We start from the raw sequence: 144179 nt of genomic DNA on the forward strand, positions 1-144179 counted from the left end.
AGCTTATTGAGTTGTACAACAATACTGGCATCACCATGATGGGTTTTTTGGTCACACATTATTTAAAAGAACTGGACACTATTAAGGATAACATCAAAGAATTAGATGTCAAAATTAAAAGTTTTAGATGCTTTAAAGATTATATTTTGTTATACAATGGTGTAGAAGCGAAGGCTGATAGGCACTGAGCATCAATTGTGACCAGAAAACAAAACAAGTTAAAAAGAGATATTTTGGCCTACAGAGCTAAACAGGCCTACACAGTACAGGAAAGGGTGGAGGAAGTTTTTGTCACAACTCAACACAAAAATGACAGTGTAAGTTTGTTTCCAGATGGTGGGGCAAAAGATGTCATCAATTTGAAAGTTGTTTCAGCAGAGACTGACGGATCTATTCAAGAATCTAGTGGTGATGTTGTTGTCACTTCTGAATGTACGAACCAAAATTCTAGTACTTCATCTAAAGTAAATTATGCCCAGGTTTTGGTGAATGGGAAGCAGGGACAGAATCAAGGCCCTTTTCCTTTGGGCATGACAACAAACAAACAGACTCAGAAGTGGAACAACACATCTCACCACAAATGGAAGGGGAAAGGCAGAGGGAGATATCCCAATCAAAAGAAATACAAATGAACTTAAACAGACAGGCTGATGATTTCAGTATTAATGTGGTGAATTTGTCTAGTGTTGTTTTATCTATTGACACAATGTATTAAAGAAGGGTTTTCATTTATACCCAACAATAGAGTCAACATTGGCAAGTTGTTGATAGATTTTAGATTATATCTTAGAAAATTGAATTTACAGTATATTATGCATGATGTGGTTTGTTTATCTGACACTTCTTCCACTATTGCCCTAAAAAAACCCAGTACTTTTAATCCACCTTTGCACATTACCCTTCAAGTGTTTCAAAATTTGTGTGAAAATGAATTTCGATTAATGAAGAGTCAGTTAGGTGATGACAACCTCAGTTCTTCTGAGAAACAAGCTTTGTATGAGCTATGTAGGAATTCTGACATCAGGACAATGAGGGCGGACAAAGGGGGTAAAATTGTGGTGATGGACACCACCCAATACAATGTTTCTATGATGGATTTATTGGGTGACTGTGACACTTATAAAATGGTTAATGTGACAGATGTCAAGAAAAGTTTTTCTAGAATTGATACACTGTTGTTTGACATGTTTAGTCAAGGTGACTTAGACCATCAGAGTTATGAATATTTGTTGGTTGAACATCCAAAATTGGCCACTTTATTTGGTATTCCCAAACTTCATATCAATCAGGATAATCCACCTTTTAGGCCAATTATTTCAGCGAAACATTCTAAGACAGAGAATATATCCATTTGGATGGATCACATATTGAATCCTATAGTGCAGAAATCTAGGTTTTATATTAGGGATTCATGGCATTTATTGGAAGAATTACGGCAACTTAATATGTCTTCCAGTCCTGTGGTTTTTGCTAGCCTTGACGTAAAGGCCTTATACACTTCTATAAAACAAACAGAAGGGTTGGAATATCTCAGGGAGTATCTTACTTTATTTTCTGATGTTGACAATACAATGGTCAACACCATTTGTAGTCTAATGGAAGTAGTTTCAGATAACAATTTCTTTAGATTTGGTAAATACATCTATAAACAGACCTCAGGAGTGGCAATGGGTGCCAGGGTGGCACCTTCTTTTGCCAATTTGGTCATGGCAAATCAGGAATTTAAGTTTTTGGTTAAACACCCAGGTTTCAACAAAGTGTCAGCATATTTTAGATTTATAGATGATTTGCTATTTTTGTGGACTGGCAGTCTACAAGAATTTTCTGATTTTGTGATAGATTTGAATAACACCACAGATTTTTTGGTTTTCAAGACGAGTGGTTTTGGGACTACCATTCCCTTTCTTGATGTTCTTTTGAATGTAGACAAGGTTAACAATATATTCAACAGTCAAATATATAGGAAATAAGTTTTTGCTAACCAGTATTTACACAAGGACAGTTTACACCCTGCACACATGAAAAAATGTGTGGTTAAGGGACAGATCATTCGTCTAAGTAGGTTGACCACTGATGATAACATCTTTTTAAGTGAAGCTGGTTTCTTACGATCATTGTTTTTGCACAGAGGTCATGCGGCAGAGATGATTCACAAATCAGAACAAGAAGTTATGTTGCTGAGGAAGGGTGTAGCTAAACCTATTCTCTTGTCTGATCAAATAGGCATAAGCTCTGGAAAAAACTGTTGTAGACATCCACAGCACTTACAACATTGCGTTTCCCTTGCCAATTGTTGATGAAATGTGGTTTATTAGAGACATTATCATAAACAACTGGAAAGTGTTATTAGGGAATAAAGATTTGGTTGGTGCTTTGGGTGTCAAACCTATTTTTACCTATAAGAGGGTGACCAACATTAAATCTATGCTGGAGACAGATCACGACAGATCTCTGGAGTTGACAAGAGCAGTTAGCACAAAGAGGGGTACATATGCTTGTAATAACTGTAGACAGTGTAGATTTATTAGTAATACTACCAGTATATTTTTGAAATCTCTAAACTACACCATTTGGGCCAAAGGGTATTACAACTGTAATTCTGAATATGTTGTATACATTGCCAATTGTGTGTCATGTGAACATTTCTATATAGGAAAAACAAAAAGGGTTTTGAAAAGGAGAATTTACGAACATAATTTGGCCATTAAGAACAAAGACAAGTTTAATTCTTTGGCCAAACATTCATTAATTTGCAAGGACTTCAAGAAATTTCAATTTTCAGTATTGGAGAAAGTTAACACCACTGAGATAGGGGGAGATTTTAACAATGTGTTGGAATGTAAGGAGACTTTGTGGCAACTTGTATTAGGGGTGGATAGGCCGCCCGGTCTTAATGAATCTATTAATTTAAAGTGTTTTTTAATGTATAGGTAAATATGTATAAGTACATATTCAACATACACATATATATGTGTATGTTTGTGTATAACTTACATATTTGTACTGATATATATATATATATATATATATATATATATATATATGTGTGTGTGTGTATATTTACATTCATTTTATACATATTTTTATTACAACAATATTTTTTATATAAAATTTCTTTGGTTAATTATTTAATCATCTGTAATTATCTGTTGTTGTGTGATGTCATTTCCTGTATTGTGTTGTATTTAAGGAACTGGTAAACTTTATGTACTGTTCTGAAGAAGTTCAGGTATTAAATTGTGGATGAAAGCACTAAAAACACGTTTGGTTTTTCTTGGTTTCTGGCTGTTTCATTAGTGCATTTTTTTTTTTTTTTTTTGTGATTTGTTCATGGAAAATCTCTCACATCCTTTCACCATCTAGCAGAGAAGCCATTGAGAAAGGAATACCCAAGGCACAGCTGTAATATGGCCTTCCAATCATTGTAGTCACTTCTAAAAAGAATCTGGCCTCATTTCAATTAACTGCTACTTCTCTGTTCTTAAAAAAGACCAACTGGCCATCAGTCCAACAAAGAGATAAACTAGTCCTTGGATCTTTCATTTTTAAACTCTTCAAACAATACACATTCCCAGCCCTTGTTACCAGATTTTTTTTAAGGGAAAAGATCTGCATATAATCTTAAAATATAGCTCCAAATTCCTCCTGTCCTCTACAACACCTTAGTAATAAATAAATAGAATGACCACGCCTTCTGAGTTTTTGGTCATAAAATCTGGGGTGCCATACCCAGTCTCATAAGGGACACAACTAAATTACCCAAATTCCATAAAAGGTTTAAAAAGCATCTGATTAACACATCCAAATGTCAGTGCCTCTAAAACAAGGGTGTAATCACCCCCTCCTAACCTGCCAGTCTCCTTATCCTCAATCTGCATCTGCTTGTTATTCTGTGACAACAACTATAGCAATGTCCTCTTAAGGTATCTGCCCACCACATGGGGGCATACCTAACTTTAGATCAATGTATATGGGCATCTGTTACTGATAGCATATACACTGGAAGCATTTCTTATGTATCTGCTACTTACTGTATACGTACAACAAAACCATGTTTTGTTATATTCTCCACTGTATGTCAGTATTTGTACACCTGATGCCAATATCTGTATGACCACGGTAATCTTCCTTAACTGCCATTATAATTTGAATTGGTATATCATTTTGTTTTGTATTAACTGGTCCTCTTGGATTAGTATTCTACTCTGGTTAACTGACTCAGTAACTAACTAACTGACTAACTTGGTTAACTAACTGACTGACTTAACTAATTAACTAACTAAGGTGCATTGTACAATGGTAACTTCCCAAGTTTGGTTACAAATAGTTTTGAGTGCATATGAATTGCTATGTAAGATTTTTTGACAATATCGGCCATGCCTTGTTCATCCACTAATGTCCAGTAAAGTAATCCGTTTCAGAGGATCTCCCTCTGGTTTGCAATTAGATTCACATTCATTTCTCCTGTATTTGATTGTTTAAGCAAATATCGGTTACTGTTGTTCAAGTTTTAGAATCAGAGACTGTGGAAGTGCACTGCTGCATGTGCTTAACTGACTCTTTTGGGTGTCTTTTACTGTATTTTTACTATTCCTAGTAAGCGCGGGTGGTGTGACACCTTTGCTGACCTCTCCTGGATGTAACTGAATATCATTTTTGCACCTAAGGGAATGGCTATGAATGTTGTTTCATTTACTTTATACAATATAACTTGTATGATCTCACTAGAGCTGGTTATATTTAGTACTCATTGCTGCATGCAGCAATGTGAGGCTGGACACAAGAAATTTTTTTCCTTTTTATAAAGTGTAGTTTCAGAACTAGTGCACTTGGTCCATATTTCTGACTTGTATAACCTAAAACCAATTTCCATTATCACAATTCTTTAAGGTTATCAAACTTATTAGCTTTATTTTTATTTATATAGTTAGCTCATGATTTCTTTGATAATTAGCCTTACTGTCCTATCTCATATTTGGAATCTGATCATATTTTATTTGCTTATTTATGTTTTGTTGACCAGGTTAGTCTCACCAAGCCTGTGAACTATTTTCAAGATAGACTCAAAGTGATATTCATAACGACTATGGCAAATTTGGCGAGGGCACTGGAGAACTTCCCCCACTGTTTATCTGGATTCCAATGAGCTCTGTGAAAAGACAGAGAGAGCTACAGGCAGACAGACAGACAGACAGACAGAGAAAGATGAAGAGAGAATTAAGATGGAGGCAAACCAGTCTGAGTGTGATGGAGACATTATGGACACTGCAAATGATTCACTATAAAATGAGTAAATGCTGATGACCCTGGACAAAATAGAATACTGATTACAACCTTGTGATAGGAAAGCCTCAGTGATGAAACTTTGTCTGCAGTCCAGCATGGTGGAGAATTGCCTGCTATTAGAACAAAGAAACTTCCATACAAAGATGTTGATAGCAAAGCTATGTGTTTGATGTCTGAAAGGGCTGTAGAGGACAATTACTTTCTTGTTAAATCCTCAAGGAAAGAGAAAGCAGTGCAAGAAGATGCCATAAAAACAGAAGTTCTGTACTTACCAGAACGTTCCATGTGAGTTGTTTATCTCGCCTTTATTCTCACTGATGGGTTCGGAGCCGATCCTCGGCTCTAACACGGCTGATAGCAAAGCTCAAGGTTTAGCAATAGCTCGAGACCAAGCCCCCTATCCCATGATGCACTGCTGGAATTAACTTAGATCTTGTTTGCTGCGAATAACAGTATATACATATACATATATATATATATATATATATATATATATATATATATATATATACATATATGCAACATATACATATCCTTATATATATATATATATATATATATATATATATATATATATATATATATATATATATATCCAAGAAGAACACTTCCCAAAGGGGAAGAAGAAATATTGAATAACCTGGATGGTACTAGCCTCTAAGTCAACAGTCAGCCAGGAGGGGGAAGGAGGGAGGGACATGAGAAGAAAGGCGAGATAAACAACTCACATGGAACGTTATGGTAAGTACATAACTTCTATATGTGAAGTTGTTAAATCTCGACATTTATTCTCACTGATGGGTAGCATCCCTAGCACCCTCAACCTTGGGTGGCTCATGGAAGTATGTTCTTCAGTACCGTAGAACCAAAGGAAGACCTGTCCCTTGAAGTCCTATCTACTTTGTAATGTGTGATAAAGGTATGAGGCTTAGACCAAGTGGCTGCAGTGCAAATATTGTCAAGGGGCAATTTAGCTTGAAAAGCAGAAGAGGTAGAGACAGCTCTGGTAGAATGAGCTTTCGGTTTGTGCGTTAAAAGCATGCTGGCATTCTTATAAACAAAGGATATACAATTGGATAACCATTTAGATAAAGTTGTTTTAGCCACTGGATTGCCTTTTCTTGCTTCTGAGAAGGATACAAAAAGATGGTCTGATTTCTTAATATCTTTAGTTCTGTCAAGATAAAATCTGAGCTGTCTGTGAACATCAAGTTTGTGCAGCATATATTCCAATTTGGTAGAGTGGTCGGGGAAAAAGACTGGCAGTTCAATTACCTGATTGATATTTGATTCAGAACAGACTTTAGGTAAAAATGAGGGGGTTTGTTCTGAGAGATGCTCTATCAGCATGGAAGATCATATACGGTGGTCTGATAGATAATGCTTGAAGTTCTGACACTCTGCAGGCAGACGTAATGGCCACAAGAAAAATTGTTTTCCAAAATAAACATTTTAAATCACAAGAAGATGCTGGTTCAAAAGGGGAAAGAATCATTTGAGACAGCATAAAGTTTAAATTCCAGGGAGAAAAGGGAATTTTGATCGGAGGTCTCATATGAAAAACGCCTTTAAGGAAGGTTTTAGATAATTTATGACTCATAATATTTGAGCCACCAAGACCAAAGTGAAAATTTGAGATAGCAGCTAACTGAACTCAAACTGTAGCAGCTGCTGCCCCTTCCTTAAAAAATTTTGTTAGGAATTCTAAAATTGAAAATAGCAGAACTCGGAAAGGGTCAATGTTCTGTGTGTTGGCCCAAATTAAGAAAATTTCCATTTACTGCCATATAATTTCCTGGTAGATGGCTTGTAAGAAGATAAGAGAATCTGTCTTGTATCTTCTGAAATTGAATGAAGTCTGGGAATTAGGGGAAGTGGATTAGCCAAGCAGTCAGTTTCAGAGACCGTAAAGAAGGAAGAAGATCCCCTGATGGGTGAGTCAGAAGGTCTGGAACTGGGTCCAGGATCCATGGATCTTCCAACAGATGATGGTGGAGAAACAGAAACCAAATCTGTTGAGGCCAGTAGGGGGCTATGAGTATAACAGTCCTTCCCAGTGATTTTGCTTTCTGCAAAAATCTGGGTATTAATGGGAAGGGTGGAAATGCATAGAGGAGATCCGGGGGCCAATCGTGTAAAAGTGCGTCTCTCGGGGGGTGACCGTGAGTTGTATTAGGGCAAAGTAGCTTCTGCATTTTGAATTGATTTGGCTGGCAAAAAGGTCGCAGCAAGGCTGGCCCCATTTGCAGAAAATCAACTCCACAACCTGTTGTTTGAGAGACCACTCAAGAGGGAGTAATATTGCCCTGCTTAGCTTGTCCGGTATCACGTTGGATTTCCCCAGGATGTGCGTTGCTAACAGAAAACGCTGGGACGACACAGCCCATTGCCAGACCCTGAGGGCTTCTCGACAAAGGGGGTAAGACTTGGGTCCACCCTGCTTGTTCAAGTACCAGACTACTGACATGTTGTCGGTCTGAATTGCAATCGTCCCTAGAGGAAGAGAGTCCTGAAAGTACTGCAACGCCAGAAGCACCGCTCTCAACTCTAGAACATTGATGAGCAGATGTGATTCTTGATCTGTCCATGTGCCTTGGGCAGTCTTTTCCTGAAAATGCCCCCCCCCACCCTATCAGGGAAGCGTCCGTGGTCACAGTGGCTACTGGGGGGCGGGAGGACAAAGGGTCTTCCAGTTGTGACATGAAGAGACGTCAACCACCACTGAAGGTCTCTCCTGCAAGAATCCGTGATAAGAATCCTGTGGTGCATCGGTAGTTTCTGGTAAGACCACTGAGCGAAGCGAAGCCATTGAAGAATTTGCATATGCATCCTTGCAAGTGGTATAGCCAGAATTGCTGCCGCCATCAAACCTAGTACTTTCAATACCTCCCCTACTGTAGGTTTGTTCTTTGACACCAGTGAGCTGATGTTTTGGCGGAGAAGGGAGACTCTTTCGATAGGGAGACAGAGTGGTAATTGAGGTATCTAACTCTGCTCCTATAAAAATGGTATGCTCCGATGGTGATAAGGCAGACTTTTTGAAGTTGATTGTAATGCCTAATTGATGGTAGAGTGTCAGAGTGTATTGTGTTGCCTGAGTCAGTTGATGCCTGGTGGTAGCAGTGAGGAGCCAATTGTCTATGTATGGAAACACCTGGAATCCTAGACGTCTCAGGTGAGCCGTGACCTCTGCCATGCATTTGGTGAACACTCTGGGGGCTGTAGTGAGACCAAAGGGCAGGGCTCAAAACTGGTAATGACAGTCTCCCAGCCGGAAGCACAGATGATCTCTGGAGCATCTGTTCATCTTTATGTGATAGTACGCGTCCTTCAGATCTATACAGCACATCCAATCACCTTTCCCTAGGAAGGGAAGAATGGACTGAAGCGTGACCATTCGAAGCTTCTCTTTCTTTACGAACTGGTTGAGTCTGTTTAGGTCCAATAAAGGTCTTCAGTCCCCTGTTTTCTTTGATACCAAAAAGAATCTTGAGTAAGTTCTGAATCCGATTTGGTCTGCTGGGACTGGTTGGATGACTCTTTTTTCTAGCAATCTGCAGACCTCTACGATTGTTTGTTCCCTGAGATTGGATAGAACATTTGGGATTTTCTTTATAGGAATAGGAGGGCTAAAGAACGGAATGAAATATCCTCTGGAAATTATGTTTTATACCCAAGTATCCGATGTTATGTTTAGCCGGGCTTCTGGGTACAAAGACAAGCGACCCCCGACTGCCTCCAGAGCTGAACAGTTGGGCCCCCTTTCAGGGGTGCTGGTAGGAATGACCGGAGAACTGACTCCTGTTACCCTGTTGCTGCAGACCCCCTCTGCCATGGTGGTGGCATCTTCCGTTATAACCCCCTCCTCTGCCTCTAGAGGGGGTTTCTCCACGTGTGTCCTGAAAGGCTGCGTAGGTTTTTTGGAACTGCATTTTTCCTCCCCTATGGCCCTTGGGGTAGGGCCGAGCAGGGGTCAAAAAATGGACCCTAACGGCAGATAAGGTCTTGCCTTCCTGCTCACACCTAGTTAAAGTTTCCTTTACCTTGGGCCCAAACAGTGATGAGCCGTAGAATGGGGTATTAATAAAGGAAGACTTAAAGGGTTCCACAAAGGAACAGAGACGCATCCAGGCTTGCCTTCAAAGAGCAATGCCTGAACTAGCGGCTCTACTTGAACCATCAGCTGCATAGGATATGAGATGCATGGACGAGTTCACTACTGAGTTTGGGGTAGAGAGCTGGGCGTTGACTTTGTCGGCCACTCCTGCAGCTACATTACCCTGGAGAGTATCTCCTAGCTCTTTCAGGAGGTCTCTCTGTAGTCTTGTAAAATGGGTTAAGTAGTTCAGTGAACACAGAAAAAAAGTCGCTGAACTAAACATGTGCTTCCCATATCTATCCATAACCCTAGAATCTCTGTTAGGGGGATGGATAGAAGAGGATGTCTCAGATACTTCCTTTTTGGTGGCTGCAGCTACCACCATGGCATCAACAGGCACTCCTTTTGTCAAAAATGGCTTGTCTACTAGGGCAGATATGAATTTATTGGGTCTGCGAGGGACAGGTTCCATGACCTCCGGTGACTTCCACGCCTTACAAGAGATCAGTTCCATGAGCTCATCATAAGGCGGAGACACCCAAGAAGTGGAAGGTTGAGACCCAAAAGCCTTCAAGAGTATGGACTCATCCTCAGTAGGGGTCTTGGACTGCCAACCACCCCTCTGACTAAGGATCTCTAGTATATCTGCAAAGGAGATATCCTCAGAGGGGGATCGAGGGGACCCTTCTGACTCATCTAAGTCTGTGTCAGATGTCAAAGACTCCTGTGGGGATTCTAAGTGCCTCCTCTTGCATAGTCTCTTCCTGGGCACCTCCTCAGTGGGGGGATCTGGGGAGGTCTCAGAAGAGCAGGGGACACCCTGTGGGGGAACTTGAGGCTCAGGGTCTCTATGCTTAGAGGGATCGGTAGATGAAGAAGCAGATGCAGGAGCTTTTGGGGAGAGGAAAATCTGAACAGATGCTGATGTTGTCTTTGGAGACAAAACTCTCCTCATAGCATTGAAGGCACCATGGCTCCGACGAGAAGGAGTGGACGGACCCGATAGTACCGTCCGATCCTCCCACACCAAAATCCTGGGCTCCGAGCCTGAGGTAGGAGCCGAGCTCATCCGAGCCGAAGCCCCGCGAGGAAGAGTCGGCACCGACAAGTCAGTGCGACTATACTCCCGGACCTGACGGGAGAGCATCGGCTCCTAGAGCCCTAGGTCGGCACCGAGGACATCCGAGTAGATGGAGCCGATAACACCGGTGTGGGTATCGGCTCCAAGGGTTCAACCACCATCGGTTCAATTTCCTTCAGCTCTGAGAGTCTAGTATGGCTTGGAGGAGTAGACAAATCCGGTTCCATGGTCTTCGGTACCGATGTGCTAGTCGGGGCTGACAACAATTTACAAGTCCTGGTGCCTGTAAAAGCTTCTGTACTAGCCGATCAATGTCCAAATCGGAAAGGCTGACTGAAGATTTAGCTGAATGCACTGAAGGTGCTGACTGGAGCAGAGGTGAAGAAGAAACTTCAGAGACTGGCTCCAATACTGGGAGGTGGCTCGGAATCAAAGGTACACTCAGTTCCGATGACTGTGGAACCAATGACCCTCCTTCTGAAATCTTAGCCTTTTTTGAGACCTTATCTGAAGACTTAGATTTTGAGGATTTACAGGACATACTAGCACCCTCATGGCTACTCAAAACTTCCAAAAAAGATTGCTGTAGCAATCCCCTGTCTATAAGTTTTCTCCTTCTCTCCAAGAGGACTCTTGAAGATAAGGAGTGGCAAATACTACAAGTGTCTTGGAGGTGTTTAGCCCCCAAACAGTAGACACATTGAATGTGTCCGTCAGTGACAGACATTTTCTGCCCACAATCTGGGCATTTTTTGAATCCCAATTTGGGATGGGATTTCTCCTTATCATCTGACATTTTAAAGGAAACACAGTAAATTAGATCCACAACAACTAAGCCCAATCCGGGCACTATCTGCAACAGTATTATATATACACAATAAAGATACAATATAGGGCTAAGAGGCCCACAGAAAAAAGCCTGACTATTATAAGGATTAAGTAGAGAAAAAAGGGCTAAAGGCCCACACAACTAAGAAGCCAACAAGGCCCTAACATTTAAACTATTTAACTAGAGAGTAAATATAATCGAACTAACACACACTATATTATTTTGAACAAAAAAGAAAACTTTTTATAGACTTGCTGTTAATTTATTCTCTAAAATGGTCCGAGCTAGCTGGATCACCGAGATCTCTCTTGCCACGGCAAACTAGATCTGAGGTAATTCCAGCAGTGTATTGTGGGATAAGAGGCTTGGTCTCGAGCTACTGGCAAACCTTGAGCTTGCTATCAGCCATGTCAGAGCAGAGGATCAGCTCTGAACCCATCAGTGAGAATAAACGGCGAGATTTAACAACTTCATATGCACTGTTTCTTTGCTGTCAGAGAATATTTTGTGAAGAAACACCTTTGCACCTATAGCAGTAGAAGTCAAAAAAATGTAAGGCATCAAACCCATGTTGTACCTCATCTTGTCTCTGTGACACAAGATGTGCACCTTTCCCTTCTGCATCACTGCTTCTAGATCCCTCTGTCTTTATACAGAGATTCCTCACACTGCAAGATACAATTACATCAGCTCTGTAGGAGTGTAGGGGCACTATGAGTGAAACACCTCAACCTGTAAACCTCTCAACCTGCAGACATTGAAAACAGAAACAAGGGCCATTGAAAAAGTAGGCAAATACAGTTAAAAATCTAAATATCTAATTATCATAACATCTGAATAGCAATTAGGCTTCAACAGGAATGTGGGATACGACTCAGAAACATGTTTAAAAAAGAAAAATAGAAAAAATATAAGCACATTAGCAAAGAGACACTGTAAAATCTGTAGACTTTAATGAATTACATTGCAAAATTCTACAACACAAGGTCATTTATTTTTGCCTCAGAAAACAGGAGTTGTAAGATATGTGTCCTATTTCTTTAAAGTATTGCCGGTCCTTGTGTGTTGGTCATGTAGTGTGGTTTTCTGTGTACTATACATCTTCGGAAATTACATGCGATAAATCTTTTCATTGCGTTTTAAATTCACATAAAGAAAGAAAGGGGTTAAAATACGAACATACCTCCACAAATAAGAATGTTCCTTCAAAATGGAGGCAGCTGAGATGTCTGGTCACCTGGGTAATAGTCTTAGCTTCTTCTATTCCAATGGAGCCAGCAGAGATAATTAAGAAATATAGGGGGAGGTATGATCATCCCCAATACTGGTGTCTCCCAGGCTCATTGTGATGACCTATACCAGTCAGTTGCATTTTCCATTGTTGGGTGAAATAGTCTACAAACATGCCTTGTGCATTGCACCCATTCACCTCTCAGTTACCCTGGGGCAGATAGGTGGATGCTGCCTTATGCAGTACTGGTGCAAGTGCTGTATTGCAGTGTCAAGTCCATTTGCAACATGAGTGGTACTTTACCGATCCTGTTGTGCACTACTGATCTGGTATTTACTATGCAGACACATTTAGATAAAGCTTAAGATTCCATCTTTGGCATTTCCCTTACAGTCCTGTTACCGCCTGCTTTTTCTGGGATTCAGCACCCGAGGCCTAATCATACTGAGAGCAGACTGTGGTTATTGATCACTCAGATGTTGAACTGAAGAATATCAGTGTTGGGGGTCTCCATCCCCTTTAAATCTGCAGTGGGTACAGGGCCAGACTATGGGCTCCTCATCTACTGAGCACCATGCAGTAAATGAAGACATTCCTTGAAGTGTTTACTGACTTTCTACTCCACTCTGCACTGGTGATCCTTACGTGATGACTTATTCTAGGGAACTTCAAAAACAGGGTTGTTGAGAAATCATTATATTTTGTAAAACAATTATTTTGTATTATGAAGGGACTTGGGTTTGTTTAGGCAGGTAGCTCTGCCACCCATATATTCATACATTTATTTGTTTTATTTATTTATTTATTTGTTTATCAGGTAATTGCATTGGTCTGAGGGCCCTTTTTAGGCACAACCTGGGCCTGAGAGAGATTCACAAATTAAAAAAAAAGTTGTATAAATCAAGTTAACAGAATAAGCATTAAGAAGTATAGAATTACATGCAACAGTGAATCAAAGAATTAATAAGTCAATGTTGTATCAATTTACTTTTCTAATAATCAAATGAAATGTACACAAATCGAGTAATTAATGTACAAAATGTGCTTGAGATTTGTGAGACAAAATTTTCTGACTGAGGAGGATACAGACTGCAGGCAGATTGGATAAAAGATGCAGATATATAGGCGGGAGATGAAGGAATAAGGGAATAAGGGAAAAAGGCCTTTCTGGAGACACTGGAAAACATGAAGGTCCTACCAAACACCCTGCTATTGGGCGATTTCAATTACCCTACCGTTAACTGGGAAAACTACTCAAGTACAAACTCCCAGGACCAGCGCTTCCTGGAATTTATCAACTCAAATGCCCTGGATCAGCTGGTAAAATCCCCTACCAGAGGTGAAAACATATTGGACCTGGTCATCACCAACATGGGCGACAGGTGTTCCACACCAGAGGTCAACCCGTCACTGGTTAGATCAGACCATAAACTAATCACTCTGGATGTCCACACCACTACCTCCAACCAAGGAAACCACAGTGAAAAACATTTCTATAGCAAACTTCACCTTACTTAAGACAGAGGTGGTAACTTTTACAGCCCCCACACTAAAAGATAACAGTGTTCTAGATGCAGGAACCTTTAGAAATGCACTCTATGAGCACCTACAAGGATGCATGGATCATGCCATCCCTAGCAAAACCAAGACTCACTCCCCTAAGAGAAGGAAACCAGTCTGCCATAAACAAGCTATACAACAGAAGGAGAAAACTAGTTCAGAAAAAAAGCAAATCCCAAGAAGGAAAGACATCCCTGATCAGTATCAGTAAGAAACTAAGGTCCCTCATAAAATCCTCCAAGGCTAACTTTGAAAGAAAAATAGCCAAGGATTTGAAATATAACCACAAAGCCTTCTTTAGCTATGTCAAGAATCTATGTGGCAACTCACAGATATGCTCTGAGCTAGTGCAAAATAGTACAAAATATACGGAACCCACTGATATTGCCAACATCCTGGCAGACAGATTCAGTGCAAACTTCACCCGCCCCTCTCACCCCCAAAAGGGCCCACAACAATACCAGAAAAGTGTAGTGTCCCAGAAATCACAGATGCACAGGAGAAAAAAGCCCTTTCAAAAGCCAAAAGCACAGCGTCAGTGGGGCCAGATGGTGTCCCAGGCTGCGTCTTGCACAAACTACAGAATGAACTAACCCCCCACCTAAACACACTGTTCAACCTCGTCCTCTCCACAGGCTATGTGCCCATAGAATGGTGCACAGCAATGGTTATTCTGCTCCACAAAAGATGGGCTACAACTGACCCTGGTAACTATCGCCACATAAGCCTGACTAGCCTGGTCTGCAGGGCTATGAAGCTCATAATCATGGAACTCATTAACAAAGACAGTGGGAACCTCCAAACACTTGACCCAACCCAGTTCGGCTTTGTTAAGGGCAGATCATGCCTACTAAACCTGGTTGACTTCTTGAAGACAGTCACCAAGGCCATTGATGAGGGGAAGGTAGTTCACACAGTCTACATTGACATCGCCAAGGCTTTTGACACCATTCCCTACTCGGGAATTATAGAAAAACTCATCAGCCTGAACATAAACCCCTACATTATGAGATGGGTTGCCAACTGGCTTACAGACAGTACTCACACAGTAAGAATAGCGGGCTCCAGGTGCGAATCTAAAACAGTCACAAGTGGTGTCCCACAAGGCTCAGTCCTGGGACCCCTACTGTTCGGCATATACTTCTTAGAAGTACAGGCAAACACAGGAGGACTATGGCTAACCAAGTTCGTCGATGACTGCAAACTGGGAGCCATAATCGACTCTCTGGCTGACATGGACATTCTCCAAAAGGGCCATACTGAGATGGACACCTGGTGTCAAAGTCATGGTCTCAAGCTAAATGCCAAAAAATGCATAGTCATCCCATTTGGGAAAAACAAAACACCCATGAATTACCACATAGGTGGCAGCCCCCTTAATACAGAAGAGGTAATAAGAGATTTTTACTGGGATAACACTGGGATAGCCCCAACACCCTAGCCCAAAGGTTCCTGGAGTTCATAAACTCAAATGCTATGGAACAACTAGTCACCATTCCCACAAGAGGAGAAAATATACTAGACCTGATCATCACAAACATGGGGACAAAATGCTCCACACCGGAGGTATATCTCTCATTGGTGAGATCAGACTATAAATTAATCTCACTGGAGATACACATCCCGCCCCCAACCCCAGCAAAAAAGACCACAGTGAAGAACTTCTCAAAAGCAAACTTCACACTTCTTAAGACTGGAGTGGTATCCTTCAAGGCCCCCGAGCCAGTGGAAATCACAACCCACGCTGCTGAAGCCCTTACAAATGCCTTTTACGAGCACCTCCAGGAATGTATGGATCAAGCAATCCCTAATAAAATCAAGACCCTTTCCACCAAAGGCAGGCGCCCAGTCTGGTGGACCCCAGCCATAAACAAACTCTACAACAAGAGGAGAAAGCTACTACATGACAGAACAAAATCCTTAAAAGGGAAGGCATCTCTGATCAATACTAGCAAAAAACTACGATCACTCATAAAATCATCCAAGGCCAACTTTGAGAGGAAAAATCGCTAAAGACACAAAAAGACAATCATAAGGCCTTCTTTAGCTATGTTAGAAACCTGGGTGTAAACTCCCAGATATGCTCAGAATTAGTCCAAAATGATACAAAAATCACTGAACCCACAGACATTGCCAACATACTGGCAGACAGGTTCAGTGCAAATTTCTCCCCTCCCTTCCCCCAAAAGGAGAAATATCTATCCCACCAGAGTCTAGCCTCCCAAACATCTCAGATGCCCAGGTGAGAGCTGCTCTCTCTAAAGCAAAAAACACAGCATCAATGGGACCGGACGGTGTCCCTGGCTGTGTGCTACATGAACTCAATGAGGAACTAAACCCACACATAAGGCTGCTGTTTAATCTTAGCCTTACTACAGAATACATACCCAAAGAATGGCGTACGGCAACTGTGGTCCCACTCCACAAAGGTGGTGCTTCTCGACCCTGAAATTACTGCCCCATAAGCTTGACGAGCCTTGTCTGCAAAGCTATGGAGAGGATCATAATGGAACTCATAAATAAAGACATTGGGGACCTACAGACACTGGATCCTACCCAATTTGGCTTTGTCAAGGGCAGATCCTGCCTCTTGAACTTGGTCAACTTTTTTGAAACAGTCACTAAGGCCATTGATGAGGGTAAGGCAGTTCACACAGCCTGCCTTGACCTAGCAAAAGCGTTCGACACAATACCCCACTCGGGCATCATAGAAAAGCTCACCAGCTTAGATGTAAACCCATATGTCACAAGATGGATTGCAAACTGGCTCAAGGACAGAACCCACAGGGTTAGAGTTGCTGGTGCCATGTCAGACTCTAAGCTGGTCACAAGCGGTGTCCCACAGGGCTCATGTCCTGGGCCCCCTCTTGTTCGGCATTTATTTTTCTGAAGTGCAGGCAAACATAGGGGGATTGTGGCTGACAAAATTTGCAGATGACTGCAAACTGGGCACCATAATTGACACTCCATCAGACACAGACATCCTCCAGAGAGGTCTCATAGAAATGGATAACTGGTGCCAGAGCCATGGCCTTAAGCTAAATGCCAAAAAAGTATAGACATACCCTTTGGGAAAAACAAGGTAACCCCTAATTACCACATAGGTGGTAATCCATTAAACACAGAAGAAGTTATCAGGGACCTGGGGACCCAAGTTGACAGTAACCTCTCTTTGACACTCACATTGCCAAAATGGTTAGGAAAACCTTCTACATTGCCCACCTGATCATGAAGGGATTCACATCCAGATCAGGAGAGGTCATTGTACCCCTGTACTCTTCACTTATCAGACCAATGATTGAGTACAACGCCCATTCGAATGTACCTTACCCGACACCTGCAGCAGTTGGAAAGACCCCAAAAGTTCCTCACCAAAAGGATAAAGGCTCAAACATATGTCATACGCTGCCCGCCTGAAGAAACTCCAGCTCTATTCAGTCCCATACCGTCTGCTCAGAGGTGATCTGTGCCTGACATACAAGGCCATGGCCAACCCGAATTAATGGACATGCTCCACCTCAAAAAATCCAAATCCACCAGAGCCACGAGAGCAAGAGACTTAAACCTCAACACGGATATAAATAGGATGTGCTGGAGGGACAGATTCATCACCCAGAGACTCCCTACACTATGGAACAGAATCCCAGTCCATGTGAGGCAGAGCCCCTCACTGACTCTGTTCAAGAGAAATCTTGACGAGTGGATGGGAGATCGTAGGTTTGCCCCGGGAATCATCTCTGTGTCACTGCTGGACAGAGGCACAGCAAACTACTGGGTATAGTATTCGCATCCTAAGGGGTGGTGAAAGCCACACACACTCTGGCTAGGCTTATAAATGCCCTAAGGCAGGTAGCCTAGTATGAACCTATGAACATATGAACCTATAAGTCCACTGGGCCTAAAAGAGCCCATTTTTAGTGGAGGCCCGGGGAGAAAAGCTCCAACGAGATACAGAAAAAATATAAACATTAATTAGTACAGAAGCAGAAACAGTGTTACAGATAGTAAATATAGTAACATATACAGAATATATACATAAAAGCAGGAATCTAGTTTGATTACAACAGTATATACAGAAAATATACATTAAAGCAGAATTCAATTAATTCAATCAGATTGGTATAAACAGAGATGAGTATTATTGTACCAGAATCAGCAAGTGAAGATAAAAATAAATATGGAGAAAATATCATCAGTCACTAGTAGCAAAAAACATAGGAGTTTAGTAATCATATAAGGAGAGTGAAGAGGTTAGGTTATAGAGCAGGAACATAGCCGAGAAGAGTTGAGATGATTTTTCAGCATTTGTTTGAAGGTGGTGGTGCTGCCTGTGTTTCTTATAGAAGGCGGAAATGAGTTCCATAGTTTGGCGATGGTGAAGGCATACAGGAGTTGACCAGCAGGTAAGGTGGGCTTATCTACATTTAGAAGTTCATGATTTTCAGATCTTAGATGCCTGCTGGAATGGTATTTGGCAAGTAGAGTTGAGAGAGCAGGACAGTCTGTGGGTTTGTAGATTATTTTGTGCACAGTAGTTAGTTGGGTGAATGAGAGATGGTGGGGGAGTTCCAGCCACCTTAATTGTTTCAGTGACTTACAATGGTGGGATGAGAATGTGGCCTTGGTGGCAAATTTTGCTATTCTGTTGCAACACATAGCAAGTTTGGATTTTGTAGAATTTTGGATATTAGTGAGGAGAGGGGCACCATAAAGGAGAGAGGGTAATAAAAAGATAGTTGCAAGGGTTTGTCTAGTAGAGAGGCTAAGAAAGTGTTGGTGCCTGTAGAGCATACCAAGCTTTTGGTGTTTTTTTGATGTTATTGTTTATGTGTAGGTCAAAGTTAAGGTTTTCATCTATAATTATGCCTAGTAATTTAGTGTGTGGGACAACTTCTATAGTGGTATTGTTTTGGGCTTGTATAGTGAAGAGTTTTTTATCAAATGGAGTGGTTTTCCTAGGAGTAAAAATTACTAGTTTAGTTTTGTTTGGATTTAGGGCAAGATGATTGCTAAGCATCCAAGATGCAGTAGATGTGAGGGCATTCTGGGTAATTTGCTGGAGTTCAGAGCTGGAATTTGCAGTGCATATTATTGTAGTCATCAGCATACTGGATTACTGAGCATTGTGGGAGAGTGGTGTGAAAGTTGTTAATAAAGATGCTAAATAAGAGAGGACCAAGTATGGAGCCTTAGGGAACCCCTGTGGAGGAAGGGAGGGTAAGACTGTTGCCATTTGGTGGATTGCTGCCTATTGGAGAGATAACTGTTGTACCATTGTAGGGTAGGGGGAGAAATATGGAGGGTGGATAGTTTAGAGAGTAGGATAGTGTGGGAAATGGTAGCAAAAGATTTGGAGAGGTCAGGGAAAAATGAAGCAATTATTTTACCAGAATCCCGTGCCCGGTTAACTGTATCAAGGAAGGATAGGAGGGTGGTATTGGTGCTGTGTCCTTGTCTGAAACCATGCTGAGTGGGTGATAAAATATGATTTTCATGCAGGTGGTTGAGGAGTTGGGCATGGATGCATTTTTCCAGTATTTTAGAGAGGGGTGAGAGAATTGCTATGGGTCGTAAGTTTGTGGTGTCTGTGTTGGTGCTACCTTTGTGTAAGGGAAGAATGAATGCTTTTTTCCAGATGTCTGGCACAAGGGATTCTTTAATTGATCTGTTAAGGAGTATGTTGATGGGATAAGCTATAGAGTTTGCTGCTAGCTGCAGGAAGTGTGGGTAGATTGTCAGGGGCCCGAGTACAGGGTTTTAGCTTAAGTAAAAGTTTTTTATTGTGCTGGTGGGTATGGGGGAGAATTTTAGGTTAGGATTAAGGGTAGACTTGTTTTCTGGGATGATTTGGTCATCAGCTGTCTTGGTGGTGGTGCTGTTAACTGTAGGAAATGTGGTGGTTAGGTAAGCTATGGTGTCAATGAAGTAGGAATTGAAGAGGGTAGCAAGTTCAGTGGGAGTTTTTGTGGGTCAGGGGATGGATTGCTTTGAGAGCCTGGGTGTAATAGTTGGCTGATGGAAGACCAGAATTTTTGGGGATTATTTTTTATGTTGGCTTTGTAGGTGGAAGTAGTGGTCTTTTTTATCAGTGGTTATTAGACGTTTTGCCTGGTTACAGAGTTGCTTGTAATGTAGTAGAGTTGAGGGGTCTTTGTTTTCCTACCATGATTTCCAGATTTTATCCCTTGTGGACATTACTTGTTTGGTGGATTTTGAGAGCCAGCATGCATGGTTATGTTTTATTTGTTTTTGGCGGGTGGGTGCTTGCCTATTTAGGATGTCTAGAAATGTTGAGTTAAAGAATTCAACAGCCTCATTAAGTGGTAGGGATTTGAGAGGTTTCCAGTTTACTTTAGCTAAAGTTTCATTAAATATGAATGATTGGAACTTAGTAAAATTTCTGGTAGATTTGTATTGATGTTGGCCTGTGGTTGGAGTAGTTTTGCATATGATATATGCTGGGTGGTGGTCACTAATGGTATTAGGTAGTATGCCTGCACTGATGACATTGAAAGGGTGGGATACTAATATCCAGTCTATTGTGGAGCCCCAGTTGTAATTTTTGTGAGGTCTAGTGATGTCTTCAATTAGTTGGGAGAAGTTGTAAAGATTTATATTTTTTGAGGGGTTGTTGTGGCCTATATCTAGCCAGTCGATACTTACATCACCTAGAATGATGGTTTCATTATCTATATTTTGGGAAGTCCAGGCAAGTATGTTTTCTAATATTGGTATGTTGTTTCCTGGGGGAATATAAAGAGCAATTATGCAAATGTTTTTATGGTTGTTAAGTTTTAATATAGAGATTAGTACTTCGGCTGGGGAGAAGTTGGGTGTTGGTTTTGAGTAGGGGATTAATGTGTAATTGCTGGGGAAAAGTATTGCTACTCCTCCTCCTCTCTTGTTGGGTCGATTGACTCTCAGGCATGAGTAGCTTGGGGGGAGAAATTCAGTGTCTTTTATATATGATTTCAACCAGGTTTCAGTAGCTGCTATAATATCTGGGTTGTACTTAGAAATCCAGGCATGGAATTCAGGTATCTTGCTCCTAAGGCTTTGGAGATTTATGGTTGATAGCATAAGAGATTTTCTAGGTTTGCTGGAGTTGAGGGGGGGCTGGTCCTCGGTTGGGTTGTACATCACCACACTGGGAAATAGTGCTTTGGCAAATTGTGTGGGTTATACTTCTCATTTTTTTTCCTAAAAATGGTGTAGTTGCTGCTGGTGGTATGATAAGGGGAGTGCCTTTGGAGAGGTAGAATTTTCACTTTGCATAGTACAGAGGTATTAGCTGTGAATAAGCTAGGGTGGATGTCTGAGTAACTTGATAAATGTGGATTGAGGGTGCTGGTTGTACAGGTATGTGCAGGAGGTATGTTGGGTGCCTGAAAAGTTGTGATTTTTGTTAGGAGAGAGAGTGTAAGTGAGAGAAGCAAGATCAAAGTAATAGCTGTGATGGACATGATGGTGGTTGAGTGCGGTGTGATAAAGAATATGAGCAGGACAGAAGTAGTTTAGAGGATGGTGTACTATATGGGCTTATTTAGAAATGGGTGGGGAGGTAGAGTACAAAAATGAGGAAGTTTAACAGGGGAATAATTAGGGGGGTTATGGGATAGGTGGAAAAGAAGAATGGGAGGGGTCAGGCTAGGTATAAGGTCGATGTTATGGGGGGAGGGTGGGGATGGGGGCAGGGAGGGGATCAGAGTGAGCGTAGCAGGTTCAGCCCCACAGGGAGAAGACCTGAAAAAATTATCGGTTTAAAGGTGAGTACTGAGCTTAAAATATCAGCATCTAACAAAAGCTTAATTGAAGTAGCTCTGGAATACTTTAAAACTGCCAAACAGCCCTGTTTATGTGCCTGTAGTGTAAATTAGAGAGAGTTGTGATTAGTCTAGAGACTATGCTGAAAGTAAAAGCAAAATTTACTAATGTAAACAGTAAAGGCTTGGGACTGTGTGTGTGTGGACTGTGTGTGTGTGTGTGTGTGTGTGTGTGTGTTTTCACTTTGCATAGTACAGAGGTATTAGTGTGTGTGTGTGTGTGTGTGTGTGTGTGTGTGTGTGTGTGTGTGTGTGTGTGTGTGTGTGTCTGTGTGTGTGTGTGTGTAAGGCTGATTCAAGGTATTGGCCCAATCTAGTGTCAGTTGGCTGGAACCCTTCACTGATGTTGAGCATAAACCTTTTAAGCCTTAAAACCTAAGAAAAACTAAGTTGCAATTCACCGATTACAACAGAAAAGCTATAGGGTGTCATATTCTTGCTTCCTGGAGTTTTATTTAGTTATGATAGTCAGCTTCAGTGGATGAAGTGGAAAATGTGTATTGTAGTTAATCCCAAGTGGGGGTCACAAATGAAAGAAACCTATGCAACTATTACAACAGAAAAGCTGTAGGGTGTCAGGTTCTTGCTTCCTGGAGTTTTATTTAGTTACGATAGTCAGCTTCAGTGGATGAAGTGAAAATGTGTATTGTAGTTAATCCCAAGTGGGGGTGGGGGTCACGCATGAAAGAAACCCATGCAACTATTACAACAGAAAAGCTGTAGGGTGTCAGGTTCTTGCTTCCTGGAGTTTTATTTAGTTACGATAGTCAGCTTCAGTGGATGAAGTGGAAAATGTGTATTGTAGTTAATCCCAAGGGGGTGGGGGTCACGATGAAAGAAACCCATGCAACTATTACAACAGAAAAGCTGTAGGGTGTCAGGTTCTTGCTTCCTGGAGTTTTATTTAGTTACGATAGTCAGCTTCAGTGGATGAAGTGGAAAATGTGTATTGTAGTTAATCCCAAGTGGGGGTGGGGGTCACGCATGAAAGAAACCCATGCAACTATTACAACAGAAAAGCTGTAGGGTGTCAGGTTCTTGCTTCCTGGAGTTTTATTTAGAGTTAATCCCAAGTGGGGGTGGGGGTCACAAATGAAAGAAACCCATGCAATAGCTGTGCATGCACAATGAACAGAGGAGCAGTGAACCTAAAGCAGTAATCTGGGGACCCAGGTAGATAGTAATCTCTCCTTTGACAATCATATTGCCAAAGTAGTTAGGAAATCCTTCTATGTAGCCCATCTAATTACTAAAGGGTTTGCATCTAGAAATAAAGAGGTTATAGTGCCCCTCTACTCGTCACTCATCAGACCCATCATAGAGTTCAATGCCCCATTTGGGATGTACCTCACAAGACACTTCCAACAGCTGGAAAGACCACAAAAGTACCTCACCAAGAGGATTACTGGCCTCAAACATATGTCCTATGCAGCCCGACTGGAAAAACTACAGCTGTACTCAGTAGCATATCGCTTACTCATAGGTGATCTCTGCCTGACTTACAAAGCCATGTCCAGCTCAGAATTGATGGACATGTTCCACCTAAAGAAATCCAAGTCACTGTGAACCACTCGCTCTAGTGAGCTAAACCTCGCCACAACAATAAATAGAACATACTGGAGGGATACATTCCTGTCACAGAGACTCCCCATGCTTTGGAACAAAATTCCTAACTACATTAGGCAGAGCCCCTCACTAACACTCTTCAAGAGAAACCTTGACAAGTGGATGAGTAACAGAAAATACACCCCTGGGATCACTTCATTGGCTCTTCTTGACAGAGGCTCAGTTAATTAATCAATGGGGTGGCAAAAGCTGACACACTCTGGCTGGCCGATAGCCTAGTACCAACCTATGAACCTATGAATAATTAGTTAGCAAAGTAGAGGGCAGGAGCAGTGTGTGCAAGGGGGGTAGTAGAACAGACTTTTTCTTCTATCCTGCTGTTATAATTAGTGACAAAGCAGTGAAAACAGTCATCTGTCTGATCACTCCATCATTCATGATCATCCATCCAACCCAAGTTAGAACCCCACACTTGTTTATTATGCAGTCCAGGTGATGCGATCCAGTCATACTGAACATTCTTATTAATGTATTGCTTTGCAAGCTACAAGACTGTACTGACATTATTCCAGATGAATGGGCTGAGATATATAACCATGATCTAACTTCCCTGTTGGATGCTGATACCCCAGATGACATATGACCAGTGCCCCAGGTTCTTTTTGAGCTATTGTTTGATTTTGAGCTCTGTGGACTTAGTCAAATTAGCTATAGGTCTGAGTACAAGTGGCATCTCCAGACTGTTTGAAAATAAGATTGATCTGGATAATCAGTTCTCAGTTTACCAGGCTGAGATCTTCCAAAAGAAATCAGACTACTTGCCTCAAGGGATTTATGCAGTAGCAAATCAGCTGACTGCATGTTTCCATAAAGTGCAAAGTTTGTGCAGTCTAAAGTGTCTTGTCCCATCAAGGGCTTTATTTTCAGAATAATGTGACCTAACTGATGAATATATTTTTATGTACATTTCCCTTGTCCACTATGCAGTCTGCAGCTGTTTATCCCAATTCTGCACCCATTCAACTGCAGAATCGCTCCCAGTAGCTCCTTTCTTGGCATGCCTAGCTATGACATTTTTCTGGACGGGTCTCTTTGTGTCTAAGGAAGTTGACCTCATCAGTAATTCATTTGATGCTATAGGATTGAGGGATCTAACAATGAAGCTGCAGGCATATATACTGAAGAGCCATTATTCTTGTAATGAGTAGTTAAGAAACTGGGATGTGAGAGTGGCTAGTGTAAGGACAACAACATATTGTCACTGCCCCGTGTAATCTGAAAAGATGATCTGTGAAGCTGATGGCTTCCACTAGAGGTAGTACAGGCACTAGGCTGATCTAAACTCTCCCCCATGGTAGAAGAGCTGGCCGTTAACTGCATCATCCCATTCCCCCAGGCAACCCTATCAGCAACCTGTTCATTGTATGAAGCAGGGGCAGCTCATGCTATCAGACTGCAGGACTGCAGCCCCCCAAGCTGTAAAAAGAAAGAAAAAATATTTTACAAAATACCACAGCTGTGAGTCTGACTCGCTGTTAAAGTCCTGGAACTGCACATACGTGCTCGGCAACTAGTTTCTGTAAATCTGGAGTCCAGATTAAGAAGAGAAGGCATCAGTGTACAGATGCCCAGAGGTCTATGTGGTTTGTAACCACAGAAAGTGGAAGGGGCTCAGACTGCCACATCTGCAACATGGATGGCTACTGATTGGTTCTCTCTCGGCAAGGTTCATTATTTTGTGCATGATTTGGAATGAACAAAGCTGCTGCAAGGGAATATTCATCTCCACCAGGGACAAAGGTGTGTGTGTGTGTGTGTGTGTGTGTGTGTGTGTGTGTGTGTGTGTGTGTGTGTGTGTGTGTGTGTGTGTGTCTGTGTGTGTGTGTGTGTGTGTGTGTGTGTGTGTGTGTGTGTGTGTGTGTGTGTGTGTGTGTGTGCCTGTGTGTGTTGCCCCAGTTAAATATACCTGGTGGCTAGAGTTACTCAGGCTCAAACCCTGTACTTCGAGTACCAGTAGCAAGAGCCTGAATTCCCTACCCACCACCACTTGTGAAAACTGTCCAGATTTTTGCCTATTATTTTTGTTCTGTTCCTCATAATATCTGTGGTTTTCCAGATTTTTGCAATCTGCAAAGGATTGAATTCAGTACATAATGACAAGCATTTGAATTTCAGGGTGTGACGAGGGTGGACAGGATTAGGAATAAGTATATTAGAGGGTCAGCCCAGGTTGGAAGGTTTGGAGACAAAGCCAGAGAGGCAATATTACATTGGTTTGGACATGTGCTGAGAAGGGATGCTGAGTATATTTGGAAAAAGATCTTAAGGATGAAGCTACCAGGTAGCAGAAAAAGAGGAAGGCCTAAGATAAGGTTTATGGATGTGGTGAGAGAGGATATGCAGGTGGTTGGTGTGACAGAGCAAGATGCAGAGGACAGGAAGAAATGGAAATAGGTGATCCACTGTGGTGACCCTAACAGGAACAGCCGAAAGAAGATGATGATGATTTGAATTTCAGATTTCATATTCTTCAGAAAATACATGGTAACACAAAACCTTTTACTCTAACAATTTTCTACATTTATAAGATCAATATTTGAAATTTGTCCCTACTTCTGGGGCTGTATTCCACCATTATTGGCTTTGTCCAGTTTTTTTTGTAATATGAGATTGAGAGCTATGGTGAGAAGTGAATTCACTGAATATGTTTGGGGGCTGTATTCCCCCATTATTGGCTTTGTCCAGGTGTTTTATGCTAAGAGGTTGAGAGCTATGGTAAGAACTGAATTCACTAAATGACAGCCATTTAAGTTTCAGACTTCCTGTTTTTCAAGAAACAGCTGATTTGGCATAGTGGTATGTTGCTCTGACTGTAATGCACAGGGTCCTGGGTTCAAGACTTGGCAGTCAAATGCATGGGTCTATATTATTTCTTCGGCAGCTTAAGTTGTTGAATGCTTAATGATCGACACCTAAGCATCGACGTGTCAAAATCGCGAACGGCCTTATATGTGAATTCTTTCCTCAAGAAGGAATTTGCTAGGCTGTCTGGAAATAAAATTAACTTTTCAACCTAAATATAGTTGGGGGCTTCAGCCCCCACCCCCCAACTAAATATACCAACTCCAAGATTGCTCTACATTGGGGAAAGGGCAAATCCCCAATAACAGCCAAGTGAATTCTTTCCTGAGGAAAGAATTTGCTTATATGGCCGATCATTGAGCATTCGACAACCTAAGCTGTTGAAGAAATAATATAGACCCGAATGCATGGTGGTAACATAACATTTTATTCTAGCAACTTTCTAAAATTAAACAAGCAATGATTAAAATGTGCCCCTGGTTTTGGGGCTTTTGTCCCCCCCCCAATAAATTTTGGCTTTTTTCCAGATTTCTTGTGCTGCAAAGTTGAGAGATACAGTTGAGTGTTGAATGGATTTTACAAGGAACTGAGAGCTTCAGGGGAAGAGAAGTTTAGTACTGCTTATGCTGAGCCAGCTTGCATTGTTACTAGCATAACAGGATGAATACTTGCTTTTGATACAGAAGGCTGTGGGTTCTACTCCCACAGTATGTAGATGTATTGCTGATACTGCACTGTGTTGTACCTTTAAAGGGGGTGGATGCTGCAGTCCTGAGAATGTCCTCTTTGGTGGAGATATCTAGTAACTATGAACCTGTTATCAGTTTGCCATCCATTCCCTATTGCAATATTACTAGCTTATAATTTTTTAATGTAACATAGGCAATTTATTCCTCAAGGGCAACTGGCACTTTATTTGTAGATGAAATAATGACATATAAAGTTGTTTGCTAGCAGCAACTTCTTCATTAGTTACAGATCTCTTTAATGTGGAATTATTTAGATGACTTTTACTTCTGCATATTTACTGATACTGGTGGATTGTAGAAGTTTGAGTAGTCTTTTTTTGATGGAAATGTTCTGAACTGACCAGTTTTGTCATTACTGGTGCATGTATTTTGTTTCATTGTTTACTGGAAAAATGTTCAAAACAATACATATAAAACACCCTCTAACAACTGTACTGTATTATACAAGGAATATAATTTAATACAGTCAGGAAGGTGTATCTTGGAATACATGTATGTTTTGTGTGCAAGAGGCTTATGATTTGAAAACAGCCCAAAGTTAATCTTTATCTGCCACTGGCCAGATGTATTTTCTTTGAAAGTGGGTTTCAATGCTGTTTCAATGAATGTGAGTTTCAAATGCAGAGAAGTTTTAATGCTAAGTCTATTTTCATTGTGAGACTGCATTGCTTTGTTTAGCAGATGTCTATTAGTGTTTGTGATGTAAAATGTAAAATAAAAAATATAAATGAAATCCAAATCATTGTAGAAGTAAAGCAGTATGCAGATTGCAGTGTGTATGGTAATGGGGTGAAATAGCCAAGTAATGGGACATTGGAATGGCTACAGAGAGGAGGCCCCATTCCACCATGATTTTGTGAGATGAAGGGCAGCAAACTCAAAGACTGCCCTGGCTGAACTATACATCTCAACTGTCCAGATTTTCACAGAATGAATAGATTTTTGCTTCTTATTTTTGGTCTCTTCCTCATAAAATTTGTGGTTTTCTGGCAAATCATTTAAAAATGAAGTCACTAATGGCAGACATTGAGTGTCAGACTTCATACCTTTCAGAAAAATGCATGCTAAAGCAAGATCTGTTATTCTATCAACTGTCTAAGTTTATACAAGAGCAATTTATAGTACTGTTTGTTTGTTCCCCCACTATATTTGGCCTTGTCCAGATTTCCTGCATTAAGAGGTTGAGAGGTAAGTGCAAATAAATCACTTTATACAATTAGGTATAGCCAAACCTCTCAACTGTCCCTGATTTTGGCTCACAATCCCTCCACAAAATGGCAATTTTGGAAGAAAATGTGGAGGGTTTACAATTAATAAATAATTGTAATGATCAGAGTTATAGATTACTTTTATTTCAGAAATGCTGCTCAACTTAAGAGTACTAATATTAAAAAGTATCCCTTCTTTGACAGGTTCCCAGCTGTATTGTGTGGCTATTTTATGCTTTTGTATCACATTTTTGGTCAGTTTTTCATAAAATTGTGATTTTCTGGCAAATTAGTAGAAAATCATTAAAGATTGAAGTTAGAAAATAATGACAGGCATTTGAGTTTCAGATTTCATACCCTTCAGAAAATTCATACTAATGCATTACCTACTATTCTAATATCTTTCTAAGTTTATAAGAGCAATATTTAAAAATTGTTCTTATTTCTGGGCCATTGTCCCACTTCTATTTATGGCTTTGTCCAGATTTCTCACTCTGAGGGTTGAGAGACATGACAAATGTGTCAGGGCTATCACCGTCAGCCAGAGACATTTCAAATTGTGACATACTTGTTGTACCCCACTCCCCCATGTAGTGACTCTGGATCTGTCCAAGCAAGGCAAGGAGCAGTTATGCAGTGTAAGTGTGCAGTGTATCCCCCCTATCCAAGGTTGACACAAGTACTACAATGGCTTTTCATCTGTCCTTGACTTTGTAGAATGTTCTGGTTTTCTGTCATATTTTTATACTGTTGATTTATGCTTATTATTATTCAGAAAATACATGTTGTTGCAGTGCCTGTTGCTATGTGTTTAAGTAGCAATGCTTTAATGACCATCAGGTAAGCTTGTCTGAGATTGTAAGATGCAAGTAAGCTTTAATAATCATATTGTTAAAGAATTATCAACATTGAAAGCCTTTTTGTTGTTGCCATGCAGAGAATATTTACATAACTAGATAACGTATAAGCCTTAGGTATTGAAATGCATGACAGTATTTGTAATAAAGGACATGATTACAGTATTTTCAGAACCTCATTACATTTGTTGGAGACTTGCAGTCATCTTTGCAGGCTTTACTGATAAGCTAAACCGAATACCAATCTATCATGTGTGGTCCATAACTTGTGCAGTAATCCTTTAAGCAATTTATCTTGAGCTTATTTCTTGTTTGCTGTTCATTTTTTACTTTGATCATGTCTTCCCCATGAAACAAGTAGATAGTTGTCAGGCAGCAGGATTGTTTGGATAAGAAACATTTTTACAAGTGGGAGTATCACAGAGATTTCTACTTTCAGCATGTTACTTGGTACATTAATAAAGCTGAATATAAATTATAATTAGAACTGCAGTGCAAGGAGAAGTGGTTTGAGTTGAGTGCTGCTTGTTTTTTATACTTGATTTTGACTGGCATTCCAGTAATGTATTTAAAAAGTAATTTATTTTTTCATGTATCACAACCTTTTTGCTTCCATCTAGATATTAAGTAAGCTACCAAATGTAAAAAAACAACTAAAAACAAAAAACAGGCAAGGGTCTTCTCCAAACACAGTTTATAGATGTTAAAATAAAATCACAATCCAAATAAAAGTTAGTGCTTTTGTACACATAAATGTCTGAAGAAGTTCACACACTGATGTGTACGAAAGCACTAACTTTTATTTGGATTGTGATTTTATTTGAACATCTATAAACTGTGTTTGGAGAAGACCCTTGCCTGTTTTTTGTTATATTACGTAAGCTGTCATGTAGCCAATGCATTGAAATATTTTGTTTTCTTCTCCACTTCATTTTGTCTTGATTGGAATCTCATAATGATGGTTTGGCACCCAGGGCAGCATATTTAATTAAAGTCCCAGTTTTTGTGGTTTTGAGCATAGCCCCGGCCCTTTCTAGTTGGCCATACCCCTTCCCATTGGCCTCACCCATTCAGCTGTCTCCTGTAGCCCCCCTGTGATTTGAAGTCACCAGCCACACTGGTGTGAAGGTGTGAAGGGGTAATGTGTAATTGCCCAAAAGCTTGCTGCCAGGCTTGCCCTGATCACATCCGTTGCCCACAAAGTCCTTGCTTGGGTTGTGTCAACAGTCCCTGGACATTTGGCCTACATTTTTTATTTCTAATTATGATTATTTTTACCTCTTGAGTAACTTCTTCTGCAGGGAAAGATAATTTAAGTGAACTATAAGCCACACAGTTCTTTCTTAATAAATTCCACAGTTGTTGAAAATGACTGAAAAGTGGAATTTTAATAAAAATAAAAAAAACACTGAGTAGTACAACAGTGTTAACTGAATAATGAGTTAAGTACTTTCATCCTTTGTTCTGTGTAGGACTTCATCAGGACCTCGTAAAAACAATTAATCCAGTTTATATAATTAATTAATAAGGTTATATGCCCCACTAGGTCCAATTATACCACAAGTTCAACAATTAATTACTTCAATAGAGTCAAATCAACATAATCAGTTAAACATTAAAAAATCACATGAAAAGGTATCAATGTCTGACCATAAAAGTACAAATTTTAGGTTTTAAAGCAAGTAAAATTGAAATCTGTTAATTAAGCTGAGGTAAATAAGACACATTCATCTTTAATTGCCATATTAGTTATTTGTATTTAAGTACTGTTTCCCATTGACCTCCCCATTCATTCTCTGGTGCAATTTCCAAAATACCAAACCTAAACTTGTTGAAATTTGTGCAGTTTAATGTGTGTTTTTAAAGAGAACTATTCATATTCTTGCTTATTATGTCATAGTCATGTTCATAAACTCTTCTACAGAAATGTCTCTCTGTTTTGCCTACATAAAAACTTCCACAGCCAGAGCAAACTGCTATATATACTACCCCTTTGGTAGCACAGTTTCTCTTAGCTAGGGCAACTCTATGGTTCTTTAAATAATTTTAAAAAATGTTATATATTCTAAAATAGAAGAACATTGACTACATGCTCCCAAGTTCTGCATACCTAATACTGACTTGTTCTTATATAGGCAGTCTTGTTTTTCAGCAAGCAATTTAACATTTTTTCCTGTCTTGTGAATAAATTTGGATGTCTCTTCTACCAATTTAAACAAGTCATAAGTAATTTTGAAAATATTCAAATTGGCCTTCGCTATAGTTTTAATGTCTTGGACATTATTACTAAATTTAATCAGTAGGGAGTTGGAAAACTCATTGTAACATTTTTTTCTTTTCACTACCCATGCCTTATAGTCTACTCTGAACTCTGATCTTAAATGTGGGTAGTATCTACTACCCCATCCATTTATTACAACAGTAACAATCTTCTGAAGTAAACCCTTTGGGTACCCTTGTTCTAAGAACATTTTTATAAATTTACCAAGCAACTTTAAAAACGTCAAAATCTGAACACATTCTAGCTTTAAGTGCATTTCTTTTACAATGGTAGGGGTAGCAGCTCTTAAAATGCAGGTATGTATTGGAAAAGGTTGCTTTCTTGTAAAAAGTTGATTTAAAACACTTCAAATTTGTGTTCTTAAGGATAGTTGCATCCACATAATTAACATAGTTGGAATTATGTTGAAAAGTGAACTTCAAGAAATCTGTTGTGCTATTAATATAATCCGCAAATTCACTTATTTTTTTTCTTTAGGGGCAACCCAAAAGATAAATAAATCATGTAAATATCTTAAGTACATTTTGCAACAATCTGTATAAATCGAGTTCAAAATAAACTTCCTCTCCCAAGTACAGATAACCAAATTAGCATATACAGAGGCACATGCTGCTCTCATTGCCACCCCTTGTACCTGCCTAAAATACTCTCCTTCAAAAAAATAAAATTGTTAAATAGAATGAAAATCCAAAAGAAATTTAATTAGACTGTTGTCAAAATCAGTGAATTCAAGCAACGAGTAGAAAATAAATCCAACCTTATTTTATGTGGTATGCTCAAAAATAAGCCAATTATATCTACTGTGAGGAAACTGTATTCTTCAGTGCAAAAACTCTTGTTTGATTTTATTTAAAAATTTGCAAGATTCTTGGAAATATGGGGGGGGGGGTGTAAGTACATTTTTAAGAGTCCACGCCACAAACACAGCTAAAGTGTAGGTTTTTGACCCCACGTGTTATCACTATTAATCTATATTTGTGGTCAAATTGGTCTTTATGAACTAGCAATTCCAAAGTGAGCTGGTATTAGTGGATATAACTTTCAGAAGAGATTACTGCCTGCATTAAGCCATCTTCTAAAAATAAATCTGTCTTTCTATATGCTATATAAATGTAATTCTTGGAGACTGTTGCATATTTGTTCATGTCTTTTAACAAACTTAAACTTTTACTCGCATTGTCAATCTTATCAACAAGTACAATTCCCCCACCCTTACCAGGTTTTATTACCCTAACTGAGTGATTGATCTTTAGTGACTTTAGAATTTTCTCTTCATCTCTTTTCAGATTTTAATAGGATCATAGGATCACAGGAGGTTATTAAGCTAAGGCCCCAGGGCTCTTACAAGCCTAGGCAAGTTCAACCCATGTTCTCAAGGGTGTCTGGTTCAAGCAGACACTAAAATTAGCACCTATTGCTCCTGTTCAAGAGGAACACAGGTGGAACTCCCAGGGCGAATTTCCAGAATGCCAGCCAATTGTCCAAATTATGCTTAAGTTGGGCCAATGACGAGCTTTGTTTAACATGAATAGGAAGCTTGTTTCAAAGGTGGGGCAACCTCTGTGAGACATGTCTGTCTTTCCAGCAAGTGCTGTTGATGTCACATACCAGGTTAAGGTAATTTGAGCAAGTGACCCATGTGCCATTTGACTTGCAAATGTGCAGCATTTCCATTAAAGCAGGGTCAGAGATTGCTCTAAATGCAAGGCATGGGTCACATCTGAGCAGTCTGTATGACACATAGTAAAGTGACAATGATTTCAGTCTGTCCACATAAGACAGATCTTGAAGATCCTGAATTTTCTTTGTAAGGAACCTTTGTGGTCTCTCCAGTGTCTACAGGTGTTTGAAAATGAACATACCAAAGGGAGCATTGTACTCTATTATTGGCCTGATGAGGGAACAGTACAACAGGGTTATAGCCTCTTTTTTTCCAGAGGCAATGCCCTTGCTTATGAGATGAGCAATATAAAATGCCCTTCTTATCATTGTGGAGACATGGTGATCAAAGTTAAGGTTGATGTCAACCTGTGTGCCCATATCTCTCACCACTGACTGTCTGCTTAGAGTATTGCTATTGATGTGGTAGCTTGCAGGAATATCACCCTTGCCAAAGGGGATAATAATGCATTTTTTTCATTAAGTTTAAGACCATGACTTTGGCACCAGTCATTAGTCTGCATAAGACCTTCTTGCAGGATGTTGACATTGTTAGGGGTTTCAATGATCACTCCCAGTTTGCAGTCATCAGCAAACTTTGTTAGCCACAGCCCTTTAGCTTTAGCCTGTACTTCGGAAAAGTAGATTCCAAACAGTAGACGTCCCAGAACCGATCAATGTGGAACACCAGTGGTTACAAGTCTGTTGGAGGAGATGGAGACCTCTGTTTTGACCATATGAGTTCCATCACTGAGCCAGTTTGCAAACCATTTGACAATATATGGGTTTATACCCAGCTGTGTGAGTTTCTCAATGGTGCCTGAGTGGGGGATTGTGCCAAGGGCCTTGGCTAAGTCTAGGTAGGCTAGTTTGCCCTCATCTAGGCCTTTAATGACTGTCTCAAAGAAGTACACCAAGTTTAATGGGCATGATCTCCCCTTGACAAAGCCAAACTGGATGTGGTGAATGTTTGGAGATTTCCTATATCTTTGTTAATCAGGTCCTTGATGATTTGTTCCATGGCCTTGCAGATCAGGCTTGTCAGGCTAATGAGTCTATAGTTCATTAGGTCCGGGGACTCACCCCCTTTGTGCAAAGGGATGATGATAGCTGTTTTACATTCTGCTGGGATGAAGCCAGTGCTTAGACTGTGATTGAGAAGTGTGCCCAGTGGTGATGCTAATTCCTGTTTTAAACCATGTAAAACACAGCCCGGGATGTTGTTTGGTCCAAAAGAGGCTGTGTTTTGGCCTTGGAGAGGGTGTTTAAGACCTGCTCCTGCTTCTCAGAGATACTAGGTGGGGGACAGGTGTTAGGGATATTTTGGGGTATATGTGGTAGAGACAGGGGAGTGAAGTTTTCACTGAATCTGTCAGTCAGCAGGTTTGCTATATCCACAGGTTTTGTATATGTAGTACCATTAACTACGAGTTCAGCACAAATATGGGCCTTACCTTTGAGGTTACTGATGTAACTAAAGAATGTCTTGTGGTTATCCTTAATTAGGGAAACTAATTTGGATTTGTAGTTAACTTTGGAGGACTTCTCTAGGAGTCAAATTTGCTTGTTTAATTTGAGGATGGAGTGTTTCCCGTTTTGAGACTGTTCCTTCTTACTCTTAGACAGCTGTTTCTTTCTCCTATTGTATAGCCTATTGATTGCAGTTGTCCACCCCTCAGATTTGTTTTTCCTTGGAGATTTTGCTTTGGTTCTATCAAGTATGGCAGAGTCAATACAATTGTACAGGTGCTCATATAAAGGTATTGGTCTATAACTCAGCATAAATTTCTGTTTCATCAATGGGGCTATGAAGCTCTTTATGCTGTCACATAAGAGGTTGCAATTGGCCTTGGAGAAGATTGCTAGTCTAGTTGTTGCTAAGCGGGGGGGGGGTCTTGTGTTATAGTTACTTCTAGCGAGACTCATTTGTGGTCAGATCTCACCAGAGATGGCCACACACTAAGGGTGGTGCAGCGGTCCCCCATGTTGGTGAGTACCAGATCAAGGATGTTTGAGCCCATTGTGGGTGTGTCAACTTGCTGGTCCAGGGCATTGGCATTAATGAAGTCCAGGAACCTTTGGGCAAGTGAGTTAGAACCTGTATAATTTACCCAGTCAATGGATGGGTAATTAAAGACACCCAAAACCATGGTGTTTGGTTGTATCTTGATTGATTCAAGTAAATCCAAGTAGGCTGAGTGGATGTCCTCATTCATGGAGGGGTCCTATACCTGGCAATGACCTGAAGAGGGGTCTTGCCTACAGTCAATTGCACCTGAAGTAATTCAAGGCAATCATGCTGTTAACCAATCTACATGTGTATTTATCTTTAATGAATATTGATAACATCACCTCCTTTAGTTCTCACATCTTCATTTTGTGTTCTGAACATGTAGAAGGAAATGTAAGCTTGTATAGCTGAGGTGCTCTCCGCAGCCTTAAACCAGGTCTCAGTGACTGCACACATCAGCATCTTCCAAGATGAGAACTCTTAGATTTATTCAGTTCATAAAAGTCCCTTTCACAACATTTTTCAAAAGTAGACATAGTTATGTTAAGAAGGGAGTTAAATGTACTTTTCTTTCTACATAAAATGTCTATAGAATGTGTAGCTATATTCTCTTCACAAAACTGTCTGGAAAGATTAATTTTATGAGTAAATAATTTTAGTTCTAATGCAAGATCTAAAATATCCAGAGGAGCAAACACAATTCTTTAGTACTTTCCTTCAAATGTATTCTTCATGAACTTCTTCAGAAAAAATTTAACCGCTCAAAACACACCTCTTATAAGTTGCATCACACATCACATTACTTTTATGATACTAAAATTAAAGGTATAAAATCATACCAAAAAAAAAATAAAAAAACTGTCATTTTCCAAACAGCTTTGAATGTCAAAACATCATAAAAATGTCTTATTATAAAAACATCATCATATTATTATGATTTGAATGTTATTTTAGTGCTAAAAACACTTAATATTAATGCCTTTGTTCAGACCAGGGGCTTTGTCTGCTACCAAACTGATCTGCCGCAATGACTCCTTGCATTCTAAAATCAAATTGGTGTTCCCTATATAATCCACCTGTTGAACATAATCTATAACTGAAAAGGTTAACTTTTTAAAGTTCACACAGTAAATAGCATGCCTAGCTAAAGCATCGGTAAAGTCGTTTTTCTTAATAGCAAGTGTGTGCTCATATATTCTATGCTTTAAACATCTGATGTTTTTTTTCTATGTAGTAACTAGGACAAAAGTCACATATTGCCACATAAACTATGTTTGTACTCTCACAGGTAAAGCGTCTGTGGACCCAAATAGTCCTTTTGAGATGTATAATAAATGTACTAGATGTATTACTTATATAACTACATTGTTTACACTTCCTATAGGAGAAAGTACCTCAAACAATAATTACATCAGTCAATGCTAAAGTGCCCCCCCCCACCAGTTTCCAAAATGTTTTTGATGTTCTTAATTTTCTTGTAGGTGAACTTGGGTTCTACACCGACTACCTGCATGATTTCCCTAGTCCCCATCAAAACCTTCCAATTGTCCTTAATTATATGTTTAATGACACCCATCTTGTTAACAATGGGGATGGGGAAAGAAATAGTAAACACTGCGTTGTCCTTCTTTTTCCTGTTGTTACTTACATCACCAACCCCCCCCCCCTCGCCAATGATGGGTTTGGCAGCATTTTGTCTCAGAGTGAACACTTCCTTGTGTATATTGGTTAACCAAGCCTGGTCATACCCTCTTTGTTCAAAAATATGTGTCAACATGATGACCTCTTGAAAAAAAGTGTCATCATCAGATGTAAGTCTACTGAGGTGAATAAATTGCCCCTTAATCATCCCTTTCTTCATATGCCTAGGGTGTAAGCTATCTCTGTGTAAATATTGGTTGACAAAAACATCTTTCCTATAAATCCTACTTACAAACGTGTTACTGAAGGTATCAAAAGCCAAATGTATATCCAAAAAATTGATGGTCCTACCAAAACTTCCCACAGAAAATTCAAAAAGTCTGTGGTGTGATTTAAGTCCCTAACAAAGGACTCAAATGCACTCTCATCACAGAAATATCCACAGAAATATCAAATCATCAATAAATCTTTGATATAAAATAATGTGGGACCTTTGTGGATGTACATACAAATATCTCTCTTCCCACATGGCCATTACAAGGTTGGCAAAAGATGGGGCCACCCTTGTCCTCCATAGCCACCCCTGAGCTCTGCTTGTAATATCTTTGGTTGAACTCAAAACAATTATTATCAAGAACTATACCCATAAGCCTGCAAACCATCTCTATTTTACTGTGTGTAAAGTCAGTGTACCCACTGAGGTAATCTCTCAGATATTCTATACCAGCATCTTGGTTGATACATGTATACAGTGATTAAACGTCTAAAGACGCAAAATAAAAATCACCATTGGTGAGGTTGATGTCCCTCAAAATTTCCAAAAGGTGCCAGGAGTCCCTAAGGTACGACTTCACTTTTCGCACTATAGGATTACGTATGTAATCCAGCCATAAAGAAATATGTTCTGTCTTGGTTCTCTTGGCTGAAATAATGGGCCTAAAGGGCGGATTTGTTTCTGATTTGTGTACTTTGGGTATCCCAAAGAAACGTCCCATACTGGGATGTTCCACTAACAAATATTCATATGTGTCATGATCTAAACTACCCTGGCAAAACATGTCAAAAAGATCAGTGTTTATTCTCAAAAAACTGCTGTTAATTACATTCTTATCTACAACAGAATAAGCTGTGTCATTTACCAACATGTCTTCAATGTTTTTAACGTAATCTTCAGTACACATGATCATCATCATACCACCCTTATCAGTTCTCATGACTCTAATTTCTTTATTTTTACTTAAAATACAGAGTGCCTGGTGTTCTTCCACAGTGAGGTTATGCATGTGGGTGTCCTTTACAATGTTCCTCATGTCCAATTCACACACGTCACCAAACACTTACAAGGTGCTGTTCTTTTTATATTTGTTACAAACATCTTGTTTGTCTACATTTAAATCATGCAGTGGGTAACAAAGGTTCAATTTTCTCAAAAAAAGTTTGAAATCAACTGACAGTCTGGTGATATTAACAGAGCTACTTGGTATGTAGGAAAAACCTTTTTTTCAAGACTGAAATCACATCATTAGATAAAACACTGTTTGACAAATTCAAAATGCGAATTTCAAAGAATGAAACATTTAGTTTTTCTTTCTGTTGTTTCTTCCCCTCATTTTTGTCTTGATCTGAACCTGGTTTGACCACGTGGGAGTCTGTTTGTTGCCCCCTTGGTCCACCAAAAAAGGACCTGATCCACGGGGGTTGTTGTTTGTAGATGAAACCACTTTAGCAAATGTTGGATTATTATTGTCAGACCCTGTTGAACCTTGCTGAAGTGTGTTACTTTTGTTATTATTATTATTATTGGAGACATTGTTGTTATTATTATTGGAGACATTGTTATTATTAGTGGTTGTACTATTGTTGTTCCACTTCCATTGTCATTCACCACACACTGTGTGACGATGTTGTCATTAGTTGCATTGGTATTAATGGTGTTCTCCTGAAAAGCCTGTCAATGTTGCAAAGGGTAGGCCTCTTTTTGGCATAGGCCAAAAGATCCCTTCATAGTTTGGACTGCTTCCTTGTGACTATGGAGGCTCTATGCCTATCAGCATTGGCCCCAGTGCTACTGTATAAGTCAGAAACTACATTAAAACAGCAATGTCCCTTAAATTTATTGTCCAGATTTGCCATATTTTCTTTGACTGTGTCAGTCTCTTTTAAATAATACGTTACAAGGATACACATCATGTTGACCCCTGTTTCATTGAATAAGTTGACTAACTCAGTGTAAAATGGGTCACAAAAGTTCACACAGTTTGAAAATTTTGATAGTCTTAGTCCCTGTGGAACACATTTACTCTTAATACATTCATTGAGATATAAAACTCCAGTTCCATAGATATAAAGTGAACTGTGAGCTTCTCAAGCTCAAAAATGTCTTTCCTGCAACTGCCAACAACTTCATAATGACTTGTAACATTATTATTAACAGCAGTACTTATATTTTCACCATTCGGTTCGAAAATGATGTCCAAAAAAGGATTGTTGACTTCCTTAAACACATAATCCAAAATGCTGCCATCTAAGTGTACAATTCTGTTCCCACTCAGACCGCTGCTGCTGTTAGCAGGTGTTTTAATGGCGTCATTACCTTCATGCCTTTGCTCATTGTTGTTTGTAATTCCCAATGGCAGTCAAGACTGTAAAAATGAACCCAAACCAACTGGATACTGCTGCTGGGACCCACACAATCTCGAAAAAACATTTTCAATGGCTCCAGTAACTGTCCTGGCAAGTTGTTTGGTGAATGCTGTAAACTGTTCAGGCAATGAATGTACCGAGAGATTTAACAAAGTCTCCTGTGTACTCTCTTCTAAGGCCATCCCACTCTGGTAAAAGTCAAAGCACAAAAACGTATAAGCACACAACAAACTGGAAAGTGAAACTCAAACCAAAAGCTATAGATAGAATGAAGGAGCGAACACAATTCTTTAGTACTTTCATTCAATTTATTCTTCATGAACTTCTTCATTTTCTTTGTTGTGTGCTTATACGTAAATATCCAGAGGTCTGTTAGGCACAAATTTAAATCCTGTATGTTGGCCACTCTTGTATGTGTTCCTGTGACTCTCTTTCCAAATCATGTGTTTGCTACTATCAAGCCGTCTACCAATCAGAAGTCTAGACTGGCCTTCCCCTCTTTATTCTTGTTGCCCCATCCATTGCCCCACCCACATGGACCCAGTCCTCATGCCCTGTTCTGTCTGTCTGTCTCAATATGTACATTCATACCACCCATTATCAACACCAGTTCATGCTGTTGTCCTGATTGCTGTATGAATGCTTCACAACCCTGCTGTGGAGCATAGGCTGAGATTATGAATACTGCTCCCCTGCATGAGTCTGTCTGTCACTAATTCTGATGACATCCCTCACATACTGCTCACCTGCATGAGTCTGCCTGTCACTAATTCTGATGACATCCTCACATACTGCTCACCTGCATGAGTCTGTCTGTCACTAATTCTGATGACATCCCTCACATACTGCTCACCTGCATGAGTCTGCCTGTCACTAATTCTGATGACATCCCTCACATACTGCTCACCTGCATGAGTCTGCCTGTCACTAATTCTGATGACATCCCTCACATACTGCTCACCTGCATGAGTCTGCCTGTCACTAATTCTGATGACATCCCTCACATACTGCTCACCTGCATGAGTCTGCCTGTCACTAATTCTGATGACATCCCTCACATACTGCTCACCTGCATGAGTCTGCCTGTCACTAATTCTGATGACATCCCTCACATACTGCTCACCTGCATGAGTCTGCCTGTCACTAATTCTGACGACATCCTCACATACTGCTCCCTGCATGAGTCTGCCTGTCACTAATTCTGATGACATCCCTCACATACTGCTCACCTGCATGAGTCTGCCTGTCACTAATTCTGATGACATCCCTCACATACTGCTCACCTGCATGAGTCTGCCTGTCACTAATTCTGATGACATCCCTCACATACTGCTCACCTGCATGAGTCTGCCTGTCACTAATTCTGACGACATCCCTCACATACTGCTCCCTGCATGAGTCTGCCTGTCACTAATTCTGATGACATCCCTCACATACTGCTCACCTGCATGAGTCTGCCTGTCACTAATTCTGATGACATCCCTCACATACTGCTCCCCTGCATGAGTCTGCCTGTCACTAATTCTGATGACATCCCTCACATACTGCTCCTGCATGAGTCTGCCTGTCACTAATTCTGATGACATCCCTCACATACTGCTCCCCTGCATGAGTCTGCCTGTCACTAATTCTGATGACATCCCTCACATACTGCTCACCTGCATGAGTCTGCCTGTCACTAATTCTGATGACATCCCTCACATACTGCTCCCCTGCATGAGTCTGCCTGTCACTAATTCTGATGACATCCCTCACATACTGCTCACCTGCATGAGTCTGCCTGTCACTAATTCTGATGACATCCCTCACATACTGCTCCCCTGCATGAGTCTGCCTGTCACTAATTCTGATGACATCCCTCACATACTGCTCACCTGCATGAGTCTGCCTGTCACTAATTCTGATGACATCCCTCACATACTGCTCCCCTGCATGAGTCTGCCTGTCACTAATTCTGATGACATCCTCACATACTGCTCACCTGCATGAGTCTGCCTGTCACTAATTCTGATGACATCCCTCACATACTGCTCCCCTGCATGAGTCTGCCTGTCACTAATTCTGATGACATCCCTCACATACTGCTCACCTGCATGAGTTTGCCTGTCACTAATTCTGATGACATTCCTCACATACTGCTCCCCTGCATGAGTCTGCCTGTCACTAATTCTGATGACATCCCTCACATACTGCTCCCCTGCATGAGTCTGCCTGTCACTAATTCTGATGACATCCCTCACATACTGCTCACCTGCATGAGTCTGCCTGTCACTAATTCTGATGACATCCCTCACATACTGCTCCCCTGCATGAGTCTGCCTGTCACTAATTCTGATGACATCCCTCACATACTGCTCACCTGCATGAGTCTGCCTGTCACTAATTCTGATGACATCCCTCACATACTGCTCCCCTGCATGAGTCTGCCTGTCACTAATTCTGATGACATCCCTCACATACTGCTCCCCTGCATGAGTCTGCCTGTCACTAATTCTGATGACATCCCTCACATACTGCTCACCTGCATGAGTCTGCCTGTCACTAATTCTGATGACATGCCTCACATACTGCTCACCTGCATGAGTCTGTCTGTCACTAATTCTGATGACATCCTCACATACTGCTCACCTGCATGAGTCTGCCTGTCACTAATTCTGATGACATCCCTCACATACTGCTCCCCTGCATGAGTCTGCCTGTCACTAATTCTGATGACATCCCTCACATACTGCTCCCCTGCATGAGTCTGCCTGTCACTAATTCTGATGACATCCTCACATACTGCTCACCTGCATGAGTCTGCCTGTCACTAATTCTGACGACATCCCTCACATACTGCTCCCTGCATGAGTCTGCCTGTCACTAATTCTGATGACATCCCTCACATACTGCTCCCCTGCATGAGTCTGCCTGTCACTAATTCTGATGACATCCCTCACATACTGCTCACCTGCATGAGTCTGCCTGTCACTAATTCTGATGACATCCCTCACATACTGCTCCCCTGCATGAGTCTGCCTGTCACTAATTCTGATGACATCCCTCACATACTGCTCACCTGCATGAGTCTGCCTGTCACTAATTCTGATGACATCCCTCACATACTGCTCACCTGCATGAGTCTGCCTGTCACTAATTCTGATGACATCCCTCACATACTGCTCACCTGCATGAGTCTGCCTGTCACTAATTCTGATGACATCCCTCACATACTGCTCACCTGCATGAGTCTGCCTGTCACTAATTCTGATGACATCCCTCACATACTGCTCCCCTGCATGAGTCTGCCTGTCACTAATTCTGATGACATCCCTCACTGCCCCTCTCTTTCTCACCACTTGGCTGATTGTTCTACTCAAATATGTTAGTTGCTACTGTTGACCAAGGTAGTTCAGGAATATGGCTTAGCTGAAGTGGTTGTTTTTTCAAATGTGGCTTAGTGCTGTCACACAGTGAACAAGAAGAAAGCACATTATGACAGTCTTTCAATAGAGAAGGATAAAATACTAGTCATCTCACCCTTGTTTTGGTAGAATCGGAACCTGGGTGGCCACAATGTGAAATCTGAATATATTCACACTGTAAGGAAGTAGGAACAATAACTTTTGGACCTTTAAAAATGATACCATCATCCATCAGCATCTCATCTCTGTATGGAAAGTAAGGTTGTACTTCTGGCAGTACACAGGATTGCTTTGATTGCCATCCTATATTGATGAAATGGTTGAGCTTTTGCAAAATTGGATCAGTCTTTGTATGATCTCTCAGCTCATCAAGTCTCGTGCTAGAAAAATTACACACTTCCTTGTGATCAAAGTAAAAATTCTCTGCGTCAAGCTGTTCTGTGATATTTCTGGGTGATCTGGATAAGGTATCAGCCAGATAAAAAAGTTTACCTTTTGTACAGACCATTTTGAAATTGTACTTTTGCAATCTGAGCACCATTCTTTGTAGTCTTGCTGGAGTGAAGTGCATAGGCTTCATTAAAATAGTTACTAGAGATTGATGGTCAATTTCTATCTGAATAGCTCAGCCATAAATATAATCATGGAACTTCAAACATGTGAACACAGTTGCCAAACGTTCCTTCTCAATTTGAGCATACTGCATCTCAGTTTGTGTAAGAGTTCTAGATGCATAGGCAACAGGTTTGTCATCTTGAAGAATAACTGCACCAAGACCGAACTTTGAAGCATGACAGGAAAGAACTACTGGTTTGTGGACATCATAGTATTTTTAATGTAGAAGGGTTAGCAAATTGCTGTTTGAGGTTATCAAATGCTCTCTGGTGTTGTTCTCATCATGACCATGCACCATTTTGTGTGTCAGCTCTCTTAAAGACGCTGATAACTCACTAAAGTCAGGGATAAATTTGCCCAAATAATTAACTGTACCAAGAAAACGCTGTAAAGCTTGGACATTGTCTGGAGATGGCATTTCAAGAATGGCTGATGGCTTGGAAGGATCAGGCCATAAGCCTGTGTTGGTGAATAAATGACCTACATAAGTAACTTCTGGTAATCTGAATTTACACTTCAGACGATTGAGCTTTAGGTTCACTTCTTGCGCACTGTCCAGAACTTTCCTCAGATTTTTGTCATGTTCAGCTTCACCATTTCCTTCAACCAGTTAATCATCAACTATTATTGCACATGGCTATCCAGAAAATGTGTTCCATTGCACGCAGAAAGACATCACTGGCAGAATTTATTCCAAAAGGCATCCTGAGGAATCTGTATTTACCAAATGGGGTACTGAATATAGTCAGTAATGAAGATTTGTGATCAAGCAATACTTGCCAAAATGAGCTCTTTGCATCAAAGACAGAAAAAACAGTGGCATGTGGCATGAGGGTTGCAATTTCCTTGACTGTACACATAGGATGATGAGGTCTTTTTAATGCCTTGTTCAAGTCTCTTGGGTCAATGCATATTCTGATTTCATCTGAATTTTTCTTATGAGCTACTACCATGGGTGACACCCACTCAGTTGGTTCTGTGACTGGACAAATCACACTTTGTTGAACCATTTTGTCTAACTGGATCTTGACTTTGTCCTGCATAGCTATTGGAATTCTCCTTGCTGGTCTGACCATTGGACTGACCTCTGGGTCGATATTCATTGAGTGCACAGCTAGAAGATTATCTAGCTTGCGTCAAAAACATCAGCATATTTTGAGAAGATAGTATTAGTAAAGCTGGAACTGGAACATGTGCTTACATGATGGACATTCTTTGGTTAAAGAAAGCAGTTTCATTCTTAAACTATCTCTGAGACGTAATAATGACTGCAAAGGCCTTTGGACCACATAAAATTGCAAGCTGTAACTTCTCCCAGCCGAATAACATGACAGCACTAATGAGTCTCCTGTTGAATCTCTTCACCTCCATAAGTAACAAGCTTCGCACAACTGACCAAATTAAGTTGTTCACCAGCTCTCACTTTAACAAATGTTTCTGCTGACATAACAGTACACTTTGAACTCATGTCTCCTTTGAGCTCTGTGGGTTTACCATTGATCAGGACAGTACAAAATACTTCATTCTTTGCCAGTAAATTTACTGCACTAATCTGATTACTGACCACTGATAGGGTTGCAACTCTCTATATGATCAACTTGCTTTTTTGAGTGACCCTATAACTGACTTAGGCTTATTTGATTTACAAAACTTTTGAAAATGGTTCCATTTTTTACACTTGTGGCATTGCTGACCAAATTCTAAGCACTTCTTTCTATTAAACTCATGGTTGGTACCACAATTACGACAGTTAACAATAAGACTTGACTTGGGCTTTGCTGACTCAGTCTTATACTGTACTGAGCATGCACTCGTCTTGGAACTTGCTAGAAGGCTCTGGGTTCTCCTTGCCACCCTGCACCCCACATGGGTTACTGCTGCCATGTGCTTAGGCCTGTTTCTGCTTACCATGCATTGGATACTGTCTATGTTTGCTCTAGAGGCTGCTGAAATCATGCTCTTATAACTTGCAAGCATTCTTGTGTGACTTTCTGTGAGCTCATGGATTTGACAAATCTCTATGGTTTTGCTTAACATTAAATCACTGTCATGAAGCAAAATCTTTCTTACTGGAGCAGTATTAACGCAACACACAAGCCTGTCTTTGATTAACTCATCTTTCAAGTCACCACATCTGTACATTTTAGCTTTGTTTCTCAAGTCAATTTGATATAAGCTGCAAAAGTTTCACCTGACTTTTGCGTTTCTTGTATAAAATAAGTGCTTCTCTAATGTAACATTTGTCTGGGGGTTTCACATTTCTATAAATTTGCATTTTAAGTACTTGGGGTCTTCCCTTGATTCAGCCAGTACCACAATATGATGGTTTGTTCCCTCTCCTGCATATACTTATGGTGCATACACAAATGAACGCTCATTTCAATAGCTTCAGCCCCAGCTAAGTTAAGCAAAATGAATGCCCCTGTATGTGCATCTTTGTCAGAAAAAGCTGCTTGCATGAAAATATTGAATTTCTGCTTGAATGCTCTCCAGTTGTCTGCTATATTAGGATCAAACACAAGTGGACTTGGTCTGTGAAATGCCTCTGCCATATGAACACACAGTAGAGAAGGTGCTTGAAATCATGTATGAACATACACACATAAATATATATGCCAGAACTTTATGCCAGTGCTTCTAATTATGCCCAGTAGCACAACAAACTCTTTGAAACAACTGCACTTTGCCAAATAAGTCTTCATAGCACAAGAACACTCTGAAATCACTATACTTTATGAAACCACTGCTTATCGGTGTAAGAAATACTTCAAAATGACTGCATTTTGCAAATAAACTGTACACAATGGAAAAATCTCAGAGTAAGAAACACTTCAATATGAATGCAGTTTGCAAATCAACTGAAAACAGCACAAGAAAAGTACAGTTTTGTACCTACCATAAATGTAGATGTTCGAAGATCCACATTGCTGCAGTCCTTACACTTGGGGGTAGTCCGCTGTCCTCGGTCGGCCCGAATACCAAAGTATAAGGCTGACGTCGGTCAAGGCGCATTAGTCTGACGTCAGGACGTCAGGGTACAAATGCGCATGACCGACGTCATATTCTCAGTCTTTTCTTGCCCCAGATGTCAGAAGACCCTAAAAAGGTAAGGCCAAAACCAAAAAACAACAACACACCAAACAGGCGCCAAATAAATGTACAATATATACAAAATTACAAAAGTACAACCCAACCCACACAACCACCCCTAAACACAGAGGGGAAGGAGGGAGGGTAAATTGGACTGCAGCAATGTGGATCTTCGAACATCTACATTTATGGTAGGTACAAAACTGTACTATGTTCTTCATCTCACATTGCTGCAGTCCTTACACTTGAGTAGAATCCCAAAGCAGAGGTAAGGGAGGATGGCAAATCATAACGAAGCAGGAGCTGCCAAAATGCCCTGTAAAATAGCAGTGGCAAACCCAGCCCTAGATTTAGAGTAGAGAGGAAGGTGGTAATGCTTAGAGAAAGTATGCACTGAACTCCAAGTAGCTGCCTCCAAAATATCCTTAGTAGCTACCCCCCTTAGAAATGCTGTTGAAGTGGCAGTAGCCCTAGTGGAATGAGGCCTAATCCCAGCTGGAATCTCCTTGCCATGATGGGAATAACAGAAAGCAATGCAAAACCCAATCCACTTAGAAATAGTTTGTTTTGACACAGGCTTGCCCTGAGAACTCAAAGCAAAAGAAACAAACAACTGCTGAGACTGCCTGAAAACCTTAGTCCTGCTTAAATAATAACGCAACTGCCTGTGTACATCTAAAGTGTGCAAAATCTTTTCCCCCTTATTTTGGGGACTTGCATAAAAAGTAGGCAAATGAATAGTTTGGTTTAAAGCCACACTAGAAACCACTTTAGGCATAAAGGAAGGATTAGTACGTAAAGATACCCTGTCCTTATGGAAAATCAAGAAAGGCTCAACCGCCATAAGGGCCTGCAATTCAGAAACCCTTCTTGCAGAGGTAATGGCCAACAAAAAAGCAGTCTTCCATGACAAATATTTCAATTCAGCAGTAGCTGCAGGCTCAAAAGGTTGTAGAGTGAGTTTCTCCAACACAAAATTGAGGTCCCAAGCAGGAGTAGGAGCTCTACGTGGGGGTCTTATATTCTTTGCCCCTCTAAGAAATTGCTTGAACAAAGGATGAGAAAACAATGGTGGGTCACAGTCATAGTGAGCTGAAATTGCTGCAGCATGAATCTTAATGGAAGAGAAAGACAAACCTTTGTCCAATAACTCAGTAAGATATTGAAGAGCCACACATAAATTAGGCTCAGAAACATCCAAATCCTTTGCTGCACTCCAAAACAAAAATCTCTTCCATTTTTCTGCGTACACTTTCCTTGTACTAGGTCTTCTGGCTTCCATAATCACATTCAAAACTTGTTGAGGAAGTTGAGACCTGCTGTGGTTCAAAACAGAATATGCCAGGCTGTTAGATGAAGAGAGTGAAGCTTGACATTGAGTAGATGACCGTCCTTCTGAGTCAACAGGTGTGGAATCAAAGGTAAAGGCCATGGAGGCTTCCTTACCAGACTTCTCAGTAATGGGTACCAGTGCTGCCGAGGCCAATCTGGAGCTATTAATATCATCCTTGGCTTGTCCTGTCTGACCTTCAGAAGTACCTTTGGGAGGAGAGGCAGAGGTGGAAAGGCATACACATGAAGATTTTTCCAACTGAAAGAAAGAGCATCCACTTTCCAAGCTGTGGGATGAAACCTTTTCGTGCAAAACTTTGGCAGCTGGTGGTTCAGTGGAGAAGCGAACAGATCTATGTCTGGAGTTCCCCATGACACTGTCAATTTCTGAAATACATGAAGATCCAATTTCCACTCGTGGGGATCCATGATTTGTCTGCTTAACACATCTGCTAAGGAGTTCTGTGCTCCCGGCAGAAACCTTGCCTGAAGATTTAGTTGTAAACTGAGAGCAGTCTCCCACAAAATCATTGCTTGCCTGCATAGAGGATAAGAATGTGTTCCCCCTTGCTTGTTGATGTACCACATGACAGTTGTGTTGTCTGTTAGAATCAACACCTGCCCTGGAAGAAGTAAATCCTTGAAAGCTATTAATGCAAACTGGACTGCTAACATCTCCTTCAAGTTGATATGTAGATGTTGTAGTCTGGCAGGCCACTTGTCTTGTATCCACTTTCCATTTAGATGAGCTCCCAAGCTTTGTCTGAGGCATCTGTCGTTAAAATCTGACTCTCCTCTGGCCGGGTCACAGAGAGTCCCTTGTTTAGGTGACATTCCTGAGCCCACCACAAAAATTCCTTTTGAATGCAAGGTATTATTTGAATGACAGTGTCCAGATCCTGGCAGTGCTGTGTCCATACATTTTTGAGATACCATTGCAGCTTCCTCATATGCAGTTTGGCATTGGGAAGCACCAGAATACAAGATGCCATGAACCCTAAGGCTTGAAGGACTGTCCTTGCAGTCAGCCCGGACTGATGAGATAGTTGACGAAAGTAAAGGGAAAGATTCTGTTGTTTGTCCGGGGTCAAAAAGGCCATCTGGGTTGCTGTATTTAGTCTCACACCCAGAAAGCACATGTCTTGAGAGGGTACTAGACTGGACTTTATTTCGTTCACAGAATACCCCAGGCATCTTAGCACTGCTATCACATATTCCAAATGCTGAAGAAGCTCGTCCTTTCCTTGAGCCAGAATCAGGCAATCGTCCAAATAAGGATAGATCTGTATTCCTCTTAATCTGAAGAAAGCTATCACTGGAGCCAGAACTTTCGTGAATACTCTGGGCGCAGTAGATAAGCCAAAGGGCAATGCAGAGAACTGATAGTGAGAATTCCCAGCTCAAAAACGCAGATACTTCCTGCAACTTAGTCTGATGGGAACATGAAGGTAAGCCTCCTTGAGATCCAAAGTCACCATCCAGTGATCTTTGCCCAGCAGAGGCAAAAGCTGTTGTAACGTCAACATTTTGAACTTGGGAATGTCCAGATAAGTGTTGAGGGTAGATAAATCCAAAATTGGTCTCCACGTGTTCCCCTTTTTTGGTACTAGGAACAGGCGAGAATAAAATCCTAGGCCCCTTTCTGGCATAGGAACCGGCTCTATGGCCCCTATTTGGAGCAACAGAGAAATTTGCTTGTAAGCTTCTATTCTTTGTGGAGGAGGAATGTCTGGCATGCCTTTGAAAGGAGGCAAGGTATGGAAATAAAACCTGTAACCGTGGTGAATGATATCCAATACCCATCTGTCTTGGGTAATCAAACTCCAATTTTCTTTGAAAAGTGCCAACCTTCCTCCCAAAGGTGCTGCCAGGCGAGAAGGTTCTGGCAGCTGAAAAGGTAGGTCATTGGGTCTGTTTACGAAAGGACTGACCCCTGCCCTCACCAGAAGATTGTGCAGGTGAACTCCCTGTTCTAGGTCTAAAAGAGCCTTGAGCTCTGCCCCTACCACGTCTAGACCTACCCCTAGACTGGGAATCATAAGAAGGATATGTCCACCCCTTGGTAGGCCAATTTCTACTAAATTTCGGAGGCTGAACCTGCAAAAAATCTTTAACAGTCTGCATAGACTTAGCCTTGTCCTGGAATCAGAGAAGTCCTGACCTTCCCATTTAAAATGCTCCCTCATGGAATGAAGAGTCTCTGAAAACGAAAAATCCTCAGGAGGAGAAGCAGAAGGAGTAGAATCATCCACATCAGAATCAGAATAAGGAGAATACTCCTGCAAGTCTTCAGCCGAAGACTCGGAAGCATCCGAACCCTGCTCAAAACTCCCAAGCTCAGGTTCCACCCTAGGCCTCTTATCAGGAGGGGGCATAGAACCTCTAATCAGAGTAATCAAATCTTCTGCCATTTTAAGCATATGCTTTTTGGGCACAGACCCTGAAGTACTAGGTGTGACACCAGCTGAAGCTAAACCTGGCCTGCTTCTGGGAGAAGCCTTGGAAACAGAAGGGGAGGGCCTAACCACCTTAGGCAGGGAGGGGAGAACAGCTACCTGAGAAGCCCCTTCAGCCTGGCCTACCTCCTGAGAGGACACATCTTGTAATAATAAAGTCTCTCCCTGGGACTCCAAAGAAACTTCTGGCTGAACCTCCGGCTCCACCGAGCCCTCTAAAGAACCGGCGTCCGGGACGGACGGTTCTTCTAACCTAGGCTTAGCTGCTTTGTCCTTGCGCTTTTTCGACGAAGCGGGCGTCGGAGCATCCGACGGCATTTTATAGTTGCACCGCTTCCCAAAGACTAACCTGGCACAATCTAATCTTCTCTTTATAGTGCGTTTGTTAAATCTAGCACAAGAGCGACACCCAACAACGTCGTGCTCAGGCCCTAAACAAGGTATACACAAGGTATGATAATCCCTATGAGGTATCTGTTTCCCACAAGAAATACAGTTATTCACTTTTTCTGACATCCGGTAAAATACTGAGGCAAGAAAAAACCAAAATATTCCCCAACGGGGTACTTAGCCAACTTTGATTCGGTCTGAAACTCCGACTTCGGAAAATCTCAGAACGCCAACCTGCACTCGCAACGCTGCTTCTGCATCGGACCATGCGGCAAAAAAGACTGAGGATATGACGTCGGTCATGCGCATTTGTACCCTGATGTCCTGACGTCAGACTAATGCGCCTTGACCGACGTCAGCCTTATACTTTGGTGTTCGGGCCGACCGAGGACAGCGGACTACCCCCAAGTGTAAGGACTGCAGCAATGTGAGATGAAGAACATCTTTTAAAATAGCTGTACTTTGCAAAATAACTCTGCACAATGTAAAAAACACTCTGAAATGGTGGCTTTCAGTGAATAAATGCACATAGCACAAGAAACTTTTTGAAATGGCTGTACTTTGACTGCACTCTGTAATATAACTGTACTTTGCACACAGCAAACTCTTTAAAATAATTGCACCATAATAAAGCACACATTCTGCAAACACTTTGCACACCCTGAGATACTTCGAACAATTCTACTTATGCTTTGAATGGCTTCGGTCAATGCGAAATAGTAGTTTGTGCCCAGACATGGTCTTTTATTAAAAATCATGCAGTCACCTTGCTCTTTAAGCTTAATTTGCCAAAATCTACTGCCAATCATTAGCGGACCAGAGTTCCGATGTGGCGACCCCTAACCGGGAAAAGCCAAAAGAAAAACAACATTGTACTTGTTATGCCATTTAATCTCTTATCCGCTCAACTTGTTATGCCTTTTAATCTCTTATCATGCTCAACTTGTTATGCCATTAAGCCCCCCAACTCTCTCCTGATAGCTCATCTTAATATTCGTAGCATCAATAACAAAATAGCTCACCTGCATGCCCTTATTGATGTTTATTCCTTTGACATCCTCTGTTTGTCTGAAACATGGCTTAATCCATCAATACAAGACAGTGCAGTTCTACCCCCTGGCTATAATATCATAAGACGAGACCGTAACACTAAAAAAGGAGGCAGCGTAGCCATACTTTATAAGAATGGATTACAAGTTACCTTGTTAGACTCCAAACCTCCACTTTGCAACAATGCAGAAATTCTTCTAACTAAGATTCAGCTCAACAAAAGCAAAGCCATATATCTATCATGTGTCTATCTTCCCCCAGGCAATAACATCAACACATTAGAGGCTATCCTCAGCTGGCTCTCAAGTAACTACCCCCAAGAAACCATTATACTTGTAGATTTTAACATTAACTGGAACTTCTGTATATCTGAGCAGCCTTCTACTCATATCAACTTATATGGTTTTACCCAAACTATAACATCCCCAACCCGCACCAATAAAACTAACAACAAAACTAGTACCCTTGACTGGATACTCACTAATACCCCCAATTAAACTATAAAACAGGCACCCTCCCTGAGGACATAAGTGATCACTTGCTTACCTATTTAATCAGAACAAAAACTGTCATCCTAAACTCTACCATCTGTAGAACTATTTGCACTACCAAAAATTTTAACCCTGCTCACTTTCAAGCTGAACTAGTCACCTGTGACTGGTCACCCCTGAAATACCTCCCAATAGATAATGCCATGAAATACTTTAACTCTAAATTTCTAACCATTTTAGACAGCCATGCTCCATTACGCAAAGTTAGAATTAGAACCAAACCAGCACCATGGCTCACCAAAACGACCAAACAAAATATCCTCCAAAGAAATAAACAATGGGCCAAATGGCGCTCAACAAAAAGCTCCTCAGATTACCTGCAATTCAGACAGCTAAGAAATGAAACAAAAAAAGCCATATTAGCCGATAAAAGAAACTACTATTACCAACTACAAAAAAACAACCAAAATAATCCCCAAAAATTCTGGCGAGGTATCAATAACCTCCTACACCCTGGATGCTCAAGTACTCCCTCTCCCTCTGGCTCTGATCACAACAATCCCATCCAAATAGCTGACTCATTTAATACTTTTTTCACTGAAACCATACAATCCCTAGCCAACCAGCTATCCTCTAGCATCCCAGGCTCTGCCACAACCTTTACCAATAATTCTCATCAATTTCATTTTCAGCCAGTGCCCACTTCACTTATCTGTAACCTCATACAGAAACTTAAACCCACTACTCTCTCTGCTGATAAATTACCTGCAGAATACCTGCAATAAGCTGCTAAAGTCATAGCCTACCCCATATCCATCCTCATTAACAGAACTATTTCTGAGGGATCTATTCCCCTAATCTGGAAAGTCTCTCACATAATTCCCTGTAGGCGGTAACTCCAAAGAGTTGTCCAATTATAGGCCCATAGCTATTCTATCTCCTTTGGCAAAAATAATGGAGAAATGTATACACATACAACTGTTAACCTACCTACTCGATCACAATTTATTAGCACCCTGTCAACATGGCTTTAGACCATTTCATAGCACCACCTCTGCTCTCTTATACTTCACTGACCATATTAACAGTAATCGTAATATTGATACTCTATCCTCAGCTGTTTTTATTGACCTGTCCAAAGCATTTGACATGGTGAATCACCACCTCCTTATAGACACACTCAAAAACCTGTCATTGGACAACCATACTATACAGTGGTTCCAATCATACCTACATAACAGGCAACAGGCTGTACTATGGGAAAATACTTTATCTTCCCACATCCCAGTCACTCTAGGGGTCCCGCAAGGATCTATATTAGGCCCATTACTCTTCTCCATCTTTACAAATGACCTTCATTCTGTAATTTCTCAAGCTGATTGTATCCAACATGCTGACGACTCCACACTCATATGCGCTGCTGCTTCTCAATCAGAACTTCAGTCACTAACCCAAATGACCTTTAGTACAGTTGAAAACTGGCTCCTACAAAGACGTCTTATCCTTAATCCCAAAAAAACAAAAATGCTACTATTTACCCCCACCAGCAGAACCTCCCCACTTAACTTTACTATTACTTCAAATGATGGAACTGTAATATCTCCTGAACCAACCACCCACCAAACTACTCGGGGTACTAATAGATAACAACTTGTCCTTTGAACCTCACATTAATAACACCATAAAATAGTAAACAAGAAACTAGGTTCCCTCTATAGAATAAAACCCTTTCTTACACCTCCAGCCAGGGTTACTATTGCTCGTACCCACCTCATCTCTACCTTGCTCTATGCCTCCCCTATCTATACCAAAATATGTAGAAGTAATCTGAGTAAACTTACATCCTCCTACAACAATATTGCCAGATTTGCAGCTGGGTCCTCCTATAGAACTCATCACTGTATCAATCTGAATCAGTTAGGATGGTTAGAGCTGCCAAATTTAATACTTTTCAATCAATTAATAGTAGCCCATAATATCCTGTATTTACCTCAAAATACACCCATACTTACATCCCTAGTCATCCCCTACAATAACCTCAAGACCTTACGCTCAGCTAATAACCTACTTGTACAAATATCAAAATCCAACAACTTAGCTTGTGACACCTTGTTCTCCAATACAGTAGGTAAAGCCTGGAACATCCTCCCAAGCCAGCTAACCTCAATATCTTCTGTCAGCTTATTTAAAAAGCAAGCTTAAACCCTACCTCAAATCATACTGGCTATGCCCCTGTGTTAACCCAGACTAAGTACCTAACTATTAACTAGACTCCCACAATTCCTAGCCTTCCATGATCATGATCTTGTGTTGTCTCATTAATTTTTAGTGAGCTTAACCTTCCTTAAGATTTTTTCTCATGTAAATAAGTATATACTGTGGAATGATCAAACACCTTCATATAGTATCACAACCTATGTGTTAAATAACACTAGAAATACATCCTTGTTTGCTGTTCTTCTATACTCTATCTATTGATCTCTAGTGTTTTTCTTTCTTAGGTTTTTGTGAGACCTTAGTATCTCTTATCATAAATTACTAGGTGTATCTAATTTTGTAATATGTTATAAAGATTTGTACTACATTTCTAATACAAATGTATTATTCTTATTCATCTATTCTTAGATAATTTTTTTCTTTTTCCTACTGAAATATAAAATATATAATCTTAGGCTTGTACTATAATTGTTAAAACTTCTTATGTACCAAATTATACTGTTATTGTCTTTGTCTTGACCTTTTATGTTGTTGTAATTTGTGGAGCTTTTCTCCCCGGGCCTCCACTGAAAATGGATATATACCCAGCTGGACTAGCCCGGTCAACAAATGTAAAATAAAATAAAAAAATAAATTTTAATCTCTTATCATGCTAAACTCGTTAAGCCTTTTAATGTCTTATCATGCTCAACTCATTATGCCATTTAATCTCTTATCATGCTCAACTCGTTATTCCTTTTAATCTCTTATCATGCTCAACTCGTTATGCATTTTAATCTCTTATCATGCTCAAGTCGTTATGCCTTTTAATCTCTTATCATGCTCAACTTGTTATGCCATTTAATCTCTTATCATGCTCAAATCGTTATGCCTTTTAATCTTTTATCATGCTCAACTCATTATGCCATTTAATCTCTTATCATGCTCAACTCGTTATTCCTTTTAATCTCTTATCATGCTCAACTCGTTATGCCTTTTAATCTCTTATCATGCTCAACTCGTTATGCCTTTTAATCTCTTATCATGCTCAACTTGTTATGCCATTTAATCTCCTATCATGCTCAACTCGTTATGCTATTTAATCTCTTAACATGTTCAACTCGTTATGCCATTTAATCTCTTATCATGCTCAACTCATTATGCCTTTTAATCTCTTATCATGCTCAACTCATTATGCCCTTTAATCTCTTATCATGCTCAACTTGTTATGCCTTTTAATCTCTTATCATGCTAAAATCGTTATGCCTTTTAATCTCTTATCATGCTCAACTCGTTATGCCATTTAATCTCTTATCATGCTCAACTCGTTATGCCTTTTAATCTCTTATCATTCTAAGCTCGTTATGCCATTTAATCTCTTATCATGCTCAACTTGTTATGCCTTTTAATCTCTTATCATGCTAAACTCGTTATGCCTTTTAATCTCTTATCATGCTCAACTCGTTATGCCTTTTTATCTCTTATCATACTCAACTCATTATGCCATTTAATCTCTTATCATGCTAAACTCGTTATGCCTTTTAATCTCTTATCATGCTAAACTCATTATGCCATTTAATCTCTTATCATGCTAAACTAGTTATGCCTTTTAATCCCTTATCATGCTCAACCCGTTATGCCATTTAATCTCTTATCATGCTCAACTTGTTATGCCTTTTAATCTCTTATCATGCTCAACTCATTATGCCATTTAATCTCTTACCATGCTCAACTCGTTATGCCTTTTAATCTCTTATCATGCTCAACTCGTTATGCCATTTAATCTCTTATCATGCTCAACTCGTTATGCCTTTTAATCTCTTATCATGCTCAACTCGTTATGCCATTTAATCTCTTATCATGCTCAACTCGTTATGCCATTTAATCTCTTATCCTGCTCATTATACTTTTCTTGTGCCGTTCTACTTTAAACATGCTCATTATGCAAACCAAAGGTAATTCTGAGCCCCATATGAATAGTTTTGCTAGTTTTATCAAATATCATGGTTTCAAACATTTTGTTTAATTAATAATGCAGTTTGTGCCTTTTGTTTGCATAATAATATGTTTTTGTGCTACTCATTTGATTAACAATGTGGTTTCATTTACTTTGCCAAATAAATCATTTCTGCAGTTTTCTTTACCTTTAACTCATTTCTGGCCTTTTTTCATTTGTTTGTGCTCCATTTCACTCAACCTGCTTAATCTACCTTCACCTTCAACTCTGCACCTCACGGCTTGTAGAAGTGCTCTTCTAAATTTTGGTTCTGACACCATGTAAGTTGTCTGATCAGGATAAAACAGATGAACATTCGTGGGTTCTATTCAAGCAGCTTTATTACACACAAACACATCAGAAATGAGACTTTGTAACATAAACGTAAATAAACTTATAAACAGACTCACTACCACGCTCATGCATGTTAAGACTTTTGCTGTTATCTTAAATTGGTAGTGCTGCCTTCATGTGCTCAGTATTTACATGCATGTGCTACATCTGGAAATCCTTCTTAAAGGTACATAGACACACCCCAATCTACATGGCTGACTCCACATCAACCAGCAGATCTGTCACCAACGGGATGCCACAATGGTCAGTGCTGGGCCCTTTACTGAATGATATGTACTTCTCAGAAGTTCAGGACAAAACTAAGGGGTTGTGGCTGATCAAGTCTGTGGATGACTGCAAACTAGGTACAATTATTGAATCCTCTGATGTTAGTATACTCCAGGAGAGTCTTACACAGACCAACAACTGGTGTCTTAGCAACAGTCTCAAACTGAATTCAAAGAAATGTATCATCATTCCCTTTGGCAAAAACAATGTACCTTCACACTATCAAATCAACAACAATACCCTAAGTACCTATGAAGTGGTAAAGGATCTGGGATCACAAGCTGACTGCGACCTTAACTTTGACCACCATGTGTTTGCTGCAGTAAAGAAGGCTCTCTAAGTACCACACTTGATTAATAAAGGCATCGCCTCAAAAGCAAAGGAGGTTATAACCCGTCTATACTTGGCATTAATCAGTTCCATAACTGAATATAATGCCCCGTTCGGCATGTACCATACAAAGCACCTGCAGCAACTGGAGAGACCTCAGAGATTTCTAACAAAGAAGATAAAGGGACTCCAGCACGTGCTTTGTACAGACTGAGTAAAGTCTCTGTCACTATACTCTAGTGTATAGACTTCTTAGGAAAGACTTATGCCGGGCCTACAGAGCAATTTCAGACCCAAACCTAATGAATTTCCTGCACATCCATTAATCAAATGGGACTAGAGCTACCCATTCAGGGACCTAGATATGACCTGGGACTTAAATAGGACATGCTGGAGAAACAGGTTTGTCTCCCAGCGACTGTGACGTCTTTTGAATAGGCTATCAATTTATGTGAAACAGAACACCTTTATGACACTTTTCCAAAGGAATCTGGATGACTGGATGGGGCACCATAAATTCTTACCAGGGATAGCACCCACAACTCTTCTGGACATGGGCAGTCTTTACTAAATTCAGTCATGGGTATTGACTAGTGTATGTATGGTATTACAATGGGATGAAATGACTAGGCTTGAAATGACCTCCAGTTTGATAGCCTACTAACCTCCTATGAGCCCATGATCCTATGAATATAACTGGAGAGGAAGTTCAATGGACGTATCGGAAGAACATGTTGATATGTCTGTGCATGTTCCTGAGGAGCTCACCATTGTACACATGCATTCAGTAAAGCAGGTGTGTTCAGCAGAGCTCCTGCCCATATCTTATTCAGTGTCAGTGTAGGTTCTATTCCCATACCATCTGGTTATAGTTAGATTCTAGTATTGACATGATAGAGTAACATAGGGTAGAGGGTGATGTCATTCTGAAATGCTGTCCTTTGGATAAGATATAAAACTGAAGTTCCTATCAGACAAAATTGGTGGATATAAAATATCCTATAGTACTTATCACAAAGAATAGTAGTTCCCTAGGGTGCACAACAAATATTACAGTATTTCTGAAGCTATGTGACAAGAACCTGACAGTGTTGGTATGTGTGTGTGACTCAGTTACTTAGATGAGTTTGCAGAGGACTTTACCATCAAAGAGTCTTCCTAGTAATGTCACATGGCTGACCTGAGAGCTTACTGGTCTACTATTCCCACTGGAGTGTTAATATATTACATCTTCAGGCTCACCATCTTCTTTGCACACTTGAGAAGCCATACTGCTGCCTTGACAATGAATATGTACTATTTTGTATTCTCAAAACTAAAACTGCATGATTGGTGAGAGTGCACATTTTCATCAACTGACTGCATTTAATTCCTGTATGGTTAAACTGCAGTGACTAACTGTTTAGTCTGTTATCCTATTTTGCCTGTATTCTTTTATTATGTGTCCTCACAATAGGCTTTATTGTCTTTGGCTTATCCGGTGGCTGAAAAGAGACCAACAACCAAAAGACAGAGCACAAAGCTGTATAACTGTGTTATTCCATACATTGCTATTGCTAAATTCACATTTTCCTCTATTCTTTGGCTGTTAATAAAGGTGGTTTTCATGCAGTTTCTTTGGAATGTGTATCTGAAAAGATCCCCTTGACCAGCACAAAATATACTTTTAACAAAGTATTTATAGGATTCCTGTCAGAAGAACAAAGACGCATTATGTCGAATGCATCTTTGTCAAACTGTAAATGTCAAAAATGCAAAATAACGAAGCGGCTTTTAAGCAAATTCTTTCCCTGGGAAAGAAGTTGCTTAGCCACTTCCATTATTTTGCTGTTTTCAGCACTGTAGTGCAATCTCGGAGTTGGCATATTTAAGTAGGGGATGGTGGGGGCACAGTCCCCCACATGGAGGTATGGGGTGAGAAGCCCCCCACTTAAAATAGTGTTTAGCGTGTTTTTTTTGGGGAACAACAATTTTTTTCCCAGGGAACAAATTTGCTGTTCTGGCTGTTCGCTCTTTTTAATTTTCGTTCTTTTGTGGTCGATATAACAGCATTTGATCTTTTGATTTTTCACTGTTATAACATAGACCCGCACTTATATACATGCATATACAAACAAATATTAACTTACATACATCCATACACAAACAAATATTAAACAAATAAACAAATGCATAGAAAATGCAGCACAGTAGATGCTACCTTTCCATTCAGCTTTCAGGCAGCACAGCGTGGACATAAAAGCTTTTTATTTTCTATTGGGTTAACTGGGTAAATCCATGGGACAAAGTGTCCCTTTTCAGGGGGTGACCCAAGATCATAGTCTGTTTAAGTGAATTACTTGAGCTCACACAGTAGGCAAACTGAGGTAAAAGGAATCAAGCCCTTTTACGTTTAACTAAAGATAGCAGTTTATAAAAACTCAGTGTCTTAATCCTCTATGTTAAGTACCCAGTATTGTTTTAGCTAGTGCTACTCTATCATGGAAATAATAGATTCATTCTGCTCTTTGTCTCTCACCTCTGAAACTATAAGCACTCAATTCTCAAGGTGTGCCATGGCCTACAAACAGTATGGATTCAAAACAAACATTTTTGTAATGCCTATTTAATTATATTTGCAGAAAGAAATCCTTGGCAATGACAGCCCCTGTTACCTGAAGTGTTTAATGAGAGCACCTGCAGAGTCCTGAAAAGGTCTGGACAAAATAAATATTTTCTAAATCATGTCTGAAAATAGACGATAATATCTTACCACAACCCAAACAGAATACTTAGGTCTACAAATAAGGAACTTCTCAGTATATCCAAACCCTCCAAAACAGCTGGACAAAGGCTCTAGTCCTATTACATTGCTAAAGCCTGGGACCCACTTCCATTCTCTGCGAGAGCTAAAACTACTTCTAACTTACTTGTCCTCAAAACTATAGTAAAACAACACATGATTAACTCATGTCTGTGCCCCTGCACTGATCCAGGATAATCTCTTTCTCCAGAAAACACTAAAACTCTCCTTCACTCTCTCTCCATCTCTACTATCCCTTACCTAAAAAAAAAATAAATGGAAAAAATAAAAATACATTTCACTATGTAAAAATCTCTTTAAATCTCTTAAAGATCTATGTAAATCTCTGCTCTTTATTTTGTATCTTTTACTTGTATTTTTGCAATATTGTGTTTTCCTGTTTACGTAAATGTCTAGTTATCATCTGCCTTATAACAATCTACCTCTTACTTGTAACTCATAAAATTTTGTTTTCTGCATACAGTTTGTACATCTCAGTTTTTGTACCTGCAGATTTCCTCCTCGGGCCTCTGCTGAAACTGGGTTCTTTCTGATCCATTCAGACCATCCCGGTAAACAAATGTAAATAAATAAAATAAAAGTGACTATATAATAAATTAAAAAAATGTCATTCATAAAAAACTCAGCATTACATTGGCATTGGTTTTAAAACTCCAAAACTTAATCCAGCTTTGATGGTTCATCCTCCAAAAACATATTTTAAAACAATCACTTTTGCGATGGTCTTACCTGTTAGACTTGGAGGATAAGCAGCTAACCTGTTAGGGTAGCTGTCAGATTTCTAGGGATGCTCTGCATTTAAGTTTGGATATATGCAAAGAAGTAAGGATTTTTTTTTTTATTTTATTTTTTAATAACACTTTCAAACAGTACTGAGTACAGTCGGTCCCTGAGTTACAGACATTCAACATTCGGACAACCCATAGAAAAGAACAGGCTGACGCAATGTCAGAACTAACGTGAAAGTAAATAAAAATCTTTAAACTTGCCCAAATCCTAACTTGAAATGAAGAATTCGGCTGCACTTTCCTTTTCCCTGTCTGTGAAGCTGCTCGCACATCTTGTTAGAGCAGTTACTTCTGCCTTCACAGAGAACAAGAGATCCAATTGGTTAAGAGATCATTGTGCTGGTGATCTGATTGGTCAAAACTGCTGGCTTGTACAGTACACAGTATTGAAGCAGTTACTGTACTGTACAGTAGATTGGGCAAATGACATTGTGGCTCACTAAGGTCTAGGTGACAGTAGGTCTGGCAGAGGTCTAAAAGTTCAAGAAAGAGTGGAAAACATTTGTGGGTCATGCCTGTAGTATAGATATGTGAAGTAAAGTTTAAAAAGAGGTAAGTTTAACATATTTTTTGTATGGAATGCTCTACTGTACTGTACTGTATTGCAGTACAGTACAGTAAAACGTTCCATGTACGTGTTTCAACTTACATACAAATTTGACTTAAGGACAGACTAAAAAATGGATCTCATCCTTAACCTGGGGACTGCCTGTGTCCCTCAAACAACAAAATACATTCAAATTGTATGTCACAACTTTGTTCATCATTTTGCTTCTCAAACGACACATTGCAATAACATGAACCTCACATTAGTCTTATGACATTCTTGCATACATGCAAATAATTCTAATATTCATAAGCACTGCTATAAATAAAACAGTTTGTCAGGATTGGTTTTATTGGTTTTGGGTTACACACAAAAAAAGTTGTAGGGATTATGGAAACTAGTGAGTGGACAGAGGTGGGGGCATCCTTAAAGTAAACGTTTACAGTTTGGAAAATGAGCAGTCATACAGTATTGTTGCAACGGTAAGGTAGTGAGAAGAGTAACTTAAAACTTACACTTACACCTTTCTTCAATGGGGCCACATAGAAAGACAGAGCAGACATTCAGGTTTCACTCATGGGAGCTATATATATGGATCATTGCCTCTGTTAAAAGCTATAAAACCCAAAGAAGCCTGATTGTTAAAACGAAAAATGTCACTCTTATCCTGGTGGCTTAGTTTATTGTAAGATGCAGCCACGTTAGAGTGCCTTGGTGGCTTAGTTTAGTGCAAGATGCAACCACGTTAGAGTGTCTTGATACAACAGCTGAAGCTATGGAGTGTCATTCTGAAAGTCGGTTGCTACCAGGGAAAAGGATTTTCATCTTTCCACAGCCAGAGAAACATCCTTTCAGTCTGAGAACACTAGTAAAGTGTCACCCAAAATCATTTCTACTGTTGCAACCCAATTAATGAATATTGTAGCATAACCAATAACAGAAGAAAGGATTCCATAGGATGAGGCAAAAGGTGAACCAATAACCATAAATGAATGGGAACAAGATCATCAGGATGTCACCCCTTTCAAAGGGATCTGCTTTAAATAATTGAATATCATTTCATCATCACATGGTTTCTTATAGCTAAAATATGAATTCCACAAGTCATTACCAAGCTGAACCAGCAACACTCCAGACATTATACAATACTCTAAGCAATTATTTTTCACAGGAAGATGACCCCTGCACCCCAGATGTTGGAAGGCCAAGATGTAAAATTATTTTTTGTTAGTCGTTATACTAGAAATTGTTCAGTTTCTTGTTGTCTTAATACAGCATTAAACAAAGTATTTAAACCCTCTAAAATGCTTAAAAATGTCATGTTTTTGATTATCAGTGATGGGTGGGTGAGGCACTAAAGCACCCTTTGAGCTTATTTACGAATATACATATTTGTGTGTGAATGCATGTGCATGTATGTGTATGTGCACAGTGTGTGTGTGTGTGTGTGTGTGTGTGTGTGTGTGTGTGTGTGTGTGTGTGTGTGTGTGTGTGTGTGTGTGTGTGTGTGTGTGTGCTCATGTGTGCATGTGTGTGTGTGTGTATGTGCATGGATGCAGACATCTGTAAGAAGGGTATTCAGAGAGGTCAGTTCCATAGAGCTAATAGAGCTTAAATGCATGTGTGTGTGTGTGTGTGTGTGTGTGTGTGCATGCATGTGTGTGTGTGTGTGTGTGTGTGTGTGTGTGTGTGTGTGTGTGTGTATACACATGCACAAATGTAAAGGGATCTTCAAAAAGGTGAGCTGAATATTGCTAAAAGTGCATCACTGTTAAGCTCTGTTTGCAATTAAGCTGCATGTAAAAAAGACACAGAGCAAAAGCTTCTTAGTGACTCATTTGCATCTCTTTGAATTGAGCACTTAACTCAGAGGGAAAAACTGTATTAAGTTTTCTCCTTACTAGCACATGCAGCACTATTATTCTGGCACCTGCACACATGTATACACATGCACACACGCGCACACACACACACACACACACACACACACACACACACACACACACACACACACACACACACACACACACACACACACACACACGTGTACATATGCATTCAGACATGCACACTCATGGTATTACAGTACTCGCTTCCTACTGTGTTAATAGACTTGCTACTGCCAGAGACAGCAATGGGTGTAAACTACTGGATTCATACCTCAATGCAGAGCTCCAGGACAAATCACTAGGCTAATTTACATGAGTGCGCCCCACAGATGCAGTATTTGCATGGGGCCTTATCCAGCAAGTCTGCAGGGCACTGCTTGCAAAAGGTTTCATACTACTTTTCTCCCTAAAGCAGTCTTTGAAACACTCCCTCAGAACATACTGAGCAATCCTTCTACAAGAGGATTACATAGTGCATCATGCATTTCTGATCACCTCCCCATACATATTAATCAAACAAACAGGAGAAAGAAGAGAGTACATGATTCTGTTCTATGTATGAGCCAGTTTGCTCAAGTGAACTATTTTTCAGTTAGAATGTTTAGCAGGTAAACCTGCTGTCCGAACAGAACAGTAAAGTAGTTAATTTTTCATTTAAGACTAAAACCCAGGCCATCCCCTCGAGCAAGTAATCAACGCCCATCAGATTATTATAGTGTCTGCTACACCATTAAGCTATTAAAGCAATTGAGAACATTCTCAGGTGTTTTGAATCATCATATCTCCCTGATACATAGATGATACAGAGAAAAAAATCCATGAAGAAGGATATTTATAATTCATGCATGAAGATCTGCTTTTCTTTTCATGAATCTTCAAACTAGTAATATTTATAAAGATGAGGCATTGTGTCCTTTTGTGGATCTGTTTTGATGTTTATCCTAGGCTGAACCTGAAAACTACTTTTATTTGGAAATATGGCAGCTAGTGCAGTTATCACAAAAGTCTCACTTTGAAGTGGTAATATCATTTTGGAAGTATAGAAAACAATTATAATTTGTGTCACAGAAGAAGTTGTAAAACACTAATTATTGATTTGGAAGATAAGTAATGTTGGATACAAATTACACTCCTGCAGTCCTGCTCAAGGCAGGTGCTAAATTGTCTGAACGCAAAAGGTCAAAGAGAAATGAACTAAGCATTCAGCAGTAATGTACACAGAAGCTCAAATCTAAGCATTCAGCAGTAATGTACACAGAAGCTCAAATCTAAGCATTCAGCAGTAATGTACACAGAAGCTCAAATCTAAGCATTCAGCAGTAATGTACACAGCAGCTCAAATAGAATACATAAGGAGATTAGCTCTGTCAAATAAAATCAAACTTAACATACTAAGCAGATCAGTATCAATGTTAATTTAGTACAAACTTGGAAAAATCAGCAGGAAGAGTAAATTTGTCCAAATTACCTTAGGCAGAACACTTATCTGAAGGGCAAGACATCATCCAGAAATCAATAATTTGAAATGACACAGCAGACATTTCATTTTGTACAAAACAATTAAGGCAACAATTGTGCGTAAACAGATATTCCCTTTAGCATCTCAGAAGTAGCATAGAAAATGAAGGAGATTAGATGGGATCTAACAAGCAGTGCTATCTCAGCAAAAAAAAAACACTGACGGTAGAGTAGAACTAACAAAACAAGAAGAGGCAGTTAAGCAAACTAGCTATCAAACTTTTATATATATAACTGAAAAGGATGCTAAACAGATGTTTATGCAGATCTACAGAACTGGGAATGGCTCACGATTCCTTGCTTATTGTAATGTAATATGTGTTTATGCAACCACCAAAAGAGCATATGAGTCTCTAAGTTGATTATTTATTTATTAATCAAGTAATCTCACAATACATAATCACTTCTTCTGTGGGGTGAGCTAGGGTCCCTGTCAGGTTAAGGGATTTACTTGCTCAGAGTTATACAGTAACTCATTGGAGAGTGAGGGAGTCAAACCTATAACTACAGGACAAATTTGTTAGCACCTTTAAAAGTTTTAAAATAGAAAAAAAAGTAGTTCCAGAGAAAATCCTACTCATTAATTATGTCTCCCACTTTTATATTACTAATAGGAAGTAATACAACTTCAAAGGGGCTTCCTTTCCCCTTACCGTTTCTAATTTTCTCTCTTTCCTGTACTCTCATTGAAAGTTCTTTGCACGTGGGCTTATTTAAACTTCTACACAAGTTTTGCAATGTGTTCTCTTTCAGCAAATCTGTAAGACAGTTTCACATTAAATGTGAATAATGTCTTCCTTGCATTTACCCTTAACTGTCATCCCCCCAACTTTATAGTTTCATAGTTTCATAGTTTAGTACTAGGCTATCTGCCCTGGGGCATTTGTAAGATTAGCCATAGTGATGTGGCTTTCGCCACCCCATGAAATGGTACAAAAATGTACAGAATAGATTTAGAATACTGTGCCTCTGTCTAGTAGTGACACAGTGAAGGTCCCCTTATATAACAGAATTAGTTTACTGTGTCCCTGTCTAGTAATGACACAGAGGTGACCCCTGGGGTAAGCTTACGATCTCCCATCCACTCATCAAGATTTCTCTTGAAGAGAGTTAGTGAGGGGCTCTGCCTAACATAGGTCTATTTCACTTGTTTGTGATGAGTGGCTGAGTATTAATAATAGAAGAACTCAGATGTGATACAACTGCTTCAATTTTAGATGTTTTTTTTTTGTTTTTTGCAATTCTCACAGTTAAACACAAGCCCTACTGTGGCACTGGTCAGTGGCCACAACTTCAGTGGCACATGAAGTAATATAAAGCCATAAGATGCAAAATATTAGGCAATGAAAACTAACACAAGGTACCATCCTAGCCTGGGAAAGCACAAATCCTGTATCCTGTAGGTAGAGTTAGTCACTTTAGTGTTAAAATGAAAACACTGCCTCTTAATAAGTTCACAATGCTTGAAGAAAGTTATAAGAAGTTCAGCAAGCGTACATAATGAAAAATAATATTTAGTCATGTCAAACATTGCACCAGCTTGCTGTGTAGGTATGCGCTCAAATCTTCAGTTAACAAAAGAATGCATTGATGTGCTTTGTATAATGCTGTACATTAATAAATTTATAGTACAAAGCAATTCATTGAATGTGAAGTGAAGATACAGGACAGTTTTCTGCACATGTTATAAGAGTACTGATGTGTGAAAATATGTGCTACTTTATACATTGTAGGCATACTAACACGTGAGAATGAACGTCACATTTTCTAATGAGTTACAGGTGTATTAAAGTGTATGTGGCACATTAACTGGTGGCATTACCACGAATAAGCAGGCCATTCTCATAAATGTCAAAGGAATGGCAGATCATTCAAAGCCGTCTGGGGAAATGTATATTGTATCAATATAGTATAATGTTAGAAGGATTAAATGCATATGTTTTACTTGTATGTAGCAGAACAAGATGAGGAGAAGACAAGAGAGAGTGAAAGGAGGCAACCATTACAGGCAGATGGAAAGAAGGTGAGAGTGTGTTTGTGTCTTACTGATGACATCTCAACCACAGAACAGAATATTGAGCGAGAGTAACATCACACCAAAAAGTATCGACAAGCCCCATTGAGGAAAGTTACTGGTGATATCCACCCATATTTGTTTGTCTTTCACGGTACATAGCAGAATGATGAAGTACTATCAAGGTATGTGTGTGTGTGTGATTATGTTGATGGGAGGTAGTGATATAAATGCCGTTGACCTGTGTCATGAGAATCCTGCTGACAGGGTGACTGGTGACTAGTATGCGTAACCCTACTGCACCACTGTAAATTGCTCCATGGAAACATACAGATGCTTGCAAACTCCAGGTTTTGTTCTATCTCTGGAAACACAACTGTGATACTGAGGCTGTTCATTGCCTACTGAACTATCCAAACACCCAAAGGGGAGCACAATACCTATTATGTCTCCTTGAAGAGGGTCCAGTTCATTCAAAAGTATAGTCATAACTGACATTTTCTTATTAAGAGCATTCAAAAATATTTTGATGGTCTTTGTCTACCAATTTTATTGCCACAGCATGTGTTTTGCTATAAATTTGCTTATTGTCCATACAATTTGTCAGTGAGGCCCCCATAGAAAAGCATCACACGTCGATACATATAAGCATATGGAGATAAATGCATAGAAAGTACAATAGACTGTTGTCAAATACAATTGTTAAAAAAAACACAGTGAACTTCATGAAATGGTTGACTAGTGGTAGTCATCAGACCCATAGCTAGGTCATTTGGTGCCCCTCTAATGAACATTGAGACACCCCCCCCCCCAAAAAAAAAAGAAAACAAAGTCATGGATTTCTAAAAAAAGAGTTTATACAAGCTCCTTTCTACAGCTGTTAACACAGTGGGCATTGAAAGTATACAGGGATTGTTGTAGGAAGTCATGACATAGCCACACTAAATAAAAATCATAAACTCAGTTGAAGAGTTTCTTAGCCTGTATTTAACAAATCAGGAAATGCCTACATTGAATGTAACAATTTATATGTCCAGTTTAGCTACATAAGTGTCACTAATAACAAATATAGATTAAACTCATTCTAACCATTCAACAGTGGGGGGCACTATTATAATGTCATCAAAATAGGTGGCAACAGGCTTAATTAAATGATAAAAGGGGGCAAGTGCAAGAGGCAGATTTATTTTAAAGTAACAGAACAGCTAAATGTTCCTGAACATCTGAATATCACAGCTTGTTTCCTTCTCCTCCTTCTCTGCATTCTGCCTTCTCGTGTACTTCCTGTTAGCAGTGATGCTATTGGGTAATGAGCAAAAACATTTCCTGTTTAAAGAGCAGCAGAGCCCAGAGCAGTGATGGAAACATTACAGAATGTGCGATGCCTTCCAGTGGTCCAAGAGTCACATGACGCCACCACTGTGTGTTTATATCATTACCACATGCACATCACATGGCACAGGTAAGTGGATGGACTGCTGAAGTGCTGAGTTTGCAGAAAAGCAACTAAGCAAAGATACAGAAACATGGCAGCATACATAACCTCAGTGCAAACCTGTGTTAGTTCATTCCAAACCTTTTTATGTACTAAATCTGTGGGGCCTGTACCTTTTTTTATGTTGATGTCATTCCACTTTATTGTTAAACATCAGAACAACAGTGTGAGTTTGAAAATAATTTTAATATGACAGAAAGACGTTGCACATGCCATACTTCTGCATAATTTACTGCAAAAAGGAATTATTAACCGTTTATGAATCTGGCATCCTAGGAATGCATGTAATTTGAGCTATGGTAAAAAGGCAGCCTTATGCAAACATTTTCATTCGGCAAGATTGTTGGTGAACACATGTTTATCATATCACAGCCTGTCTGATAAAAGTTGTATATTGCCATCTGCATAGGTGGTGAGGCAGGGAGCTTTGTTCTCACCATTGAAAATGGCCACCCCACAACACCTAAGCAGGCGATAGAGCATAGCTCTGACATAGGCTATGATATGGCATGGAAAGCATAAAAAGATACAACGTGTCTGTTAAACCTACATATATAACACACATCCAATAAAATGCATTCTGCAAATACCACAGAGTAACTTAATGTGCATATCCTGTACTGGCCAGTAAAAGAACATGTAGTTAGTTATTATAAGAAGATTCCAGGTGGATACATAGAGTATACAGCTCTGTCACAACTCTGTGATGCATATAGTATGTAGCCCTGCCACAAGTCTGTGATGAATAGAACATGTAGCACCATCACAAGTCTATGATAGATAGAGTATGTAGCCCTGTCACAAGTCTATGATAGATAGAGTATGCAGCCCTGCCACAAGTGTATGATGGATAAAGTATGCAGCTCTGTCACAAGTCTACAATGCATAGAGTATGCAGCACTGTCACAAGTGTACAATACACACTTTTAATTTTCACTCTTTTTAATTTCTCTAAATCATTTGGGTTTCTAATACCATGATGGGAATGGACCCCATTCTTAAGTCAAACTTTGATTAAAGTTCATGAAATTAGTAATGTTTCAATCTTTGATGTGAACTAGAAGTGCTCTTTGCAGTACCTGCAATGTGCCCAGTAATGACTCCTTCTGCAGTTTGTACAGAGTTGCATATATCAATAACATATTTAAATATGGTTGAAGATTCTTTTTTATAAGACCCATTGTTCCTACTACTATTGGAACTGTTGGAATATCTTTCTTCCACATTGCTCTCATTTCTGCCTGCAAATCCTGATATTTTATGACTTTGTGCCTCTCTGTATGCAAGACACTGTAGTCACTGGGTGTAGCGATTTCAATGATCAATGCTACTTTTGTCCTCTTTTCATGAACCACTATATCTGGTTTTCTTGCATCTATCTTTTGGACTGTTGTTAATGGGTGATCCCATGATATAAACTTCATCATTTTCTAAGATGCTTTGTGGCTCATGTTTCCAGTGTTTTTCAACTACTTTAATATTATACTTTAATATTATAATGTTTGCACAATCCCCAGTACAACAGTCATGCCACATTATTATGCCTTTCAGTATACAGTCCTTTGCCATTAGTATGTCACAACCAGCAACAAGGTGTGCGACTGTTTCCAATTCTGTTTTACAAAACCTGCATTTGTCTGTTTCTCCAACATGTTCAATGGACTATGTAAACCAAATTGTGTACGCAGTCCACTCTCTTTAGCTGCCAAATAAACCTTTCATCTTTTGGTTTGAATTTACTTCTCCTTAACCATACCTGCATTCAATCCTGATCAACATAAGGTTGTTCCAGAAGTTTTCTATACTTGCAACTATACTTTCTATACCTGCAACTATATGCTCTCAAAAGAAACCAGAAATAAAATGCTACTTAGAAATAGGGCTTGGGCCACTTTGAGGACCACAAAAAAACCCATAGATCAACTTAGATACAGACAGCTAAGAAATGAAGCAAAAAAAAATCTACCACATTAGACAAGAAAAGCTATTACTGTCATCTAAAAGAAAAACACCAAAACAAGCCTCAAAAGTTTTGGCTAGGTATAAACAAATTCCTTAGTCCAGGACAGTCCTCCACTCCTGCTCCCTTGGATTCTAACCAAAAAAACCCCAGCAGAAATTGTCAATACCTTTAACAGCTTATTTACAACAACCATCCAGAACCTAGCTAACCAATTATCCCCTGGATGCCCATATTCTCTGGCCACTACACCCTGCTCCCAACTGCCCTTTAACTTCAAGCCAGTTTACACATCTTTAGTGTGAAAATTACTTAAAAAAAAAGCCTACCACCCTGTTGGCTGATTTCCTCCCTGCAGAATATCTACAAAAAGCTCCAGATGCCATAGCATACCCCATTATTATCCTGATCAATAGAACTATAACTGAAGCATCTATTCCCTCCATCTGGAAGATAACCCATGTCATCCCACTCCATAAAGAGGGCAGCTCTACTGAACTCTCAAACTATAGACGCATAGCTATTCTGTCACCCTTGGCTAAAATTATGGAAAAATGCATCCACAATCAACTCCTAAACTATCGTATCCATAATAATCTTCTAGCCAACACCCAGCATGGCTTTAGACCATCCATAGTAGAACCTCAGCTCTCCTTTCCTGCTCTAACGTCATTAACCATCAACAAAACAATAATAAACTTTGCTCTGCTATCTTTCTCGATCTCTCAAAAGCCTTTAATATGGTAAACCACCAAATATTCATAAACACTTTGAAAACCATCTCCCTAGAGGACCAGGCCATCCAATGGTTTCAATTATATCTTAGTGGTAGACAACAGGCTGTCCTATGGGAGAGCAAACTATCCACCCTTTTACCCCTCACCCTCGGAGTACCCCGAGGCTCCATACTAGGTCCACTATTATTTTCCATTTTCATCAATGATTTGTATAAGGTCATCCCAAATGCAACATGCATTCAATATGCGGATGACTCCACTTTCGTATGCTCTCACACTTCACCTACAGAGTTGCAGATTCTATCCCAAAATACTTTTAACACAGTTGAAATTTGACTCCTTAACCGTTGTCTCATGTTAAATCCTAATAAAACCAAACTGCTGCTTTTCTCACCCACTCACAGGTCTCCCCCTATAACCTTTACATTAAAATCCAACAACAGCACCATTATTTTCCTAGATTCCTCAACCAATCTGTTAGGATTTATAATAGATAATAGCCTTAAGTTTGATCTGAATATCAATAAAACTATTAAAACAGTTAATAAAATCTTGGCTCACTATATAAGATCAAGCCCTTCCTAACGCCATTAGCCAGAACTGTAATTGCTCGTACACGTCTACTCTCCTCCCTCCTCTATGCTTCCCCTCCATTTACAAACCTCAGCAAAACTGACCTTAATAAACTTTCTAGCAGCCACAATCACATTGCAGGATTGCTATTGATGCAGCCTACAGAACTCATCACTGTCATAACCTAAATCTACTAGGATGGCTTGAACTGCCTAACCTACTTCAGGTTAACCAACTAATAGTTGCTCACAAGATCTTGCACCAACCAGATAATACACCTGTACTTAAAAACCTCATCACCCCCTACAGTAACCTCAGCGCACTTCGTTCATCTGAAAGACTACTAGTTCAAACTCAAATCCAACAACACAGCTGGTAAATCTTTATTTGCTAACTCTGTTGGCAAAACCTGGAATTCTCTTTCTGCTAATCTTACATCTGAACTCTCTCTACCTCAATTCAAGAAAAGTCTGATTCAGTACTTTAAAAAATGATGGCTATGTCCTTGTCCTAATCCAGACTAACTCTAACCATCACTTGTGTGCACATGGAGGACTTCTACCTACACTTTATTGTTTCTTAATTTATAAATCTTATGATCTCCTTGGATCTACTACCAGGTTAGCCTGCTAGGCATTCAATACCCTATCATTCTTAAAAACACTTTCTAGAATTTTCCATCTGAGTAAAAATGTAATAATTTGTTTGTGTATCTGCTTTTGTGTTTGTTTACATCTGTGTAAAAATCCTTTTATTTGTGTTTTATTTTGTGTTTTAAACTGTAAAAATGTAACCGTTTGTTGAATGTCTTTTTGGAGCTTTTCTCCCTGAGCCTCCACTGAAAATAGACATGTATCCAGTCAGACTATCCCAGAAAACAAATGTAAAATAAATAAATAAATAAATAAATATTTATGCATTTTCCACATTCCTTGCCTTCTCATCTGATCCTTCCCCTTTATATTCTTTCTTTTGTTTTTTTGCTACATTGAGTTGCTGCCTGATTTTTATCTACTTCTGGTTTGATTTCCATTCCTGCTTGATGATATACTTCTGCTAGACTAAACAGGGAAGTCATTTTAGATTCATTTTCCTCATGTTTCAAAACTTTCACTATGTTTGGGTCTTATGAGGTCAGCAGACATGTATGCAGTGCCACGATTGCAGATCTATACATGTAACCAATTTCTAGGAGGCCCATACGTCCTTCAGAATGGGGAATGTATAATTTTGGTATGCACTGATTTTTATAAATCATTTGATGAGCATAAAGCATCCTTCTCATTTTCCTGTCTAATCTATCCAGCACATTTCAAGGTCAGTCAATCACTCTAAAACTGTAAGTTTGGACAGGAAGAGCAAATTGGCTTATAGCTTGAACTTTGTTCCTAGATGTCAAAGGTGTTTTCAGGGTTAATTTAAGTCCTAAAATATTCCTTACTAAGTTTTATTCACATCTGTTCATGTTTTATTGTTGATCCTTCATTGATTCCCAAATATTTATGCACTCCCTCTTGCTCGAGTTCTTTTATATCACATTCTTGTCCCAAACTGATGCTTTCTTTGTGCTGCAGCTTTCCCGCTTTTGCACATTTATCAAGATCAAATGACATTCTTATATCATCTGAAAAAGTTTTGATTACTTGCAGTTGTGCTTTCAGTTCCTCATCTGATGAGCTAAACAGTTTTAAATCATTGACAGAGAGAAGATGATAAGTCTGTACACCATTGCTTTTTGGGAGACAAATTATAGCCATGGCCTAATCTGTTAAGCAGACAGCTTAATGGGTTAAGGGCAAGGCAAAAGAGCAATGGTGACAGAGTCACCCTGGAATAACCCCCTTTGGATTTTTATCTTTAGTTTTCTTTTTTTTAGTTTTCACCTCTCTGGTGTGACTACTGCTCTGAAAAATGTCTTGTTCAGTGCTTCCAAGGAATTATTTCAAGCCACAGCACTTAAACTTAGAACATATAATGGCAGAGAGTTTTTCAGTACTGGGTCAGATTATGGCCACAGTGTGCAATTAAATGTAAAACAATTAGTTGTATTTAGTTGCAGTTAATGCAGATAGACTTGCTTTCTGTGGAAGGAACTGGTTATAGTGGCTGTTGTTAAACTCAAAACAGATAGCATTTGTTGGACAATCTGTGTAAGAGAAGGTAAGATCAAATTTATTCAAAGAGGTGCTAGAAAGATATGCTTAAGTCTTCTGAGAGGAACTGGGCACATTGGTGGGAAATATTGTTCTAAAGTTTGAAAGAGTCATGCAGCTCCTGCCATTTGCAATGAAAGAGATGTTAAACAGTAAGACTAAAACCAGGAAATATTATTAGCTCACTGAAACATATTGAATGGGTGCACCTATTATTTTGTATAAAAGATGGGCATTTCAGTTTGTACATCATAATTTCAAAGTAATTGTTAATCAAGCTATTGCAACAGAAATGTATAAAGTGCATGAAGAGAAAAGAGTTCATGGTATAACTATGGTCTACCAAACTGATAAAGCATCTACTTTTTTACAAATATTTCTTGATGATTGGAAATTCAGAACCAATAATATGCACAGAAGTTTATTTTGTATTGCATATAAATTTGGTGTGAGATTTGTATCTTTCAGTTTTTAAAAGAAAAATGAAAAAACTTCAGAAAGATTTCAAAGCAGTGTGCATCTAGATGATTTATTAGTCACCAGAAGGCAGAACAGACATTAAAGTGATTTACAGAAAGAGCTGGAAATATTACAAGAGTGTGGAGTGAGAATAAAAATAAAATCAAAATATACTTGTAAAATGAACCAAAACACAACCATGTTAACTATGTATATTAACAGTAAATGCTTTTGTGGGGTAAATCTCCCTGCTTTTTCTGACCAAACAGAACCTAGAATTAGAATTAGAATATATATAAAATTTTAAAAACAAAGCACCAGTAATAACAAAGTTTCATTTAAAAGTGCTAAAAAGTAAGTGTTACATTGCAGCTGATCATAATGTAATCAGAAACACAAAAAACAAAAAAAAACACTATCATTGACTATACAGCATTCAAACGTCACACAAGCATATCATAATCCCAATCATACAACTCTATACAATCAAATAGTACTAAAAAATGTTTATGCAGTTTCATATAGAAAACCTGAGCATATATTTAGAAACATTATGCCTAAGAACTATATCAATTATAAGTACATGGTCAATGGCATTACAAACACTATGGTGAATGAGCATGTTTACATACAAATGAACACGTATTAACAAACACGGCAGCTAAAACTAAAGATGTGGTAATATATGTAAACCAACAAATGATTAATATCATGTTTTAAAATTGTTATATATAAAATCTAATACATCAACTACTTAAATATCCACCACTGAATGTATACAGACTTAACATAAAAGTAATGCATATGATAAAGGAGTCTATATTATTTTATTGAATTGCTACTCAGTGAATAGCAATTCATTGAACCCCTATTTATTGAATGGCATTTCATCAATGACAAAATCTTTCCCAGGATAAGGAAGCACTTCACCAAAGGCACAGCAGAACAGAAACTGCACAAAATCAAACGGTGGGGGATGTGCCCCCACCCCCCACCAACTATGTATACCAACTCCAAGATCGCACTATGGTGGGAAAAAGGGAAAATTCATGGTGCTGGCCAAGTGTTTCCTTACCCTAGGAAAGATTCCTTTGTTTGCTGAAATGCCATTCACTAAAAAGGGGTTTAGTTAATTACTATTTGTTGAATAAAAATTTGATAAAATGATATAGACCCATTTTGAATGATCTTATTTTATATATGAGAACTCTATGTTAAATCTTATAAATAAGTACTTTAGGAAATATAGGATAATTTAAATAAGGGTCTAGCCTTTAGTACTAGTTTCAATGGTATATTACCATTTAACCCTTTATTACCATCTGCCTGTAATCTAATGATCCACTTAGTTTCATTTAACTCTGTTATATTCCTGGTGTCCCCTAATCGTTGACTAGCAAACATTACATCAGTTGCCATAAATTTAAAAACATGATGAACGGTGGTGGTCATTGCATGTTTAGCTAAGGCCTTAGTACTATTTAAAGTTCTAATGTTGTATAAATGTTCCCTAATTCTGTATCCAAATCGCCTGTTCATTTTACCCATATAAAAAGATTTACAGATAGTGCAATATGCTAAGTAAATGATGTTGATACTATTACAGTTGGCATCTGTATTAAACGCATATTTCTGTCTGTTAATGGGTGTATAAATTGACCACTACTTTCAATATTGTTACAATAATTACAATCCCCTCATGATAGTGTAGCACTTATTGTAGACTTCTGGTGAGGATTTTTACTCTCATTATGATAAAAAATCTATAAAATATATGTTGCGTTATTTTTATATCTAAAATGTGGATATTCAGCTATAACCTGTTTGTTTTTCTTATTTGTCATTAATATGGTCCACTGTTTTTGTCTAACATTAGTTATCTCTTGAACATTATTACTACTATAAAACATCAAAAATGACATATGATTAAACATTTTATTATTCTTAACATTAGTCAGTCTTAAATCAGATGTTTCATATAAGGTCTACCTCTAGTCATTTTCAGAGGAACAACTTTACCCAAAATTTGTTTCACCTGTTGTTTTTTATATCCTCTAGCGACAAAATTGTCACTGAGGTGCAATAATTCTTTATGGAAATTCCTGTCATCTCCATTAAGTCTTGAGGCTCTCATTGCTTGACCTTTGACTATATTAGACAATATGTGTGTAGGATGCACGCTCCTACGATGTGACAATGTATTATGATAACATGGTTTTCGATATGTTTTAGTAGTAATATTTCCATCTGGTGTTCTAATCACTAATACATCCAAAAACTCAGTCTCAAATTCTGAACTCTTTACATCAAATTTCATGAAGGTGGTAATTTCTTGTATGTACTTAATAAAATCACCCAACTCTTGTGTACTGCCTATCCATAACAAAAAGATGTTGCCACAAAGTGAAGATAAAATCTTATTAATGAACTATATTTACCTGTGTGCAATATATACTGATTCTCCCATACTGTCATGACTAGTTTGGCGTAGCTATAGGCACAAGATATGCCCACAGCAATGCCATCTTTTTGCAAGTAAAACCTTTTATTAAACACAACTGCATTATTAGAGTGAACCATATTCATGAAATTACAAATTAAAGATACAAGTTTATCATAATAATCACTGCGGGTCATTAAATAATTCTAATCATTTGTATACCAATTATATATATGCCATCCATAGTAACTAAACAGAATTCTCATCTATAGCTTTCTGTTAACATCGACTCATATAAATCATCTAAAAATGTTGTGTATCTCTTAAAATTTGTGGATTCGTATTCAGCACTAGTCTTATATGTTTTTCCATAAAGATAGGAAAAGGTTCTCTTAGCCACCCTGCACCTGCTACTACTGGTCTCAGGGGTGATCTATGAGAATTTTTCAGAATCTTGGGAATACCTTGTATTACAGGTACTAAAGGCTAGTCAACCTTTAAATAATGAACTAACACAGCTGTGATAATTCTGCCAAACTGTAAACTATTTAAAAATTTCTCAATCCTAGATTTCATAAAATGCATATATAAGATAGCAATAGGTGCTAGGTTTCTTGTAGATATTTACAGTACCTTGTTCTTTATAATAGTTATTCAACTTTATTTTGAGCAAAAATCTTCACATCAATAATTATGTCTGCAAGATCCGCAGCTTGAGATGGTATATACGAAAGTGCTTTCTCTAATAATGATATATCACGTTCAGAAAGAAATTTAACTGGATATATTCTGCACTAATGACTGCCCACTGTCTTCCACATCTTCTTGATGGTTTGATTCTATCTTTTTTTGGGTGTATACTTTCTTTTGACTCACCCTCGACTTCTGGAATGACTTCAATCTTCAGTGTTTCAGATCCATAAAACCTGTTCCTAGAATGATTGACATCGATAAGGTATTATTTTGAGTCTACATCAGGTTTTATGGTATTAGTCGAGCATGGATCCCCATGTGATGCGGGATCCTAAACACAATCCATACTGCTCTGGTTGTTCTACACAGCAGCACCTTCCCCAGTAACTGTTTCATTGATGTTGTTTTTAATTAATGTATTCTGAGTCACTGGTATAGTGTGAGCTATTCCATCTTTTTCTATAACTAAATTCATAGATTATCATACTAAGAATTTGTTAGACAGACACCCCTCTTGTCTTAAAGATTCATGGGATTTCTTATCTAGGATGTCCCATGATTTATATAGGGATGACCTTATTTCTGTAACCATCAACATTAAAGACATTTTTTCTGTTATTCCCCACAATATAGGCATTGAATGGTTTTATCAATATTTATGCCAAAATTCTAATTTTGACCAAACTAAGGTCTTAACCCTAAGTACATTAATGAAGGTTATGCTAGAAAATGACTTTATTGTGTTCAAACATCAATTATTCAGACAAAAGAATGGTGTAGCTATGGGGGGCAGCTTGTTCCCCCATATTTGCTAACATTGTGCTTGCTTATTGGGAGACCAATTATACTTTTAATACCATCTGTAGTGAGCCCTGGTCTCTCTATGGGTGATACCTTGATGATATTATAATTTTTTGGACAGATACTCAATGAAGATTAGAACAATTTTTTGAATACCTCCACACTATGACTTATTTTTTGAAGTTTACAATGGCCTGTTTTGATGACCAGGTGAATTATTTGGATGTTACTAGCCTTAAGAACAAATCCAAAGGGAAGTTTAATTCTACCATTTATAGAACGGCAACATATTCTAACACACTTTTACATTGTAAGAGTTGGCACCATCTTCATCAAAAAAAAAATCAGTAGTTAAGGGTCAGTGTGTTAGGTTGGCACAAATGGTGTCCAATGACTTTGAATTTCAAAGACAATGTAATCTATAAACGTATATGTTGGACAAAAGGGGCTATCCAGATTTATTCCTGGAAAATATTTTTGTGAAGTTCAAGAAAAAGAGCTTCTGACTATTTTGCTCCTTTATTGGGTATTAATAATAATAATTCTACATCTTTATTAAGAAACAACAATACAAATATTGACAGTGATAATTTTGGAAAACCATGCGTTATGACCTTCAATAACGACTTTTTAATATAAAAGCCATTATTGAAAAAACAGGAGAAGTTTTTCAATTAATCCAAAATATATTAAATAAGTTGGCCAAACCCCATGTGATGTCTACAGGAAGGATATTTGCTTTAAAAATTTGTTGGAAAGAGAAAATATTTCTTGTAAGGAAGGGAGGATGTGAAAATGTGGCTAATGCACACAGTGTAAATACATTTACAAAGGAAACAGTGTACAGCTTGCCAACTGTGGTGTGATAAGATTACATAAAAACTACTATTGCAGTGCAAAAGCTGTTTTGTAATTGGCCTTGTGTCAAGACTGTCCATGATTTTATGTGGGGAAGACAAAACACAGTTTTAGAAGTAGCATATACCAGTATTTTTATGATATACATGTGAATGTAAACAGCATTCTTTTAAATTCATAGCTATTGATCCTGTTGACCTAGAACAGAGGGGTGGATCAATAGATGATTGCCTTGAACTAAAAGAGTTAAAATGGCAGCTTAAGACCAATGCTACTGTATATCCATGTCTAAATGGCATGTTGTCTATCAGTAGCATTTTAAAATTAAAAGCTGCCTTTCCATTATAACATTTATTCTTATTTATTTTTTCAGTATTTATTTTGTAATACATTTTATTCATTTATTTATTATTATTTCTTATGAATTTCTGTCCTTTGGTGTTGTGTATTTGTTAATTGGTTAATTGGTTAAGAGGGATGATCAGCTATCCAATCAGGGTGCATTTTGGATGATATTTAAACTGTTTTTTTCTGTGTGATGTCATTCTGAAGAAGTCTTTTTAACCTGAAATGAAAGCACTTAACTAATAAATATTATCAAAGTGGTCCGAGCTTTGTTTCCTTCTTATTCATTTACTGGTTTTTGGTTTTGGTTTTCTGTCATTCTTTGTATGATATTAGTCAAACATGGAGCCCTATTTGCTGTGGAATGCTGAATCCTTACTGCTCTGGTTTTCCTGCACATCAACATCAGTACCTCCCACAGTAACAGTTTCATTGGTGTTGTTGAGTAATGTATTATGAGTCACTGTTATAGTGTGAGATATTCCATCAGGATTTTTTATTAGATGACTGTTCATGAGTAACAGACTCAGTTCTACTAACAGAGTATTTGGATCTCTTGGTATTCCTGGGCCATGCAAATACCTGGACTCTCCTAAAATCCTTGATATCTCTATCTTTTTAAATTTTGTTTGTATAAGTTTCCTTTCATATAATGTTAATGTGTCAATCAAATCCAATAACTTCCTGTCCACTATTTGTTCAGGAAACATTTCATAGAGCTTATGTTGATGCTTTTTTACATTTGTCAGAAGATGAGCTTCTTATGACTTAAAATAAGTTAAGTAATTTCATATATGCAAAGCCTGTATCCATATTTAAGTGTTGCCATTGTTTTAACAAATTGGGGTGATGCTCTCTTTAACCGGGTATGTTTAGCACTCTCAATTCCCATGATACTATTTTAAATTTTAAACAGGCTTCAACATGATGTCTCTTTGTCTGTAGTCATTTAAGTTTAAATAGCTCACCTTCCAACAAATGAGCTTCTGACCTGAAGCCATCCAATTCAACATTTTCAGTCTGTTCTTTAAATTTATGCCCATATATTGAATACCTTAAAAGAGGGTTTTCAGCAGATTCCAATAATTCATTCACTCTCCTAGATGTTCCATGTTCCTGTCCATTCTTATAACCATAATTCTGTTTAGTGGCAAGATGTACTGTATTCTCCAAGTTGTTTTCAATTTGATTACTCACAGGATTATAATCTACTTCCAGGTTATTGTAAACCTCAGACATGCTCCACGGCTGATGAAGTAAAGAACAAATAATTTGAAGCAGCAGAAACTAGTGACTAGGATAAACAGTTCATTCATAGTGTGACACCAGGTAAATACTGTCAGTCCAGCTATCTGGAATTTTATCAATAATTGTATGCCATTGGAAAATATGAATATGATTTGTACAGAGATGTGACACTTCCAGCCCAGCTGTCTGGTATTTTATAAATAATCATATGTCTTTTGTGAATAGTGATATGATTCATATGCTTGTCTTACAAATGTAAGAGAACTGTATGTTATGTACTGAGCTTCAAACATGTAACCACAGTGTACCCTACTGGGAAAGAACAGAAATGGATGTAAGCTATATGCCTGTGCAAATGTATGTTTTAATGGTAGAAGCTAGAGCATACAGAGTTAACTTACAAAACTTTAAGAAAACAAGTTGAAATTAAGTGCTTTAGGATTTGATATAAAAAGTTAGTTTCAGTGCAGCAAACAGACACAATCATACCTTCCAACCATACCGATTTACTCGGTTTTTACTGAGTTTTGGGGTCCAAATGAAGAGGTGCCACGATTCCCGAGTGGCACCCCTTCATTTCCGATTTTTTTGCTTCTTTTTTTATGTTTTGAATTTTCTGTGCTGTCAGAGCTGATGTCATCACGTTCACGATGATGTCAGCTCAGTCAGCACTACCAGCCAGTCGGAATTGAGCTCAAGGAGCTCACGTCATCATTTCCGACTGGCTGGCTGTGAGCGGGAATTACAGGCTGGCTTTAATTTTGAATTACAGGCTTGCTTTAGTAAACTGCTTTGCTTGCTGCTGAGAACAGAAAGCTTTGCCGATAAGAACAGGCTGGTTTTGGACGTTTTTGCTTTGCTTGCTGCCGAGAATGGAAGAACTAAACTGCTTTGCTGCTACCACCGTAAACAGACTTTACTTTGCTGCCGGGCTGGTTTTGGATGGACTTTAGGTAAGGAAACAACAAATGGGTGTGTGTGTGTGTGTGCTAGGGATAGTAAAGGCAAGGTATTCCATTCAATAAGTACAGATTATAAACGTCTGTGAACAGAAATGTGCAGTTCCAAGTATAGTTCATGTGCTTTTTCAAAATCTATGTACATATGTAAATAACTTTTTGGGATTACAGAAAAAAAGAAAGCTTACTTCCACATGTCACCTTGTACCCTTCTATAACTTATATGCATTTCATAAATGAAACATTTCACTTCCACAGTGTATGCCATTTAGTTCTGCACATATAGCAGCAGATTTCACTATTACTGAAAGCATTAATAATGTCATGTCAAAATGATATTGTTACTGAAATTAACAATTTATGCCTTTTCCCTCTCTTTCTTTCTAATCTTACTTATTTTCATGTTCATCCATTTATGCTTTACTATAGTATAGGTAATGGAATAATGGAATAATGTCATGTGACTGAGCTTGATTCCTTCTATAAAACAAGGTTTGATTCCCACATCTTGCTGCTGCATACTCATAGAGATCACACAGTTTCTGTAATTAATGCCATTGCCTATCTTCTCTCATTCAGTTCTGAGTTGACAGAAAAAAAAATATTTTTGTTTATGAATGGGGTCAGATCATTGTAAATGCATAGTGATTGTCCATCTGAAAATAAAACTCCCTCAGTTTAGTTTATTAATAGAAAGGAAAAGAGACAAAGGACAGGAAGAAATTACTGCAGGCACATATCTGTGCAGTATGTGTGTGTGTGTGTGTGTGTGTGTGTGTGTGTGTGTGTGTGTGTGTGTGTGTGTGTGTGTGTGTGAGAGAGAGAAAATGCCCCACACCTGGTGGCTAGAGGTATTTAGGCTCAAATCCTGTACCTTTGCTACAGGGTAAAAAGAGCCTAAAGTCCCTAACCACCACCTTTTCTGATCTTTGCCTACATTTTTTTGTACTAAGAGTTGAGAGCGATGGTGAGAAGTGACAACAGAATTTGTATTCCCCCATTATTGGCTTTGTTGTTTGTCCATTTTATGTGCTAACAGTTCACAGCTATGGTTGGTGAGTGAGAAGTGAGTTGTATTCCCCCATTATTGGCTTTGTTGTTTGTCCAGGTTTTTTGTGCTAACAGGTTGAGAGCTATGGTGAGAAGTGAGAACTGAATTCACTAAATGATAGCCATTAAGTTTCAGTCTTCCTATTGTTATATTGTTAAACTGCTGATTTAGCATAGTGGTATGTTGCACTGACTGTAGTATATAGTGTTCTGAGTTCAAGACATGCCAGTAGCATCCATGGTGGTAACACAACATTTTAGTCTAGCAACTTTCCAAAATTATACAAGAAATGTTTAAAATGTGTCCCTGGTTTTTGACCTCCCCCCCCCCAAAAAAAAAACCCTGAAATTGAAAATAAGTGTGAGAAGCTGTGCAAGATGCCTATGGCTTACACTACTGTCATTCTGTTTATAGTTTGGGTGTGGAAGTAGACTTTTATGATAGAAATGTTCTGAATTGGGCAGTTTTGTAATTATTGGTTCATGCATTTTCTTTCATTGCCTACAGTACAGCCTACTGGAAAAATGTTCATTCAAACAATAAATTTAAAATGTGCTCTGTCTAACATGTGTGCTGTATTCTACAAGGAATATAACTTAATAAAGTCAGGAACGTATCAAAGAAAAGAACAGATGTATGTTTCTTGTTTTGTGTGCAAGGGGCCAATGATTTGAAAACAGCCCAAAGGTAATCTTTATCCACCACTGGCCAGATGCATTTTCTTTGGATGTGGTGTGGGCTTCAATGCTGTTTCAATGAATGTGAGTTTTAAGGGCAGAGAAGTTTTAATGCCAAGTCTATTTTCATTGTGAGACAGTATTGCTTTATCAGATGTCTGTTAGTGTTTGTGCATTGATGTGCTGCAAAATGTAAAAATAAAATCCAAATAATCATTGTAAAAGTAAAGCAGTATGCACACATTAGTGTTTATGGTAAATAGGGTGAAATAGCCAGGTAATGGGACATTGGAATGGCTGCAGGGGGACTCTGGTGCCATATTTTGGCTGTCTGTTCTTCAGTTTGTGTTCGAAAGTTGGTATCCCACAGTTCCATTGGAGAGGGTGGGGTTACATAATTATATATGCAAATTAGATGTTAATCAGTGTACAGATTTGCACCTATTTTTCATGGGCCTTGTCCAGATTTTTGATGTTTCCAGGTTGAGAGGTATGGACACAATGTCTAGAGCTAGGGGGATTTCCCTATTGTCTTGAAACAGAAATAATTACTAGGTTTCAAATGTAAAGTGTTTTTTATTGCTCTGTTAATTCCTAGTAGCTGCACATCTGAAAGATAAGTATTTTTGAACAGAGATGTTGGTTTCTGTTAGCCTGGGAACTGAAGTCGGGTGACAAAGAGTGATGTCATCCAGCTGACCCAGCAGTAATGTTTTGAAATTAATTTGGGAACTCTCTCAGACTGTGCATTTTTTATTTGTCTTTGGACCTGGAAACATCCATCTTCAACATTTCTGCCTTGCTAATAGTACATAACCAGGGTACAGTAATCTCTCTTAGATATAGATGAGAATATAGTAAAGGTTTGTTTAGATGTTTTCTATATTTATGGGAGACTGTTCTGCAATGTTTTTTTTAAATATTTCCTGTGATTCTGAACTCTGTTGTCACTGTGTTGAGTTATTGAGTATTGTCTTGTTCTTTTATTATTTATTATTAAATATATTTAAACCTTTTAATTGTGGCTGGTTTGTTTAGAGATATTTAAGCTCTTAGAGTACTTGCATATGTATTTGGTGACACTGTATAGGCCACTCCTAAATAGCCTTAGTCTTGGTCACACTTACCATTTAGATAATAGTAACATTACACAGTAGAACTGGTCAGCCTTTGTATGGGCCTTATAGTAGCTGATAAAGAGTTGGTTGGTGGCAATGATAAGTACCTTTTAGTCTGGGCAGAAGGGGCATAGCTAGTAAACCTGTGCCAGCCTTTCCCAGGAACGAGAGAGTATGTGTGTGTGTGTGTGTGTGTGTGTGTGTGTGTGTGTGTGTGTGTGTGTGTGTGTGTGTGTGTGTGTGTGTTAGCTACTTGGGAGGGGCACAAAGCACTGGTTGGACCGAGAGGGTGCTGGAGGTTTGGCTTGTCTGCTCAGCAGAGAGCTAAACCCTATAGCTGTGCCAGTGGGGAGTCTTATTGGGGATATGGAGAAATAGGGAGAAACCAGCCCCAGACTGTCTGTGATCTCTGTGTGCTCTTAAGGGAAGTTGTACTTTACTGTGTGTGTACTTGTCATCCTCCTAATGTTCAAGTCCCTCACTGGTGCTAGTGGTGAGTATTGAGGCTCCTTGATTACTGGACCAGTGCAGGGGAGTCACACATAGTATAATGACACACTTGTAAAACAAAAAGAAATAAAATGAACTGAAACATGGCCAGGTTAGCTACGTTTATTAATGGTAAGCACTTTCATGGGTTAAATCTCCCAGTTCTTCAGACCAAACATTACACCATTACATTGCATCAAAGTTAGAATATATATATATATATATATATATATATATATATATATATATATATATATATATCTTTAAAAACAAAGCACCAATAGCAGCAAAGTTTCATTTAAAAGTGCTAAAACATAAGTGTTACATTGAAGCCGACCATAACGTAATCAGGTCTGCCTTAAAGAGACACAAAAGAAAACACTATCCGTTACTGGGTCTATATCATGATATCAAACATGAATTAAGTCGAATGCATAAATGTTGACACCAGAATACCAAACAGCAACTTGCTCAACATATGAAAATGCCAAAAATCATAATATTGAATGGGTCTATATTATATGCTCGAAAGCCGACAATGTTGAATCTGACATTGTCAACACTAGTATATCGACTGCTCAGAATCTCGAGCATGTAAATGGAAATCTCAGCAAGGAGAAATTTTCATTTACTGCAATGTAGTATGGTCTTGGAGGTGGTATATTTAAGTAGCGGGGGTGTGGGTACTTTTTTCTTTTTGTTTTGTGTCTTTTTATAAGGTCGATGCTTGAAGACATCGACCATATGGTGTTGACCATATGTTGTTCGATGTTTTCAAATGTCGATCTTATAATATAGACCCTATCAAATAACCATAGTTTGCCAGCTTTGCCTCCTAGTGTCTAGTGAATAATTAAACAAACGTGAACACCCTATTACTCATCCATGCATTACGTGTAGAAAGAAAAGTGTGTATTGCAATTGCACATATATACCTAACTAAATAAAGAACACCTAAAGCAAACTAAAGCTCTAGTACTGTGTGGTGCATTCCCATCTTTATGTGTTATATTACACTTTAAAAAGCATAGTTATATCACTCACACAAATTCATTAGCTGAGCATTCATTCCTTTTCTGCAGAACTGCTTGCATATGAAGTTGCCTTTCAATATTTTTTGTTTCTTAGGTGAAGGTGGGCAACATGACAAAAACTGCAACCTTAACTCATTCACCCTATTCTTCTCATGTCCTAAAACATTGAGAACAGCTGGACTATCTGAGATACGTCTACCCAGAGGACAACTTACACGTCTATGCCAGCCTTTAACATAGTTTTGAGTACGTGGAAGTGACAACTCATTCAAGCAGGAAACATTCCAAAATGAAATGGGAAACATTGGTGGAAATCTTGAAACATGTGCTGAAATAGTTTGTTGCTTACTGACACATCCTGTAACAAACATTTCTGCAAAGTATGACAGCAACTATTTCCCTTCAGCAGGAAATGTTTCTGAAATACCGTTGAATGTACTAACCACCTCATCTTCCTGCACAAAGGACAAAGTTATAAACTTCTTTACAGCTAAGTGAAATTGTACAGACTTCCCATACAAAGTAGACAATCCTAGAGAATGTACTTTTTGCCAGACAGCTTGTGAAAAGTGAAACAGACATCCCTTAGAAGTTACCTTATGAAAGTTATGTCTCACACTTTTAATAGCTGCCATCTCAAAGTCACACAGAATGTATTCTACTTTAGCCTCTAGATCAACAGACGACAACAGCTCATGGAAACATTCTCATAAGTAGTTGTACAATTTCTATGACCTTTTGGACATTAAACAGTAGACCTGTGGCAAACTCTTAGTATTATCTCCAAATATCAGCATTGCATGTATGCTATATAGTTGGCGGCAAAGGCGACCTTTTGTTAAATATACGCCATCTATAAACCAAATAGTAGATCAACACAAATCCTACAGGTTTTCCTTAGTAGTGAAGACTAACACGTGGATATTATTACTTACGTCTACCTTACGTTTCTGTATAAAACAACCTTCTTTCAGAACATATTCAGTAGCATTCACTCTGTTTAAAGGTGTTGAAGCAGTGCAATAAGTAAGCATCTTTTTACGTCATACACGATTTACTTGATGCAACATAGAATGTCTAGAAGGCAAACTTAAAATACTTTCTACGGACGTGCTAGCAACAATGTCATCTACTACTGATGCTATTGTACTTCTAGATAGACGAGCTGTTTACTTCAATTGGTGACAAGCCACATAATGTTCTTCTTCACTAGCATCTGATGGGTGAAGATGCAAAACTGACTTTAAAAGAATTTCCCCATCTACTTGCTTCATGGTGATTGCTCTACTTTTGCATTTAAATCATTGTTTAAACTTGCAGCACCAATATCGTCTATCCTTCATTGTCTTTTCTGATGTGTATAAATAACCATCTATTTGTAACATGCCCCTATTTTTCTGAGACATTACAGTATGATAGCAGTTACCTAGAATGCCAGCAGCTATAGGTGAAGTGCTAGCCATTTTGATAAATGACACATAGTCGAACGCACATATATGACGTGTTCATTGTTTTCTTTATACAAAATTGTAAGATATAAAAAAGTAAATGGGAATTTATTTTCTTACTTCTGAGATTTACTATTATTTTTAATATATGTGTTTGTATATGCTCTAAGCATAATTTTGTTTTCTAAAGGTTAGAAATACACTTTTTAATACGTACGCAATGTGGTGATGACATCTCACATCATTATACATAGTTTGGCCAACTATAATATTGTGTTACTTTCATTTTTAACATTTTCAGCTGTCAACTATTTTGCCGTTTGGTATTCTGGTGTCGACATTTATGCATTTGACTAAATTAACGTTCGATATCATGATATAGACTCCATTTACTATATAGCATTCAAACGTCACGCAAGCATATCAGAATCCCATTAGTATGACCCTATGCAATTAAATAGTGCTAAATTCTTTTTTATGCGGTTTCATATATATGAAAACCTGAGCATATAAAACGTATATTGTGTTACCATAATGAGAGTAAAAATCCTTACCAGAAATCTGCAATAAGAACTGCACTACCATAAGGGGATTGTAATTACTGTAACTATATTGATAGTAGTGGTCAATTTATGCATCCATTAACTGATAGAAAATATGTGTTTATTATAAATGTCAACTGTAATAGTATCAACATCATTTACTTAGCATATTGCAAGATCTGTAAATCGTTTTATGTCAGTAAAATGAACAGGCAATTTAGAGATGGAATTAGGGAACATTTGTACAACATTAGAACTTTAAATAGTACTAATGCCTTAGCTAAACATGTAATGGCCACCTCTGTTCATCATGTTTTTAAATTTATGGCGAATGATATAGTGTTTGCTAGTCAACGATTAGGGGATAAGAGGAATATAACGGAGTTAAATGAAACCAAGTGGACTACTAGATTACAGGCAGATGGTAATAAAGGGTTGAATGGTAATATACCATCGAAAAGCACAGCTGTGTACACTTACCATAAATGTAGATGTTCGAGTGTATTCACTGTTACAGTCATCACATTTAGGTTATCTGCTTGCAGTAGCCCTCAGTCGGCCTGATTAACAAAGTTTTGGGTCCTGAGTCGGTTGCTGTCCTTTCTTCCATGATGTCAGGTCGTCAGGGGTATAAAACATGCAGCCGACGTGGGAAGCAATTAAATCTATAAATATACAAGGTTATACCTCCAACAAAAAAAACAAATACACCAATAAACTTTTGAGCATAGTAAAGTACAGTAGAGGTATAGACAAAAGAAGAAAGGGGGCTGGAGGGAGTGTAACCAGGACTGCAACAGTGAATACACTCAAACATCCACATTTAAGGTAAGTGTACACAACTATACTATGTTCTTCGTGTTTCACTATTGCAGTCATTACATTTGGGTAGATTCCCAAAGCTAAGGATGGGAGGAGGAATTTAGATAGCATTAGGACCAGCTATAAGACCCTGCAAGACTGCAGTAGCAAAGCCAGCTCTGGATTAAGAGAAAATTGGCAGATGGCAATGCTTGGTGAAAGTATGTACTGAACTCCAGGTAGCACCTTCTAGGATGTCCCTGGTAGGGATGCCTCTGAGAAAGGCTGTAGAGGTAGATGCAGCCCTGGTTGAGTGGGGTCTGATCCCCTGTGGGATAGGTTTTGCATGATGCTTGTAGCAGAAATTAATGCAATGGCCTATCCATTTGGAAATGGTTTGCTTTGTAATAGCTTTCCCCTCTGCCACTTCAGCAAATGCCACCAGCAGTTGGTCAGATTTCCTTTGAGGTTTAGTCCTGTTCAAGTAGAATCTAAGTTGTCTGTGCACATCTAAGGCATGCAGCATCCATTCCCCTTTGTTCTGTGGGTTAGGAAAGAAGGTTGGCAAATGAATGGACTGATTAAAGGCCACACTGGATACCACCTTGGGCATGAAGGAGGGATTGGTCCTGAGGGGCACCCTGTCCGCATGAAAGATGATGAAAGGCTCCACTGCCATGAGGGCCTATAATTCAGATACCCTTCTTGCTGAAGTGATTGCTAAAAGGAAAGCTGTTTTCCAAGAGAGGAATTTTAGATCCGCAGTGGCAGCTGGCTTGAAAGGAGGAAGGGTGAGCTTTTCCAATACAAAGTTAAGGTCCCAGGCTGGAGGTGGGTCTCTCCTGGGTGGTTGTAGATTTTTGGTCCCTCTGAAGAACTGCTTAAGCAGTGGATGAGAGAAGAGGGGAGGTTCTGTGTCTATGAGCTGAAATGGCTGAGGTGTGAATTTTGATGGAGGAGAAAGACAGGCCCTTGTGAAGCATCTCAGTTAAGTATTGTAAAATCTGAGGTAAATTGGGCACTGCTGTGCTCATCCCTTGAGAGTGGTTCCAGGCACAGAATCTTTTCCATATTTCAGCATAAGATTTTCTAGTACTAGGCCTCCTTGTCTCTAAAATGATATCCATCACTGGATTACTGAGAGATGGTAAATTAGAGAGTATGTAATTAGCCAGGCTGCTAGGTTCAGTGTATGAAGCTGAGGGGGCAGAATCTGGTTCTCCTGCTGACACAATAGGGTAGGAGTCTGAGGCAGGTGCCATGGAGCCAACAGTGACATACTGCGCAAGAGGGTGTACCAGTGTTGGCATGGCCAGTCTGGTGCAATCAAAGTCAAAATCATCCTTGGTTTGTCTTGTTTGATCTTTAGTAGTACTTTGGAGAGTAGAGGCAGAGGAGGAAAGGCATAAACTGAAGGACAGAGCATCCACTTTCCAAGCTTGTTTGCAGGGAGACCTTGTGCAACATTTGTCCAATTGATAGTTGTGGAGGGAGGCAAACAGGTCTATATCTTGGCTCCCCCATTTGCTTGTCAACATGTTGAAAATCCTTGGTTCCAGCTTCTACTCATGTGGGTCCATGAGGTTTCTGCTTAGTTCGTCTGCCAGTGTATTTAGTTTTCCTGGCAGGAATTGAGCTTGTAGATGCACTTGGTAGCTCAGGGCTGTGTTCCATAATGCCATGGCTAGTCTGCATAGGGGGTAAGAATGTGTACCCCCTGCTTGTTTATCCACCACATAACAGTGGTGTTGTCCGTCTTTACCATTAATTGTCCTGGAAGAATGTGGTCCTTGAAGGCTGTCAGAGCATGCTGTACAGCTAACATTTCTTTTTGATTGATAAGCAAGTGCATTTGAGTTGGGTTCCATTTGCCCTGAATGTCACTTCCCTGCCAGGTGAGCCCCCCATGCATAATCTGATGTGTCTGTTGTTAGGGTTTGAGTGGCAGGGAGTGGTGTGAATGGTAGTGCCTTGTTTTGGTGGCAGGCCTCTGCCCACCAAAGAAACTCTAGGCGTAGGCAAGGTATGATAGGAATCATTGCTTCTAGATCCTGAGAATGTTTACACCATAGGCTTTTTAGATACCATTGTAGTTTCCTCATATGCAGTCTTGGATATGGAATCAGAAGAATGCAGGAGGCCATGAACCCCAAGGCTTGTAGTATTTGCCTTGCAGATAGTAGGATTTTTGTGGCCACTTGTTTGAAGTAGGCTGGCAAATGAATTTGTTTCTCTGGTGTGAGGAAAGCCATCTGGGAAGTTGTATTCAAGCTTGCTCCCAGGAATATAATTTATTGACAGGGTACCAGGTGTGATTTCTTTTCATTTATGGTGTAGCCCAGACAAGTTAGCACCCTTTGTACAAAGGCCAGATGATTCAAAAGCATGTCCTGGCTTTCTGCCTGAATTAGACAATCGTCTAGGTATGGGTATATTTGAACATTTCTTTGCCTGCAAAATACGATGACTGGGGCTAGGCATTAGTGACTACCCTGGGCGTAGTAGATAAGCCAAAGGGCAGTGTGCAGAACTGGTAGTGATTGTAGCCTGCTTTGAAGTGCAGGTATCTTCTACAAGATTCATTGATTGGGATGTGCAGGTATGCTTCCTTTAAATCGAGTGGTAATATCCAGGCATCCTTGCCTAGCATAGGAAGCAATTGGGGAAGAGTCAGCATCTTGAATTTTGGAATCACCAAAAAGGTGTTTAGAGTAGGCAGGTCCAGGATAGGATGCCATGAATTGTCTTTTCTTGGTGCTAGGAAAAGTCTCGAGTAGAAACCTTGTCCCATTTCCTCTTCTGGTACAGTTTGAATAGCCTTTATGTTTAAAAGAGAGAGTATTTGCTTTTGAGCCTCTACCCATTTATTTGGGGGTAGATCTGACCAACCTTTTGGTGTTGGTAATGTGTGAAAGGGAAATCTGTATCCCTTGGGACTCTATATTTAAAACCCATTTGTCCTGGGTAATGAGTTCCCAGTTTTTGGCCTGCAGACCAATCTTTCCCCATAAAGGAACAGCCAGTTGAGAAGTGATTGGAAGATTTAAGGTTAAGTCACTGAGACAGTTTACCATAGGGGGGAGTCTTACTACTCCCAGATTTGGAAGTGGAAGCCCCCGCACTGCTTAGTCTTGTGCATTCCCTGGGACTGAAACCTGGGATTTCTGTTGTGTCTAGGTTTGGATTGAGAAGGCCTGGAAGGAGCCGGAAAGGAACAATTCTTAGAGGGCCAATGCCTACTAAATCTTGGAGGCTGAACTTGTAAGAAATCTTTAACATTTTGCATAGATTTAGCTTTATCTTCCATCTTTTTAAGAACTTCCTCAGCTTTGTTGCCATACAGGCAGTTCTGATTTAAGGGAGCATCCGACAGTTTAGCTTTAACATGATCAGGCAAAGATTGCTCCTTAAGCCAAGCATGCCTTCTGAGTACAGACCCAGTGACAGCAGCCCTGCAAGAGGCCTCTAAAGAATCAAACCCACATTGCAAAGTATGTTTTCCAATCTGTTCAGCAGAATGCATTAAATCCTGTAATTCCTTATTTTCAGCACAGTCAGGAATCAACATTATTTTCTGTTTAAGCAATCCAATAATATGTTGTTGATACTTTAACATATGAAACTGACAGTTTAAGGACCTAATGGCCAAGGTTGCAGTGTAAACCTTCTTACCCCATCTATCCAGTGCCCTAGAGTCTCTATCAGAAGGGGGTAGGGTTTTTGGCAGTAGAGGCTTTAATGCCCTTGGGTCCCTGTGAAATAGTCTCTGGATCCGCAATAGGATTTTTAAAAAGGAACTTGTGAGAATCAGGAACCCTATAATATCTGTCAGGTTTTCTGGGAGCAGGAGGCAAAGAATCAGGAGCCAAACTAGATTCCAAAAAGGCATGATCAACAATGTCTAGTACAGGAGGTATAGCTAAAGGCCTATGCTGAGGCAAGAGTAAGAGATCCCTGAGCCTCTTTTATGAATCAGAAAAATCCTGGCTTTCCCAGTGGAAATGCTCCCTTAGAGTGTTCAAGGATTTACCAAAAGAAAAATCCTCTGGAGGGGAAGCAGAGGGAATAGAGTCCTCTGCATCAGAATCCTCATAAGTAGATAAGGGTAAATCCAGATCATCAGAAGAATCAGAAAAATCAGAATCCTGGTCAGAAGATTCATAAATAATTTCAGTCCTAGGTCTCTTAGAAGAGGGTGGTTGGCTTCCCCTGATTAAAGTTATAAGATCTTCAGCCATTCTTATCATTTGTTTTTTAGGCATAGAGGCCTGAGCATGTGGCCTGGGCATCGGTTTTCTAGGCATGGTTAGAGATTTAGGCCTTAAAGAAGAAGGAGGCATCAGTTTAATATGCAAGTCCGTAGACCTGAATACACCTTCAAAAGCCAGTGCCTGCACAGTGGTTCTGGACCCATCCAAGGTAGAGACATCCTCAGGTTGCACAGTTGAAGCATCTTGCGGTATACCAGACTCTGAATGGATCTCAGTAGAGGCCTGTGAATCAGAAGCAGTGGGTATCAGGGGCTGCAAAAGCGCCTCAATGAGAACCGGCGAACTGGCGACTGACTTAGGAAAAGTGTCGTCGGCAGCTTTGGACCTAGGCGGCCTGTCTCTGTCTTTATCTTTGTGTTTTTTGGAATTACGGTAGTTGGATGGTTTACTGATAACATTTCTGGATAATTGAACCGAGAACCGAAATATTTAGAGGCGAAAATATACTGACAATGGATAGTGCGCTGATTAAATAAAGCACAAAACCGACAGCAAGGTATGTTGTGGTCAGGGCCTAGGCAAGGAATACAGTACAAATTAAAATCTTTGTGAGGTATTTGCTTTCCACATGAAATACAATTAGTAACTTTTACTGACATCGGTAAGGAGCAAGAAAAAGTTTCCCCAACGGGGTACTTGGCTTTAGTTGAAGACTTTGGTTCTGAAACTCGAAAACAAAAATTTCAGGAGTCGGCCAACTGGCACTTGCAAACTGCTTCTGGCACCGCATGGCAAGAAAGACTGATGTAATGGCATCAGCTGCATGTTTTATACCCCTGACGACCTGATGTTGTGGAAGAAGGGACAGCAACCAACACAGGACCCAAGACTTTGTTAATCAGGCCAACTGAGGGCTACTGCAAGTAGATAACCCAAATGTGATGACTGCAACAGTGAAACATGAAGAACATCCAGTACTAAAGGATAGACCCTTAAATGATCTTATATTTCCTGAAGTACTTATGTATAAGATTTAACACAGAGTTCTTATATATATAATAAGATTATGTATATCGTAGACATTACTTTTCTGTTAAGTCTGTATACATTCAGTGGTGGATATTTAAGTAGTTGATGTATTAGATTTTATATATAATAATTTTAAAACATGATATTAATTGTTTGTTGGTTTACATATATTGCCACATATTTAGTTTTAGCTGCTATGTTTGTTAGTATGTGGTCATTTGTATGTATAGATGCTCATTCACCATAGTGTTCATAATGCCATTGACCATGTACTTATATTTGGTATAGTTCTTAGTCATATGATTTCTAACTATATGCTCAGGTTTTCATATATATGAAACCACATAAAAAATTTTTTAGGACTATTTGATTGTATAGGGTCGTATGATTGGAATTCTGATATGCTTGGGTGATGTTTGAATGCTATATAGTAAATTATAGCATTTTTAGTTTTTTGTGTGTCTCTTTAAGGCAGATATGATTATGTTATGATCAGCTACAATGTAACACGTTTTAGAACTTTTAAATTAAACTGTGTTGCTATTGGTGCTTTGTTTTTAAATTTTAATATATATTCTAACTTTGATGTTATGTTCTGTTTGGTCTGAAGAAGCGGAGAGATTTAACCTGTGAAAGCACTTACCATTCATAGGTTCATAGGTGTGTACTAGGTTAATGGTCCTGGAGCCTTTACAAGCCTAAGCCATAGAAATGCCCTGGCACTGTGCCACCCGACGTCAGTTCCCAGTGCCTCTGTCGAGTAGAGCCACTGGAGTGATCCCCAGGGTGAACTTTCTATTACCCATCCACTCATCAAGATTTCTCTTGAAGAGGCCCAGTGAGGTGCTCTGCTTGACATGTATGGGAAGTCAGGCAGAGCACCTCACTGGCCCTCTTCAAGAGTGATGAGTGGATGTATATTTATTTGGTGTAGTTCTTAGTCACAGGATTTCTAACTATATGCCCAGGTTTTCATATATATGAAACCACATAAACAATTTTTTAGCACTATTTGATTGTATAGGGTCGTATGATTGGGATTCTGATATGCTTGGGTGATGTTTGAATGCTATATAGTAAATTATAGCATTTTTTGGTTTTTGTGTGTCTCTTTAAGGCAGCTATAATGTAACACTTATGTTTTAGCACTTTTAAATGAAACTGTGTTGCTATTAATAAACATAGTTAACCTGGCTGTGTTTCAGCTACTTTTATTTCCTTTTGGTTTACAAGTGTGTCATTATATTATGAACAAATCATTCATCCAAGTTGCTGGTGTTCTGCTGCTTTAAAAGCAAAATATAAATATTGTAAGTCACAGTATTAGAATGTATGTACGTTATATATAAAAAAAGAATTTGTCCTTTTACTGAGAAGGTGAAATCATGATATAACAATTACTATGTTTTATAACAAGAAGTATCTCTATTCAGGTTATGGAGACCTGCTCTTATGAATGAGAACAAATGACTGTGCTAGGATCAGATCTGGGTTAGAGTAGGTGAATTACCAAATATCACTTTGAAGAGCAAAGAAATTACCAGTCAACTTTCATACTCTTATTTTAAAAGAACCGTTAAAAAGAGGTTCAGGTTTATTTCTTATAATACATTTTCTTGAATAATCATATGGGACCATATGCCCTTACACCAAACCCACCCTAAGTAATGGTTAAGGTCTTCACCTCATAGACACAAGGTACATGGTTTGATTCTGATTTCAGATTATTGCCTAGGTTTAAAATGGCCCACCAGGGCAGTTAGCTTAGTATTCACCTATGAACCTATAAAATAAGCAGACTTGCACATCAGAAATACACATTCCAGATTTACAGACTATGTATTCACTCACAGCTTCTCAATCACCTCCTCACTCATCACTTACTTACCCCTACCCAACATGGATTTCGTCCTCACCACAACACCACCACTGCCCTCCTCTCCTTCACTCATAATTTTGCTGAGGCCCTGATAACAATAAACTAATTTCCTGCCTCTTCCTAGATCTCTCCAAAGCCTTCGATACTGTCTCTCATCCTCTACAACTATCCAAACTCGCAAATCTCCACCTATACCCCTCCGCACTTGCCTGGTTTAATAGTTACCTATCTGGCAGGGAACAATCTGTCAAATGTCTCTTATCCTCCTCACCTTTCCTTCCCATCTCCACTGGTGTTCCCCAAGGCTCCATCTTGGGACCCCTTTTGTTTAACATCTTCACCAATGATCTTTACACCTCATGCAAAGAATCCTCCCTTATTCAGTATGCCGACAACTCCACACTTATATCCATCTCAAATAACATCCCTGAACTACACTCCCTGACCCAACAGGCCCTACTATCCTCTGAACAATAGCTCTCTCACAACCTATTGATCCTAAATCCCAAAAAGACCAAACTCCTACTCTTCCTTCCCCGTTCTCTTTCTCATAACAAAACCTCCTTTTTTATTACATCTTCTAACAATACAACTATTCAACCTGACACCCACACAAAACTCCTAGGGGTCATTATTGATGATGAGCTAAAGTTCAACCTACACATACTCCAAAGTATATATAAAAAAAAAAACAGAAACTAGGACTGCTATATCAGAACAAAAATTTCCTAACCCCTGAATCCAGACTTACCCTGGGCCAGGCACTCCTCCTCCCCTCCGTCTTTTACGCCACCCAATATCCAGGCCTCCACTCTAAACAAACTGCAACAGACTTACCATAAAATAGCCAGATTCATTACTAACTGCCCATACAACTCACGCCACTGCATTTCTTTAAACTCTCTTCAATGGCTTGAACTTCCCTAATTTCTGCTATCTTATCAATTTCATATGCTACACTCTATTCTTTATAAACCCTCCTTCTGTCCATCTCTATCTTCCTTAGTCTCCATCTACATCCCATCTCGGACCCTCCATACTTCTAACCAACAATTACTTGATATCTACCACCCAGAAAGGTCAGTAGGCAAACTACTCTACAAACACTCCCTTGCCCATGCTTGGGACAAACTTCCCTTTGACTTACGTTCAATCTCCTGCATATTACACTTTAAAAATGAACTAAAAGCTTATTTTCTCAATTCCAGAACCTGCCCTTGCCATGACCCTACCTAGTCTTCCTTCCCTTTATGTATCCTCAAAAGGACCATACTTGGTACCTCATTAAACCTCTCTCTCTCTACAATGTGTCTACTATGCATTTGCATAATTTTATACAAACAATTTTTTTATTGTTGACCTATTGAACTATATCAATGTAAAATTGTTACTTAGCTTCTTTTTAATGCAACTTTAACTTTATGCATGTAACCCAACATATGTGAATCTTTTTGCTATAACTGCTATTATATCAATATTGTTCAAAATTATACTTGTTTAAAATATACCACTGGAGCTTTTCTCCTCGAGTCTCCACTGAAAATGGGCCACAAGCCCAGTTAGACAAACCTGGTTAACAAATGTCAATAAATAAATAAATAAATATGTTACTGAAACAATGTTATTTATTACTAAAGTTAATAAACTATTATGTGTCTTTCAAAGTTAATTAAACTCCTTACAGTGTGAAAAATGGGTGCTATACAGACAACTAAAAGACATTTCTCATCACTGCTTCACAAATAAATTCTACTGACTACAACAGAAAGTTAACAAAACACATAAACTCCGAACTCATTCTTTTTAAATTTATTTTTATTATTATTTTGTAAAACTGGTAAGTGATCTTTTTACACTTTTTCTAGCAACAGTCTAACACAAAGGCATTGGTGAATACAGTCTGTGTGATTGTTTTGGAGTATTGCAAAGCAAAGGGAATATTTTCTGAGGAAATCAGATTTCATAAAAAAATCCATTTAGACACAGAAAGAACATACAAACTCCACAGTCAGTAATCTAAGATTTAGAGCAAAACCCAGACATGTGAGAAAGCAAATCTAAAACAGCTTCACTCTCCTCTTTCAGCTTAAAAGTGTTCAGATTTTCAGAATGAAAACCTTTATTTTTGTAGATCTGATTGCTGATGATTTTTTTTAATTTTCTATCACTTCATTTATTTTTTATTTTACACACCATACAGTAACTTGGAACTCGTATACTAGCCCCTGGAGTTCAAACTCAAGTCCATCTTCCCACTTTGGATACTGGCTAATGTCAAAGCTTATTTGGTGATTGACAGCTATTGTCCTTGAGGGTATAACACCACAACCTACCTATTAATTCAAGGAATTAAATTGTACAGGCAATAGTTTATTTGGTTAAACCTTCAAGTACCAGCATTACATGTAGTCAAAAATCCAAACTTCTGAACTGTCTGCTTACTCATTTCTGTCCTTGGCATCATCAATGACCTAAGCTTAATTTGTTTTAGCAGCAAATTATAGCAGAATTGGAGAAATATGGAGTCAAGTACATACCAGCATTTGGCAGAAAAGCTGTTCCCACCTCATATGTTATAAATGCTTCTCTTCAAATAGATGTAGGCATAAGAAACCCGGGAATTTATATTAACAACTCTCATCTAATCATCATGTTTTCAAAATAGTTAGAAAATCCTTCTGTCTGGCCCAGGTAATTTTCAAGAGAATATCTTTAAAATCCAAAGACGTCATCTCACCACTATACTCTTTCTCTTTTCAGACCCATCATCGAATACAATGCCTCTTTGGTATGCGCAAATTCAAGTTATCTCTGAACTGGAACAATCAAAAGATTTTTAACAAACAAACAAGCAAATTAATAAACAAACAAGCAAATAATTAAATAAACAAGCAAATAATTAAACAAACAAACAAGCAAATAAATAAATAAATCAATAATAAATTAATAAAGGCCTTAAGTCCTTCAACTATTGTGATAGATTAGCACAACTCTCCTTATAATCAGTAAGCTACCGGTTGTTCTGAGGAGACCTATGTTTCACTTTTTGAGTCATGCAAAAAAAGTGAATCTCCAAACACCAGTACTAGGGACCTAAATTTATACCAACAAATAAACAAGACTTAGATGGAAGGATAGTTTCCCATCTGAAAGTACTCTCAGCCTCAGGAGTGTTACCAGTCCAGTACCACTTTGTCTGCTCTTAAGGCTAATCTTGATGACTGAATGGGTGGGCACAAATTTTACACCAGGGTTATCATGTACGGCCCTGCTTGACTTGGAATGTAAGCACTTTTGAGTACTCATAAAGGATGGCAAGAACTTTTAAGTATGTTTCTGTCAAAGGAAAAAAACTTCAAAGACCAATGCACGTTAGGTTCAAGCAAGGCACCCTTTATTACTTGCAGCAAAAAGACAAAGCATGTAGGTACAGGATTTGTCTGGCCCTTTGGTGATCAGTATGTTATTCTTATACAGTTCTCTTCATGTCACACAGAAAATGTTACTACTCTATTGCTGGCTTAGTTGGACACAGCTTTCTGTATGTTTCACAGAAAATGTTACCAGACTTATTGCTGACATGGTCAGATTATTTGCTGTCTTGCAAAAACATTTTGAGAAAAACAACCTGACCTTGGGCTTATTTTAGCCCACCTTAACTTTTCAATTCTTCAATTGTACAGTTCTAATACATGTGTTACATTTTGTCTAGATTCAAGGTACATTTCTAGCTTTGGTACAAGTAATGCTAACTATGGTTTATACTTTCAAGCATCTATTGTTTTCTTTATCAAAGATTCTAGCAGCTGCATATTTTCTCATGGCATAAGCAGAAATGAAATATCTCTTTGTTAAGTTTCATGACATTAGCAGAAATGAAATGTCTCTTGTTTACATGACATTAGCAGAAATGAAATGTCTCTTGTTAAGTTTCTAATAGCTGTGCAGATTCATGCAGTGTGGACAGAATAAATGTATTAACCCTTTTAAACTTTGAATGCACTAAGCATGCATATTACTATTATATATTTTTCTAACATTTTCCCCCTTTTAATACTTTTATTCTTTCAAGCCAAGCATAAACAGTTTTTTTCTTCCCCTAACCTCTTCCTGCTCAGGATTTGCAGTTAAGAGAGTCATTCAGTTTAAGCTCATGAAAGCATTTTCAGTTTTTTAGCAATTCTTCAAGTTCAGCACCTTGGTACAAGGTTTCTGAAACTGAAATGTTTACAAAATTTTTAATCAGTCTTTTTATGCAGAGGATGCAGCAGCACACACATACCACCAGTAGGATTATTCCTACACAGATGGCAATCAGAATGTTCATCAGGATGCTGCCCCAACCCCCAAACAATTTCTGGAAAAAGTCTGTCAATGGATTTGGTCCTGGATTGCTCATGGCTGACACCTGCTGAATCACCTCAAGATGGTTGTCTATCTCGTGTTTGTGGTCAGGAATATATGAACAGCACTCCTCCTCGATTAAAGCACATGTACCTCCCCTCACCGCTAGGGTGAAGTCAAGAGCCATGCGATTTTGAAGCACTACTGTTCTCATGGCAGCCAGTTCATCAGTCACCAATTCTAGGGCAGAAAAGGTTGCATTGCTCATTATTTTGAGAAGCTTAGACAATTTTTCTCAGTTCCCAGATTGATTTTGTTGCTCCATATGCTGGCAGTACACCTGCCCACGATATAACAGTATCACTCAAGTCCAAGTGTGACAGTCCATTGTTCTCCAAGCCCACAGCATGATGTTTTTTCCAGCGCGCATTGATTTGCCCCACTGGATTGACAGGCTTCTTGATTTCTTGAACATTCCAAATTTTCCCTTGAGGTAAAACTGCTGTGTGTTGTATGGCTGGAACCAGGTACCTCAAAAAACAACTGCTGGACCAATTCTCAGGTAGCCATTTATATGCTTTTCTACGGCATATAACGTAACAATCTTCTACTTTAGTAGTACCTTTACCCTGACTCTGCATGAAACATTTTTTTGTCGATTATGGACAGTTGCTTATAGAGGTCAGCATTATGTTTTATTTCTTCAGTTGTCCTATGCATCAAAAGTACGAAATAACCAAGAAGTGCACCAACTGCTGTAGAATAAACGACCACTGAAGCTTGAAAAAATCCAAAATTTAATGTGGACACACAAACGAACAATTCCAAGGTAGTAAGCGCTTTCACATTATTACAACGCTTCATCAGACTTCAAAAAGACAACGTGATGACTTCCCTTATATACATCATTATAAATCACATTTTGTATTAATTAAATAATCATCTAGGCACTTAAAATAGTTAAAACCAACGTTGTGTCAGTGACACCTATTCATGAACCAATAAAACCATACATATGATATAAAAAATATACATACCGTATGTTTTAAAAAGTAAGGTATAAAAACCTTTTAGCAACAGCACATGTATATAAAATTAATGTTTCAACGGTCTCCCTGCAAGAAATGGTTTCAGGGTTATTTTCTCATTAAGACCATATTTGTGAGCTTGTAATTTAAGTATCCACTTATTCTCCACTTCTTCGGTGTAATTCTTGATGTTGCCCAATCTATTAGTCATGGTTATAACCTCCATCACAATTTTATGTAGGCAAAACCAATAGATCTTTGCGTGAACGCATCAGGGAACATACATATGCGATAGAGAAAGGGAATATAACCAATGCCCTGGCACGACATGTATTAGAATATGACTCCACACATTCTTTCACTTTCAGAGTGATGGAGGTTTAATAATAAGATTCGTGACAACAATATCAGCAATCCGCCTCGTTCCTCGTATCCACTAGAGTCACGCCCACGGTGACGTCAATAGAGAAGACGATCGAAGGAAGTTCCCCACTGACATCATCGGATTTTGACGGTAGCGTGAAGACGAGATCTACAACTATCCACAAACCCCGACAAGTCATTGTTGAAGCCATGATTCACTCTGAAAGGGAGAATAATATAGAGACACCATCTACATTCAATCCATCCAGTGAACCCTTGTTTTTTGACTTTTACCAGGAGTGCTTAATTCAGCAGGTACTTATTCTTTTGTTTTGTTGTCCTATGCATCAGTTCAACAAATGTATCATAGCTCGTGTTGCAATAAGATCTGATGTTATCAGGTTTAGTGTAGCATCTATAGGGAACAGTCACATTGCAATTGCTCCAACCCACCTTGACTGTATCATTATTATAAAAACACACAGTTCCCTTCTGTCAAACAGACAAGTGCAATGCCACTTTATCTTGTGATGTGACATCTGATGTATCATGAATTAGGTTTTCCCAGGTCTTGTTGGCTCCTAGGGGAACTGAAGTTAACAGTAACCCCCATATGCTGTTGGTAAAGATGCACAAATCCAGCAATTCAAAACATTGAAGGTTTCAGCACACACATATTTGATTGCCTGGTAAGTGTTACAGTTCGGGTGCCACTCTGCACGCTTGTTCAGTTTCAATTTGTGTGGCTGAGGAAAGGAATGGCCACAACAAAAATATTATTGTCACTAATACAGTCAACAGGATGGTTATGCAATACCTTTGTGGAAACTTACTGGATTCCGTCATCTTTATTTTGGACACGTGGTCTTACTCTCTGCCCTAATAGGACCTTCAGCACCGATGGTTTCTTCACTGGGGTTGAGATGGATCAGTCCTATTGATCTGGCCCCCCCTTTGTAGCCAGACTTTGTGCTGAGGGCCCCGATGGAGAGGTAAGGTTTTTGTCCAACTCAAAGTTCTTAACCAGCTTGCAGTGCATCAGGTGTATCCATGAAGCTCGTTCTGCTATCTTGACTGCAGTGGGTGTCGAAAGAAGTACCTGGTAGGGACCTTCCCACCTTGGAGATGCCCAGTTTTTTCACTTGACAACTTTGATCCACACCCAGTCTCCTGGCGTCACTGCCACTTCTGATGTTTTGGTTTGTTTTTTTATCTGAAACAGAATTTGACTGCAACAGATGTTTAGAACTCAACAACTTTTTCATATATTCAGCTAGTGTAAAATCAGCTTCCTGATCTGATGACATGAGAAGTTTCCACTGGGGTGTATAATAAGCCCTTCCAAATAGTTTTTCAAAAGGAGTCAATACTTTTGCTGTAGGGACAGTTCTCATACTCAACAGTGCCAGGGGTAAACAGTACAACCAAGTTTTTCCTGTCTCAGCTATTAATGTTCTCAATTTGTTTTTTAGTATACCATTATGCCTTTCAACTAGCCCTGCAGATTGTGGATGGTATGCACAATGATTTTTTAAAGAAATACCAAAATGCTTACTCAACTGCTGTATGGTTTGATTTACAAAGTGTGTACCATTGTCACTGTAGATTCTTTCCGGAATACCAAACCTAGGAATGATTTCCTTGACCAGTACTTTTGCCACCATAGCTGCATCTGGTTTTTTGGTTGGAAAGGCTTCCACCCATCTGGAAAACATATCTATAATGACAAGGCAATACTTCTTATTCTCACATTTGTTTAATTCTATGAAATCCATACAAATAGTGTGAAATGGATATGGTGGTGTGGGGAAACTCCCTTGCTTGGGCTTTATCGCCCTCTGTGCATGATGTTTGCTACAAATCTGACACAAACAAAATTTTTTACAGTAGTTTGTAAATCCGTACATTGTGAACACCTGGTTCACCAGCTGTACCATCCCCCCTGTTGAGACATGGCACTGCCCATGGCTCAACAATGCTGCATAGTGAAACAAATTAGAGGGTAGCATTGGTTTTCCTTCTCTAGAGATGTACAGCCCCTTTTCGAGGATTGCTCGTCATTTTATCCATCGCTGTTTTTCAGCTTGCGTAGTGAGTGTCAGCATTGTTTTTAACATATCTAGATCTAAAGTTTCCGAGGGTTGTAATTCCTCATTTAAAAGGAATATTTCTGTGGCTGCTTGTTTTGCAGCTGTGTCAGCTCTTGCATTACCTTTTGAAATCCTATCTTGTTGCTTGGTGTGAGCTGTGCATTTACAAATGGCTACTTTCTGAGGTAACTGAATAGATTCTAAAAGATCTAAAATAAACTGCGCATGATTTATAGGTTTGCCAGTAGATGTTATCATTCCCCTGTTTTTCCACTGTTGTGCAAAAACATGTACAGTAGAAAAAGCATACTGGCTAGCAGCTTTCTGTATGTTTCACAGAAAATGTTACCAGACTTATTGCTGACATGGTCAGATTATTTGCCGTCTTGCAAAAACATTTTGAGAAAAACAACCTGGCCTTGGGCTTATTTTAGCCCACCTTAACTTTTCAATTCTTCAATTGTACAGTTCTAATACATGTGTTACATTTTGTTTAGATTCAAGGTACATTTCTAGCTTTGGTACAAGTAATGCTGACTATGGTTTATACTTTCAAGCATCTATTGTTTTCTTTATCAAAGCTTCTAGCAGCTGCATATTTTCTCATGACATAAGCAGAAATGAAATATCTCTTTGTTAAGTTTCATGACATTAGCAGAAATGAAATGTCCCTTGTTTTCATGACATTAGCAGAAATGAAATGTCTTTTGTTAAGTTTCTAATAGCTGTGCAGATTCATGCAGTGTGAACAGAATAAATGTATTAACCCTTTTAAACCTTGAATGCACTAAGCATGCATATTACTATTATATATTTTTCTAACAGTTTCCTTAAAGGTGTATATTTAATTGGCTGCTGTGTATGCAGTCAGACTGTTTCATCTGCTCGTTAACTGTAAACCATAAATGACTGCCAAATGGTATGTTCTGTACTCTTCCCTCATCAGGCTAATAATAAAGTACAATGCCCCCTTTGGTATATTCCTTTCCAAATACCTGCAGCAACTGGAGAGACTACAAAGGCTCCTTACAAAGAAAAGTCAGGGTTTTCAAGATCTGTCTTATGTGGACAGACTGAAATCATTGTCATATTACTCTGTGTTGTACAGGCTGCTCAGAGGTGACCTGTGCCTTGCATATAGAGCAATCTCTGACCCAGCTTTAATGGAAATGCTGCACATTCACAAGTCAAATGGCACATGGGTCACTTATAAGGACTTCAACCTGGTATGTGACATTAACAGAACTTGATGGAGAGACAGATTTGTCTTACAGAGGTTGACCGACCTTTGGAAGAAGCTTCATATTCATGTTAAACAAAGCCCCTCATTAGCCCTATTTAAGCAGAATTTGGACAATTGGATGGGTAACCAGAAATTTACCCCTAGGGTTCCACCTGTGTCCCTCTTGGACAAGGGCAATAGGTGCTGATTTTAGTGTCTGCTTGAACCAGACACCCTTGGGAACACTGGTTGAACTTGGTTAGGCTTGTAAGGGCCATGGATCCATCAGCCTAGTAACCTCCTATGATCCTATGATCCAAATACTAGTTAAATTATGGACTGATTCAGTTCATCCTGTGCAGTGCATACTTGTTTTCAAACTCAAGAGTCTTACAAAACAACATACTGTCTAGTTTTCAAACAGAGATCCCACAAAAAAGCTTAAATAATGCCTATGTAAATAATACTGGAATGATACTGCAGTAGCCTAGGAAATACTTCTGGACCAGAAACCCAGCGGTCCATATAGATCAATGCCCATGATGAGAAGTTTGGACATAATCCTTGTACAATGTTGGTATTTTTTGCCCAGGTTGCTAAAGGAAGAGTTTCCATGGCAATGGATATACCTAGATGAGAATACATTTAAGATGTGTAAAAATGTATTAATGCATGATAAAGTGATGCTTCGTTATGCCCTCAGGTAGAGAAAGAGCTACTGCTTTTGCCAGGCAAAGATCATAGGATTATAGGATCATGGGATCATAGGAAGTTACTAGGCTACTGGCCCTGAGGCCCTTATAAGCCTAGCCAGGAGTTTAGCCCATGTTTAGACAAATCAGCACCTGATGCCCCTGTCCAGCAGGAACATGGGTGGAATCCCAGGGATGTATTTTCTATTTCTCATCGAGTCATCCAGGTAGTGCTTAACAAGGGGTAAAGAGGTACTCTGCTTGATGTGGAGAAGGAGTCTTTTCCACAGATGGGGGAGTCTCTGGGAGACAAATCTGTCCTACCAACAAGTCTCATTGATGTCACAGACAAGGTTGAGGCCATGCATGCAGGCTACTCGAGTGGAGCTTGACTTGCGGATATGCAGGAGTCCCATCAAGGCAAGGTCTGAGATCACCTTGTATGCCAGACTGAGGTCACCTCTGAGCAGTCTGTATGAAACTGAGTAGAGGGATAGGGCTTTTAGCCTATCTGTGTATGGTAGATTTTTGAGGTTCTGGATTCTCCTGGTGAGGAACCTCTGTGGTCTCTCCAGCTGCTGTATGTGCTTTATGAGGTACATGCTGAATGGGGCATTGTACTCAATAATGGGCCTTATAAGGAAAGAATACAGGGATGTTATGACCTCCTTGTCCCTGGATGAGATACCCTTACTTATGATGTGGGCCACGTAGAAAGCTTTGTGTACAATGGAAGCAACATGGTGATCAAACGTCAGGTTACTATCAATCTGGGTGCCCATATCCCTCATGACTGATAGTGTGCTTAGGACATTGCTATTAATGTGATAATGTGTGGGGACATCACTCTCACCAAAGTGGATGATGATGCATTTGTTTGTATTCAGCTTGAGGTCATGTTTCATCACCCCTCAGAAGTCTGTATGATACTAAGTAAAGAGACAGGGATTTCAGGGATCGGTGTAGGACACTGTGTCTAATCTCTGTATTCTTTTTGTAATAAACCTTTGTGGACATTCCACTTGCTGCATGTGTCTGATCAGTTACATACTGAAAGGGTATTATATTCTATGGTGGGCCTGATGAGGCCAAATACAGTGATATGATGACCTCTCTGAACCTAGATGCCATGACCTTGCTTATAAGTTGAGCAAAACAGAAGGATTTTCTTACTACCTTGGTCACATGCTGGCTAAAGTCTAGGGACTAGGTTACTACCTACATGAGTTCCCAGATCCCTGAATAGCAAATCAACTTTCTAGGGTGTTTTATTGATGACTTACTTACCAGGGGTGGAAGACTACCCAAAAGATAGTAAGATGCATTTCTTGGTATTGAGTTTTAAGCCATGGCTTTGGCACCAAGAGTTTGTCTGTATTAGACCTTTCTGAAGAGTGTTCTCATCTGGGGAGATTCAATGACTGCTGCCAGTTTCCAATCATCTGTGAACTTGGTCAGCTAAAGGCCTTTGATGTTGGCTTTGACATTTGAGAAGTAGATGCTATGGAGGAGTGGGTGCAGCATAGATCCATGCGGGATTGCAGTGGTGACCAGTCTCTTTGTGGTGGTGGTCTGACTGATTCTAACCTCCCGTGTACTATCAGTCAGCCATATAGCTAGCCAGCATGTTACAAAGGGGTTTATACTTAGTTCTGTAAGTTCATTGACATGTCCAAGTAGAGCATTGTATCAAATGCTTTAGCCAGATCTAGGTAGATAGTATGCACTGTTTTTGCCACATCCATTGCCTTAGTGACCCTTTAAAAGATGTCCACTAGATTCGGTCAGCATGAACTTCCTTTGGCAAAGCCAAACTGGGATGGATCCAGTGTCTGGAGGTCTCCTATGTCCTTTTTGATAATTTCCATTATAATTCTTTCCATGGCTTTGCAAATAAGACTTGTCAGACAAGTGGGTCTGTAGCTTCCAGGGAATGTTGAAGGTCATCCGTTGTGAAAGGCAATGACCATAACAGTCATCCATGTATGTGGCACAACGCATGTTTTAAGACTATAGTTAAATAATAACTGCAGTAGTCCTGATAAGTCATATTTTAGACTATTGAGGAGGCATCCTGGGATGTTATTGAGGACCACTGAAGCCATGCTCTTGGCTTTAAAGACTGCAGCCAGTACACACTCCCTAGTTATAGTTGGAAAGGTTATGTTTGAGTGTATTATTGTGAAGATGGTTGGGAGTATTTGGGGGGGGGTTAAAATTGGAGCTGCATTTATCTGCTAACAGGTTCATTATATCACCAGGCTTGGTGAATGTGGCACCATTAACCACCAGTTCAGCACATTGTTATGTGCTGCTGTAGAGGACGTTATGGTTATCTTTCACCTGGGAGGATATCTTAACCTCAAAGTTGGCTTTACTTGACCTATTTAGTCCTCTTAGTTGACTGTTTACTTTGATGAAAGAGTTTTTCATCTTTATGGGAATTAGCCTTCCTGACTTTGACATAATTTATTCGTTTTGATGTATAGACTGTTTAATTTGGCATGCCATCAGAGCAGTTTGTTTCTTGGGCTAGATCTAGGCTCAGTTCTAATTGGTACAGCAGCCTCTATGCTGCCATTAATATGCTGTACAGACTTTCTGAAAGTGATTCAGCTGCTGTCTTCTCAGGGTTTGAAGGGGCATTGAGTTTTGACAACCCATCATTATGACAACCCATCATTCAATAGCAGGTAATTTGCATTGTAATAGTTCCTAACTGTTACTGGTTTTAATGGGATTAAAGAGTTAATTTTGATTTTGAAGGAGACCGCTTTATGGTCAGACCTTACCAAGCTGGATGAGACACTGTGGAGGTGCAGTGTTTTTCCATATTTGTGTGCACCTCCACCTTTAGCGCTTGTCTGTGCAGCTACTAGCCTAAAAATGTGGAAGGCACTGAAACCTTGTACTGCTAGGGTACTCTCTGCCTCTATAAATCATGTTCCAGGAACTGCACAGATGTCCTTATTCTTGAGTGTGAGAGTATGAGGACTTGGAGGGAGTTTAGTTTTTTTGGCATTGAGCAATAACACCTTGAGGTTTTGTTCAGTTGATTTTGCTATGTCGGTAGGTTTGTCAATTTGGCATTGCCTAAAAAAGACACTGTCAGAGTGGACAAAGCCCTAGCCAGTATTCAAAGCCTGGAAGGGAAAGGTGAAGACCATATTTGGCAAAACAATGTCGTCTGTTAACCACGTCATTGCAACCTGACAAATATTTGATCCCCTTGGAACAACACCAGAAATGCAGCCAGTTGTTGAAATAAATATTTTTTTGCTCATATTGTGGCATCGTCCTTGGTGATGATAATATGCTGCTCAGTGCCAGGCTTATACCAGTCTCTGACACATAATATGAGAGTTCCATAACCAGTCTCTGACACATAATGTGAAAGCTCCATAATGTCTGTCTTCATATAGTCCAAGCAGGTACATCTTAGGTGATTTACACCTACAAGGACTGTGATGGAATCATAGTGGTACTTGTGCCATAATGACTTCAGTGTGTCTGTAAATTGGCAGACCCTAATTCTAGATAAGTAACTAAAAGGTATCTTCTACTTGTTCCACCTGGTTAGGAGGCCATCAGTATATCTTACAATTTTGCCCCCTATGATGAGAGTCCTGGGAAGTGTGTTTGCTTGTGTTAAGGTCTAAATGTTTGGGGATCCACTGAGAGTAAAGGTATGTGTGCTTTTATATGTTTTTTTAGTGCCTTTGGGATTGCTGAGGCACAGCTGTGACAAGTGGGTGGTCTAGGTGATCTTTGTTGTTTAGGAAGATTGATTTTAAGTGCCAAAGTATATGTTAGTGTATGTGTGTGTTGTATGCTATGTGAGGTGGGTATTGTGTGTCTAGTATTGATAACCTGATGTGGACTTGTATGTGAGTTTAGCCTCCAGTGTCATTGTGCACGTACATCACTCACATACTGTGCCTGCTTCTTTAAGGATAAGTGGCTGTAAGTAAACATGACACAATCGCTACATTGTCTCAAGAAGCCCATATCCACCAAGCTGGCTACAGAGAAGTTAGGAAACTGCTTAATCATACTGTACAGTCCTTTGATTTGTGAGCTACAAGGGGGTGTGCATTAGCGTTAGAAGGGTATTAAGGGTGCTTTGTTTGTATAGACTAATAAGGGTGCTTTACTGAGGCAGTTTAAGCTAAACAATACTAAATTCTACTAGCTTTAATGTTTACACAGTGCTGAATTCTATGAAATCTGCAAGTATGTCCCTTGAGGACCAACTAGCTGCTCTAAGCGTGCTGGCCCACAAGGTATTTACACTATATTGTTGTTTTACAGGTTACAGTTTTATGTACTGTTTTACGGAGACAATTTGCTTTCAGGGTGTTTGCTACTGTACAGGGCACTGGTAACCCACACAGACATGCAAAATTTATAGCAGCACCCCCAGAAAAATAAATAATAAACCCTCTGTCCAATAAAATAACTAAACTATGAGTCCTTTTATGTATTTCCCAACTCATTTAGACCAGGCAAATAATGCATGGCACAAGATGAATAAATCATCTGTTGCTGAATTTAATTTCAAGACAGTAACGATGAGAAGAGGAGCATTTTTTTTTACAAAAAATTCAGTGAAATACACACGTAAAAGCAGAAAACCAAGGTCATCACTCAAAATAACAAGTACAATGTTGCAATCAAAGGTACTTAACCTTGCCTGGATGGCACTGGATACAAGTAAAACACTTCTGGACTGCAGGCTAGGACTACAAACATTGCTGAGCTCCTGGAAAATGAGCAGGATAAACTATGTAGTAAAGGAGGTTTACTCAAGAACAATACTGGTTTGTTGGGTGGGCATTTAGTATCATGGGTCTATGGGAAACAATGGATGTGACAGTGCATAGCTTATATTACAGCCAATAGCAATGAAAGAGGGGAGGGAGGAGACTTTGGAAATCAGATAATCTTAACGGGTAGAAGGCAGAAACACAGCCTTATAAAACAACAGCAGTAGAAGGGTGGGAGAGTTTCAAGGAACAAGCAGGCTAACTACAGAGGCTATCCAATCAAATAAAGGGAAGTTTGGAGCTCTTTCAGGAACCTTAACTTAATGTGTTAGAGGGGGGGGTGCAGATACAGAATGCAAGAATGAAATGATAATCAGAGTACGAAAATGTATACGTCTGTCAGTGTTCTATCCTAACTGGAGTATTTAGCAGGCCTGTGTACACTGGGGGAGTAAGAACTGGATATAGTGTGCTACATTTCTTCCTAGTTCCCTGGAATGTGAGCACTTTGTGAATGAAAGCAATTAAAAAGTTAAATACCTTTTTGTAACTTGGAATTTTTTTTACATTTAATTTATTCACCTCTGTAACCCTGCCTAACTTTCTAATTTGTTTGTCAGAATGCAACTAACAGCAAGTTTAGTAAGATGCAGGATTAAAAAATGCTTAAGAGCATCACAGTGACCTTGTAGTGTCCGACCTTTACTACAATGTTCAGTGTTCTTTTTTTCAAATACTAGCACATGAAGTGATAGTCAATAGGTTGATAGACTAGAACTAGGCTAATTCCCCTTGTGGATCACTTTATGACTAGCCAATTAGCTCATGTGAGAATCAAACCCTGCATCTTGTGTTCGCAAGGTAAACACTTAAACCATTATGCCAACCTCACTCCCTGCCAGCTTCTTTCCCAATATTTTGAGTTGTGTGGGTTGTGAGAAACTAAGAACGGTTAAAGAATTTCACAGTATAAAAGCAAAGACTGCACGTATAGAAAATCAATCATCAAGAGACATTTTAATTACTCTGCACTTACCAAGGTAATTCTGTCCTGACATAGGTTCATAGGTTCATAGGTAGGTACTAGGCTATTGGCCCTGGGGCCTATATAAGCCTAGCCAAAGGTACCCTGGCTTTCGCCACCCAAGAAAATTATTTTCCTGTGCCACTGTTGAGCAGAGCCACAGAAGTGATCCCCGGGGTGAGTTTCCTATCTCCCATCTAATCATCAAGATTTTTCTTGAAGAGTGCTAATGAGGAGCTTTGTTTGATAAAGATAGTTAGTTTGTTCCAGAGTATGGGAAGTCTCTGGGACAGGAATCTATCCCTCCAGCATGTTCTGTTTATTGTGGTGATGAGGTTTAGGTCCCTAAAGTGTGTAGCTCATAGGGATTGAGATTTTGTTAAGTGGAGCATGTCTAAAAGCTCTGGGTTTGACATAGCTTTGTGTGTTAGGCAGAGATCGTCTCTGAGTAGGCGATATGCAATAGAGTAAAGCTGCAGTTTTTTGAGACGGTCTGCATAGGGCATCTCTTTGAGGCCAGTAATCCTCTTTGTGAGGTATTTCTGTGACCTTTCCAGTTGTTGTAGATGTCTTGTGAGGTACATACCAAAAGGGGCATTGTACTCTATAATGGGTCTAATGAGTGACGAGTAGAGGGAAACAATGACCTCTTTTTTCCTGGATGAGAAACCTTTTGTGATGAGGTGTGCCACATAGAAGGATTTCCTGACTACTGTGGCAATGTGATTATCAAAGGAGAGACTACTGTCCACCTGTGTCCCAAGGTCTCTTATCACACTTTCGGTGTTAAGTAGACTACCGCCTATGTGGTAGTTCATGGGTACTGAGTTTTTATCAAAATGAATGACAATGCACTTTTTGGCATTGAGCTTGAGGCCAAAGCTTTGACACCAGGCATCTGTCTCAGCAAGGCCCTTTTGTAGGATGTCCACATCTTTTGGAGTTTTGATTATGGCTCCTAGTTTGCAGTCATCTGCGAACTTCATTAGCCAAAGACCTTCTGTGTTGGCCTGTACTCCAGAGAAGTAGATACCAAACAGGAGAGGACCCAGGACTGAACCCTATGGTACTCCACTTGTCACTGGTCTGAAGCTGGATTTGGAGTCTGCTACTTTCACAGTGTAGGTTCTGTCAGTGAGCCAGTTGGCAACCCATCTTGTGACATAGGGATTTATACCTAGTTTAGTGAGTTTATCTATAAATCCAGAGTGGGGGATGGTGTTAAAAGCCTTGGCGAGATCTAGATAGGCTGTGTGAACCACCTTACCCTCATCTACGGCTTTTGTGACTGCTTCAAAGAAGTCTATCAGGTTTAGGAGACATGATCTGCCTTTTACAAACCTGAACTGGGTGGGGTCCTGAGTTTGGAGATTACCAATGTCATTGTTTATAAGTTCCATGATGATACGCTCCATAGCCTTGCAGACCAGGCTTGTTAGGCTAATGGGGCAGTAGTTTCCGGGGTCTGTGGTGGCTCCCCCTTTGCAGAGTGGGATAACTGTCGCTGTGCACCATTTAGTGGGCACATAGCCTGAGGTGAGGCTATGATTGAACATGGTACTTAGGTGGGGTGCCAGTTCCTTTTGTAGTTCATGTAGAACACAGCCTGGGATGTCGTCAGGTCCCATGGATGCTGTGTTCTTGGCTTTGGATAGTGTGTTTTTTACCTGTGCAGCCGTGATTACAGGAACTTTGCATTCTTCTGGTATAGAGATGGGCCCTTTAGGGGATGACAGAGGGGTAAAGTTAGCACTGAACCTATCTGCCAGGATATTGGCAATATCCGTTGGTTCTGTATATTTAGTGCCATTGTGCTGTAACTCAGAGCAGATCTGAGTGTTACCATTGAGATTCTTGACATAGCTATAGAATGCTTTGTGGTTGTCTTTAGAGTCAGTGGTGATTTTATTTTCATAACTAGCTTTGGAGGATTTTATGAGGGATCTCAGATTCTTACTGAAGCTGACCAGGGAGTTTCTCCAATCATGGGATTTTACTCTTTTTTGCAACAGTTTCTTTCTTCTGTTGTAGAGTTTGTTTATGGCAGGGGACCACCAGATTGGCTTCCTTTTTTTGGAGGATAGCATCTTGGTTCTGTTAGGGATTGCACGATCCATGTACTCATGTAAGTGCTTATAAAGTGCATTTGTGTCGGATTCAGCAGTCATACCTCTATTGTCCGTCAACATGATAGTATGGCAGTATAAATGGGATGGTCACACTGATTCTCTGCATGTATACGTGACTCTATGAACTTGAAATGCAAAGATGCACCACCCCATTTACTAACATCCATTTTCAAGATGGCTGTTCCCCTATGAAAGCTGTGGATATTTTTTTTATATTTTGATCCAATATATTATGCTGTTTTTGACATTTAAAGGGTTTGGTAATTATCATTGTTAACTGTACTGCGTAATTGTGTTTAGGTTAGCAGGAGTTCAGTAATTTATATGTAAATTCAATTTTCAGGAAAACAGCTTCAGGTGATTATTAAGTTTCCAGTGTAATTTGTAGAGGATAAAGTGGCTGAATAAATGCCTAATATGTATGCATGACACTGATATAGATATTTAAGCCCTTGAAGATATGCTATTAAAAATAAAAAACTAAAATGGAAAGCATCTATACACGGGAGCTCATCTTTAGTACAAAATACAGCATATAATATAAAGAAATATTATGGAGTAATAAAGGAGGCTACTGAAACCCAGCATTTTCAACCATCTTTACAAAGCATTTCCTCATTTTATAAAAAAAATATTTTCCAGTTTTTAGTGCATTAACTATATACACTGATTACACAGGGCGGTTCTCATAACAGTTAGTTCACCATGGCAGCAGCATTGATCAAACATTGGGCAGTCCTCGTGTCAGCCTACGATTATCAGATTGAATACAGATTCAAGAGGAACATGGCAATTCATATGGTCTTCCAAGGAAAAAAAAATTGATACAATACTCAAGAGCTTTAAAAAGAGGTAGTTTTCATGAAATTCCAGTTAAAGCTGACATGACAGAATAATGAAAAATGGTAAAGAGCTGTTATGAAGCTAAAATAGCATCCCTGGCCGAGGACAATTGTAAGGCATTCTTTAACTACATCTGAAATGTAAAAGAGAATGCCCAGCTATGTGCCAAATTGATAGTAGATGGTACCACTCATACTATGCCAGAGCAAATTGCCAACCTGCTAGCTCACAGATTTGGTGCAAACTTCACCCCCTGCCTCCACCAGCCATATCAAAAAGCATACCTGACAACTGTCCTCTACCTAGTATATCTAGAGATCAAGTCATATCTGAGCTCTCCAAGGCCAAACACAGAGCCTCAGTGGGACCAGATAACATCCCAAGTTGCTTACTAAGCAATTTAAACAGGACCCAGCTGACCCACTTGACATTCTCTTTGAAAATACCCTGAGAACTGGCTTTGTATCAGCAGAATGGAGAACAGCAACAGTAACCCCCTTGCATAAAGTGGGGCAATCAACTGACCCTGGGAACTATATACCCTTAAGTCTAACCAGCCTTTTCCGCAAGGCCATGGAAAGGATCATCATGGACCTTATCAACAAGGACATAGGCATCCTTCAAACTCTAGACCCAATTCAGTTTAACTTTGTTAAGAGTAGATCATGCTTATTAAACCTGGTAGACATCTTTGAGAAAGTCACCAAAACCTTGGATGAAGGTAAGACAGTCCATACTATCTATCTGGACCTAGCCAAAGCCTTTGACACAATCTCCCACTTGGATATCATTGAAAAACTCTCCCAACTAGGTGTTAACCCTTACATCGCTAGATAGGTAGCTAATTGGCTCACCAACAGAACACATACTGTCAAAGTTGGTTACTCCATGTCTAACAGTAGACCCTTCACCAGCAGCGTACCTCAAGGATTTGTACTTAGGTCTTTAGTATTTGGAATCTATTTCTCAGAAGTCCAGGCTAAAGTAAACAGCCCTTGGCTTACTAAGTTCACTGATGATTGTAAACTAGGCTTAGTAATTGAGTCCCCAAGTGATGTTAACATTTTACAGGAGGGGCTAACATGAACAAATGACTTGTGCTAAAGTCAAGGTCTAAAGCTAAACACAAGAAAGTGCACTATTATCCCATTTGACAAAATGTAATTCCCCACCAATTACAATATTGACAGTACCCTTCTAAGTTCAGATGCAGTGGTACAAAATCTGGGAACACTGGTCAACAGCAATCTGAACTTTGACTATGATGTTTCTATGGTGGTAAGGAAAGCCTTCTACATTGTGCATTGCACTGAGGTTTAAAGATGTTATAACCCCACTTTACTCGACCCTAATCAGACTATTAATACAGTATAATGCTCCCTTTTGCATGTATCTCATCAGACATCTGCAGCAACTGGAGAGACCACAGAGGTTTCTCACTATGAAGATACAGGGCCTCCAAACTGTGACCTACATGGATAGACTGAAAGCTCTGTCACTTTACTCTGTATCATACAGGCTACTTTTCTGACTCCAGCCTGATGGAGATGCTGGACATCTGCAAATCAAATGGCAGTAGAGTCACTCACTCTAGGGCTTTCAACCTTGACAGTGATATTAGCAGAACATGCTGGAGAGACAGGTATGCCTCCCAGAGATTGCCACTGCTCTGGAATAAACTTCCAATTCATGTGAAACAGAGCTTTTCACTGACCCTATTGAAGTGCAACCTCGACAAATGGATGAGTGACCGCATATTCACCCTGGAGGTGGTACCCATGTCCCTCATGGATAGGGGTAGTCAGTACTGATCTGTAAAGTATGTCCATCTAACTAAGGACAATTAGGGCAACCTGTGATTAACATGGTTAGGCTTATAAAGCCTCTAGAGCTGCTAGCCTAGTAACCTCCTATGAACATATGAACGTATGACAGTTTTAAACTTCATGTTGCAAGGCTGATCAATAGAATACATGACAGATTAAAATTTATTCTAACAAAAATCTGAATTACTAGTAGAATAAAAGACTATTGACTTTGGCAAAAACACTTATTATACTGAAGAAAGTCAGCAAAACATTTCGGGAAGAACTCCCTGTCGCAGACCTTTGTATTTTGAAAACAAAAAAGACCCAGGCATGAACGTCTATTAGATGGAACAAAAGATACACTGTCAGGCACTGTATCCCATGGAATTTCTAGGAATGCATAGGAAACAATATTGATTTTATTAGGCCAATCAATTCATGACTACAGTGAATGTGTCTTTAAAATGGTTAGGAGTATTTCATAAGAATAATATGATTTAATTATTACAAATGTCTAACTCCATGTTGTATTATTTAAATGACCTTTAAATGACCTTTGTGTAACGCTGTATATATTTGCTTCTCTTGTTTTTTTTTTTTTTTGTAACAATGTTTCGGAGCTTTTCTCCCCGGGCCTCCTCTGTAAATGGACCTGGTCCAACTGGAATTTCCCGGTTAACAAATGTAAAATAAAATAAATAAAATAAATACATTTCTCAGAATACAGTAAATACGTGAGACTTTTATTTACTGCATATGGTTTACCAGAAGATGTAGTCACAGATATTGGTACTGGTTCAAGTGAGACAAAATTTGACAATTCATTTCATAAAATAGAAGAATCTATTTTAGTACTGTGCAAAGGCATCCAGCAACAATTGTTTAAATATATGTTCAAACATTTAAAGCTGGCAAGACAGAATTTTCAAATACAGTATCAAATGTGGAAGGTAAGGTATTCTAATTCTATATGGGAGATAACCCACCTTCCAGTACCTTGGCTTTTTCGGCTTGCATTTATATGATGTGCATCAAGGAAAGTCGCAATTCAATCCCTGAACAAGAAAGAATTCTTGATAATATATAATTTGAAGAACAATGATTATGATGAAGGGAAACATTTGAAATTCTTGAGAGTTATGTATTGGACTACCTAATAGTTTGTTTCAAAAATGATATTTCATTGAATTGGTATTTATTTATTTATTTACTTATGCATATGTAGGGTCGAGTACTAAATCATTTGGACCATTTATAGCTTCAGCCCAGGAGAGAATAACTAAAAAAAGAACAAAACAAAAACAACAGAAACAAATTGCAAACAGAGAAAAAAACAGGAATAACAGATCACATAGTGAAAGATGAAACGATCTCTAGTAATTTCTAAATACTATACTATATATTTTTTATTTAGTTAGTTATACTTTGTTGACCAGGTTAGTCCCACTAGGCCAATGGTTTCTCTTCACGGGAGACCTGTGGTAGTATTTATACTTACTGGGTGAAAATTATCAAAGGCACTGGGGGCACTTCACCTACTCTTTTTACTAAGTGCCATAGGATCTTTTACATCCACTTGAGATACCATCTCGGGTAGATGGTGCCTCAGTTTAACATCTTATGTGAAGGATAACACACTCAGGTGTGCAGTAATCTGATGGATAACACCCTCAGGTGTGCAGCAATCTGGTGGATAACACACTCAGGAGTGCAGTAATCTGATGGATAACACACTCAGGAGTGCAGTGATCTGATGGATAATACACTCAGGAGTGCAGTGATCTGATGGATAATACACTCAAGAGTGCAGTGATCTGATGGATAATACACTCAAGAGTGCAGTAATCTGAAGGATAACACACTCAGGAGTGCAGTAATCTGATGGATAACACATGCAGGAGTTCAGTAATCTGGTGGATAAAACACTCAGGAGTGCAGTGATCTGATGGATAACACACTGAAGAGTGCAGTAATATGATGGATAACACACTCAGGAGTGCAGTGATCTGATGGATAATACACTCAAGAGTGCAGTAATCTGAAAGATAACACACTCAGGAGTGCAGTAATCTTATGGATAACACCCTCAGGTGTGCAGCAATCTGGTGGATAACACACTCAGGAGTGCAGTAATCTGATGGATAACACACTGAAGAGTGAAATAATATGATGGATAACACACTCAGGAGTGCAGTGATTTGATGGATAATACACTCAAGAGTGCAGTAATCTGATGGATAACACACTCAGGAGTGCAGTGATCTGATGGATAACACATGCAGGAGTTCAGTAATCTGATGGATAACACATGCAGGAGTGCAGTAATCTGATAGATAACACACTCAGGAGTGCAGTAATCTGATTGATAACACACACAGGAGTGCAGTGATTGGATGGATAACACACTCAGGAGTGCAGTAATATGATAGATAACATGCTCAGGAGTGCAGTAATCTGAAGGATAACACACTCAGGAGTGCAGTAATCTGATGGATAACACATACAGGAGTGCAGTGATCTGATGGATAACACATGCAGGAGTGCAGTAATCTGATGGATAACACATGCAGTAATGCAGCAATCTGATGGATAACACACTCTGGAGTGCAGTAATCTGATGGATAACACATGCAGAAGTGCAGTAATCTGATGGATAACACACAGAGGAGTGCAGTAATCTGATGGATATCATCACTCAGGAGTGCAGTAATCCGATGCATAACACCCTCAAGAGTGCAGTAATCTGATGGATAACACACTCAGGAGTGCAGTAATCTGATTGATAACACACACAGGAGTGCAGTGATTGGATGGATAACACACTCAGGAGTGCAGTAATCAGATGGATAACATGCTCATGGGTGCAGTAATCTGATGGATAACACACTCAAGAGTGCAGTAATCTGATGGATAACTCATTCAGGAGTGCAGCAATCTGATGGATAAGACACTCAGGAGTGCAGTGATCTGATGGATAACACACTGAAGAGTGCAGTAATATGATGGATAACACACTCAGGAGTGCAGTGATCTGATGGATAACACACTGAAGAGTGCAGTAATATGATAGATAACACACTCAGGAGTGCAGTGATCTGATGGAAAATACACTCAAGAGTGCAGTAATCTGAAGGATAACACACTCAGGAGTGCAGTAATCTGATGGATAACACCCTCAGGTGTGCAGCAATCTGGTGGATAACACACTCAGGAGTGCAGTAATCTGATGGATAACACACTGAAGAGTGCAATAATATGATGGATAACACACTCAGGAGTGCAGTGATCTGATGAATAATACACTCAAGAGTGCAGTAATCTGAAGGATAACACACTCAGGAGTGCAGTAATCTGATGGATAACACATGCAGGAGTTCAGTAATCTGATGGATAACACATGCAGGAGTGCAGTAATATGATAGATAGCACACTCAGGAGTGCAGTAATCTGATTGATAACACACACAGGAGTGCAGTGATTGGATGGATAACACACTCAGGAGTGCAGTAATATGAAAGATAACACACTCAGGAGTGCAGTAATCTGAAGGATAACACACTCAGGAGTGCAGTAATCTGATGGATAACACATACAGGAGTGCAGTGATCTGATGGATAACACATGCAGGAGTGCAGTAATCTGATGAATAACACATGCTGGAGTGCAGTAATATCATGGATAACACATGCAGTAATGCAGCAGTCTGATGGATAACACTCTCAGGAGTGCAGTAATCTGATGGATAACACATGCAGGAGTGCAGTAATCTGATGGATAACACACACAGGAGTGCAGTAATCTGATGGATATCATCACTCAGGAGTGCAGTAATCTGATGGATAACGCCCTCAAGAGTGCAGTAATCTGATGGATAACACACTCAGGAGTGCAGTAATCTGATGGATAACACACTCAGGGGTGCAGTAATCTGATGGATAACACACTCAAGAGTGCAGTAATCTGATGGATAACACATTCAGGAGTGCAGCAATCTGATGGATAACACACTCAGCAGTGCAGTAATCTGATGGATAACACACACAGGAGTACAGTAATCTGATGGATAACACACTCAGGAGTGCAGTAATCTGATGGATAACACATGCAGGAGTGCAGTAATCTGATGGATAACACACTCAGGAGTGCAGTAATCTGATGGATAACACAGTCAGGAGTGCAGTAACCTGATGGATAACACACATAGAGTGCAGTAATCTGATGGATAACACACTCAGGAGTGCAGTAATCTCTTCTGCTGCAGTGCACTATCAGTATTAGAGAATTAATCAAACTAGCTATTGTAGGAATCAAACCCACAGCCTCTGATCTCCCTTCACCAAAAATAAGTATGCTATCTGTTGAGCTACCTGGACAGTTAATAGTATACAGTATAGTACAATATTTACAAGCACACACAGATATGAAATGAGTGCTGTCTGTACATTCATAGTATAGGAAATATGCATGACCAAAAATACCAGACATTCATGCATTCTGTTTCCGCAAAATAGGATGTATATACAGCAGGGCTGGAAGTAGCCTTTGGGAGTGATGAGGGTAGTAAGGGTAGTAAGAGGTTAGTAAGATAGGAGAGTAGATACAGAGGAGCTAAGTGATGAAGAGGAATGCAGAAGAAAGCAAACTCTGGTAAAGGTTGATGTCAGTGGTGAGGGTATAAAGTGCAGTCATTGCGCTTTACCCTGATCAGAAGCCATGTTGATTGTATGAAAGGATTTTATAACTTTAGAGACTTTGAGAAAGCTTACTGTAGATGAGTTTATCAAGAATTTTCCAATAGGTGAGGATAGAAATGAAACTATCTTCCATAGTTGACAACATTTATTAGACACGGTTACATAAAGAAAGATTATTAAATGTACACAGTGCATATTCAGAACTCTTGGTCGAACACTTGATTTAGAAGAACAGCAAAGAAGTTTTGTTCTCTATCAAAAGGGAGATCTGAGTTCACATAATTATTTATTTGTTTCTTTATTTATTATTCAATGACAGATTAATTACAATAAAATAACTTGTGAAAGATATAACAAACATCCTAAAAGCAATACATTTTCTTAGCATCATCATCATAGGATCATAGGATCATAGGAATGTATTAGGCTAATGGCCCTGGGGCCCTTACAAGCCTAGCCAAGAGTTTATCCCCCAAAAAGAAACCTCAGTCAGCACCTGTTCCCCTATCAATGAGAGACAAATGTGGAAGCATGACATAAATACCCCATCTATATGGTCCTTCATTATCCTTTGAAGACTCCTGCTGGCACCCTGTATAAATAGACCTCTATATATAAATCCAGCCATTCATTGTGTTCCTAACTACTTGTCCGTTCTTACCCACTGCCTAATACCATCTAACTCTGTCCTAGCTTTTAACCATTTTATCTTTGGCCCTTCCATCTATCAGTACAGCCAGTACTCTTCAAATCCTATCATGGAATTCCTCCACTCAATCTGTCCATTCCAACCCTTAAATATTTGATTTCTAACTTAACCAGCCATGAATAAAATCTACACATTCTCACTTTCCTTTTATTCTTCTCTGCCTGCACCCCATACATAAAATAAAAGACCACCCCTAGGAATTTTGTTACCATAAATGCTTTTCTAGTCTTTTAGGACCTCATTCCAAATAGTATTGCCATAGAACATTCCCAGAATGTGTGACTATTGCCCACTTTAGCCTGACCACAATTCCGACATTTAGCATTGCCTTGCCTCCATCTTTGATACAGCTGCAAAGGTGTTCTGTGAATGCACCACATAAACTGATCCCAGACAATCCGGCATGGATTTCAGACTAGATATTCTAACTTCTGCCCCTATACTTAGGTAGTTTCATGAGAGTTTCATTAGCATGATCTTCGGGAACATATAATAATAATAAAACCACAGAAGCTAAAGATTGTATTTACTACATGAGATGTGCATGGAACGTGCATCATGCTATTCTAGAAGATTCAGTTTACGCTAGGTGTAAAAATAAGCTGATGGACAAGGGTAATGAAGTGACATATGTACTGATATCTAATCTGAATGATGAATTATGCTACAAATAACATAACCAAACACAGAAAATTATCAATAATATAAGAAGAGAGATAAGATGAAACAATTAATACTGTATTCTTAATATTAAATTATCATGCAAAGAATGTTCAAAAAATTAAGGTGTTTTTTGGAAAATATTAAATGTTAATAATTTTGTTACAGCAGCTCAGGTTGCCATCCATCCATTCTCAACCCTTTTTCCCATGGGGTCAGAGTGTCACTTCAACAGTCACAATCATCTAGTGCCAAGGTTCATACCACCGATTGGCAAGCTCCGATGATGTTGTTCTTCCATTCCAAACACTCGCATGCACACTCACACCTATGACCAATATAGAGTGTCCAATCCACCTACTGCATGTCTTTGGAATGTGGGAAGAAAGCCACATGATTGAAGGGATGACATGCAGATTTCACAGGAAAGGCACCCCTGATGAGAATTGAACTGAAGAACATCTTGCTGTGAGCCAAGAATGCTAACCACTGCACCACCATGGCCGCCCAAGTTAATAAATACCAAAGTGATCCGTCACCAGCAGGATTTTTCTGAAAATGTATGTGTTAGAGAGAATAGCATTGACCAGCTTAAACTGAATCTGGACATTGGAGTGAGATAAAGACAGAACCTCCATAAATTGATGCGAAAGGTAAGCAGTTCTAGGAAGTATCATTCCATAAACTGGATTCTGTATGCCTTTGATATATTACTGGAGGAGCTTTTATCATTGGAGCACTTTTATGTTACAAACATTTCACATAAATGTAACAGTGTTGTATGAAAATAACCATAGTCACCAAACAACAATTAAGACAATGTCAGAAAGAAAAAATGTCCTCAGTGACCATTTATCCATCTATATCTTCAGCTTTTTCAAGCATCCCAAATCTTCTCCTATACTGATAACTTTCAGCACCTCTTCTGATGTACGACAATCACAAATACTGCACGATCTCTCATTCCTAAACTGATCAGTATCAAAGTTCAGACTCAGCTGAAGCAATATCCAGCTTTAATTCATTGTTACATCCTGTATTAGATAAATGCCATCAAATCAGACAAAAGTACCTCATGGGGCTATATTTTCCCCTAGGTCACCTAAGATCTTACTTCTCATATAAAGAAAATACACAAAGTTTGAGGAAAATGGAAAACAATTAATATTCCAGCTGACTACTACACCTACCTAATCATTGCTTAAATGTGCAATAAAAGCACCACGGAAGCCAAATTCACCTTCCTAAAAACAACACAAACACAACTGGTCTCAAAGCCTAAACATTTAGGAGAATAATAACATTATTGTACTCTGAAAATAATACATCCAGAAATCATCATATAATGTAGACCTCCCCCTGTCTCCAAAAGATTACATATCTAATCTCTACACCTGTGACCCTACCATTTCCCAGTTGAATTCCAATCCCTCCAAAATAACCTGGTAGATAACCCACCAGCTGATAATGAATTGTATCACCTAAGTTTTTCAGATCTCCATTTTATTTCCAAGTTCTTGTTAAAAAGCCGTTAGACTGTTTTTGGAAAATCAAGAAACTGAAACTATTCCCAACCCACACCAACAATGTCTCTCATATGATGAAATATTTTTATAAAAGCCTCTTGGCATCTGGCTTTCTATATAAACCAAATAGTGGATACTATAACAAAGTCTGTGGAATGTATGAACTGAGAAAAGAACCATAGTCACCAAACAATTAAGACAATGTCAGAAGGAAAAGATATTGCAAATTAAACTCCTGCCTGGTAGTGTCCCAGATGCCCTGAATGCAGTCCTATCTGGAGAAATACCTGACCTGTAACTGATAATATTTGAACCTAGTTTGCAATTCCCATAATTCATCTGAGGACAAATAGAGGGTTTTCTTGCCCCCTAGACAGCTGTTCAGAAATACCTATTATGGTTACATAAAAGTATCCCCCAAAAAGGAGGGCCTAGATTTCAGATGACTTAAGGAATGAAAAAGACATAACATATGTGAAAAAAGTGGTGGCCCATACCAACTAACACCAAATAAACCTTTTTTAGAAAAAGACTCATGCATCATTAATTCAATATACCGATGATGAGGATGATGATGATGACGGTGATACTCTAATCTGCTCATCATCCTCCCTACCATCAACTACAGACCATCACTCAAAAATCATTCACCGCTATAGAAACCTGTCTACCTCACTATTAACTATTCCCAAACCCCAATAAAACTAAAATAATGCTCTTTACTCTTAGATCTTACACAGACAAAACAGAAAAACTTATCCCCGATGAGAGGAAAATAAGCATTCTAGTGGTAGTAGACAAGAACAGGGGGGCATTCACAACTGTGGGCAGTACAAAGGTATTGCATTCCTGATGCACTGCATGAAAGTGCTGGAGAGGGTGACTGACCAATGAATACACAGAATATCAGAAAGTAAGCTGGGTGGCGAACAGTATGGATTCAGATCAGGATACAACACAACTGACCTGCTGTTTACAGTGATACAAATAATAGAAAAGAAGCTGGACATGAGGAAAGAGTCCAGCTGGTCCTGTCCTCTCAAAATGTACAACTAGAAATAGTCTCACAAACAAAATTACGAGGGGTCATTCAAGATAAGTAACATGAATTTTATAAAACTATTCAGTACTTGCTGAGAAATGATCACTATAAATTAGACTTCCATTACAGAGTTTCTAACTTTGTTACTGCACAGTCACACAGAAGAACTGCTACAGCATATCTCCTGTCAAGTTTACTCTATGCCTCACCTGTCCTTACAAGACATCGACTTAACATCAATCCAAAAACTAGAACAATAATACAGCAAAATTGCCAAATTTACTGCCACATTGCTGTACTCAAGTCATCATTGCTTAACTGTCAAAAAAACTAAACTTGCTCAAATTCATAAAAAATATTAGTTATACACAGCTAAAAACTGCACATAGAATACACTACTTTCCTGGCAAATGCCCCTCGTTCACATCCCCCTATAACTATACATTCCCACAAGGTCCCTACACTCATCAGTCATTAATCTTCTTCAGGTAAAAAAAAAAAGAGTTCCTATTACGTTGTCGAAGTTTTACAACTTTGAACGGCATATGGTCGAATGTATATGTCCAAAGTTGTAAAACTTCGACAATAATAAAAAAAAAAGAAAAAAAGAAAAAAGTTTCCTAATGGTTTTAAGCAGGGGGGCAAACCTCCCTGCAACCCCGACATGTGGAGCTGCACCTCCCACACCCCCTGCTCTTTAAATATACCAATTCCGAGATCGCATTACATTGTAGTAAAGGGAAAACTTTGCTTTCCACACTGTACTGCATTGTAGTGTGGTCTCGGAGTTGGTATATTTAAAGAGCGGGGGGTGTGGGGGTGCAGCCACCATGTGGGGGGGTGCAGGGGGGCTTGCCCCCTGCTTACAACAGTCCGGTAAGTTTTTTCTTTTTTTCTTTTTTTTCTTTTTAACGTAGTAGAAGTTTTACAACTTTGAACATATGGTTTTGACCGTGTCATGTTCGAAGTTGTAAAACGTTGACTATGTAATAAGAACCCCAAAAAAACATATAATACCTTTGATGACTCATTACATTCCACTTACGTATCTATTACATTCCACTTATGTATCTGTGGAATTCCCTCCCTCCCTACTATAATTAGGTTAATGTCCTTCCCCATCTAGTTTAAAATCAAACTAAAGGACTACGCATTTAATACCTGGCATAGCTCTTGTTCCAGATCACCTGGATAATCTCATCTTTATATATATCACTTTTCATCCACAACTATTCATGTATTACTTCCAATTTTTGTTTCCTTTTAGTCCACCCCTTTCTTCTAATCATGTTGTCTGTCCTTTGCAGTCCTAGAAACCTCCAATCTCTCTCTGTCTTTTCCAACTTTAAATTATATTTCCACTGACACTAAATCTTTCTCTGCAAATGGCTCTGACAATCTTCCCGTTAATAATGCTTCCTTGTTTTCCTGTCTCTTCCCAAGTATACTCTTTTCTGCTCTCATTAGCATCCCTTCCATATCCCCCCTTCTCTTTATACACTATCTTTTACTGCTTTGTAGCTATTTTTTCTCCATTCTCTGAAAGCAGTCATTGTGCTAAGTCATTTATGATGTCATGTTGTATTGTATTATATTTTTCTGTATTGTCTACATTTTTTTCATTTTACTGTTAAAATGTATAGTTTTGTAGAGTGTTTCTCTCAGGGCCTACTCTGAAAATGGGTATTGCATGTTCTACTTGTGACATCCTGGTATTCAAATACAAATAAAATAAATCGATAAATAAAAAATAAGAAAAGAAAACATTTTCCAAAATGTTTAACTTGCAGTGTATTTTAGAAAAAATAATGTATCCCATTAATCATCAACTACACCACGATTGCCAAAAGGAACTACCAGGATGATTTTACCACAATGTTTGTTTGTTTGTGTCTTTCAGCTTTTCCCAGTTAGGGGTCGCCACAGCGGAACTCCGGTCTACTAATGATTGGTAGTAGGGTTTTACATGCTGGCTTGCCAGACCTAACGCACAACCTTCAATGAAGGAACACCCATTCACGCATGTCGCCACACAGAAGACGCACTAACTGAGAATTGAACGGGCAACGTCTAACTGTGAGGCGACAACGCTACCGCAGCACCACCACCACGATATTTAAATGAAATACATTCTAATGGGCCAATACTGCGTGTAGGTGTCATTATTTGAAGACTTGAACTAAAATAGCATCAAAATATCAAATATTTACTGTTCGTTCATGTATTTCTGGGTGTCGCTGGGGTATCTGATAACCCGACTGCTTGGCACTAGCAACTGATTATGTGGTATTCATCAGAGTACTTGACTTTTGTTAACTGCAAATTTCTTCAGCATCTCTGCTTCACCAGTGCTTGATTTGTTAACAGTTGGTGGCATGTTTTCTTCAGATTTTCATAGACATGGAGTTATCAATATATAACAAGGAGATTTTTGGAGAAAGCACCCTTCCAAGTGCAGTTTTGTTATATATCCTTACATGAATTCTATCCTGACATGGTCCTGTCAGTGCTTGAACTCAGCCAGCTGCTCACGATAAGACTGCCTGTATTACTGAGGATGAGTACAGTTACTGGAAAAGGCAGTGGCTTGCATGCTTTTCTCACTCCAGGAATGATTTGTTAGTGCTCAAAGTGTTATGGTGTTTCTGAAGTTCTCCATGCTTGCACCCTCCCTTGGAGAGAAACATTGTGTGTGTGTGTGTGTGTGTGTGTGTGTGTGTGTGTGTGTGTGTGTGTGTGTGTGTGTGTGTGTGTGTGTGTGTGTGTGTGTGTGTGTGTGTGTGTGTGTGTGTGTAGATATAGATATACAACTTTTACCTGTCTGACGGTTCACACACAGGATTTCTGTGAGCTGTAGTTCCTGTGGTACAGACTTTGATGCCTTCAGCCCTCATTTGCCTCCTGTGTGACCTTGAATAAGTCAGTTAACCACACATTGCTCCATGGTTACCCCTGAAAAGGGGCATACCTGGTTAACAAATTATTATATTATAGTTAATTTTTGTGAAGTCACTTTTTCTACAAACTTTGAACAATTAATTTACCTCCTTGTGTTCATAGGTTCATAGGTTCATAGATTAGTACTAGGCTAACTGCCCTTGTGAGCCATTTTAAGCCTAGCCAATTATCCCTTGTGTTCTGTATCCCTCTTGTCTCTGAAGAGGTAGAGTACTCGGAAGCATATGCCGTACAATATGAACACTGAAGTTTCCATATTACTCATTGTACAACGGGACTAAAATTTGCAGTTTTGTAAAGATACGAGAGCATTGTATACATTCCAATGCCCCCTGCCTTTGTTACTGCCTTTTACTATTATTCTTTATACCATCTGATATGAGTAATCCACCATCGTTTCATGCTGCCATCTTTGTTGTTACTTCAATATCCCACTGACCACAAACAAACCAAAGTTCTTATGTACCAGGCATGATTTTATGCATTGCATTTAAGCTGAAATACTAATGACCAGTCATCTGACTTTGGCAGATTCCTTCTTATTTTTTTCTGAACACATATACAGTATTATATATTAGTCTTTTTCACAGATTCTTAAACTGCATCACTATATATCGTTTTATCCTCTGCTCATGTGTTTTATGAAGTCAATGAAAAGGTTGGGTTTTGTTAAAAGATATACACAACTTCGGGGAACTTTGTGTCAGAGAAAGCAGGGTTCATTTTTTTTTAATTCTGAGAAAAATGTATTTACTGCACTTAATGCAATTTCTGCATTAATAATCGGCATATTTTGCTGGGATATGAAGCAGTTTTCTTTCAGTGCTGGAGAATTAAATTACTGAGTTTCGGTGCCTTTTAATATTTCAATAACTGAAGAGCCTTTCTCTGTCTTTTTACGTCTCTCTTTCTCTTACTCTGTGTGTGTCGTTTTCTCATTTTCCAGTCCTGTGATTATCTTACTGACATTCATTTTCACAGTGTAATGACTTATAAAAGCTATAATCATGTATTAAATGGAGTTATTCATTTAGCAGTTAATGTAATGCTGTGAACACTGAGTACATTTATATATTAGATGTGATGGTAGCTAATTATCAAAAGAAGAAAGACTATCCAACTTTTAAACTTCTACAAAATGTATTAATTTCCATATGCATGCCACAAGAAACTGCAGTGCTACACTCTCAGATTAAGAGAACAGAAAATATATACTCCTTGAGGAGGGTTCATGAGTTCAGCATTATAGGTTCTGATCTGAGCAGCAGATGTTTGTGCTTCAGGAGAGGTTTGAAGGGTGAATTTTCAAAAATATTTTGTTTACCCTCAAATGACACCTTAACTCAATGGACCTACATGATACCAATGCTACCCATAAATATAAGAGCAAGAGGTATAGCAACGCCATGAGGCCATTACACTGGGGCACCCATGTCCTGCAGTATCTTCATACAATGACAAGCATGTTCTCAAGGCCTTTATAGTGCAGCATGCAGGTCTCAATCTCTTTACACTGAAGCAAATCAAACAGGTATCTCAGAGTCTTCATGCTGAAACAAGTATATCTCCAATGCCTTCTTAATAGGAGCAGGAGGTCTCCTAATGTTTTTATACTGTAGTAAGTGGGTCTATGAGGCCTACATACTAAACACACATTGATCATCCATGACCTGCATTCTATGATAAGTGAGACTCTAAGGCCTTCATATAATTATCTTTGCATTTTTGATGTGCCCTATCTTTTTAATCTGCCTAAGGAAGCGAACATATATTGTCCCATAACTGCTTAACTTAGTTTGTTCCAACATGAGATTAGATATGGAAGGTTCTCTGGTGCTCATATTTGAATTGTTTGCCTATTACCTCGCTCTATTTCTCTATGTGTGTTGGGGACACTACAGAGATAAGTATTGTCTTCACTGAGAAAAGGTAAACTGGACATTGGTTTCTTGTATACTGGACATTGGTTTCTTGTCTACTGGACATTGGATTCTCATGGATTTTCTCCTGGCTTCCACCTCTGGTATATTTGAACTCGTGTCTCTAGTAACATGGCTGAACACACCTTCCTCATACTCACCTTCAGGATCATAATAGGATCATAGGATCATAGGAGATTACTAGACTAATGAGCCTGGGGCCCTTACAAGCCTAACCAACAGTTTATCACAAAAAAAAAAAAAAAACTCTGACGTAGCTTTAAGGTGACCTGCCTCCAAAATATTGCTTTGAATTTACCATTTTTGTTCTCTTCTCTTTATTCTAACCTCTGAACTCTCTCTATTCTAAACTCTGAACTCTCTTTATTCTAAACTCTGAACTCTCTTTATTCTAACCTCTGAACTCTCTTTATTCTAAACTCTGAACTCTCTTTATTCTAACCTCTGAACTCTCTTTATTCTAAACTCTGAACTTGCTGTTTCTTCAGCTATCAGATTTCATAAATAGTAAGCAATATACTTTTTACCCATCATTTTAGCCAGATCTGACTCTAGTACTATTATCACTGTTTCCAGGGTATTCACTGGTGTTCTATTCAGCTTAGGTTTTATGGCATCATTTGGATCCTGCTTTCATTGGCTGATGTATGTCTTTTAACCTGTAGGGTCACCAATTCTGAAGTAGTAGGTCAGATAGTGTGGCCTTTAGGTCCCACTTCTATCACATTCTCCTCAAACCACCTCTGTTGGAGAAAATTGAGACCACTGGGTGGCTTCACCCCCTTTCTCCCTACGCTTCTCTTCTCTTTTTCTTTTTTTTCCAACAGTTTCCTGTCTCGCTGTTCTGCATAACCCCTTATAAAAACGATACAATGTGGTGTTATTCCTACCTTCAAATCTTTACTAAACTGAAGTTTGATTTTTTTTTTGGAATAAGAATGACTATTTAATTCCAACAGCCTTTCCTTGAACAAAGGAAAAGAAAATCCAGCATATTCTTTTTGATAAGCTATCTAAACTTCAAAAAGCTTGCCAGCCTTTATTACTAACAGATATCTCACAGGACAAGATAAACTGTTTAACCACCATATGATTATGGTTGGTATCATCATCCCACATGACAGCTCCATTATTCACTCAACTATAAATGACAATCAGTATGTCATCTAAACAGTAGCTTCATTTTTTTGTATCTCACAAAAAGGTAGCAGTACTTTATTGTGAGTTGCCTTTTCTTTGGATTACACCTCTCCTTGCCGCTGTCTACGATTCATGACTCCAATCACTAAACTGTCTTAAGTATATCATGTTCTGAACTGCGGAAGTCAGCTATCACAGTAAATTTTTTTTCTACAATAACATACGTAAATGAGATCCAGTCATCTAAAAGGCCTGCCATCTACTCTGCACAGCCCCTGCTTATTCTTCTAATATCCCAGTAACACACACACACACACACACACACACACACACACACACACACACACACACACACACACACACTCAATGTTATATACTGTGGTGAAGGTTTTGTTTCTATAAATCCTGCAAGGAGTTTCTCGCAAAGGAAACCACTTGTTTTGTAGAGGTCTAGTTACATAACTCAGACTACAGGCGTACATCATGTGCTGGGCTCAAACAATTCTTTGGTTGCTATGTACTGTATTTCTGCTTTCAGATAATTTCAAATAACATCCACCACCACTGTTTTGAGGAAATGGACGACTTTTATTAAAAAATAAGAAACAGTTTAAAAATATTTGAGTATTTAGGCAAATGAAGGTCTACATACACTTAGAAGCATGAACTAAATATCTAATTATAGAAATGATGTTCCATGGGACCCATATACCATACGTCTATGGGCTTCAACCAGAATGAATAACAAAACAATCAAACTGCCCAAAATTAGGTATAAAATACAATTCTTCAGTACAGATTACCAACTTTAATCACTTTGTCAATCAAAGAATATATAAACAAAACAATAATCAATACAATATCATGCTATAACTGCGTGAAAAATACACTACCAAGTACCAACAAAGAAATCTAACTGAAAAAAAAAGGGAAAAAAAACATACACCATGAATTGGGGCATAAAAACAAACATATTCAAAGACACAAGCTTAAGTATAAGTATAGAATCCCTTAACACCCATTTATTTCTTACAAAGGTCTCTAGCTCTCAAGGTGGGTTTCAAAGAAACCTTCCCATTGAGGCCAAACTTCTTATCTGCTTGGAGTTGAAGAATCCATGACAACTCCCTGCATTCAGTCCTGTTAGAAATGTCACCAAATCTGGTACCCTGAAAAACTGTTTCAATGACCATAAAGTAAAAACTATGTTCACTCCCCTTATCACATACGTGTTGAGCCAAGGGGTTGCTAATATCACATCATCTACTATTCCTAAATGTTCTCTAATCCTCTCAAAGAATACTCTGCTAGTCTTCCCTACATAAAAAAATGTAGACATACTACACAGCCAGCTAAATAGACTAGCTTTTAGTCTAATAATTAGCAACCACCCTAAACACATACTGTCTTCCAGTAGCTGGGTGCTTGAATGTATCACTACTGTCTATGAACTGACAGTAATTAACATTTCCCACATCGTGCTGTGTCTTGAATCACCATCTCAGCGCTCTTGTCCTTAAATACAAAATGGGGTTCATTCCCTAATAACCCTTTAGTCTTACTATCTGACATCAAAATGTGCCAATTCCATTTAATAGATGCACAAATATGATTAACATTACTTGAATAATGTATAGATTAGTACTAAGCTAACTCCCACTGTGAGCCATACAAATTACTGTCAGTTCATAGACAGTATACAACCTGGTGGAGCAAACATAGTCATTTCCTTATTATACTGCCATTCACCAATGTACTGTTCAACCTTAGAATTTAAGTAGAAAGGTGCTGCTCTCCCTTCTGTCCAAGTCCGCACTCTATTCAGCTGGGACTCTACCTCTTGTTCATTGTAATCTCTGGCTAAAAACTCATTTTTCATGAGGACCAACTCTCTTTCAAAGATACTAGCCTCACTACTCAATCGTGAAATCCTCATGACTTGTCCTCTAACTATATTCCTAAATACATGTCTGGGGTGATTACTACTCCTGTGTAAAATATGATTATGATGGACAGTCTTCCTAAACCTCTTGGTCATTAATCGATTATCAACAGTTCTCACTAACTTAACACCCAAGAACTCTATCTTGGTATATGATTCCTGTTTAGTTAAGTGCAGAAACTCAGTGGTATGCTGTAAGTAATCAAAAAACTGACTGAATATGTTATGAAAACTGAAAGGCTGCCAGCCGAGCTAGATAGAATTTTGTAGATAATTCTATGTCATTGTAAATATTAATATAATCCACAGGCTGTTTTATAAATGTAAGAAAACTAAATTTAAGAAAAACTGGATTATATGTTCTGAACTTCAAAAATGTAACCACACTGCATGCTGCTGGAGGAAAGCTGATAAAGTAAAGCATTTTATGACTGTTTGATCACAAAGCTTGGAGACAGAATGTCTGGACAAATTAATTCCTTCTATTGTTTTGAGACCAGAGTTGACTGCAAGGTTTTACATGTATAATATATTTTACTGCTGTTGCTTCCTGGCCAGGTGCAAGCTTACTAAGAAAACTAAGAAATGTAAATTTAGAGTTTCTGGTAGCCTGGGAACCAGAGAAGTGTCAAGAATTATGTAATCTAAAATGAGTCAGCAGTGATGTATTATCAGTTTTAAGAGATCTCAGAGAGAAAGAGAGAGCATTTTACATTTGTCTTCAGAAATGACAACATCACCAGCACTCTTCCTTTGCTCTATATGTAAGTAGAATTTAGAACAGTATTGTTCTTAGAGTTAGATAGGAATTTAGTCAGATTTAGTCTAGCTGTTTTCTATATTTATGTCAGACTATCCAACAGTACTGTTAAAGCATTTTCATGTGATTTCTGTACTCTTGACTAGCATTGTGTTGAATTGAGGAGATTTGTCTTGTGCTTTTATTATTTATTATTAAATATTTTTAAACCTTTCAACTGTGGCTGTTTTGTGTAGAGATAGTTTAAGCTCCACAGTACTTGCATATATTTAGTGATGCTGTACTAAGCCACTCCAATAGCCTTAAAAGAGTAGTAGTATCTGGGCTGACAATGAGGCACCACTGTCAGAGGATGCTAGACTTCCTGTGGAAGGGGAGCTGGGAAGGGTTACAAAGAGAGTGTTGAGACAGGCTCAGCTCTCAGACCCTACATTACAAGGCCTGAGGCAGGTAGCTAGTGAGGCACCTGATTCTCAAGGGAAGTTGGAATCTCTATACGGGGATAAAAGGTTATTGTATAGAGACTGGACCCCTGAGGGAGGGCTAGAAGAGAGAATACAGCAGTTGGTAGTGCCTAGAGCCTATTATCTGGCACTTCAAGCCATAGTCTATGATATTCCCTTTGCAGGTGACATGGGCATAAAATGTACAAAGAGACATATTATGCAGAACTTCTATTGACCTGGAATTTCCAGAGATGTAAGAGGGTACTGCAGGACCTGTGAGCAGTGCCAAAAGGTAGGCACTCCTTTGATTCCTTTGCCTGTGATTGAGGAGCCATTTCAGAGAGTAGCTATGGACATTGTGGGGCCTCTGAGTACCCCATGTTCCACAGGGAAAAAGTATATCCTAGTGGTAGTAGATTATGCTACAAGATACCCTGGAGCAGTGGTGTTGTCCTCCATTGAGATGGAAAAGGTGGCAAATGCTTTTTTAGAGGTTTTCAGCAGGGAAGGTTTCCCAAAAGAAATACTGACTGACAGATGTGCCAATTTCATGTCAGACCTGCTGGCTTGTCTGTGGAAGTACTGTGGGGTGAAGCACCTAAATGCCACCCCCTACCATATCCAGACTAATGGTCTTGTTGAGAGGTTAAACTCTACAATCAAGTCCATACTATGGGCATTTGCAGACCAGTTTAAGAGGGAGTGGGACAAATATTTGCCCCATCTGTTGTTTGCTTACAGATAGGTTCTACAGGAATCTATGGGATTTTCACCCTTTGAGTTCCTGTATGGGCATAGGGTGAGGGGACATCTAGATTTAATTTATGATGAGTGAAAAGGTGAGTATGAATCTCACAAGGAGTCTGTTGCGCCATATGTCCTAAACCTCAGGACATGGTACAGGGAAACCATGGGCTTGGCCCAGGAGAACCTGGCAAAAGCCCATCAACAGAAAAAGGTCTAGTATGACAGGAATGCTCAAGCTAGAAAGTATGCTATAGGGCAGCAGGTAATGGTTCTCATTCCTGTCAGACACAACAAACTGCAAGCAGCTTGAGAGGGACCCTACAAGGTGGTAAGAAAGGTAAGTGATATTAACTACATGGTAAAACTGCAAGGCAAGAAACAGGGGCAAAATTATGTACCATTTTAACATGATGAAACCTTACTAGTATAGGGAGGCCCTTGTGCTGAGTAGTTGCAGTGTATTGCAGGAGGAGTCCGAAGGAGATCTGGTGACTGATCTCCTCATTAAGGCTTGGACTGACACCTCAGTGGAAGGGGTAGCAATGTCCTAGCAGCTATTTCCTACCAGGTCCGTGAAATCCGAGCAGTGTTACAGGAGTCTGGGGACATGTTCCCTGGAAAACCAGAGTGCACCCACCTGGTGCAGCACCAGGTGGATACAGGACCCCAAAGGCCTATTAGGTAAGCCCCTTACAGGGTGCCTGAGAGAGTCAAACAGAATCTGAGGGAAGAGATACAGGAAATGTTGGAACTAGAGGTAATTCAAGATTACTACAGTCCCTGGGTCTCCTAAATGGTGCTTGTCCCAAAAAAGGATAGCAGCACCAGGTTCTCTGTGGACTACAGGAAATTAAATAGTGACACAAAGTCAGATGCTCACCCCATGCCTAGGACAGATGAAGCCCTAGAGCAGCTGGGTGGGTCTAAGTATGTTACCACCATTGATCTTACCAAGGGTCACTGGCAGGTGCCCTTGACTCCCAGTGCTAGAGAGAGGTCAACCTTTGTGACTCCTTTTGGCTTGTATGAGTTCACAAAGATGCCCTTTGGCATGAAAAATGTCCAAGCAACTTTCCAGAGGCTGGCAAATCATATCCTAGCAGGAGCAAGAGGGTTTGCCCTTGCTTACCTAGATGATATTGCCATCTACACCCATTCCTGGCAAGAGCACCTTCAGCATGTCAGGAAGGCGCTGGGCAGACTACGGAAGGCAGGGTTGACCATTAAGCCGAGCAAATGTCAGGTGGGTATGGCAGAGGTCTCCTACCTGGAACATAGAGTGGGGAGTGGTAGGATCAGGCCAGAACCTGCCAAAGTGGAAGCCATTCACGCATGGCCTGCACCTGTTACCAAAAACCAGGTGAGGGCATTCTTAGGGACAGCAGGGTGCTACAGAAAGTTTGTCCTCAGTTATAGTACCATAGCTGCCCCCCTCACAGACTGGACAAGGAAAAACAGTCCAGATAAGGTATTGTGGACCACAGCATGTGAGCAGGCATTACAGATGCTTAAAGAAGCTTTGGGAGGACCTCTTGTGTTAGCCAGTCCAAATTACAGCAAATAATTTGTTGTGTAGGTGGATGCTTCAAACCATGCAGTGGGGGCTGTACTTAGCCAGACTTGTTCAGAGAGAGAAGAGCACCCAGTGGTTTATTTCAGTTGTATGCTTCAACCCAGGGAGGAATGCTATGCAGCTGTAGAAAAGGAATGTTTAGCCATAGTGTGGGCACTGCAGAAACTTCAACCTTTTCTGTATGGAAGAAATTTATCTGTAGTTACAGATCACAATTCCCTAACATGGTTACACTGAGCCAGCCTGCAAAATGCCAAGTTGCTAAGATGGAGACTAGAGTTGCAGGTATATGATATGTCAGTGCAGCACTGCAGTGCGGTTAGCAACACCAACGCAGATGGGGTCTCAAGATAGGGAATGGGGTAAGGTATTCTCAGATAGACCTAACCCTCTCAAGAAACATTTCTCAAGGTTCACTTGAAAAGCTAGCTTGAATTTTCGGGGGGGGGGGTGAAAAACTGAAAGGCTGCCAGCCCAGCTAGATAGAATTTTGTAGATAATTCTATGTCATTGTCAATATTAATATAATCCACAGGCTGTTTTACAAATGTAAGAAAACTAAATGTAAGAAAAACTGGGTTATATGTTCTGAACTTCAAAAATGTAACCACAGTGCACCCTGCAGGAAGAAAGATGATAAAGTAAAGCATTTTATGACTGATCTCAAAGCTCGGAGACAGAATGTCTGGATGAAGGAATTCCTTCTATTGTTTTGAGACCAGAGTTAATTGCAAGGTTTTACATGTATAATGTCTTTTATTGCTGTGGCTTCCTGGCCAGGTGCAAGCTTACTAAGAAAATTAAGAAATGTAAATTTAGAGTTTCTGGTAGCCTGGGAACCAGAGAAGTGTCAAGAATAATGTAATCAAAATGAGTCAGCAGTGATGTATTATTAATTTAAGAGATCTCAGAGAGAAAGAGATATAATTTTTCATTTGCCTTCAGAACTGACAATATCACCAGCACTCTGCCTTTGTTCTATATGTAAGTAGAATTTAGAACAGTATTGTCTTAGAGTTAGGTAGAAGTTTAGTCAGATTTAGTCTAGCTGTTTTCTATATTTATGTTAGACTATCCAACAATATTGATTTAAAGCATTTTCATGTGATTTCTGAACTCTTAACTAGCACTGTGTTGAATTGAAGGGATATGTCTTGTGTTTTTATTATTTATTACTAAATATTTTTAAATCTTTCAACTGTGGCTATTTTTTGTAGTGATAATTTAAGCTCTAGAGTACTTGCTTGTATTTAGTGATACTGCACTAGGCCACTCCAGTAGCCTTAAAAGTTCTGGTCACATTTACTAATTAGACAACAGCATTATTACACAGTGAAACTGGTCACCTTTTGGGAAGGGCCTTATAGTAGGTGATAAATAGGGGTTCTGGTGGCATTGGATTACTACCTTATAGCCTGGGCAGAAGGGCCATACCTAGTGAACCTGTGCCAGCCTTCCCCAGGAGTGTCTGTGTCTTTGCATATAAATCATATCTCAAAGTATGTGTTTGTCAGCTATTTGGGCAGGGGCATGAAGCACTGTTTGGACAGAGGGAGTGCTGGGAGGACTTGGCTTAGAACCCTGACTAAGGATTCCACAATATAGCTGTGCCAGTGGGGAGTCTTAGTGGGGATCTGGATAGAAAGAGGGAAACCAGCCCCAGACTGACTGTGATCACCGTGTGCTCTTAAGGGAAATTGTACTTTACTGTGTGTGTGTGTGTGTGTGTGTGTGTGTGTATGTACTTGTTATCCTCCAAATGTGGACGCCTCTCACTGGTGTTAGTGGTGAGGATTGAGGCTCCTTGGTTATTGGGCCAGTGCACGGGCGTCACATATGTCTGTTTTTTTTTTTTTCAGTTAGATTTGTTTGTTGGTACTTAATAGTGTATTTTTCATGTAGTTATAGCATGGTATTGTATTGATTATTGTTTTGTTTATATATTCTTTGTTTGACAAAGTGATTAAAGTTGTTGAGCTGTACTGAACAATTGTGTTTTATAAATAGTTTTGGGCAGTTTGATTGTTTTATTATTTGTTCCTGTTGAAGCCCATCGACTTATGGTATATGGGTTCCACAAAACATCATTTAATATAATTAGGTATTTAGTTCATGTTTCTATCTTAATGTAGACCTTTGTTTGCGTAAATACCCAACCGTTTTTAAACTTTGTTGTTTTTTAATAAAAGTCGTCTATTTCCTCGAAACAGTGATGGTGGATGTTGACTTTATACTTGTTGTACACCACTGGGTTGCTGTTGGAGTGTTTCTTCTCTTTACTTTCATATAATTTGTTTCCTCAATTAATTTGTACTTATGCAATGTAACATATGTTTTAAAAGGTAACATACACAGACAGACGCACATGCAAACATGTTTGCGTACATATGCGTATGTTCATTTCATGTATGTGTGTGTGTGTGTGTGTGTGTGTGTGTGTGTGTGTGTGTGTGTGTGTGTGTGTGTGTCTGTGCACATACATTTTCATGCATGGGTGTATCTCCATAAAACAGTTTCTGCATAGTACATTTTTGTATCTTTTATAACTGTCATAACAAACTCCTCTAAAGTACAGCCTATTTAGCTATAGTCAAGCCATATGGGAATGAATATTGAAAAATTCAAGCAGCACTGTTTGAGGAGGTATAGACAAACAGAATAACACTAATAATTCTACTTTCCAGTACAGAAAGAATCCCATGCACCATATGGATTCTTAAGCATCTGTGCATAAGAAAATGCATTAGTCACATGACAGTTACATGGGAGATTACATTTTTGAAAACAGATGCATAGATGATTATCTAAGAAAGGTAACACACCGATGCTGCAGCAGAGTGGAAAATGTGATAAAAGGTTTGCCTGTAGGAAGGTAATTTTTGTACGATTCATACAGAGGTGAAGACTGTGATTATTCATGGTAGAGAAGGTGTATATACAAAAAAAATGTAGAAAGATAAAACAGAGAAGGCCTAAACTGCATATTTCATTTATGAGCAACAATGCTATTTATTCTTGGTTATTTCAAAAATGCTTAAAACAAATAAAATTCATAAGTAACACCAATTCAGAGAACAAGCTGTACAAAAACGAACGATTACACCATGAAGCTCAAGGGAAGCTGGTTTATTAACGTTTCCAATGCACATACGTTTTCTTCCAAAGGACTTCATCAGACAATACAATGTGTACTCCCTTAATTACCTTATATACCACCTCATAAAACTGTCAACCTATCACATCTTTATTCCAATCAATATTTCAATAAAAACACGATTTAAAAAAATTTTCAGAAGTTAATAAGTTTCAACTTTAATTCCTTATAAACAGTTTAAACTTTATATAAACCAATAAATAACTTCTAATAAATACTTATAATTTATTACATAATTAATTAAATATAAATAATAATTTTAAAATATAAATTTAAAAATAAATGTTAAATACATCCTTCTTAAAAAATAGTGGAAGAAATACTTCATCTAGAGGCCAAAGTAGGAATATATTTTATTCTACCTACAATTTGGCTGTTCTAAGCTTTATACAGGGGCCAGGGAAACAAAATCATTAAATCAATAAATCTTACTGGCATCCAATTTTAGTTGCCAAAACAATTCTCGGTATTCAATGGTTGTCTCCCAAGGCCCTCCACATGGATGGATTTCTACCTTTTCTGCCACAACAAAAGTGAAATTTAGCTGAAGGACAGGCAGTAGTAAGTCTGAACAAGGCATTCTTCACATCTTTATTTTTAACGTCATTCAAGTGCTCATATATGTGTCTTTTGAGCTTCCTAGTGGTTTTGCCTACATAAAAAGCCCCGCATATATCACACATTGCAATGTACACACCCCTATGGTATCACAATTGCAATGTGTGTTGGTCCCTATTTCTATTGCTCTTCGAGATAGGAATAACTTTTGCCCTTGAATAATGTGTGGGTCTTGTGAACATCTCCCAAGTTTAAATGTTCCCGCTCTCTTAGTACCATTCCTTTTCTTTTTACTTTCTAATACTTCTTTAATGTTTCTGCCTTTCCTATAGGTAAACCTTAAAGGTTCAGTGAAAATGTTGTTCAAATCGGAAAATTTACTAAATTTGTTCCAATTGGAACTCACTACATTCTTGATCAACATAGTTTCGGTACTAAAATTTAAAATAAAATTACTACTCCAGTTAGTTTCACTCTGGTCTATCCTGGACTTCCTCTCATTCTGGTTTAAAGACTTCCCTAATATTGGGGCAAACTTGTTGTGTCTATCTTTTTTTATTTCATCCATAATTTCTTCTATAAGGAATGGGGGGATATTCTCTTTCCAAAAATATTTGTTTCAGTTTTCCACATTCTGCATCAAAATCTTTGTCGTCAGATGTCATACGACTACTCCTAATAACTTTCCCTCTCACTATTCCCCTCTTATGGGAGACGGGGTGAACACTTGTGTAGTGAAGATAGAAGTTAGAAAATGTGCTTTTCCTAAAGACTTTTCCTAAAGACATTAGATTTAAAATATTGAGTCTCCCCTGTTTTATCTAGCAAAACATCTAAAAATTCAAGTCTTTCCTGGGAAATATTGTGGGAAAATTTTAAAAATGTAGTAGTGTGATTAACGTAGCTGATAAACCCCAGCAAGTTTTCCTTGGGTCCCACCCAGAAAATACAACTATTGTCCAGGTATCAGCGATAGTAATTCCAATATTGACTATATTATGAATTTAGTATGTATTTATCCTCCCAAGTGGAGAGTACCAAATTGACGTACATGGGAGCACAACTTGCTCCCATTGCTACCCCACTAGTCTGTTGGAAAAACTCTCCATCGAAAAATAGGAAATTATTCCTAAGAACTAATTCCATCAACTCTAGGTACAAACAGACTTTCTCATGCTGAATATTCCCCTTGAACCTTAGTGCTTCTTCAAATCACTCGAGTCCTATGGTATGGGGTATAACATTAAATAAGTCGCGGATGTCCAGGGTGACAAAAATCAGTTAATCTCTGAATAACTTTTGATCAATGCTTCTCAGAATATCCCACAAATCTTTCAGGATCCCTTCCCTCTCTGTCCAAACTTTGTTTAACTCCACATCTAAATATTTAGCAAGAGGGTATGTTTTAGACCCTCTTGCTGCCACAATGGGCCTAAGAGGTGGGTCTTCCACATTTTTGTGGACTTTAGGGATCTCAAAGATAGATGGTACTTTGGGATGTTCTATGGTCAAATATTGTAAAAATTCTGAGGTTATAGTACCTTCATTTAAAGTTTCTTCCAGCATGACGTCTATCTTATGATAGGCTACATTAATTTCATTCCTTAAGCATGTCCAACATTTTAACTGAATAAATAATATCATCCATAAACACCATCCCTCCCCCTTTGTCTGACTTCATAACTTTAAGGAAGTGATTTTCTCTGAGTACTTTTAATAACTGATTTTTTTCCTTACAAAGGTTGAAAAATTTCGTACCTCCCTTATATCGGGATCTAATCTCATCTTCTACCTGTGGTTCAAACTTTTTCAGTTGTGGGTGGAGGGGGGATTATAAGTATTTTTCTTCCTAACAGGGGTATAGTTATTATGGTTGTATCCTATTCTATTATTAAATAATAGTTCAAGATTCTTTTTAAGCACAAAAATTTTCAGGTCAATTAAAGTCAGTGAGATGTTACTAGTATAGGTTGGAACAAATTTTAGTCCCTTGCTAAACAATTTAAAGTGGGTGAGGGTGACTTCCTCATTACTATAGTTGTAAATACTAAAGTTCTGAAAAATATGTCTATTCCCTGTAACTACAATCATATTGTTATCCTGGTGTGGTGTGTTGTTCAGAGGCCCACACCTATCTGGACTTAGTAATTCTTCCCGTTTGGGTGCCCTCCTCTGTAGTTATAATAATTTACAGGTCCTTGCCTCTTAATTCTTTCAGATCTTCTAAGATCTGGAAAATTGTCCATGTTGTCTAGGTCATACCCTGCTCCTGAATTATTAGAGTATCCCCTAAAATCTTTGTGATATGTCCTAAGGTCGGAATTATCTTCAGGAACTCTATTTCCAGTAGAGTGGGTCATATTTTGATAATGTCTGAACACATTCTTTTTAGGTTTAGAGTAACATATCTTATCTCTGTATTTAATAATGCCTCTATTTAATTTTTTATATTTCCTAAAATAAATCAATTTGCACTTGTCCTCAATCTTGTCCTTCATGTTGAAATATTTAGCTTTTTCCTCTTCAACAGTAAATAATAAATCATTAATAACTAAACTATTCACTTCTTTGATAGTGGTCAATAGCTTCCCTATTTCTCAATCATTTTCTTTGATGATAGCTTTCACTATCTCAATACCACAATTGTTAAGCATTTTTAACAGTTCCTGGTGGAACTCACTTCCTTCTTTGACATTATTAGGGTACTTATAAATTCTGAGCCCTTTCGGTACTATCCCTCTACATACACATTCTTTCAAGTAACTGTATCTAAACATAAACTTTTGTACTTGAACATTAGATCATACAGATGGTTAACATTCTGGCTATAAATATATTCATCTTGAAAGTCCACAATATGGTTTTGGAACACATAACTGGAAAAACAATTTGTTAGTATTTAGCCAGTTAAGCACATTACTTCCCCTACCCCAGTCTATATTGGTCATTTCTGGTCGATTATGGGCCCTAAAGTCCACAAAAATGTGGAAGACCCAGCTCTTAGGCCCATTGTGGCAACAAGAGGGTCTAAAATATACCCTCTTGCTAAATATTTAGACGTGGAGTTAAACAAAGTTTGGACAGAGAGGGAAGGGATCCTGAAAGATTCGTTGGAGTTTCGGAGAAGCATTGATCAGAAGTTATTCAGAGATGAACTAATTTTTGTCACCCTGGACATCCATGACTTATTTAATGTTATACCCCATACCATAGGACTCGAGTGATTTGAAGAAGCACTAAGGTTCAAGGGGAATATTCAGCATGAGAAAGTCTGTTTGTACCTAGAGTTGATGGAATTAGTTCTTAGGAATAATTTCCTATTTTTTGATGGAGAGTTTTTCCAACAGACTAGTGGGGTAGCAATGGGAGCAAGTTGTGCTCCCATGTATGCCAGTTTGGTACTCTCCACTTGGGAGGATAAATACATACTAAATTCACAATATAGTCAATATTGGAATTACTATCGTTGATACCTGGACAATATTTGTGTTTTCTGGGTGGGACCCAAAGAAAACTTGCTGGAGTTTGTCAACTACATTAATCACACTACTACATTTTTAAAATTTTCCCATAATATTTTCCAGGAAAGACTTGAAGTTTTAGATGTTTTGTTAGAAAAAAACAGGGGAGACTCAATATTTTAAATCTAATGTCTTCAGGAAAAGCACATTTTCTAACTCAAAGATGGATGAGTTTAAGTACTTGGGATCAACAGTTCAGAGTAATGGTGAGTGTGGAAGAGAGGTGAAGAAGAGAGTACAGGCAGGGTGGAATGGGTGGAGAAGAGTGTCAGGAGTGATTTGTGACAAATGGGTACCAGTAAGAGTGAAAGGGAAGGTCTACAAGTAGTGAAACCAGCTATGTTATATGGGTTGGAGACGGTGGCATTGACGAAAAGGCAGGAGTCAGAGCTGGATGTGGCAGAGTTAAAGATGTTAAGATTTGCACTGGGTGTGACTAGGATGGACAGGATTAGGAATCAGTATATCAGAGAGTCAGCTCAGGTTGGACAGTTTGGAGACAAAGCAAGAGATGCGAGATTGCATTGGTTTGGACATGTGCTGAGGAGGGATGCTGGGTATATTGGGAAAAGGATGCCAGGTAA

The sequence above is a fragment of the Protopterus annectens genome, chromosome 6.part0, assembly GCF_019279795.1.
Source record: "Protopterus annectens isolate FY-2018-M chromosome 6.part0, PAN1.0, whole genome shotgun sequence".
Taxonomy (NCBI): domain Eukaryota; kingdom Metazoa; phylum Chordata; order Ceratodontiformes; family Protopteridae; genus Protopterus; species Protopterus annectens.